This window comes from Scyliorhinus torazame, chromosome 7 (assembly GCF_047496885.1).
Source record: "Scyliorhinus torazame isolate Kashiwa2021f chromosome 7, sScyTor2.1, whole genome shotgun sequence".
In the NCBI taxonomy this organism is placed as follows: Eukaryota; Metazoa; Chordata; class Chondrichthyes; order Carcharhiniformes; family Scyliorhinidae; genus Scyliorhinus; species Scyliorhinus torazame.
In genome coordinates this window covers 56,208,000-56,352,178 of record NC_092713.1, presented here as the reverse complement: position 1 = coordinate 56,352,178, position 144,179 = coordinate 56,208,000, and the positions used below count along the sequence as shown (strand labels likewise).

The 144,179-nt window shown below is 48.7% G+C and overlaps 1 long non-coding RNA gene across 1 annotated transcript; it reads left to right on the top strand.

Moving 5' to 3' along the window:
• The first annotated feature begins 89,820 nt into the window (after positions 1 to 89,820).
• LOC140427283 (uncharacterized) lies at positions 89,821 to 143,329 on the top strand. Its single transcript, XR_011948437.1, has 3 exons — positions 89,821 to 89,884; positions 129,894 to 129,993; positions 142,914 to 143,329. It is a non-coding gene; the product is annotated as an uncharacterized lncRNA (long non-coding RNA).
• The last annotated feature ends 850 nt before the right edge of the window (positions 143,330 to 144,179 follow it).

Sequence of the window (144,179 nt, the reverse complement as noted above, 5' to 3'; positions counted from 1 at the left end):
TGTCCCGGCTCTCTCTCCGCTCGCGCTGTTTTCGCTGTCCAGGCTCTCTCCTCCCGCGCTTTTTAAATCTCCCGGCTCTCTCCTCCTGCGCTGTTTTTGCTGTCCGGGCTCTCTCCTCCCGCGCTTTTTAAATCTCCCGGCTCTCTCCTCCTGCGCTGTTTTCGCTGTCACACACCATCAATGTGTAAAACTGCCAGCTGCTTTTCCTCACATCGCGCATACACAGACAGGCAGACAGATACCAGCAGGCCAGTAGCAAGTTGGCTTTTAACCTCTCCTGCTTATATTTCTTTTTTTGAATAAACATTTTATTGAGGTATTTTTGGTATAGTAACAACAGCAAAATAGACACGAGACATGAAACCATAAACATAGTGTAAAAGCCGTTTACCTTTTGTACAGGTCCCACCCTTATTACCCCCCTACTCTAACTAAATACTCCCCCCCCCTCCATCTGCTGACGATTAATTTTCCACAAAGAAGTCAACGAGCGGTTGCCACCTCCGGGTGAACCCTAACATTGACCCTCTCAAGGCGAACTTAATTTTCTCCATACAGAGAAAGCCAGCCATGACCGATAGCCAGGTCTCCGACTTCGGGGGCTTTGAGTCCCTCCAAGAAAATAGTATCCGTCTCCGGGCTACCAGGGAAACAAAGGCCAGAATGTCTGTCTCTTTCTCCTCCTGGATTCCCGGGTCTTCTGACACCCCGAAAATCGCCACCTCTGGACTCAGCGCCACCCTTGTTTTTAACACCGTGGACATGACATCTGCAAACCCCTGCCAAAATCCCCTAAGCTTTGGACATGTCCAGAACATGTGGACATGGTTCGCTGGTCCTCCCGTGCACTTGGTGCACCTGTCATCCTTCCCCAAGAATCTGCTCATCCGGGCCACTGTCATGTGAGCCCGGTGCACAACCTTAAATTGTATCAGACTAAGCCTGGCACATGTTGCAGACGCATTGACTCTACTCAGCGCGTCTGCCCATAAACCATCCTCTGTCTCACCTCCCAGCTGCTCCTCCAACTTGCGCTTCAGCTCCTCGGTCTGCGTCTCCTCCGACCCCATAACTCCTTATAGATGTACGAGACACTCCCCTACCCTACCCACCCTTTGGAAATTACCCTGTCCTGAATCCCCCTCGGGAGCGGGGCCAGATTCAATTTATGCAGCCGGTCCCATTCCTGCGTCACCTGGATGCCCAGGTACCCAAAACTACCCCCTACTGACCTAAACGGCAGTTCTCCCAGTCGCCCCTCCTGTCCCCTCGCCTGAACCACAAATATCTCACTCTTATCCATGTTTAGCTTATACGCCGAAAACCGGCCGAATTCCCCTAATATCTTCATGATTTTTTCCATCCCCACTACTGGGTCCAAAACGTACAGAAGCAGATCGTCCGCATTGAGCAAAACCCTGTGCTCCACCCCCCCCCCCCCCCCCACCACCCCCCCCCCCCCCACCCCCCCACCCCGTCCCATCCCCTCCAGCCCCTTGAGGCCCTCAGAGCAATTGCCAACGGCTCTATAGCCAGCGCAAACAACAGTGGGGAGAAGGGCATCCCTGTCTTGTCCCCCGGTGCAGTCTAAAATAGTCTGAAGTTGCCCTGTTCGTCCGTGCACTTGCCACAGGAGCCTGATACAGCAACCTGACCCAGTCAATAAAGCCCCGCCCGAATCCGAACCTTCCCAGATAATCCCATTCTACCCGATCAAAAGCCTTTTCTGCATCCATTGCGATCACTACATCAACCTCCCTACCTTCCGGGTATGATTCCTCCTTATATTTCAATAGGACTGATGCGACCATCAATTCACACGAGACGGAGAGTTGAAGTGAACAGTGGTTTTAATCAGCTAGAACTGTGCCTGCCTGCGACTGCTCTGTACTCAGAGCTGCCTGCAGGCAGCAGATCTATATACCTCCCCTAAGGGGGTGGAGCCAGGGGCGGAGCCCACATGGGCACCAACATGATACAATGTAATGTAATGTAATACAGTGGTCCATAGGTGGAGCCCACAAGGGCATCAACATACAATGTAATGTAATGTAATACAGTGGTAAATGGTTGCCGTAATACATTCACCACATTCACCCCCTGTTAAAAAATTGAAGTTCAGCGGGGGTGAAGTGGCTCACACGATGAATCTGTCCGGCGCCTTGATCGTTCGCTGCGATCGCCTGAGCTCTGGTTCCGCTGCGGGCACGGGTGTTGAACTCGTCACTGCGGGCACGGGTGTTGAACTCGTCACTGTGGGCACGGGTGTTGACTCCGGGAGGGTGTCTTCTGGAGCTTCACCCCTGTAGATCGGCGATGGGTGGAGGGCTGTAGGAGGGGGGGTGTAGGCCATGCAGGGGCGGGGGCGATGTTCGGTGTAGGGTGGGGGGGGGTAGGTGATGGTCGTAGGGGAACCTGCGGGTGCCAGGTCCCGGAGGGAGACTGTATCTTGTCGGCCGTCGTGGTGCGCCACGTAGGCATACTGGGGGTTGGCGTGAAGGAGCTGGACCCTCTCGACCAGGGGGTCAGTCTTATGGCACCTCTCGTGTTTCCGGAGGAGTACAGGCCCCGGTGTCGTCAACCAAGACGGAAGCGAGACCCCGGAGGTTAATTTCCTAGGGAAAACAAATAGGCGGTCATGAGGGGTCTCATTCGTGGCTGTGAAAAAGAGTGACCTGATGGAGTGGAGCGCGTCGGGGAGGACCTCCTGCCAGCGGGAAACTGGGAGATTCCTGGACCGTAGGGCTAGGAGGACGGCCTTCCATGCCGTTGCGTTCTCCCTCTCCACCTGTCCGTTTCCCCATGGGTTGTAACTGGTAGTCCTGCTCGAGGCGATGCCGTTACCGAGCAGGTACTGATGCAGTTCGTCGCTCATAAACGAGGAGCCCCGGTCACTGTGGACGTAAGTGGGGAAACCGAACAAGGTGAAGATACTATGCAGGGCCTTAATGACAATGGCCGCATCATGTTGGGGCAAGGGATTGCAAAGGGAAAGTGGGAGTACTCGTCAACGACATTGAGAAAATACGCTTTGCGGTCGGTAGAGGGGAGGGGCCCTTTGAAGTCGATACTCAGGCGCTCAAAGGGCCAGATGCCTTTACCATGTGGGCCTTATCTGGTCGATAGAAGTGCGGCTTACACTCTGCGCAGATTTGGCAGTCCCTGGTCATGGCCCTGACCTCCTCGGTGGAGTAGAGCAGATTGTGGGCCTTGATATAGTGGAGAAGCCGGGTGACCCCCGGTTGACCGAGGTCGTTGTGGATGGCCTGGAGTTGGTCATATTGCGTGCTGGCGCATGTGCCGCGGGACAGGGCATCTGGGGGCTCATTGAGCTTCCCAGAACGATACATGACATCGTAATTATAGGTGGAGAGTTCGATCTTCCAATGCAAGATTTTATCATTCTTGATCTTGCCCCGCCGTGTATTGTCGAACATGAAGGCTACCGACCGTTGGTCGGTGACGAGGATGAACCTCCTACCAGCGAGGTAGTGCCTCCAATGCCGCACAGCTTCCACAATGGCTTGAGCTTCTTTTTCGACTGAGGAGTGTCGAATCTCGGAGGCATTGAGGGTACGGGAGAAAAAGGCTATGGGGCCTGCCTGCCTGATTAAGGGTAGCAGCGAGGGCGACCTCTGACGCGTCGCTCTCCACCTGGAAGGGGATGGACTCATCCACCGCGCGCATCGCGGCTTTGGCAATATCTGCCTTGATGCAGCTGAAGGCCTGGCGGGCCTCAGCTGTCAGTGGGAAGATGGTGGCTTTGATCAGTGGGCGGGCTTTGTCCGCATAGTTGGAGACCCACTGGGCATAATACGAAAAGAACCCGAGCCATCTTTTCAGGGCCTTGGGGCAGTGGGGGAGGGGGAGTTGCAGGAGGGGGCGCATGCGGTCAGGGTCGGGCCTTAGGACTCCGTTTTCCATGACATAGCCGAGGATGGCCAGTCGGGTTGTGCGGAAAATGCATATCTCCTTGTTATAGGTGAGATTGAGGACTTGGGCGGTTTGGAGAAACTTCTGAACGTTGACGTTGTGGTCCTGCTGATCATGGCCGCAGATGGTGACGTTGTCCAAGTACGGAAATGTGGCCCGCAGCCTGTACTGGTCCACCATTCGGTCCATCGTTCTTTGGAAGACCGAGACCCCGTTGGTGATGCCGAAGGGACCCGGAGGAAGTAGAAGTGGTGGCCGTCTGCCTCAAAGGCCGTGCAGTGGCGGTCCTCCGGGCGGATTGGGAGCTGGTGGTATGCGGACTTCAGATCTACCGTGGCGAACACCCGGTAGTGTGCGATCTGATTCACCATGTCCGCTATCCGGGGAAGGGGGTACACATCGAGATGCGTGTACCGGTTTATGGTTTGGCTGTAGTCTACAACCATCCGGTTCTTCTCCCCAGTCCTGACGACCACCACCTGTGCTCTCCAGGGGCTATTACTGGCCTCGATGATCCCTTCCCTCAAGAGCCGCTGGACCTCGGACTTGATAAAAGTCCTGTCCTGGATACTGTACCGTCTGCACCTGGTGGTGACGGGTTAACAGTCGGCGGTGAGGTTCGCGAAGAACGGGGGAGGGTCGACCTTTAGGGTCGCGAAGCTACATACGGTGAGAGGGGGTAGGGGCCCACCGAAATTCAGGGTCAGGCTCCTGAGGTTGCACTGGAAGTCCAGTCCCAACAGGAGAGGAGCGCAGAGATCGGGGAGGACATATCGTTTAAAATTGGTGTACTCGGCGCCCTGTATCGCGAGGTTCGTGACACAGTACCCCTGGATCTGCACTGAATGCGATCTGGAAGTGAGGGAGATTGTTTGGAATGCGGGGGAAATTTGGAGAGAACAGCGCCTTACTGTGTCTGGATGTACAAAGCTCTCCGTGCTCCCGGAGTCAAACAGGCAGGGCGTTTCGTGCCCATTGACCTGGACGGTCATCATCGAGTTCCGGAGGTGCTTGGGGCGTGACTGGTCGAGGGTGACCGCGCCGAGTTGCGGGTAGCCGGCGTGGTCGGAGGTGGTGGGGTGGTCCCAAGATGGCTGCCCCCGTCGGTCGCACATGTCGGGCGGCGATGAAGATGGTGGCCAAGATGGTGGCCCAGTTGATCGCATGTGTTGGGCGGCGAGGAAGATGGCGGCCAAGATGGCGGCCCCCATTGGTCGCACATGGCGGGCCATGTGGGAGATGGAGGCCAAGATGGCGGCCTCCGTGAGTCGCACGTGTTGGGTAGAGTCAAAGATGGCTGCCCCCACGGACAGCACGAGGCAGATGACGCATCCGGAGGGGGCGGTGCCGGCAGGCAAGCAGCCACGCTGCGGGGTCTGCGGGCCTGTGAGTCTGAAAGTTGGGCCTGTGATTTAGAGGTTTTGGATCTGGCTAGGCAAACTTTGGCAAAGTGTCCTTTCTTGCCGCAGTCGCTACAGGTCGCGTTCCGAGCCGGACAACGCTGCCTGGGGTGCTGGTGCTGGCCGCTGAAATAGCAAGGCAGCCCCCAGGGTGGGGCGGGCAGCCGCGCGACACAGGCCTGGGGCACCGTCTGGTCGGGTGTCTACGAGGGGGTCACGTGGTCGGAGGGCAAAGCGTTGAGGCTCTGAAAAGCTACTTCTAAGGAGGTGGATAGTTTTACCGTCTCTTCTAGGTCGAGGGCGCCCTTTTCGAGCAGGCGCTGTCTGACGTAGTTGGACCGGACTCCAGCTACATAGGCGTCCTGGAACGTGAGTTCCGTGTGTAGTGAGGCTGTGACGTCCTTGCAGTTGCAGTTTCGCGCGAGTACTTTCAGGTCGCGTAGGTATTCCTCCAGCGAATTCCCGGGGCGTTGGCGGCGAGTGGTGAGGAGATGCCGTGTGAACACTTCATTCACCGGCCTCACATGTTGCCTATTCAGGATCGCGACCACGTCTGCGTTTGTAGTCGCTTCCTCGATCTGCACGGAGATTCTGTGGCTCACCCAGGCGTGGAGGAGGCTCAGTTTCTGTTCCTCGGTGACGGAGGGCAAGGAGGAGGTGGCGAGGTAGGCCTCAAAACAGCAGAGCCAGTGCGAAAAAAACCCTTTGGCTTCAGCGGCCTGTGGGTCGAGTTCCAGTCGATCAGGTTTGAGGGCTGCTTCCATTGCGATGTTGTAGCTGATTAAATTGATGCAACCTTCAATTCACACGAGACGGAGAGTTGAAGTGAACAGTGGTTTTAATCAGCTAGAACTGTGCCTGCCTGCGACTGCTCCGTACTGTGAGCCGCTTGCAGGCAGCAGATCTATATACCTCCCCTGAGGGGGCGGAGCCAGGGGTGGAGTCCACAAGGGCACCAACATGATACAATATAATGTAATGTAATACAATGGTCCATAGGTGGAGCCCACAAGGGCATCAACATAGCACAATGTAATACAGTGGTGAATGGTTGCTGTAATACATTCACCACAAGGACCAAAATACAATAGTCTAGTCTAGGCAATTATACCCGAGGTCTACAAGATGGGTGACAATCATGTTCCTTTGTCTTTACCAGAGGTGATTATCAGTCTATGGATGCTTTTAGGAGTACCTTAGACAGAGACAGATTCCATTGTTACTTTGAGTAAGACCCAGCAGCCATTCCTGTCAGTGCCTGACTGTACAGTCTCAACCATTGTGGGGATTTGTGTTCATTTTTAAATATAAAACTCAAGTCTTTTTAAAGTCCAATATTTCTGTGTACGATTCCATGATTTTTCTCCATCATCATGCCAAGAGTCAAGTGTGTCCATGCCAAGTGGCAGAGGTTTGTACCAGGGGTTACAGTGACACAGGTTTATGTCACAAATTTGTGCATGCCAATTTTGCGATCAGCACCACATTGCCAACAGCTGTACAACTTCTTGCCCTTCTCTGTACTTAAGTGTTCTCTTAAACTTTTTTCATTCTTCCCAAGTTCGAAATGTATTGTATCTTATGTGCTCTTCCTCTGCCCTGCATTCACATGGTGTTGAAACACTGGCTGATTGTGTGTGCCACCTTCCTCTGCCCTGCATTCACATGGTGTTGAAACACTGGCTGATTGTGTGTGCCACCTTCCTCTGCCCTGCATTCACATGGTGTTGAAACACTGGCTGATTGTGGTGCCACCTTCTTTAAGTAATTTCTTCACAAGTTTTCAAAATTGTGGAGTTCTTTATTGCTGTCAATTCAATCACACATTTTTTTTAGAACAGAACGTTGCCATCAACTGATCATTATTTCTGGAGTTGTCTTATCATCTTAAATGTGTTTGTGGTGGAGTCCTGCCCAAATTGCTTTAGTGTTTGGAATGCAGTTAAACTTCTATGTTATATCTAGATGCCTGATAACTGCTAATCTCCAAGTAATTTACCTCCAGTTAAAAAGAATATAATGTTAACCAGGTTGGTAGAATTTGAATGGTACGGCTCAGTTTTATGGTGTATATTTAGAGTGTCAATCATCCTTTAGATTTTTGGCCATGGTCTAAAACTGATTAAAAATAGGCCCATGTTGAGTGTTGAATCTGTGGGACTGGGATCCAATATTGAAAAAAAAACACCTATTTCACAAAATCAGCATCCCTCTGTTTAATTTTCCAATGTACTTGTTGATTCTGTCTCTCAACTATGTGGATGATCATACCAGCTCGGGATCACACTTTCTCTGCTATATAATTGAATATCTAAAATATTAACATGATACCCCTGTCCTCCTTCAAACTGTAAATATTTAATGGAACCAAACTTGATCAAACCTCTAAATGCTGCAACCATAGACAGTGGTGCTAATATTAGCTACCGCTAACAAACTTATTTTCCAATCCATTACTGAAATATTGCCCAACTATGTCTCGGTAATTATATTGCAGCCATAATATCATACATGCCTTGGTCTTAGTTATTTAGTTCACAACTTCATCCTTGGTTGGCGATTGCTTCATCACTGTTGTAATTATCACTCTGTCCTATATTAGCAAGTAGATTTTGTAACACTCTGACCAACTGTAACGAAGGAGGGAAGCCTTTTTCAGCACAGACCCAATAATACTAAATGCAACCATTTCCGCTTCAAACCTCATTAGTTACTCTTGCTGAGGAATCACAGCTAAAACTACATTGGACACAAGCAATGTAGATATTGGTGAGGCCACTTGGTTGGCAAGCGAACAAACCACAATGATCCAGGATTTCTTACTTTCTTCGCTGTTTTCCAGCTGCTTTCCCCTCCAATTGTTGTCATAACATTGTAAAGCAACCATTTTTATAAGATCATTGCCTTTTTAAAAATTCCTTCAAGAGTGCATGTTCTAGACCTTAGCTAGGGGTTTACCAAATGAATGATGACATTAATCCTCTGACACGGTTCCCTCCAATGATTGCCAATGCAGTTACATAATATAATCTTTAAAACCTGGTCATTGTTTGGTTCTGATCTCCATCTCCTGCTATCAAAAGATCTCAGCAGGAGATCCAGAAAAATAAGAGATGAAGTATTTAACAAAGAGCTTGCTTGACAATTGCATGGTTAAAGAAGTGTTTACCTGACATATGAAGAATTTAAAAAGGAGTTTACTTGACAGATTAACAGTTTAATAAGGAGTTTACTTGACAGATGAACAGTTTAACAAGGGGTTTACCTGATACTGCATCCAGCTCACTGCACTGAATCAAAGGCAACATTAAACTGAGAGTCAAACCGTATCATTTCAAGGCTGTAATCAGTATCTGACCCCTCCCTGCACTAGGTGAGGTAAATCAACTGGAAATTACCTGTTAATGTGCACTCCAATATAACATACAATTTAATTGGATTCCAAACACTGCATCATAAAGGAAAAACAATTGTTGAAATTATTCTTAAGCATATAAATTGTCTCATCAACCAAAAATACCACATGGGGACATGAAATATGAAGAATATCTGCACCAGTAGAAATGCCAAATACTTTTACAGTCGAGTGATTGTCGGTCAGTATATTGTAAACATGAAGAGAACACTTACCGTGTTGCGATAGGATTGATCATGCATTACTAATTGTCTTATTTATACTTAAAATTAAATGTTACTCATTCCACAATTCTGCTGCCCTATGATCATGAAAGCAAATTTTCCTGCTGTATCATAATTTTAGAAATACTGTACTCATTACCAGTTAGAAAAACATCTTGCATAAACGACGTATCATACAAGGAACAAGCTGCCTGTAGCACTTGGGGAAAAATCATAGAATTTACAGTGCAAAAGAGGCCATTCGGCCCGTCGAATCCACAACGCCCCTTAGAAAGAACACGCTACTTAAGCCCACGCCTAGTCTCTATCCCCGTAACCCCACCTAACCTTTTGGACACTAAGTAGCAATTTAGCACGGCCAATCCACCTAACCTGCACATCTTTGGACTGTGGGAGGAAACCGGAACACCTGGAGGAAACCCATGCAGCCACGGGGGGAAAGTGCTAACTCTACACAGGCAGTAACCCGAGGCTGGAATTGAACCCAGCTCCATGGAGCTGTGAGGCAGCAGTGCTAACCACTGTGCCCACTTGGTTCCCCAAAGGTATTGAGCTCCGCATTTGCAAATGGGGTGCTGCTCTTCGGGCTGCCATCTTTTTAGTACCCAAGTTCTTTTTTTTCAAATTTAGCGTCGCCAATCCACCTATCCTGCACACCTTTGGGTTGTGGGCGTGGGACCCATGCAAACACGGGGACAGTGACCCAGGGCCAGGATCGAATCAGGGTCCTTGGCACCTTGAGGCAGTAGTGCTAACCACTGCGCCTCCGTGCTTCCTCAGGCTAGGGCGGCACGGTAGCACAGTGGTTAGCACTGTTGCTTCACAGCTCCAGAGTCCCAGGTTGGGTCACTGTCTGTGCTGAGTCTGCACATTCTCCCTGTGCGTGGGTTTCCTCCGGGTGCTCTGGTTTCCTCCCACAAGTCCCGAAAGACGTGCTGTTAGGTGAATTGGGCATTCTGAATTCTCCCTCTGTGCACCCCAACAGGCACTGGAATGTGGTGACTAGGGGATTTTCACAACAACATCATTGCAGTGTTAATGTAAGCCTACTTGTGACGATAATAAAGGTTATTCTTATCACCATCTTGTCGGCTGGACTGAATGTGTGTGGGGAGTGGCGTGCTTATGGGCGGCTGCAGCTTGTCAGCCTCTCGCGTGGTAATCTCGACCCTGACGAATCGGGCACCGTTTTTCATTGGAATTGTTCTAGTTCCACGTGGCGCTGGTGCTAGCCCATTAACCAATCCTGAATTGTTCCGTGATCAGTGCTGATTCCGTGGTCATAGAACGCCACTGATTCAGTCCCGGAGTCAGCATTTAGTCTCTGAAACGGAGAATCCAGCCCCTGTTGGTTTTTGATTGTGTGATTTGCTTCCAATTATTTTCCAGTACAATTCCATGATTCCAGCAGCATCTCCCCTATTTTGTGGAGTTTTCCTTGTCTAGTCTAAGACAATCAGGTCAGCTAATTTAGCACAGTCCAAGGATATAATCTGAATATTCAGTGTGTCTCAGTGTGTTACTTCACAGTGCATTTATCTGTTGAGACTTGAAAAGGATCAGATTTAAATTTTCTTACGGTACAATCAGCTTAGTTATTTTATTTCCTCCTCCTTAGATTCTGCTCTTTGCAAAGCACCATGTCCAAAAATAGGAAGTCAATAATGTATTATTTGTTCTGGGTGTATCGGTTATACTGCCAAAACTGGATAGATTACCCATCTCAGGTTGCTCTGCCAAGGTGATGTTGAACTTTTGCTTTGACCAGTCCGTGTGTGATGATTGGTTGCTCTTACAACATCTTGACTTAACAATAAAGCAACAGTGCTTTGTGTACAAGTTAGCATGTGTGAGTGGCTGGGAGGAGAACTCGGAAACTCGGATAGTGTACCAATGATGTTTATATTTCTACTTGTGTGGACCATAAACACCGGCATGGAACATGGGAAAATAGCCTGTTACTGTGATGTAAATTCTATGTAATCCTGTGTGGCTGCTCTTGTCGTTCTAGGAGATGGAGGTTGAGAAGCTGGGAAGTAAACTTATAATAATAACCTTTAGTGTCACAAGTAGGTTGACATTAACACTGCAATGAGGTTACTGTGAAATTCCCCTAGTCGCCACACTCCAGCACCTGTTCGAGTACACTGAGGGAGAATTCAGTATATCCAACTTACATAACAGTATGTCTTTCGGGACTTGTGGGAGGAAACCGGAGCACCCGGAGGAAACCCATGCAGACACAGGGAGAACGTACAGACTTCACACAGACAGTGACCCAATCCGGGAATCGAACCTGGGACCCTGGCGCTGTGAAGCAACAGTGCTAACCACAGTACTACTGTGCCGCCCAAGTTGGTTCAGTGCATCCTGTAGATAGTACGTACTGCAGCCACAATGTGCTGATGATGGATATTGGGTTCAATGACAGAAGTATTGATCTCAATAAAAGAAGGAAAGAAAGAGTTACATTTGTATAAACCATCAGGACATTCTCAAAGCACTTTACAGCTGAAGTGTCATCATAGTTGTCATGTAGGAAATGCAGAAATCAATTTGCACACTGCCAGGTTCTACAAAAAAGTTTTGGTGATGTTGATTAACGGGTAAATATTTGGCCAGGACTCGAGGCTAACTCCCATGCTGTTCAGAGTAATGCCATGCGATCTTTTATATCCATCCGAGAGGGCAGAGCAGGTTTATGCCTCATCCAAGATACAGCCCCTCCAAATATGCAGCACTCCCTCAGTACTGCAGTGGAACGTCAGCCTAGATTTTTGTGCTGACATATTTGGAGTGGGGCATGAACCTCAAAATCCGTGATTCAGAGGCGAGGGGGTTACCAACTGAGTTACAACTGACATCAAACCAGCATTGTTCAGTTTCTGTAACATCAACACTAGCCTCATCTCTTAACACTTGAAGGTTCCTTTGTGCAGAACATTTCCATTGAGCCACAGCTGGAGCTTGTCTTTCCAGGGCAGCAATTCAATGTTCTGACTTTAACCCTTAACTGTAAATTATCACAGTTGTCTGGGTTTCTGGTGTCCACTTTATCTCCCCTTTCGAGTTGACTTACTCAAACGTATGCATTTTATCTCTGCAAGGCTAGCAACCGTCTGCTAGAATACACAACTGTCTGAATACACTAGCCCGAGCTAATTTCAATCACCCATAATACATAATACCTATGTTAGCCATTTCCTACAATCAACCTTTAAAACCTACATCAAGGTCTTTTGAAGGCAAACATGAGCATTTCATGATCAGGTGAGTTCAGAATGGAGTTGAACACTGTGGGATTAGCAATGAACTCAATGAGCCCCATTTGCAACCTTATGAGGGGGGAAAGGACATTGATGATGACATTTGGGCCTAGGAAGCAGTTCTAAAGAACTCTGGCACTGTGGCACCAATGTTTCAGGTTTGTAATGATTGACCTCCGATAACAATGGCCATCTTTCTGTGTGATTCTAGCAATTCCTTAATTTCTACTGAATTAGGTTTTGCTAGGATTCCTCAATCTTGGTCTAACCCTGGCTTGATATCTAGGTCGGCTGCGTTCTCCTCTCCTCTAGAATTCAATTCTTGGATGCAAGCATTTCTGCAACCAAGCCTTCTGTTAGTACTGCTCTCAAACAGGATTCTGGCTGGCATGTAAGCACAGCGTAGCTTCACTCTCTTGAAAAAGGCTAAAATTGAATATTCATCACGTAAGGAATAAGATAGGGCGGCACGGTGGCACAGTGGGTTAGCGCTGTGGCCTCACGGCGCCGAGGTCCCAGGTTCGATCCCAGCTCTAGGTCACTGTCCGTGTGGAGTTTGCACTTTCTCCCTGTGTTTGTGTGGGTTTTGCCCCCACAACCCAAAAATGTGCAAGCTAGGTGGATTGGCCATGCTAAATTACCCTCTAATTGGAAAAAATTAATTGGGTACTCTAAAATTTAAAAAACAAATGTAAGGAATGATATTGAGGTGAAAACATGTCTTGTATTTCTGTGGCATAGAATGTTTTTTTATTTGTTCATGGGACGTGGCCATCGCTGGCTGTGCCAGCATTTATTGCCCATCTCTAATTGCCCTTGAGGGGGCATTTAAGAGTCAACCACATTGCTGTGGTCTGGAGTCACATGTAGACCAGATCAGTCCAGGGCAGATTTACTTCTCTAAAGGAACCGAGTGAATCAAATGGGCTTTTACAGCAATCAACTTCATGGTCATCATTTTATGGGCAGCGCGGTGGCGCAGTGGGTTAGCCCTGTTGTCTCACGGCGCTGAGGTCCCAGGTTCGATCCCAGCTCTAGGTCACTGTCTGTGTGGAGTTTGCACTTTCTCTCCGTGTCTGTGTGGGTTTCGCCCCCACAACCCAAAGATGTGCCGGCGAGGTGCATTGGCCACGCTAAATTGCCCCTTATTGGAAAAAGTGAATTGGGTACTCTAAATTTTTTTTAAAAATCATTAGACTTTTTAAAATTCTAGATTTTGTTTATTGAATTCAAATTTCACCATCGGCAGTTGTGGGATTTGAACCTGGGTCCCCAGAGCATTACTCTGGGTCTCTGGTTTACTAGTCCAGTGACAATACCACTATTCCACTGCCTCCCCTCGGTATAGAACATAGAAAAATACAGCACAGAACAGGCCCTTCGGCCCACGATGTTGTGCCGAACCTTTGTCCTAGATTAATCATAGATGGGGCGGCACGGTGGCACAGTGGGTTAGCCCTGCTGCCTCACGGCGCCGAGGTCCCAGGTTCGATCCCGGCTCTGGGTCACTGTCCGTGTGGAGTTTGCACATTCTCCCCGTGTTTGCATGGGTTTCGCCCTCACAACCCAAAGATGTGGATTGGACACGCTAAATTGGCCCCTTAATTGGAAAAAAATGAATTGGATACTCTAAATTTAAAAAAAAAAGATTAATCATATAATATCACAGAATTTACAGTGCAGAAGGAGGCCATTCGGCCCATCGAATCTGCACCTGCTCTTGGAAAGAGCACCCTACCCAAGGGTATGATCCTAGGTTGACCATAATAAGCTTTTTTTTAAATTTAGAGTATCCAATTCTTTTATTTCCAACTAAGGGGCAATTTAACGTGGCCAATCCCCCTAGCCTGCACATCTTTGGGTTGTGGGGGTGAGGCCCATGTAGACACAACGAGAATGTACAAACTCCACACGGGTGACCATAATAAGCTTTTTAGGTACTTCCATTAGTTTCGTTTTTTTTAAATTAAGAGTAACAACAGTTGCAATGCTTATCTAGATGGACCAGAGGTGGAGTCAAATGAAAGAATTTAGATTTATATGGTACCTCCTTCATTCCCCTGGATATTCTAAAGTACTTCACATCCAATTAATGCCTTTCAATGAGCCATTCACTATGAATTATGTAAGCAAGGCTGATCTAGGCAAATTCTGATAAATCCAAATTAACAAACCAGTCTGATTGGAATTCAGAAACATTCCATCTCTGAATTGCAAAAAGATACGTCTAATTGACTGTTAGTAATGGGATCTTTACTGATGAGCTTTTAGATTATTTTGAAGCTTGATTTTCTTTTTTCTCCAGATTTTCTGATTATTTGAACTTTGATTTTGGAGAGATTAATTAATCCAGAGATGCTCGAGAAGGTTGGTTTCAAAAGTGCAACGAGGTAGTAGAAACAAATCTGAACTCCTACCCTTAGTGATGAGTTCTAACATTTAAAATGTGATTATATTTCACAATTCACATCATTTTAATGTATTGTGAATAGCAAAATACCACGTTTAGTGATGCACTGATAGACAATTACCCTGACAGTAAACGCAGTTTAGTTATTTATCCAGTGAGATCATTTTGAATTATGCCTTAGAGTAAAAAAGAGGAAATGTTAATCTTTCATTTATTTATGTATGTATACTTTTTTTTAATGTATTTTAAAAGTAACAAAACCATTGTGGGGAACCAATCTCTTTGCTCTAATTCTTTCTTCATTCCAAACTCAGTGTGACTTTAATCAGAATTTTGTTTTCTGTGCTATCTCTTCCACAGCAATTACACTCCTGAGACTCCAGTCTTTTGATTGCATGAACTCTGGTACCTTGTAAAGAGCATTCAATTAAAATGCACATAATTTCCCGACAGATTATTTTAATGGAGTTTGTTTTTGATCTCCCCTAAGTCTAGCCAATGAGATAATCCAATGCAATACACTGTCCATGGATCTGAAATAGAAGGTTATTATTTATTTGTTTGTAAACTTACTTATTTCAATTTTGTTGGCGATTTAAAGTCTGATCTACCAGACTGGATGAAACTCTATAGTATGGCCATAGTGATGGGACATAGACTGATTTGCCTTTCAGTCTGCAGGGACCAACATGGCTATTCATCTTATACTAACTATACAATCCTACATGGCAAGGTGAGATTGAGTCAATGACCCTATTTACAAGAAATTTTGTACGTTTATTTTCCATTCTCTAGTTTGTTGACTGCATTCTCTGCATTCATGATTAGTCCTCTAGATTAGTTGATGTGATTTCTGTGGTTGGGAAAATTCATCGACAGATTCTAAAAAAAAAACCTGCTACAGTATCAGAAAATGGCTGTGTATCTTCGCCGTCTCAACAAATCACAAACTAGTTACGAGACAGATCATCACATTTCCTTTGTGGGTTACATTACTCAGAAGTCAAACTCTCTGGCCAAATTTCAGGATTTGTCAATATTCAAAGGTTTCTTGGCATCAAACACTTTGGCTGCAGGTGAATGATCTGGAATGCTGACATTAGGTTAAAACTAGCACAGCGTTCAATATTATAAACCCGAGGAAATGAGGTCATTGGGTTTGTTGTAATTTTCATGACTTCTTTTCCAAGTTTCAAATGCACAATCTGGAAGATGATTATTATGGAAATTACTGTGAGCTCAATAACTGCTGTCATGTTTCATAAACCCAAATTTGACACCGCCAATGTTATCTCCTGATTTTAGCTGCTTTAAGGCTGTGCCGTTGTTTACATTTTCCTCTCTGCTTTTCTGTCATTTTCTCTCACTCCTCACATGCCCATGTGCCACAAACCGGGCCTCAATTGAACAGGTGAATGGGTGGAGAGAGGAAAGCAGTGAGTGGGTATTTGGTAACTTTCTCCTATACCTGACCAAAGCTGCATTTCACCCGGGAGTGCTTGATGCTAATGTGGGAGTTGCACAAACTAGCAATTGAGGATAAATAAGTATGAGGAGCAGTAAGAAGAAAAATAAAGCATAATTGCAGGCAGTAGCAAGAGAGGGCCAAAGAATGTTTTAAATTATGTGATGTTGGAGTTATGCCACACATCAAAGAGCTTTCTGCAATACCAGATGAGTAGCGGAAACTGCAACTGGACCCGACATTGGTTTACCGGTTTGTTTTGGTTGTAAGACAACCTGCAGATGTTCCTCTCACAATGATTTGGCTTCACACCACAGATGAAGAACTTTGATTTCAAAGCAGTGAAAATGCAAGACCTTTCTATTCCTGTGATAAGTATGCTAAGAGGTGTATTTTAACAACATAGGAAGGAAGGACTCTTTGGGCATGGGTTTATGGAACAATTGCAAGAGCTATGGAAAAGGCACAGCACCAGATACACTTGCACATTACAAGGAAGAGTTATAAAGAGAAATGTTGACAATTTGGGATTCTTTTCATCAGAGCCGAACAGATTAAGGGGTTAATGTAACAGAGGGTCGTTCAGACCATAAAGGAATATAGTGAGGTAAAAGGGATAGAATGTGCCTGTGGGTTATTAAGACGGCAATTAGAGGATGCAAATTTAAGATAATCACTTATCATTATAAAAGTGGAATAGTAACATATATATATGGGGTTGAATGGACCAGGTGATTGCCTGGACAAAATGCTTGAATAAACGTAATGAGTCGAATGGCATGGTTTGTATTGGAACATTATATAAGCCTCGAGATAAATCACAGTCTTTACCACAGGCAACCTTTTTGAAATTAGTGCACCTCAGCCTCTGTGAGGATCGAGTTTGAATGTCAGCCAAGAGTAAGGTTCCGCCTGCCAGCTGTGATTGCTTTGCTAGCCTTCTTACCAGGCTGTCAGCAATGGGCATTTGTTTCTCAAGGGTACGAAATCTCTCCGTTTTCACCAGTACCTTCTATAAATATAGATCCTGGGTCTCCATGAGTCACACAGCTACTGTGACTCAAAGGGCAAATGAGCACCTATTAATTTCTCCCTGACAAGCCTCAGATTGTGCTCCAGAGCTCACCGGGTGAAGCATGCTCTGAGAGGGGAACCCACAGCCTAACAGTATTTAATTTGAATATCGTAAATGAATGCACCAATGCACAGTGAGCACATTGGCAAATTTTAATGAAAATCCACTGCACATTCAGAGAAATCAGGTGCATATTGACTACTGCAGTAACAGTGGGTTCTGAGAAACAGGAGGATGCTGTCAGTGCTATCCAGGATCATTAATGCAATCTGTACAGACCCTCTGTGGGGGTGGAGTACTTCACTGACAACCAGTGAAATGAGGGCAGTGCTAGATTAATGTCATCATTAGAAGAGGACTTCTGAGGCCACCAAGTGCATGATAAGTGACAGGACAGAGTAGATGAACCCGTGTCCAGTTATTGTGTTAATGCATTGAGCCTAGACTGTTATAGTCTTTGCAGACTAGCGACCATTTTGTTTTTGATCCTGATATAAGGGAGTCTTAGATTAAATCATATATTTATTTAAAGGTGAGTGGCCTGTAAGGCAAGATAGAATTAAGCACATTTAAGGTAAGAAAAGGCACACAGGCAAGTTTAGTAAATTCAGCTAGTCAATATCTTTATCAACCCCCTCCCCCATTGTTTTTATTATTTTTCCGAGGAATAGTAAGATATTTTATCATTTGTTCAAACAGGGGTATATAATAATAGAATTATCAATGTAGGATTGACATTGCAATGCCAATTGAGTACGCCACAATTTTTTCTTTAAAAACTTAATGATTTTCAAAATGAACACCTAATATAGTTTGTAATTTGTTTCCTACCCATTCCCAATCCACTTCCTTGTGCAACTGCCCCCGGGGAGAAATACCCTTTAAATTTATTGACAGGGTGTTGGCATTGCTGAAAAGGCCAGGATTATTGCCCACCCCTAATTGCGCGAGAGATCTCAAGAAATAGGAGCAGGAGTAGACCAAATGGCCCATCGAGCCTGCTCCGAGAAGATGGTGTTGAGTTTACTTCTTGAACTGTTGTAGTCTGTATGCTGGAGGGAGCTCACTTGGCTGGACAGCTAGTTTGTGATGCGGAGCCAAGGCCAGCAGCGCGGGTTCAATTCCCGTACCGGCTGACGTTATTCATGAAGGCCCCACCTTCTCAACCTTGCCCCTCGCCGGAGATGTGGCGATTCTCAGGTTAAATTACCACCAATTGGGGTGGCACAGTGGCATAGTGGTTAGCACTGCTGCTTCACGGTGCTAAAGACCTGGGTTCGATCCCGGCCCTGGGTCACTGTCCCTGTGGAGTTTGCCCATTCAGCCGTGTCTGCGACTGTTATAGTCGCAGCACAGCTGTCATCCCCACCCTCCACCAGCACAGATACAAGCACCTGAAATGTCAGTGGTCAGGCTTCTGGGGCAAAATCCGGTGATCACCACACTGCTGCTGATGTACATCTGCTGGAGGCAGGGACCCCCAGGCGAGACAGGTCTGCTGGATTCCTGGACCCTGCTGGGTCCCATCCTGATGCTGAGCTTCTGGAACAGAGTTACTCAGGGCTGATGATGATGATGATAGGGACCAACCTGATCATTCAGAGGGAGATGGCAGCGTCACTTCAGCAGATCCATAGCCTATTGGAGGCATCCTAGAGGCTACGGGCACAGGAGATGGCACCAGCAATGAGTGGCACCGAGGTCAACATTGCTAGGGTGTCGACTGAAGTGGAGAGCCTGGTGCACAACGTCGGCACCATGAGTGAAGGTGGCCAAGGCGTCGTGCAGTTGGTGATGGCCATGGCTGAGGGTCTCGGCATTATGTCTGCCTCACTGGGGAATGTCACCCAGTGCCAACCTGGGCCCATCCCATTGGGCGGCGACGGTGGCCACCAGCCCTCCCGAGTTCCACCACTCTGATGAGGCCGCGTCTCGGGGTCAGCACACGGTCAGGGCGGCATAGCTGTGCATGTGCCGTCAGCAAGTGAGCCGGTGCCCTCTGGCCCCAGAACCCCAGAGGATGCCCACCAGGGGCATCGAAGGCCATAGGACGAGGTAAGCAGCTGGCTGCCTCCACCTCAGATGTGCATCCTGGGGAACCACCGAGACGTAGAAGTAGAGTTAGGAGGGCCAGGCACGTTGAACATCACTGAGGGCACTGGGGTAGGGAAAGAGGGGTTAGGTCGGGGATGGGGAGGGGGTGGGGAAGGGGACCGGGATGGGGGATTGGGCAGCAGCACTATCGGGAATGGGGTATTGTACATCACATTAAACAACTCTTTGCACAAACATCATGATGCCTCTCTTCCGCAATGCAGGCTGACCCCCTGACCCTTTGCCTGTCTCTCCTTTTTTTATAAATGTTTTTTTATTGTTTTTTTGAACAAAGTACATTTCCCGTTATGTACACAGAATAAGAAATATATATATATATATATATATACATATATAGAAGAGAAGGGCACACCCAAACATACCAAAAAAAAAGTAATAATAAAACATAAAATAGAATAACTGGTAGGGTATTGTGCACCAACTCAACAGCAGCAACTCTGTACAACTGGCAAAATTATTTATGACACATAAGTAGGCGACTGTTTGTGGGGGGGGGAGGGAGGGGGGGTTGGAGACTGGGGAGGTAAATATACATTTGGGTGCCGGAGAAACAATTACAGTGGGCAATTCTCGAATGGATTTGGTGTTGGTGTTGTCACTTGCTTCTCCCGGACGGATCGCGTTGCCGTTGTCGTCTCGTGCTCACCTCAGCTTCAGCTGCTCCTCCCGTCTTTTGCCTGTATTCTCCTTGTTCTCTGTTCCTGGAGAGGCCAAGTTTGTTATCGTATGTGTCGTGTTGGGGGTTCCGATACACAAACGAATCAACACGGTTGTAGATGGTACAACTCTGTTTTATTATTCTGTACAATAACAACTGTTAACCTCTGGCTGTAGTTCGTACTTCACCAGTTAACCCGTGGACCCAGCCCTATCACTATCTTAGAGAGGCACTCAGCACATGGTGTATGTCTGAGTGGCACGCTGTGAGCTCTGTGCTCTGAGCTATCTCCTGGTAGAATGAGCGGGAACTGTGGGTGTTCCCTGTTTTATAGTGCGTGTGCTCTCACTGGTGATTGGCTGTGTGTGTTGATTGGCCCGTCTACCTGTCCATCAGTGTGTGTGTGTGTGATTGCACCATGATATGTTAATATGGTTATCATGACATCCCCCCTTTTCACAAGGATATATGCCTACATGGTAATAAATATTGATGTGTACTGAGTACGGCTGAGTATGTGTGCACAATATTTACAACATGTACATGAGGCTAAACTATATACATAGGAAGGTGTCAGGTGCAACAGAGTAACGAGGTTGTCCCACAAACAAAACAAGTGCAATCATCAAATATCAAAAGAGAACTCCTGGAACGACAAAAAAAGAAACACATTAACATTGTTGCACAACAATTCAGTGAGTCCAATGTGCAAACAGGCTCATGAGTCCAGCCTAGTAGGTGGGCGACGAATTCGGGTTGACCGCCTCAAGGGTGGGTCAGGATCCACCGGCTGAGGAATGGGCCTGGCCATGGGCGATAGAGGAATAGGCAGGGTGGCAGGAAACTCCATGAAGTCGACATCAGGGACAACAGGAGGGTGTGGCACCGGTGCATGATCACGTAGCGAGTGCAGAAGCAGCCAAAGGGCCCGCCGATTACGCCGGCGAATGGAGCCATCAGGCATGCGAACCAGGAATGAGCGGCGAGCCACGCAGCGGAGAACCTCGGCAGTTGCCAACCAGCCACCCTCTGGTAGGTGTATGCGGACGTTGTCTCCAGGCGTCAGGGCAGGAAGATCAGTTGTCCAAGTGTCATGTGCCACCTTCTCTGAGCACGCTGCTGTCGCATCCTTTGCAGTACTGGAGCATGGTCGGGTTTAGGAACATGAATGGATGGCACAGTGGTCCTGAGGGTGCGACCCATCAACATCTGGGCTGGTGAGAGGCCTGTGGACAGTGGGGCCGAGCGATAGGCCAGCAGGGCTAAACAGAAGTCAGATCCGGCATCAGCAGCCTTGCAGAGGAGCCGCTTCACGATATGGATGCCCTTTTCCGCCTTGCCATTCGACTGGGGATGCAAAGGGCTGGACGTCACGTGTGTGAAGCTGTATGAAGCGGCAAAAGAAGACCATTCTTGGCTCGCGAAACAGGGCCCATTATCCGACATGACGGTAAGTGGAATGCCATGGCGAGCGAAGGTTTGTTTACATGCTCTGATTACAGCTGATGATGTCAAGTCGTGCAGGCGTATGACCTCCGGATAATTGGAAAAATAGTCAATTATAATGACGTAGTCCCTGCCGAGCGCTTGAAAAATGTCCACACCCACCTTTGCCCAGGGGGACGTTACCAACTCATTGGGCAGAAGTGTCTCAGGGGGTTGCGCCGGCTGAAACCTTTGGCAGGTGGGGCAGTTGAGCACCATGTTGGCGATGTCGTCGCTGATTCCCGGCCAGTACACAGCTTCTCTGGCCCTCCGCCTGCACTTTTCAACTCCGAGATGGCCTTCGTGCAATTGTTCGAGGACAAGCCGGTGCATGCTGTGTGGGATCACAATCCGGTCCAACTTTAGGAGGACACCATCAATGACGGCCAAGTCATCCCGGATATTGTAGAATTGTGGGCACTGCCCCTTGAGCCACCCTTCTGTCATGTGGCGCATCACATGTTGTAGAAGGGGGTCAGCCGCAGTCTCACGGAGAATGTGGGCCAGACTTGCATCAGTAGCTGGCAGATTGGCCGATGTAAAGGCTACTTGTGCGTCGATCTGACAAACGAACCCCCCCGATTCGGGCGGTGTGCCCACTGCTCTGGACAGGGCATCCGCGATGATGAGGTCCTTTCCCGGGGTGTAGACAAGTTGGAAGTCGTACCTCCGGAGCTTGAGCAGAATGCGCTGGAGGCGAGGGGTCATCTCGTTGAGGTCCTTTTGTATGATGCCAACCAGGGGGCGATGGTCGGTCTCCACGGTGAACTGCGGAAGACCATACACATAGTCGTGGAATTTATCGATGCCGGTTAACAAACCCAGGCACTCCTTTTCAATCTGCGCATAGCGCTGTTCTGTGGGGGTCATGGCCTGCGAGGCATAGGCGACCGGGGCCCATGATGCAGTGTCGTCCCGTTGCAGGAGTACCGCCCCAATGCCGGACTGGCTGGCATCAGTCGAGATCTTGTGTCTCGAGTAGTGTCGAAGAACGCCAATACCGGGGCGGTGGTGAGCTTGATCTTGAGCTCCTCCCATTCCTTCTGGTGTGCAGGCAGCCACTGGAACTCCGTGGTCTTCTTCACTCGGTGGCGAAGAGCCATTGTGTGCGAGGCAAGGTTGGGAATAAACTTCCCCAAGAAGTTGACCACCCCGAGAAAGCGTAGCACTGCCTTCTTGTCTGCCGGCTGCGGCATGGCTGCAATAGCTGTCACTTTGTCGGCATCCGGACGCACCGCTGACCAGGATATGTGGTCCCCCAGAAACTTTAGCTCAATTTGGCCAAAAGAACACTTGGCTCAGTTGAGGCGCAGGCCGTGATCTCGTATCCGCGCAAAGACGCGCTGGAGATGATTGATGTGCTCCTGTGGTGTGGTGGACCAGATTATGACGTCGTCAACATAGACGCGCACCCCTTCAATGCCCTCCATCATCTGTTCCATGATTCGATGAAACACCTCGGATGCCGAGATGATGCCAAACGGCATCCTATTGTAGCAGTATCTGCCAAAGGGAGTGTTAAAAGTGCACAGCTTCTTGCTGGACTGATCCAGCTGAATCTGCCAAAAACCCTTTGAGGCATCAAGCTTGGTAACAATTTTAGCCTGGGCCATTTCGCTCGTGATTTCTTCCCAATTGGGTATGGGGTAGTGTTCCCTCATGATGTTATTGTTCAGGTCTTTCGGGTCGATGCAGATCCTGAGCTCGCCAGAGGGCTTTTTTACGCACACCATGGAGCTGACCCATGGCATAGGCTCCGTGACCCGGGAAAGCACTCCTTGGTCCTGCAGATCCTGCAGCTGCTGCTTGAGGCGGTCCCTGAGTGATGCTGGGACTCTACGAGGTACGTGAATGACCGGGGTGGCGTCCAGTTTGAGCCGTATTCTGTAAGTGTAGGGAAGTGTGCCCATGCCCTCGAAAACCTCCTGGTTGTGGGCGAGGAGCGAGTGGAGCTGCGCCCTGAAGTCTGCATCCGGGAAATCGGACATGCCTTCTGGAGACAGAGTGTGTACCCGCTGAACGAGGTGGAGGATCTTGCACGCCTGTGCGCCTAGCAGAGAGTCCTTCGAGGATCTAACGATCTCAAAAGACAGTGTGGCTGTGTATGAATTGTGTGCAACCTCGAGGTAGCAGGACCCCATGGCCGGGATAACATTGCCGTTGTAATCGACCAACTGACAGTGGGATGGCCGAATCGGTGGTTTGACCTTCAAGGTGTGGAAGGCTGACCATGCAATGAGATTGGCGGAGGCACCAGTGTCTAAGCGGAATGTGATTGGTGATCGGTTGATCGTTAGGGTGGCACACCATTCATCGCCCGGATTAATGCTGTGCACTGGCATCGGCTGGTGGGTCCTACTTGGGGACATCCCATTTCTGTCTATTACTGCAACGCGGCAGGGTTCCGGTCGTCGGTATCACCGGTCTGTACGTCGTCAGGGTATGATTCGGTGTATGGAGGCTGAGTGGCCCGCACGTCCCTGCGAGGCTGGCGGAATTGCGGAGCGTTGGCAGGTTGAGCTGCTCGACAGCAGGCAGCGTAGTGGCCCATCTTGCCACAGCGGAGGCATTGTCGAGTTTTGGCTGGACATTGCCGCTTTAAGTGTGCGGACCCACAGTTGCCGCACATCGTGACGTCATGGCGTTCGTTGCGCCACCGCGCATGCGCGGTGCGGTCCTGCGTAGAGCGGCCTGCGCATCATGTCCCTCTGCGTCGACGACCCCTCTTTTGGCGCGTACAAGCGCCGGAGGCCTCGAAAAGCGCGCAAAATGACTGCCTTCATCCGGGCCGCATTTTCGTGGAGGACGCAGGTTTCGATGGCAGTGGCTAGGGTGAGGCGCTTTATTTTGAGGAGCTGTTGGCGTAGGGTGTCCGAGGTGACCCCAAAAACTATCTGATCCCGAATCATGGAATCGGAGGTGGCCTCACAGCCACAGGACTGCGCGAGGATACGGAGGTGTGTCAAAAAAGATTGAAAAGGCTCATCCTTACCCTGCAGGCGCTGCTGGAAGAGGTACCTCTTGAAGCTCGCATTCACTTTGACGCTGAAGTGTTGCTCAAATTTTAGAAGGACCGTCTTGTACTTCGTCTTGTCCTCGCCTTCTGCGATTGCCAGGGAGTTGTAGATGTGGATGGCGTGTTGCCCCGCCGTGGAGAGGATGAGGGCGATCTTCCTGGTGTCCGATGCATTCTCCCTGTCTGTGGCTTCTAAGAAGAGCTGGAAGCGCTGTTTAAACAGCTTCCAGTTGACGCCGAGATTTCCAGCGATTTGGAGCGGCTGCGGCGGGCTGATGGTGTCCATGGCGCAGGATGGCGGATCTCTGAAGAGGTGCAGGTAGGTCTCACAGTCGCTGGCGTGTTTCCAGTCCTGGTATCATGTCGTGTTGGGTGTTCCGAGACACAAACGAACCAACACGGTTGTAGATGGTACAACTCTGTTTTATTATTCTGTACAATAATAACTATTAACTTCTGACTGTGGTTCATACTTCACCAGCTAACCTGTGGACCCAGCACTAGCACCATCTTAGTGAGGCACTCAGCACATGGTGTATGTCTGAGTGGCACACTGTGAGCTCTGAGCTCTGAGCTATCTCCTGGTGGAATGAGCGGGAACTGTGATGTTCCCTGTTTTATAGTGTGTGTGCTCTCACGGTGATTGGCTGTGATGTTGCGTGTGTGTTGATTGGTCCGTCTACCTGTCCATCAGTGTGTGTGTGTGATTGCACCATGATATGTTAATATGGATATCATGACAGTATCCCGTGCCCTCCTTCCGGCTGTCATTTCCCTGCCTCCCCCCCACCTCCCTGGTTATCCTCGCGTTCCCTGTCCCTACCCTCTCCCCCTCCCCCCCACCCCACAGCTTCTGCCCCCTCTCCCAATCCTGTGGTTTGCCTTTCTTTCCTCTTAGGTTCAGCTGTCACCCCCCCCCCCCCCCCCCCCCATCCTGTGGTTTGCCTCTCTTTCCTCTTAGGTTCAGCTGTCACCCCCCCCCCCCCCCCCCCCCCCCCCATCCCGGTCTATCTCTCCCTCTCATGCTTTGGCTACTTTCCCCTGATTCTTGGCTAACTGGCTATTCTTCTGCTTGTTTGTTTGTTGGCCACAAACAGGTCCCGGAACAATTGGCCGAATGGCTCCCACGTTCTTTGGAAGCCGTCGTCTGACCCTCGGATGGTGAATTTGATTTTCTCCATTTGGAGAGATTCCGAGAGGTCGGACAGCCAGTCTGCAGCTTTGGGTGGTGCTGCTGACCGCCAACCGAACAGGATTCTACGGCGGGTGATTCAAAGGCAAGGGCGTCCGGCCTCCTCCCCAGGAATAGATCTGGCTGGTCTGAAACCCTGAAGACCGCCACTTTCGGGCTTGGCTCCACCCTCACCCCCACCACTTTGGACATTGCCTCGAAGAAGGCTGTCCAGTACCCCGCAAGTCTGGGGCAAGACCAGAACATGTGGGCGTGGTTGGCCGGGCCTCCTTGGCATCGTTCACATCTTTCCTCCACCTCCGAAAAGAACCTACTCCTACGGGTTCTTGTTAAGTGGGGTGTATGTACCACTTTTACCTGAGTCAGGCTGAGCCTTGCGCACGAGGAGGTGGTGTTGACCCTATGCAGTGCTTCGCTCCAGAGTCCCCACCCTATTTCAATCCCCAGGTCCTCCTCCCATTTCTTTCTTGTTGCGTCCAGTACGGTGTCGGCCCTTTCGACGAGTCGGTCATGCCTGTCTCTCCTGGCAACCCCCCCTCCCTGTGGCACCAACCCACCCTCCGGCGGTGGTCATGTCACGGGAGCTCTGTCCCATCCCCTGGGTGTTCAGATGTTGGCTGCTGCATGTGTGGTGTTGACTCCCACACAGTGTCGAGGCATCAAGGTGTGATTGGAATGCTAGGCAATGACTTCCACATGCTAAATGGCCAGCCTATCCATGGGAACCCACTTGGCATGTGTCAAGTGCTCACTTAACCACGATTGCTAATTCCCTATTAGCGATTGCCTTCAGCCATGCAGTCAGAGGCCTCAGCAGTTGGTGAGGGTTATGCTTGATCGGTGGGGCAGACGGGCAGGGCCATGGGTTGCCAGGGGAATGGGGTTGGGATCCAAGGTTTGGCATGGTTGTGCCACGAATGACTGCCCCCACGTTGCCCATCCTGTGCCTCTGGCCCCACACTCCCATGGCGGACCACCCTTGCAGAGGGTCCCCTACCCACTGCCGAGCACTGTGGTGGCAAGCTCAGCGCCCCCGGTCTTTTTGCCTGTGAGCAAAGGTTGCTTCTCACCTCCTCAGCTCCCCACAGAAGCCCTTCCGTCAGGAGTACTAATCAGCCCCAGCATGGGCACTTGCTGAGGAGGCCAGTGAATGACAGGAGGCCGTCAACATGACATCAATAAGTTCCATCCCACCATCAGACTCACCATGGACTACTCTCCAGAATCAGTTGCATCCTTAGACACACACATCTCCATCAAGGATGGTCACCTCACCACTTCACTTTACCGCAAGCCCATAGATAACCTCACGATGCTCCACTTCTCCAGCTTCCACCCTAAACACATTAAAGGAGCCATCCATTATGGACAAGCTCTCCGTATACACAGGATCTGCTCAGACGAGGAGGAGCGTAACAGACATCTACAGATGCTGAAAGATGCCCTCGTACGAACGGGATATGGCGCTCGACTCATCGATCGACATTTCCAACGCGCCACAGCAAGAAACCGCACCGACCTCTTCAGAAGACAAACACGGGACGCAACCTACCGAGTACCCTTCGTCGTCCAGTACTTCCCCAGAGCGGAGAAACTACGACATCTTCTTCGCAGCCTTCAACACGTCATCGATGAAGATGAACATCTTGCCAACGTTGTCTACCTCATGCACTGAAGGAAAGGATGTCCCGAAGTGAGACCATGCAGATGCTGCGGCAACGGATGAATGGACATCGCGTAACAATCGCCAGGCAGGAATGTTCCCTTCCAGTCGGGGAACACTTCAGCAGTCAAGGGCATTCAGCCTCTGATCTTTGGGTAAGCGTTCTCCAAGGAGGCCTTCAGGACGCGCGGCAATGCAGAATCGCCAAACAGATACTTGTAGCCAAATTCTGCACACATGAGTACGGCCTCAACCGGGACCTTGGATTCATGTTGCATTACATTCACCCCCCACCATCTGGCCTGGGCTTGCGAAATCCTACCAACTGTCCTAGCTTGAGACAATTCACACCTCTTTAACCTGTGATTAACCCTCCCTCCAATTGCTCCCTCTGGACCTGTAACGACTTAATTACCTGCAAAGACTCGCATTCAAAGTATCGTCTTGCATTTCTGACTTTGCTATATATATGTTTCTGGAACCTACCTCTTCATTCACCTGAGGAAGGAGCAGTGCTCCGAAAGCTAGTGATTCGAAACAGACCTGTTGGACTTAGGAAATGGTCCTAAAGGAAGAGTGCTAAATTGGGGAAAGGCCAAGTATAACAAAATTCAGCAGGAGCGAGGGAATGTGGATTTGGAGCAGATGTTTAAGGGTAAATCCACATTTGACATGTGGGAGGCTTTTAAAGAGAGGCTGATTAGAGTGCAGGACAGACATGTCCCTGTGAAAATGAGGGATAGAAATGGCAAGATTAGGGAACCATGGATGACGGGTTGAATTGTGAGACTAGCTAAAATGAAAAAGGAAGCATACATAAGGGGCGCGATTCTCCACCACCACGCCGAAGTGGCCGCGCCGTTGTGAACGCCGTCGAGGTTCACGACGACGCGGAACGGCCCCGGTCCCGACCGATTCAGGCCCTGGCAATGGGCCAGTATCGGGGCCGCGTCATCTACCCGCGCCAGGCCTTCTTGCCCGCGTAAAAGCGGCGCCGAATAGATGACGCGGCCGGCGCCGCATAACCGACGTCATCTGCGCATGCGCGGGTTGGCCGGCGCCAATCCGCGCATGCGTGGTTGCCGTCCTGTCCAAATCCGCCCCGCAAGAAGATGGGGGACGGATCTTGCGGGGCCGCGGAAGGAAGGAGGTCCTCCTTGAGAGAGGACGGCCCGATGATCGGTGGGCACCGATCGTGGGCCACCCCACATTCAAGGTGAAGCCCGGTGCAGGATCCCCCCTCGCCCCCCCCACAGGCCGCCCCCCCCAGCGTTCACGCACCGCCCACGACTGTAGCGACCAGGTGTGAACGGCGCCGGGGGGAACCCGCCGTTTTGGCCTGGCCGCTCGGCCCATCCGGGCCTCAGAATCGCGGGGGTGCCGGAGAATCGCCATTTTGGGTATCTCCGGCGATTCTCCGGCCTGTGGCCTGCGAAACTCGACCGGCCTGTTCCCGCCGCTTGGGAGAATCGCGGGAGGGCGTTGGACCGGCGTCCCCGGAAATTTCGGCGGCCCAGGCGATTCTCCCAACTGGCGTGGGAGTGGAGAATCGCGCCCATTATCTAGGCGACTTAAAACTGATGAAGCTTTTGAGGAATATCGGGAAAGTAGGACAAATTTCAAATGCGCAATAAAGAGGGCTAAAAGGGGTCATGAAATAGCTTTGACTAACAGGGTTAAGGAAAATCCCAAAGCCTTTTATTCGTATATAAGGAGCAAGAGGGTAACTAAAGAAAGGATTGGCCCACTCAAAGACAAAAGAGGGAATTTATGCGTGGAGTCAGAGGAAACGGGTGAGATTCTTAATGAGTACTTTGCATCGGTATTCACCAAGGAGAGGGACATGACGGATGTTGAGGCTAAGGATGGATGTTTAAATTCTCTAGGTCAAGTCGGCATAAGGAAGGGAAAAGTTTTGGGTATTCTAAAAGGTATTAAGGTGGACAATCCCCAGGTCCGGATGGGATAGATCCCAGGTTACTGAGGGAAGCGAGGGCCGAAATTGCTGGGGCCTTAACAAATATCTTTGCAGCATCCTTGAGCACGGATGAGGTCCCGGAGGACTGGAGAATTGCTAATGTTGTCCCTTTGTTTAAGAAGGGTAGCAGGGATAATCCAGGGAATTATAGACATGTGAGCTTGACGTCAGTGGTAGGCAAACTGTTGGAGAAGATACTGAGGGATAGGATCTATTCACATTTGGAAGAAAATAGACTTATCAGTGATAGGCAGCATGGTTTTGTGCAGGGAAGGTCATGTCTTACAAACCTAATAGAATTCTTTGAGGAAGTGACAAAGTTAATTGATGAGGGAAGGGCTGTAGATGTCATAGACATGGACTTCAGTAAGACGTTTGATAAAGTTTCCCATGGCAGGTTGATGGAAAAAGTGAAGTTGTATGGGGTTCAGGGTGTACTAGCTAGATGGATAAAGAACTGGCTGGGCAACAGGAGACAGAGAGTAGTGGTGGAAGGGAGTGTCTCAAATTGGAAAAAGGTGACTAGTGGTGTTCCACAGGGATCCGTGCTCAGACCACTGTTGTTTGTGATATACATAAATGATCTGGACGAATGTATAGGTGGTCTGATTAGCAAGTTTGCAGATGATACTAAGATTGGTGGAGTTGCAGATAGCGAGGAGGACTGTCAGAGAATACAGCAAAATATAAATAGATTAGGAGAGTTGGGCAGTTCAATCCAGGCAAATGCGAGGTGATGCATTTTGGAAGATCTAATTCAAGAGCGGACTATACGGTCAACGTAAAGTCCTGGGGAAAATTGACGTGCAGAGAGATCTGGGAGTTCAGGTCCATTGTACCCTGAAGGTGGCAACGCAGATCGATAGAGTGGTCAAGAAGGCATACAGCATGCTTGCCTTCATTGGACGGGGTATTGAGTACAAGAGTCAGCAGGTCATGTTACAGTTGTATAGGACTTTGTTTAGGCCACATTTGGAATACTGTGTGCCGTTCTGGTTGCCACATTACCAGAAGGATGTGGATGCTTTAGAGAGGGAGCAGAGGAGGTTCACCAGGATGTTGCCTGGTATGGAGGGTGCTAGCTATGAAGAAAGGTTGAGTAGATTGGGATTGTTTTCGTTGGAAAGACGGAGGTTGAGGGGGGACCTGATTGAGATCTAAGAAATTATGAGAGGTATGGACAGGGTGGATAGCAACAAACATTTTCCAAGAGTGGGGGTGTCAATTACAAGGGGTCACAATTTCAAGGTGAGAGGGGGAAAGTTTAAGGGAGTTGTGCGTGGAAAGTTTTTTACGCAGAGGGTGGTGGGTGCCTGGAACGCTTTGCCAGCGGAGGTGGTAGAGGCGGGCATGATAGCATCATTTAAGATGCATCTAGACAGACATACGAACGTGCGGGGAACAGAGGGAAGTAGATTCTTGAAAAATAGGCGACAGGTTTAGATAAAGGATCTGGATCGGCGCAGGCTGGGAGGGCCGAAGGGCCTGTTCCTGTGCTGTAATTTTCTTTGTTCTTTGTTTGACTTTAACCTGGCATTGTAAGACTTCTTACTGTGCTCACCACAGTCCAACGCCGGCATCTCCTCATCATGTCCAAAAGGTTAGGTGGGGTTACTGGGTTACGGGGATAGGGTGAAGCTGTGGCCTTAAATACAATGCTCTTTCCAAGGGCCAGTGCAAACTCGATGGGCCGAATGGCCTTCTTCTGCACTGTAAATTCTATGATTCTATTCATGAAACTGAAAGCAGTGCAATTGCCTGCAATGACTCTGGCTTCGAAAGAGTGGAACGATCTCCTTGAGTTCCCACTTCTGTAAGAATAGTACTCTGAACTGTGTGTAGACAACAGGTTCTGGCTCAGATGTTGTGCCTCACTGAGCAAAAGCACAGGGCTAAATAGCTGGCTTTTAAACCAAGGCAGGCCAGCAGCACGGTTCAATTCCCGTACCGGCCTCCCCGAACAGGCGCTGGAATGTGGCGACTAGGGGCTTTTCACAGTAACTTCATTTGAAGCCTACTTGTGAGAATGAGCGATTTTCATTTCAATACAAATAACTAGGCTTATACACAAAGACCAGACGCTGCTCATGAAAAGGAACTGTACGACTAACACTCCAGTTGGTAGCTTCTGATTGGGGACAACGATCTGGGACAAAATAAATTAGCACCAGAAAAATACAGGCAAATTAATGAAGGTCAGAATGGAGTTGTTTTTTGAAAGCTACATTTTATTCCAAACACACTTAAACACAAAATAAACATAGTACATACAGTTTGTTCAATTTTCCGCCTTTCAAACCCCAACCCCCCCGATGGCAAATAATTCCTCAAAAATGGATAAAAACCTCCAGTGCATGTAAAACCCCTCCTCCGACCTTGACCTTCTTCAGCCTGAGAAATTCGTACAAATCCCACAACTAACCCATGACACCCAGCGCACTGCCGACCACCAGTTTAATAATATGCGTCACTGGGCAATCAGAGAGGCGGAGGCCACAACATCGGCTCCCTTCCTCTCCTGCAGCCCTGACGCCTCCGATACACCAAAGATCGCCATCATCGGGTCCAGTGCCATCCTGACCCCCACCACTCCTGACAAGCTCTCAAATACCACCTCCCAAAAGCTATCCAACTTTACACCCCCCCCAAAACATGTGACCATGGTTCGCCATCCCTCGCCCACAGCTCTTGCGCACATGCTCTACTCCCGGGAAGAACCCATTCATCCTGGCCCCAAGTCATATGGACCCTATATGCCACCTTAAACTGTATAAGACTCATTCTCGCACAAGAGGAGGTTGAGTCAATTTGATGCATTATTTCACTCCAGATATCCCACCCCATCTCAATTCCCAACTCTTCCTCCCACTTCCGCTATATCCTTTCCACTAGGGCCGTCCCCTTCTTTCTCCACCGCCCATAGATAGCCCCAATCCTCCCTTCCCCCCCCCACTCGTCCGGGACCAGCAAGCTCCCTTCAGCAACTGAGGGAACGCGCAAAGTCCCGCACCTGCCTATATCTGAGTTCACTTCCTCTCGATAACTCAAACCTCTCTCGTACTTCCTCCAACCCTGGTTGGAGATCTCTTACCCGCTCTATCCTTTCCTCCCGACACCTCCCATACATTCCATCCACAACACCCCAGGTTTCCACATAATGGGGTCAATATGCCCCAATTTGAAGTGCCTCCTCAACTGATTCCAAATCTTAACTGAAGACTCCACCACCAGGCTGCTCGTATACATCCCCGGGGAAAATGGCAACGGGGCCATCGCCATGACCCACAAACCCACCCCCTTGCAAGAGTCCTCCTCCAGCTGGACCCAGTCCGACCCCCCTCCCAACCACTGTCTCACCTTCTCAGCAATTGCTACCCAATAATAATGCAGCAGGTTTGGGAGCACAAGCCCTTCCTCCCGCCTCCTTCTCTGAAGCAAAGACCAGGTAACCCTCAGTGTATTACCTGCCCAAATAAACTCTGAAATCTGCTTATACACCCTCTGGCAAAAAGGCTTGGAAAGAAAAATTGGGAGGGATTGAAAAATAAACAAGAACCTTGGCAACACATTCATCTGTGCCACCTGTACCCTCCCCGCCAATGTCAAATGCAGGGTGTCCCACCTTTTCAAATCTCCTCTAACAACCTCTACCAGACCTGTCAAGTTTCACTTGTGCATAGCAGCCCAGTCATGTGCCACCTGAATCCCTAGACACCAAAACCAAAAACTAGCCACCTCAAATGGCAGGGACTCCAAGTTTGCACTTTGCCCCCTGAGCATTCACCGGGAAGATCTCACTTTTCCCAACATTCAATTTACAACCAGAAAAAGCCCCAGATTTCCCCAGTAAGTCCCTGATTCTCCCCATACTTTCCAATGGATTCGCCACTCACAACAATAAATCATCGGCGTATAAAGAAACTCTATGCTCTCTACCCCTCCTCACAATCCCCTGTTACTTGTTTGAAGCTCGGAGTGCAATCGCCAATGTGAACAACAATGGTGTCAATGGGCACCCCTGTCTTGTCCCCTTATATAGCCCAAAATACTCACACTCGCCATAGGGGGACACGTCATAGCAGTCGTACCCAAGCAACGAACTTCGGCCCAAACCCAAACCTCCCAAGGTTCTCGATCAGGTACCACCGCTCCACCCAGTCAAAGATCTTCTCCACCTCCATTGATATGATCACCTCAGGCACTTTCTCACCCGAAGGGGGTCATGACCACATTTAATAGCCTCCTAATATTACAAGTGAGCTGTCGCCCTTTCACGAACCTCGTCTGATCCTCTGACACCACATCCAGCACACACCCCTCAAACCACCAAACTCACAGCTTGGCCAACACCTTCACATCCGTGTTCAACAGTGAGCTGGGCCTGTAGGACTCCATCGGATCCTTGTCTTATTTTGGGATCAGCGAAATAGGCGCTGGCACCAGCGTAACTGGCAACTCCCCTATCCCCACCGCCTCATTAAGCATGCTCAAAGGTTGGGGGCAATATCTGCGGAAAACCGCTTATAAATTCCACCAGAAAATCATCTGACCCAGGCTCTTGCCCCGACTGCACCATACCCATTTAGTCCATTACCTACTGCAACTCCAGTGGCTCCTCCAATGCCTGCTGCTTCCCCTCCTCCACCTCGGGGAGAACCAACCCATCCAAAAACCACCCCATATCTGCCTTCTCCCCTCTAGGTTAGGCCCTGTACAGCCCTTGGTAAAAGGCCTCAAACACCTAATCTATTTTCTCATCCTCCACTACCTCCCCCCCCCCCTGCCACCCTCACCTGCACAATTTCCCTTGTCATTGCCTACTGTCTCAGCTGGTGGGCAAGTAGGCAACTCGCCTTCTCCCCATATTCATACTGCACCCCCCACTTAGCCAGCGTAGCTGACCCACTACCTTCCCCGTTGTCAACCAATCAAACTGACCCTGCAATTTCTTTCTTTCTGCCAGCAACTCCCTAGTCAGGTCCACCGAGTACCTCTGACCCCCATCTACAATACCTTCCAGCAACTTCTGCCTCTCCTCCTTCTCAACTCAATCTCTGTGGGCCTTATATAAAAATTATACAAAAGCTCAGCATAGTTCTTAATCGGCAATTCCATCTTATCACATAACTCCTTATCTGCCAAAATCGCCGAATCCAACCTCCACCCCGGTCTCTGCGCCTAGCCCGACCTGAACCTCACATTCAAGTAACGTGACGCTTGGTCCAAAATCACTATTCCTGCATATTCCTCCCCCATAACCCTTGTCAAACCCGCCTTACCCATAACGAAAAAAATCGATGCAGGAGTATACCCAGTAGACATGCGAGAAGAAGAAATATTTTCTCACCCCTGGATGCGTAAACCTCCACAGGTCCACCCCCCCATCTGATCCATGAATGGCCGCAACTCCCTCGCCATCCCTGACCTTGCCATTGATTTGGGAGCACTCTAGGCTCCAGTACACAATTAAAGTCCCCACCCATAATCAATAGATAAGAATCCAAATCCGGGATAGATCCTAACAACTTTTTCATAAAGTCCACATTGTCCCACTTGGGCACATACACATTCACAAACACCACCGTCGACCCCACTAAGAACCCGCTGACTATCACAAACCTACCACCTCGGTCTTGCACCTCCCTGGCCACTGCAAACACTGTCTTCTTGCAAAACAGGATCTTGAACCTTCCCTTGACTTCAAATCAAACCCCGAGTGGAACGTTTGCCCCACCCAACCCTTCCTTAACCACATCTGTCCCTTCACCCGTAAATGTGTTTCCTGCAGGAAAATCACCTCCGCCTTCAGACTCTTTAGGTGCGCAAACATCCAGGACCGTTTGATTGGACCATTTAACCCACGTACATTCCATGTTACTATCATCACCGGGGTTTCTACCCTCCTCCTCGACCATGCCCCGCTATCATCACCCAAGCCAAACCCTGCCCAAACCTCTATCCCTTCACAAGTCTGGGCCAACCCAAGATGGCCACCCCTCCATCATCATAACACAACCAACATACGAACTGCGTCGCCAATCCAGCCCCAGACCTCTAAATCTTTCCCTCCCCTAACCCCTCGCCTCCCCTCTCCCCTCCCACCCCGCACTTAGGCTAACCACTGCCCCACTCTGCCTCCATTCATTCGCATCTCCTACGAGCATGGCGACTCCCACCTGGAGGCCCAGACAAAGGGCCCCGCCTAAGCCTTCCAACCTATCCACCCCCCCATTCTGCTTCCACCCCCCCGTGTCCCCACCCTCCATGTCCCATACCACAGAACATCGTGCATAAATGTCCATACCAATAAGACAACCACCAAAGAAACCCCATGCACAAAACTATCAAGCCAGGGGCAGCATGGTGGTGCAGTAGTTAGCACTGCTGCCTCACGGCACCTGGGTCCCAGGTTCGATCCCGGCTCTGGGTCACCGTCCATGTGGAGTTTGCACATTCTCCCGTGTCTGTGTGGGTTTCACCCCCACAACCCAAAAGATGTGTAGGGGAGGTGGATTGGCCATGCTAAATTGCCCCTTAATTGGAAAAAATGAATTGGGTACTCGAAATTTATTTTAAAAACCTATCAAGCCCTACAAAAGGTACAAAAAGGTACACAAGGTACAAATATCTTAAAAGATACAAAGTCAATCGCCTCTTCCTACATCAAGAAATAATGTTCCTGGTCCCTGCAAGTTACCCAGAGTTTTGCCAGGTACAGCAGGCCAAACCAAACTTTGCTCTGAAAGGGCTCTTAAATCCCGCACAACACTTGGCCAGGTCGGCAGCAATCTCCTGGTAGAACCGGATCCGATTTCCTTCCCAGCTGCAGTCCCGACTCGCCTTGGCCCAGCTCAAAATCTTTTCTTTGTCCTGAAACTTCTGTGTATGCACAATCACCACCCGTGGCGGCTCCCCAGCACTCAGCTTCTCCCTCATAGACCTGTGGGCACAGTCCACCTCCGGGGCCTTGTCAAAAACCCTCTCCTCCACCAACTTCGTGAACCTCTTTACGACATAGCCGTGCCACTCATTCCCTCCACTCCTTCTGGCAGGACCACAATAACAAGATTTTGCCGTTGAGACGGATTCTCTTGATCACCCACCCTTGCATGCATCACCTTACAGGCCTCACCCAGGTGTGTCATCTCCACTTCCAACGACACAATCCGGTCACTCTGGTCCAACACCACCTTTTCCACCTCTCCGATCGTTGCCCCTTACACCTCCATTTGCTTTTCCACCTGATCCAAGGTCCTGCGAAGAGGTGCAACTTCCCCCTCAAAAGCACTCAACCAATCTTCCTGCATCTCCTTTCATTGCTGCTGAAATTCTTCTTTAATAAAGCTCATCAGCTGCTCCATCGGCAGTTTGGCAGTTGACGACGATCCTTTGTTTAGTCTTCTTTGGTTTCTTCTCAACAATACCTGTTCTGTTAATTCCAGTCGTCTTAAACACACTTTCTGTCTCAGTTCCCTGGTTATTAGGACCGTAACTTTTACTTTCAGAAGCCTGCCTCTTTGCTACTCCTGGCCAACCTTTCTTGTACTTAACCTGTAAATACTTCATTACCTGCAAAGACTCACATTCAAAGTATCGTCTTGCAACTTTGACCTTGTCTATATATATGCTTCTGGAACCTACCTCTTCATTCACCTGAGGAAGGAGCAGTGCTCCAAAAGCTAGTGATTCGAAACAAACCTGTTGGACTTTAGCCTGGTGTTGTAAAACTTCTTACTGTGCTCACCCCAGTCCAACGCCGGCATCTCCACATCAATCTTTCTTCTGGCAGAGTTCAGAACGGTTCACTCCCCAAGATCCTGTCTCCAACTGCAATCAAATTAATTAAACTAAAACTTAAATGCTCTCAACCTTCCAAGGCCCCTGTTGCTAAGCAACACCACAAACCTCGGCTGGCCTTATTTACTCTTTATGCCTTAGCCCTCTCTAAGCACAGTAGAACACAGTTGGAACTTAACCAACCCCCACACATACAAACACCTCTGTCCTGCATAAATCTAATAATAGGTTTTATCCTTCCACCATCAGCATCAGAGACTCCCCCCCCCCCCCCCCTCCCCCCACCCCCCGCAAACACTGTCAGCATTGGGAGCTCTTCACCCCCTCCCACCCATCACCATCAGCATCAGAGGCTCTGACCCAACCCGCACCCCCCATCACCGCCATCAGTATCAGGGGCTCTCACCGCACCCTCCCCATAAGCATCAACATAGGGAGAATTCACGTCACCCCACAACCACCGTCAGCATCGAGGGCTCTCAGCGCACTCTCCCGCCCCACCACCCACCACAACCACAGAATCAGCGTCTCCCCACCACATGCATCACCCTGCTCCCTAACGCCCCCCATATTGAATCTGCTGACGATTCAATTTTCTCCGAAGAAGTCGATAAACGGCTGCAACCTCCGAACGAACCCTAATGATGAACTTCTCAGGGCGAACTTGATTTTCTCAAGCCTGAGAAACCCAGCCATGTCACTAACCCATACCTCTGCTTTCAGAGGCTTCCAGTCCCTCCACGCTAGTAAGATCCATCTCCGTGCCACCAAGGAGGCAAAGGCCAAAACATCAGCTTCTCTTGCCCCCTGGACTCTCGGTTTTCCGACACTCCAAAAATCGCCACTTCTGGTCTCGGTGCTACCCTCACATTTAACACCCTGGACATGACATCTGCAAATCCCTGCCAGAACCCTGAGCTCCGGGCATGCCCAAAACATGTGGACATGATTTGCGGGCCCTCCTGTATATCGCCCACACCTGTCCTCTACCCCAAAAAACCTGCTCATCTTGGCCACTGTCATGTGTGCCCGGTGGACCACCTTGAATTGTATCAGGCCGAGCCTGGCACATAATGAGGACGTATTGACTCCCACAGACCCGCCTCTAACTCCTTTCCCAACACATCTTCCCAATTATGTTTTGTCTCCCCTACCTGAGTTTCCTCCCACTCCATGAGTTCTTTGTAAATTTCCGATACCTTCCCCTCCCCCACCCCCCTCCTAGAAACTACCTTGTCCTGTATCCCCTGTGATGGAAGGAACGGAAAGGTAAAAACCTACCTTCGCACAAAATCCCTTACCTGGAGATATCGGAACCCATTCCCTCCCGGCAATTCAAGCTTCACCTCCCCAACAAACATAATGTGAAGCCCAACCCCCACCTCCCCACCATGGGGCTCCCCAGGGGGTTAAGTTCCAACTGTGTTCTACTATGCTTAGAGAGGGCTAGGGCATGGTGTCCTGGCAGTGCTTACCTGTGCCATTGGACCGCATCCCTCTCCCACAGGGGCGACCCTGAGGGGATCCCCTCGATGATTCCGCTTTTCTAAACCTGCTGTAAACCTCGCCTACGTGAGGAGGTGTCATGTGGCGGTGGGGGGGGGGGGGGGCTCTGTAGCCACCCTGGGTCGGCCAACCCCAGAAGTAAAATGGAGAACAGCAAAGGCTGAAGGGAAATTCAACCAACACAGGCAGAAACTAGCAGGTGCAAGTTTACTGTGTATTAAACTCTGCAAAAGCCCAGACAGCATCGATACAAGCAGCCGTCTGCATAGTAATGTAGCAGCCATCTACATACTAATGAGCGATCCCCGGGAACAATCAAAACATTTGAGATAAACAAGGCCAAGCCAGACTCCTCGGCGCCAGCAGGAGCCAACACAAAAGAGGTTAACGGACACCTCAAGACCGCCCATCAATCAGGGAACCGCTCCAGTATTGGAGAAATCGAACCAAGCGATTGGAACGAAGTCCAATCACTTGAAACCAGGTACGGGGTTCACCCCGAAAGGCGGGAACCCCCTGGGGACTATAAAGTAAGTTCAAATCGTCCTTCTTGACAGGGTCACTCAGCAACGCGAACCAACCCTTGACAGTGACCTGTTCAGCTGCCGCCAAAAGACCGTAAGTCTCAAGTCAATGCTCGCTACGAGATAGGCGCTCCTAGCTACCAGTCCATACCAGCTTTTGAATCCAGCAGACTCACAACCCGATGAAAGGCCATTTGTTCCCCTGACCTGGTGGGCCAGTCCGAAGCTAAGTATAGGCCTGTTAGTTGTAGAAGTAGCTTAGAAAGTAGCGTTTATGCATGAGTAGATTTGACTGTGTGTAAATAAATATGCTTTGATTTGAATCTTACTAATTGGTGTATTGAGTTATTGATCGTTACTTGAACTTGAACCTCATGGCGGTATCATAAAGATACCTGGCGACTCAAGAGCAAAGGTTATAAAACAGAGCCAATTGAACCAACCAAAAGTTAGCAACAGCTCAGAATTGAGATGAAAGTTTATGTAAATGTTTTAAAATGAGATTCTCGCCCTTTGTGGGCTTCAACCTCATTATGTCTGGCGAGGGTCGTGGAAAATCGGGAATGTGGCCGGCGAGAATCTTGTTTCTGATTCTCAAGGGATTTTGCACCGGCATCACCATTCTTGCTGACAGCAGACAGCAGAATTATCCCCATAACCTTCATATTTATATAGCATAAAGAAATAGACATGTATAAACAAGTATAGACTGATAGATTTTATGATTGTATGAGTTGATAAATCCTGACTCAATAATTACTGTAGATTATTTATTTGTATCATAAAGGTAGAATTATAGGTAATTTAAGTCCACATTACTATGCAGTTAATCACATTCAATGAAGACGTCAGGGGATCGAGCCAAGAGTGTATCAGGAATAACTAAAAGTAAAGAGGCACCCTGATAAAGGTGCAATACATGACTACATGCATGCCAAACCATGGAAGCAGCATGCGATAGACAGAGCTAAGTGATCCCATAACTATCGGATCAGATCAAAGCTCTGCAGTCCTGTCCCATCTACTCATGAATGGTGATGGACCATGACACAACTAACTGGAAGAGAAGTCTCCACAAATGTGCCAATCCTCAATAATCGAGGGGGCCCAGCAAATCAGTGCAAAACGTAAGCTGAAGGATTTGCAACCATCTTCAGCCAGAAGTGCTGAGTGCATGATCCATCTCGGCCTCTTCCTGAGGTCCACAACATCACAGATATCAGCCCTCAGCCAATTTGATTAACTCCAAGTCATATCAAGAATCATCTGAAGGCACTGGATACAGCAAAGGCCATGAGGCCTGACAAGATCCCAGCAGTATTTCTAAGACTTATGCTCCATAACTAACCACGCCTGTAGCCACTCTGTTACAGTACAGTTACAACACTGGCACCTACCCGAAAATGTGGAGCATTTTTCTTGAATTCAATGAAATTACCATTGCTGTCCACTATCAACAGCCTGGAGGTTATCATTGGGCAGCTTTACTGACTGAGCCTTAGAAATACTGTGGATACAAGAGCAGATCAGAGACTGGGATTCCTGAGGTGAGTAACTAACTTGCGGCCCCCAGAACTTGCCAAGATCTATAAGGCACAAGTCAGGAGTGTGATGGAATACTGTCCAACAACACTCAAGAAGTTTAACACCATCTTGTTTGATGAGGACCCCATCCACCACCTTAAACAGAGGCAGCAGTATGTGCCAGAATCTGCAGCAACTTCATAAGGCTCCGTGATAGCAGCTCTAAAATCTGCAATCACTACTACTAAGGGCAGCTGACGCATGGGAACACCATCACCGGTACATTCCCCTCCAAGTTATACACAATCCTAACTTGGTTCTATGTCATTGTTTCTTCATTTTTAACTAAAATTGTTCACGGGATGTGCACTTCGCTGGCTAGGACAACACTCCGTGACCATCCCTAATTGTCCTTGAGAATCTGGTGGCATGCTGCCTTTTTGAGCCTTTGCAATACATGTGTTGTCGGCACACCCATAGTGCTGTTAGGAAGAGAGCTCAGGATTCTAACCCAGTGACAATGAAGGAATGGCAATATAGTTCCAAGTTAGGGACCAGTGGTGGCATGTAGGCGAAGGTCGCACATAAGGTAGCTCCCGCCAGGTCCTTGTTTTTTTGTTCTTTTTACTCGGTTTCTGGGTAATTTTGGTGGACGAACTAGGCCCGTCAACGAACATAGAACATACAGTGCAGAAAGAGGCCATTCAGCCCATCGAGTCTGCACCGGCCCACTTAAGCCCTCACTTCCACCCTATCCCCGTAACTCAATAACCCCTCCTAACTTTATTTGGTCACTAAGGGCAATTTATCATGGCCAATCCACCTAACCTGCACATCGTTGGACTGTGGGAGGAAACCGGAGCACCCAGAGGAAACACACGCACACACGGGGAGAACGTACAGACTCCGCACAGATAGTGACCCAGCGGGGAATCGAACCTGGGACCCTGGCGCTGTGAAGCCACAGTGCTATCCACTTGTGCTACTGTGCTGCCGATGCGGAAAATATGGCGAAGGTTGCAAAAACGGTTGGTGGCAAGCAGGCTACGGGTGGTAATGCTTTGACGGAGCCAGAGAGTTTGCGTGGATTATTGGGAGGGAAGATGGCGGAGACGGGCCCTGGTGGGTGTGGCTGCTCCTGTAATGGTGGAAACGCTGGCAGGGGAGCTGGCACAAGAGTTTGAAAAGCAATTTGAGAAACACTTTGATAAGCAAGGAAAGGCGATGATGGAAACCCTCAAAAAGTCAATTAAGGAGGCACTTGGCCTGATTCAGGAGAAGCTGGGTAAAACCTCAGAAATGAGGCTGAGAGTTACTTTTGGGTCGAAAGACTACTTCTTCAATATGTCGAGGATGTGGAAGCTTGGTGTTGGAGGTAGGCCTGCTTTAGCACCCCGCGTGAAGGTTGGATGGGGGTTATTGGCGGATATAGGGTTCTGTGGGTGTATATCGAAAGATATAGATGAGCATGTAGGATTTAATGGGAATGGGTCGGTCTCGCTCTCCATTTTGTGGGAAGCCTTAAAGGCGGTGATTAGAGGGGAGATTACACGCACAAGGCACATGTAGATAGGGAGTCCAGAGAAGAGTACCAGGGCTAGTGGATGATATTATTGAGGTGGACTGCAGATACTTGAATGACCCAGTCCCAGAGCTCCTGGCAAGCAGGAAGAAACTGCAGATGCAGTTTGGTCTGTTGTCTCTGGGAAAGGCAGTGTGCCAGCTGCGGCATTTGAGGGGGGGTTATTTACAAATATGGGGAGAAAGCCATTCATCTTCTGGCTCACAAGCAGACGGCCTCTCGGGAGATTATTCAGATTAGGGATTCTAGTGGTAGGCTGGTTGGTGTCTGCCCCGAAGAAAGTTAACATAGCATTGAAACTTTCTATTGGAAGCTTTACAGGTCAGAGCCGGCGGCGGGGGGGTGGGGGGGGTCAGATATATCGGATTTCTTGGAGGGCTTAGAAATTCCTGTGGTGGAGGAGGAAAGGCGTGAAGAGTTGGAGGCGTTGTTGGTTCCGGAGGAGCTCTTGGTAGCGATAGGGCAGATACAAACGGGTAAGGCCCTTTGGCCGGGTGGGTTCCAGGTGGTGTTTTATAAGAAGTTTGCTGGGCAGTTGGTTCCATTACTGGTAGAGATGTTTAAGCACTCTTTAGCCCGGGGCTCCCTTTCCGCGATGCTTGGGCGGACATCTATTTCCCTTCTGCTAAAAAAGGATAAGGATCCCATGGAGTGTGGGCTATACCATCCTATCTCTTTGCTTAATGTGAACGCTAAGTTATTGGCTAGGTGTTGGTGCTGACGCTGGAAACATGTCTTCCTGGGTGATGGGTGAAGATCAAACGGGATTTGTTAAAGGTCAGCAACTGCCTTCTAATGTGTGGTGATTGTTAAATGCAGTTCTTAGACTCCTGCCGGGCCTGATCGAGAGGTAATAATCTTTATTATTGTTACAAGTAGGCTTACATTAACACTGCAATGAAGTTACTGTGAAAAGCCCCTAGTCGTCACATTCCGGCGCCTGTTCGGGTAGACAGAGGGAGAATTCAGAATGTCTAAATCACCTAACAGCTTGTCTTTTGGTACTTGTGGGAGGAAACCGGAGCACCCGGAGGAAACCACGCAGACACAGGGAGAATGTGCAGACTCGACATAGACAGTGACCCAAGCCGGGAATCGAACCTGAGACCCTGACACTCTGAAGCAACAGTGCTAACCACTGTGCTACTGTGCTGCCTAAGTGATGGTATCCTTAGATGCTGAAAAGGCATTCAACAGAGTAGAATGGAGGTATCTCTTTACGGTTTTGGAGTGGTTCGGGTTGGGACCAAGGTTTGTGCCTCTGTTATATGAGGTCCCTCAGCTAGTGTTCACACCAGCACCATGAGCTCGGGGTACTGTCAGTTAAACGGGAACGAGACAGGGGTGTCCAATGTCCCTTGTTCTGTTTGCATTGGCAATTGAGCCTTTGGCTATCCCTTTGAGGGCCTCAGGTAAGTGGAAGGGGATAATTAGGAGGGGGGGGGGGGGCGGGTGGAGAATCATAGAATCCTTACAGTGCAGAAGGAGGCCCATCAAGTCTGCACCTACCCTTCAAACGAGCACTCTACCCATACCCACTTCTCCCCTATTCCCGTAACCCCACAACCTAACATGGACACTAAGGGCCAATTTATCAGCACCAATCCACCTAACCTGTACATCTTTGGACTGTGGGAGGAAGCCGGAACACCCGGAAGAAACCCATGCAGACACGGGTAGAACGGACAAGCTCCACACAGGCAGTGACCCAAGCCAGAATAGAAACCGGGTTCCTGGTGCTGTGAGGAAGCAGTGCTAACCACTGTGCCACCATGCCGCATACAGGACGTCCCTGTATACCTTTTGCTTTACATGATAGCCTGATCCCCGCTATGGGTGAGAAAATGGAGCTACTGAAGAGCTTTGGCCCTTTCTCAGTCCCTTTCACCTCCTGAAGTATTTCTTTATAATATTTAATAATGTGGACTATATGTTTAATTATATAAGCTCTGTAAAAAATAAATGATCAGCAGGTGAAATGTTTATTTTTACTTATCCAGTTTTCACAAAATCAGTAATATTATTGTGTACTATTGTCAGTGCTCATTGCTATTCAGGCAAACTATGTTTTCAGAATATTTTACTCAACTGTTTTTTGATCTGTTCCTTTTTTTTTACAGCTAATGGTGTTTTTCCGTTTATCTGTAACTTGATTTCTTTGTTGGGCATGATTGGCTGTTTAGTTCACTTCCATTCAGACCCATGTGCATGTGTAGCTTATGGTCCCACCCTCAATGAATGATCTTTCATATAGATCTTTTTATCACCAGGCTTTCTTTGTAAGCCTGTCAGTGTTATATGTTGTATATTTTATAATCTGGAGCTATACAGAGATGACACTAGGTTTGGTGTGTGTGACAGGTATTATTCAAGGTGCTTTAAAAAGTCTACTCCATGCTTCAGCTCTGGCTTCCAACTCTTTCTATATCTGTGTTTACTATTCTCTGAATCTCCAGCCAGGCTTAACCAAACAAGTGCAGCGAGCATCAATAGTAAACAGTCTCCCATAATCAAACACGGAACATAATACTATGCAACTAAGCTGTTCTTTGCCTTTTAGTTAGCGGAGGCAACTGTGCTCTTCATAGAATCACAGCATCTTATAGCACTGAAGAAGGCCATTCGGCCTATTATGCTCGTGTTGGCTCTTTGAGAAAACTATCCAATTGTTCCCACACCCCTGCTCTTTCCTTCATACTCTGGAAATGTTTTCAAATGAATATCCAATTTCCGTTAAAAGTTAGTATTGAATGTCACCTTTTTTTGGCAGTACATACCAGATCAACATAACTTTCTGCATAAAATAATGCCCCTCAACTCACCTGTTTTTTTCCCATTGAAGTGCAACTGATGTGTGTATTTCTTCACTTGAGGCTAACTAGTGCACTTTCACTTGAGGGAAACTGTGCCCATCCTCAAGGAGAATAACTGTTATTTCCTTTCAGAGGAACAACCAAGATGTTTATTATGAGGGGGAGGTGAACTAACTGTGATATTCCTCACTGGAAATCACCATGCAGTTTGTAATTGGGGTAATTGTTCCTTTCTTCACTGGGAAGATCAGTCTGCACTTCTTGATGGGTCTTAATGGGATTATGAAAATAACTGCCTTTGTTTTTATTGGTCAGAGTTGATGCACTTCTCAATTATTAAAGCAATAACTCTTCTTTATTGTCCCCAAAGAGATAACATTGCCCCTTTTGAAAACAAGAAGCTTGAAGTTATGCATAGGATGTAAGATCTAGACAAAGATTGAACTAGTCACAAGTTGTTCATTTCACTGTAAGAGAAAGTGATCACTGGGCATCAGAATAGGTGTTACAATGAATATTCAATTAGCAAAAATTGAATAACGATGTAATTGAATATGAAGTTTCAATGCATTCTAAATGAACCAGGATTAAGAAAGCAATATTCAACTGAAATTGGATTTTCCATCTCGCAAAAGAGCGACATGTGCATTTCACAAGTGAAATAGAGGCTGCACTCTGAAACATGTCTGTGTTCACTCATTTTTGGCCACGAAACCCATTCCTATAAATAGAAACCATCATTCTCCATGTGACCTCATTTCGAAGAATGTGCCGAGTAATTTGTTACTTCTAGGATTTTTATTTGACTTTTTTTTTTGCAATTCTTTTAATTATTGATCAAGAATGGGGCTGCACTGCACACTGGGAGATTAAACCAGACCCTGCTTGCACATTCAGTTTGGTGTATATTAGACTCATGACTGTGATTTGGATCAATCAATAAGAAACATTCCAGCCACGGGCCAGCATTCAGTAACCAGCACCACAATATTGAAAGGCATAACACAAGGGGTCACCAGTTCATTCCTTAGCTAGAGGCCAGGGAACATAGTTCAGATACCATGCAAAGCAGAAAATAATTTTTGTAAAAAGTATTTACAATGAGTAACCAAAAACAATGCCACCAGAAAGTCATGAAAAATGATCAGAATAGTTAAAATTTGGGAACTCTGATGTGAATTGCAATGGTGACAGAGAGCCAGGGAGGTCACCGTACAAGTATTGAGACAAGTATTCCTTCTACTGATTTAACTTGAAGGAAAATGTGGCAGGCCAGTACTAACCAGTGATCTTTCTGCCAACTTTCCTCCCTACATTTTGTCCAGGGTATACTTCACATTCAGAACATGCAGGTGAATTTAAGTAACTCTGGAGATTAGTACTATGAAGGAGGTGGCAACAGGTCGGATGGGTGGGCAATTGCTCTGCATAGGGCAGATGCAGATTCGATGGGCCGAATGGCCTACTTCTGCACTGTAAATTCTATGATTCTATTCTATGTGATAAAGGGGATACATGGTAGCATTGTGGATAGCACAATTGCTTCACAGCTCCATGGTCCCAGGTTCGATTCCGGCTTGGGTCATTGTCTGTGCGGAATCTGCACGTCCTCCCCGTGTCTGCGTGGGTTTCCTCCGGGTGCTCCGGTTTCCTCCAACAGTCCAAAGATGTGCGGGTTAGGTGAATTGGCCAATGATAAATTGCCCTTAATGTCCAAATTGCCCTTGGTGTTGGGTGGAGGTGTTGAGTTTGGGTAGGGTGGTCTTTCCAAGAGCCGGTGCAGACTCAAAGGGCCGAATGGCCTCCTTCTGCACTGTAAATTCAATGATAATCTATGATTAATCTAGGACAAAGGTTCGGCACAACATCGTGGGCCGAAGGGCCTGTTCTGTGCTGTATTTTCTATGTTCTATGTTCTATATAGGGCATTTGCTACATTTTTCTCATGTGCTTAAATTTGGTCCAAATAGTCAACAAATCGAACTTGTTTGCATCATGAACCTTTTGTTAATAGTGGGCAGGTGGTGGGAAAGTGGCATTGAAGCCATTGGCCCAACAGTGGTGTTTTCTGCTGTCTCGTAAAGAACTCTGAAAAACAAAATCCAAGGGGCAGGTCCCAAGATGTCATGCTGGCAGGGTGGGCAATGCCAGGAGAGGTGTCAGGGGGCAGTGTTCGGATACTGCCCAAGCATGTCCCTCTCTCCTCTGAGCGATACACTCACCTGAGTGTGTCCAGTGGTCTGTCTACCATGGACGCCATCGTAGAGCAGTTGTAATTCATGTCAGTAAGGAACATCAGGCCTGGAGGCGTGATGATTTGATTTAAATTCATTTGAATGGAGTCCCAACATTGAAATTAGGAATCCCGTTATGTCACTGGGGAGGGGGGCAGGGACAATCGCAATGGGACTTCTCGGCGACATATAACACGTTTTGAGCCTCTCACAAGATTTTGCGTTCCCGTCGCTACTCACGCCAGATGTGAACGGGAGCACAAAATCCTGGCCAGTGTTTCGGTTTATTAAGGGCTAGAAGCGATTAAAGAGCTTTTCCTAAATTCAAGCGGCATAACTTTTAATGGAAAAAGTCTATATAATAACTATTCAGTGCTGGGGTTAGGACAGTGAAAGGAATGTGAATCTGTGGAAGATGACCTGGAACATTGGGCTCAAATTAACGGAAATGAAAGAGAGCCCCGTGTTGAACGCATTTAGCCAGGTGTTTCCCAGCGTTCGCAGCGCCAAGAAAGACCCCGCTATCTAACGAGACTCTTTTATTTTGGGGCTGCAGCAGGGAACACTTCAGTTTCAAGACCCCCCAACGCGACCCCCCCAGTGTCCCAACTATCCTATAAGGTGGTCATCGAGCCCCCCCAAACACCACCTAATAAGGGTAGGACACCACCTGGGCCTGATCCCCGGCGTGGAAAAAAATGTCATCCAGGCACCTTGGCAGTGGCCCTGCCAGTGCCACATGGGCACCCTGGCAGTTCCAGGCTGGCACCCAGGCAGCACTGCCAGGATGGCACTGCCATGGTGCCATGCTAGCAGTGCCAAGTTACCCAGGTGGCACCAGCAGTGCCAGAGTGCACCCTGCCTGAAGGCCAACCACCTGAGGGCCTTAGATAGCCTGGAAGCCCCCCCCCCCCCCCCCCCCCACCCCGCATGTGCCCTTCCACCTGGTCCCTGTTTGTGGGGAACATCACTGAACGGTGCCTGTGTGGGGTCTCCTCAGCGAGGCCGATAGATGCGGGGTGGCCATTAGATCCGGCGCGAACACGGCTAAGTGGGTCCTTAAATTCACTTTGCCGTGCGAACCTGGATGCCACCCATTGTGGGCGGTACACAGATCACAACATTTAGCGAGATCTGGTTAGATCTCGTGAGGCATAATGTCCGTTGGGAATCTGGGAAGGCCTCTCCCGGTATCTACCGGCCGCGTTGTGCCCTGGTTCCGACGGGATGCAGCCGGTAGATTGCGCCCTTAGTCATTTGTTTTGGGCCTTGATGAGTTTATCCCTGGTCTAGCCCACACTTAGAAATGTTTTCAGCAGTGGGCAGCTGAACTCACAGTGAGACCAGCCCCTCAGAGATCAGGCCGCAATTTTGAAAGGGTGCCCGGATCTCTAAGTGAGCATGAGGGTCCCCCACATCCTCCACCCATGGGTAATTTCACCCCCTGCACAAATTGCATTATCCCAAACCGCCCCCCCCCCCCAAAGTGTGGGCACCCTGCTAAGGGGTGGCTGAGGGTTCCTCCCTTTTCAGGACTCCTCAACCCCCCTTTTAGGACCCCCACTCTTCACTTCCCCCACCTTCCATACTCCTCTCATCCCCCTTTCATGGGCATAGCCCCCCTCAGGCCCTGACCCTTGGCAGTGCTACCCCTGGCAGTATCCCTATCAGCCTAGCAGTGTCAGTTGGGCACCTAGGCAGTGTCAGCCTGGCAGTGCCAGTTAGGCACCTTGGCAATGCCAGCCTGACAGTGCCACCCATGCACCTTCGCAGTGCCAGGCTGACTGTGGCACCCAGACACCTGCGCAGTGCCAGCCTGGCAACACCACCTGGACACATTGGCAATGCCAGCCTGGCACTGCCAAGGTGCCTGGGTGCCAGAGGGTGAGCCAGTGTGCCACCCTGTCCTGTCCTTGACCACGCATGGGTCTCCAATGGCCTGGGAGGCCCCCCAGGCGCTGTTACGCCTGGTCCACATTTATGTGGATCAGTGCTAAACAGCACCATGGCAAAGTCTCCCAGCCAAGCATTTGTTCCCGGGTGCTGGGATCCAGCACAGGCGTATTTAAATGAGACGAATGCTCATTTAAATATGTTTATCTGTCTCTCACCCAGCGAGGGCGAGATCCAGATCGCGACGTCTCGCGAGATCCCATTAGATCCCGTGAGGCGTGCCGAGCATCCCAACTCTCACGAGAGGCCCCTGCGAGATTTAACAGCATCATGACATCACCAAGGCAGGTGTGATGAGGCTGTTCAATCGCTCCCGCAGTAATGAAAAACCACCGGTGAACACGAGTACTTCACAATCCCACCAAAGTTGTGAATGATTGGGTACACAGAATGATTGTGCAATATCAGGGCTGCTAAAATACCCAAACTGCTGACTTTTAACTTGTTATCCTCACAGAATCAAAGTATTCAAATTTTCCTGGGAATGTAGATGATCAAGTTATGATCATCAAGCGTATGTGTATTTTGTGATGAGTCATATGCTTTTAGAAGAGAACACAAGCAGCAAAGGCGAGAAGGGCCACGTCCATCCATTGATGATATTGCTGGGGTCTGAGGGTTTCCAGAGAGGCAGCCTGGGCGGGTTCCCAGATGACCAAAGGCTCTCTGAACATTTACAGGGCAGACTGAGCAGTCAGCAGTGTCAACAATCAGGGGCCTGTAAGCAGCACCAAACAGAGGTGTTTAAATCCACAAACTGCAGGAAAGGTGGTCTGAGCCAGGCCACCCCGATCCCGAGCGGAACACCCTGAGTCCATGGACTTGGCACAAAGTCATTCCCCACAATTCCCAGCCCAGGCAGCCACATCCCAGCAAGCCTGACAGTTTTTGAGAGTTTTCTTACCTTTTCTCTACTCTTCTACAGCCATGGCGCCCAGGACCCGCTTGTAAATGCTTCCACCAATTCGCGACCAGGTGACTCCTGCCTAATAGAAGTGAAGCATCACGGAGGAGTGGAGGATGAAGTGTGCAACTCACTAATGAGATTCAAATCAATGCAAATTACGGTTTTGCATCAGCCCATTGGCATGGGGCGAAAACCTCGGTAATGTCGCCAGTGAGGGACTGGAGGAGGGCGTCAGAATCGGCGTCGGGGAGGGGATTGGCTCTCCCGAACCTGATGACTTATTACTGGGCTATTAGGATATGGAGCCAGCTGAGGAGGCATTTTAAGTTGGGCAGAATGTCGGTGGTAGGGTGGCAAGGTGGCACAGTGGTGAGCACTGCGGCCTCATGGCACCGAGGACCCGGGTTCGATCCCGGCCACGGGTCACTGTCTGCGTGGAGTTTGCACATTCTCCCCATGTCCGCGTGGGTCTCACCTCCACAGCACAAAAGATGTGCAGGTTAGGTGGATTGGCCACGCTAAATTGTCCCTTAATTGGGGAAAAAAGTTAATTGGGTACTTTAAATTTATTTTTAAAAATAACGTTGGTGCTGACGCCACTGTGTGGGAATCACAGGTTTAAGCCGGGGGAGCGGGAGGATGTATGGGAAGTGGAGGGAGGCGTGTTAGGGATATGTTCTCGGAGGGGTAGTTTGTGGGGCTGGATGAGCTGCGGGAGAGGTTTGAGCTGCCGAGGGGCAGTGAGTTTAGGTAGATGCAGGTGCAGGAATTCGTGCGAAATGAGTGGCAGACAGTCCCCCAGTTACCCGAGTACACGTTACTGGAGAAAATGCTGCTCCCTGATGATTTGAGGAGGATAGGATTGGGGACATATACAGGTGGTTGGGAGAGCAGGGCAAGGTACAGGTGGTGAGGATAAAGCGTAAGTGGGAGGAGGATGTAGGGAGGAATATAGGATGACAACTCTGGTGTGAGGCGATACGGCGGGTGTACCCCACCTCCTCCTCCACGAGGATGAGCTTGATTCAGTTCAAGGTGGGGTACTTGGGCGATGATGAGAGGGTTCTTACAGAGGGTGACAAACGGTTGTGAGAACTGTGAGTGGGGACAGGTGGGGGCTGGAGATGGCTGCATAGGAGACTGTTAAATAAGTTAAGAGCCCATGGTGTTCAGGGTAAGATCCTGGCATGGATAGAGGATTGGCTGACTGGCAGAAGGCAGAGAGTGGGGATAAAGGGGTCTTTTTCAGGATGGCAGCCGGTGACTAGTGGTGTGCCTCAGGGGTCGGTGTTGGGACCACAACTTTTCACAATATACATTAATGATCTGGAGGAAGGAACTGAAGGCATTGTTGCGAAGTTTGCAGATGATACTGTCATGCGAGAGTGCCTTTAAGAACTGGATGTTTAAGCAATGTACCTTTAAGAAAACAGTGATGTCATAGAGTGGGTGGAGCTCAGCTCAGTTCAGCCGTTTTGAAGTTTCAGTTTTAAACAGTGCCTGGCTGGTTTTGCTGAGAGCAGTTAAAAAGTGCCTGGCTGTTTTGTTGTGAGCTGATTAAAAGGAGAAAGCCAGTTTGAGACAGCAGCTTGAGAAGTTCTGGTTGGCTGTGAGTTGCTTGGAGGGAGAAAGCCAGTTGGAAAAAGCAGCTTGTGTGTGTCTAGAGAGTTTGCAGGAAGAAAGCAAGGTGCTGGAGCTGAAGTCACCCAAGCTAATATATCTCTGCCATTCTACAGAAAATATATATATGTCCTTTAACCTGATGTGATACTGTTTAAAGGTGTTAAGTCTCTTGGAAGTTTGAAGGAACATTTTAAGGAGTTATTTACTGTTGCAATATTTTCTGAGTTATCTTTGAAGTAAGGGGTGTTAAGAGATCCAATGTTTATTTAAGATGTTAAGTTGAGTTCATGGAATAAACAGTGTTTTGTGTCTAAAAACCCACGTGTCCATAATTGTAATACCACACCTGGGGAACAAGCCGCGTGCTCGGAAAAGCAACAAATCCATTAAAGGGAGAGGTTGGTTGAACTCCATGATACATTTTGGGGTTCTGAAAATGCCTCGCCCATAACAATACAAAGATCTGTAGAGGGGCAGGTAGTACTGAGGAAGCAGGGGCAAAGAAGTGGCAGATGGAATACAATGTGGAAAAGTGAGTGGTTATGCACTTTGGAAGGAGAAATGGAGACATAGACTATTTTCTAAATGGGAAGATGCTTAGGAAATAAGAAGCACAAAGGGACTTGGGAGACCTTGTCCACGATTCTCTTAAGGTTAACATACAGGTTTAGTCGGCAGGTAGGAAGGCAAATGCAATGTTAGCATTCATGTCAAGAGGGCTAGAATACAAGACCAGGGATGTACTTCTGAGGTTATATAAGGCTCTGGTCAGACACCATTTGGAGTATTGTGAGCAGTTTTGGGCCCCATATCTAAGGAAGGATGTGCTGGCCTTGGAAAGGGTCCACAGGAGGTTCACAAGAATGATCCCTGGAATGAAGAGCTTGTCGTATGAGGAACAGTTGAGGACTCTGGGTCTGTATTCGTTGCAGTTTAGAAGGATGAGGGGGGATCTTATTGAAACTTACAGGATATTGCATGGTCTGGATAGAGTGGATGTGGAGAGGATGTTTCCACTTGTCGGAAAAACTAGAATCAGAGGACACAATCTCAGACTAAAGGGACGATCCTTTAAAGCAGAGATGAGGAGGAATTTCTTCAGCCAAAGGGTGGTTAATCTGTGGAACTCTTTACCGCAGAAGGTTGTGGAGACCGAATCACTGAATGTCTATAAGACAGAGATAGATAGGTTCTTGATTAATAAGGGGATCAGGAGTTATGGGGAGAAGGCAGGAGAATGGGGATGAGAAAAGTATCAGCCATGATTGACTGGCGGAGCAGACTCGATGGGCCGAGTGGCCTAATTCTGCTCCTATGTCTTATGGTCTTATGGTCTTGTGGGGCTGGCGAATCATGCTCACATGTTCTGGGGGTGCGAGAAGCTGGAGAGATTTTGGGAGGTGGTGTTTGGGACGTTATCCGGGATAGTGGGGGCTGTGGTCAGGCTGGTCACTATGGTGGCGATCTTTCTGGTTTCAGAGGAGCCGGTGCTGCTGGAGGGGTGGAGGGCCAATGATGTGGCCTTCACCTCTCTGCCCGGCTAAGAATCCTATTGAATTGGAGGTTGGATACACCAAAGGGGGTGGCGGCCTGGCTGGAGGACTTGTACGACTTTCTCAGGCAGGAGAAGATTAAGTTTGAGTTGAGGGGGTCAGAAGAGGATTTTGAGACGCGGTGGAGGCTGTACATGACTACATTTGAGGAGCTGTTGATCGGTTGGGGGGGGGGGGGCATGCGTATTTTGTTGATGATATGTATGTTTGGAATAAAATATCTTTTTTTGAAAAAAAGAATCGGCGCCGGGTGCAAATCAAGATTTTTCCATTGCACGCCATTCTTTGCCCAAACGCAATTCTAGCTTCTGGCCTCGAGAGGCAGAGAATTCACCTCAATAATTGTGAAGGGATAAATAAATAAAGTGGCAGTAGTAAAATAAAGGAACATAATCATTGATAATAGCCTTCAAAAGGCCTGAAAGGATTACTTGGAAAATCTGCAGGCCTTAACCTTCCTCCCATGCGGAGTCACATGATGCCCACCTCCTGCCAGGCATCCATTGGGGTGCTGGTGACATTTGTCCTAGTGTACTTGTGAGCTGGAAAATGGCACGGTGCTCTTTATTCCCAGCCTTCTCCCCTCCAGCACCCCACCCAACCACACCCGTTCCCCACACTCCCTGCCACTCCCCCACTTCCTCTCCCTCCAGTCCCCTCCTCCTCCCCATTCCCCTCCCCCTCTCCACCTTCCCCCACTGCTACCTCTGCCCCCCCTAACCCCTGAGGCTTTTAAACATGCAAAGGGACCTCTTGTTTACTTGTGTAGAGGCATTGTGCAGCAACATAGTTCTTTAGGCTCAAAAAAAACTGGGCCGCCTTTGAAGTCAGCGTGAAGTGCTCAGCCCTATATCCCTCTCCATTTTCCTATCTCCACCGCCCCAAATTCCTTTGATTGTAAACCGATGAGCACTGACACTTGTCTTCATTAAATCAGGATTCTACGTTTGAAAACAAATAAAATGGTATAATTTTGAAAGTGTGGGATGAAGGACTGAAACTATATTTGTATCCATGCTTAGTGATGTTAAGTGCACACACAATCGCAAGGCCTTGTTCCCAGATTCCATCTCTGCTAATATCTGACTTTGCTCCCCCCATTCATTGTAAATGGATGAAAACCCTACTGTTATCTGAGCAGTGCAGGAGACCTAGGATCTAAACTTCATTTAAAGAGGATCAATTCTCATAAAGCTGCTTTAAATTTGAACTCTCTGTCATTTTCTCAGTCAATTAGTAAGAATGGTTTTATGTGAACCTGAATATTGTCGAATTTTGACCTGACTGATAATATTACTACGCGCTTCATGGCAGCTGCTTTTGTTGCTGTGTATAATGAAAGGTGAATTGAACACAACAGTATTCAATGAGCTTCTCAGAGATAAAGAAAGAAATCATAAGCATTACAACTCATGAGATCCCACCAGTTTATTTTGTTCAGTACAAAATTCAAGAAATGACTGAAAATGATTTGCTAACCTTAAACAAGTAATTTGAATGTTTTGAGGTAGCTGACTTCAATCATCACATTCAATCCTTTCAAAAATAGCAATCAGCCTCCTCTGGAGAGTGTTAAGAGGCAGCTCACCTGATATATTTATTAAAGGCTCCTCAATTCGCCAAGTTGTGCCTGTTAAAAAGAATTGAAATTCACCCAAATTCACTGAGGTATGAACAAAATTTTAGCTTGAACTTTAAAAATTAGTTTGAAGTAGAATATCTGAGGGTCAGAATTGAGATGGGGTATCTCCATTCATGTTGCTCATCAGATTAGATACAGAAATATCTATTTTATGAAGTTTAGTCATTGGAAAAATAGTATTTCCAATCACGATCTGATATGTCTCCTGCACATTTATGCTAACCAATAATGTGTATGTTGGGCAACACAGTGGTTAGCACTGCTGCCTCATTGTGCCAGGGACCTGGGTTCGATTCTGACTTTGGGTGACTGTCTGGGTGGGGTTTGCACATTCTCCCTGTGTCTGTGTGGGTTTCCTCTGGGTGCTCCGGTTTCCTCCAATGCTCCAAAGATGTGCAGGTTAGGTGGATTGGACATGCTACATTGCCCCTTAGTGTCCGAAAGATTAGATGGGATTACGGGGAAAGGGTGGAGGCATGGGCTTAGTTAGGGTGCTCCTTTGGAGGGTTGGTGCAGTCTCGTTGGGTCGAATGACCTCCTTCTGCACTGTAGGAATTCTATGATTCAATGATTCTACATGGCATTTCTTTAGGTTGGAAACTTCTATACATTCTTATCTGGCTCTGTTTCCTATTATCTTTTGCACTATACTGGCAATAGTCTTGGCTCGTTTGGTGTCCTAAAGACGTGCAATCTTTGGCAAACTCAGTAGAGAGCTAAGTTCGACTGCCCCAAAGCCAGATACTGGGATTGCAATGTGCGATAAACACATGCCTGTTGAGGACAACACAGGCAGCACACAAATCTTGTACTGCATGACTGCAGCTTCCAGCCAGTGTTAACGGTGCTGTTGATTGGCTGGGTATCTGTGCAGGAGGCTAACATTGTGAGTCGCTAAAACAAGTTAAAACTAACCTGCATTTCCTGATTGGGAAGTGCATCATGGCTGGGGCAGGTGCTGGGAGTTCTTCATGAGATGAATCTGATCTGGCAAAGACAGAAGAATTGCACAACAGTGAGCTCAAGCTGTTGTATCACTTCACTAGAGGCTTTAATTGGTGGAGCAGGTGGAAAGGAGGAGCAAAGCCCTATATCGTGAGTGTCATGATATTCAGGTGAACATCACAGCACATACATACACACATAATGATGGACAGATCAACGGACCAATCAACACACAAAACACGACAGCCAATCACGGACAAGAGCATACACAGTACAAAGCAGGGAACACGACACTTCCTGGGCACTCGAGCAGGAGAGGGCTCAGGGCACAGACCTCATTGCCAGCCACTCAGAGATTCACCATGTGCTGAATACCAGAGTTTAATATGTTAATAGTTCATTGAAATAAAACTGTGTTGTACCATTCGCAACCGTGTTGGTTCGTCTGTGTATCAGAGTACCCAACACTTCAGTGAGGGCCAGACTAACAAGGCAGTGAGAACAGATAGTGGTGAAGATCAGCAACAGAGGTCGAGCCCCGCGAACCAGGATGCAATGCCGTAAGAAGTTCAATGACCTCACACGCGTGATCAAGGTAGTAACTATCTTTCCAAATGCCAAATGCCAACTCCACCACAAGCCACAAACACTACTTGTTTCACCACAGCCCTATCACACATCTACCAACAATCTTGCTGAATCAGGACTCATAACTGACATTCATTTGCAACATCACACCATCACACACATCGTATTCTTTTTTAAAAATAAATTTAGAGTACCCAATTATTTTTTTCCAATTAAGGGGCAATTTAGCGAGGCCAATCCACCTACCCGGCACATCTTTGCGTTAGAAAGAACAAAGAACAAAGAAAAGTACAGCACAGGAACAGGTCCTTCGGCCCTACAAACCTGCACTGACCTTGCTGCCCGTCTAAACCAAACTTTTCTACACTTCCGGGGTCCGTATCCTCTATTCCCATCCTATTCATGTATTTGTCAAGATGCCCCTCAAATGTCACTATCGTCCCTGCTTCCACCACCTCCTCCGGCAGCGAGTTCCAGGCACCCACTACCCTCTGTGTAAAATAATAATAATAATAATAATTGCTTATTGTCACAAGTAGGCTTCAATGAAGTTACTGTGAAAAGCCCCTAGTCGCCACATTCCGGCACCTCTTCGGGGAGGCCGGTACGGGAATTGAACCCGCGCTGCTGGCATTGTTCTGCATTACAAGCCAGCTATTTAGCCCACTGTGCTAAACCAGCCCTTGTCTCTTGCCAAACTTGCCCCTTACGTCTCCTCTAAACCTTGCCCCTCGCACCTTAAACCTATGCCCTCTAGTAATTGACCACTCGACCCTGGGAAAAAGTCTCTGACTATCCACTCTGTCTATGCCCCTCAGAGTTTTGTAGACCTCTATCAGGTCGCCCCTCAACCTCTGTCATTCCAATGAGAACAAACCGAGTTTATTCAACCTCTCGTTGTGGGGGCGAAACCAAAGCAAACATGGGGAGAATGTGCAAACACCACACGGACAGTGACCCAGAGCTGGGATCAAACCTGGGACCTCGGCGCCATGAGGCAGCAATGCTAACCTCTGCACCACCGTGCTGCCTCTCACACTTCGTACTTCTGCAAACTTGACACCCACATGGAATCCATAGAATCCCGACAGTGCAGAATGAGGCCATTTGACCCATCGAGTCAGCACCGACCTTCTGAAAGAGCACTCGACCCAGGCCCACTCTCCCACCCTATCCCTGTAACCCCATAATCCTAACTAGCCTGCATATGTTTGGACACTAAGGTGCAATTTAGCATGGCCAATCCACCTAACCTGCACATCTTTGGACTGTGTGAGGAAACCGGGGCACCTGGAGGAAACCCTCGCAGACACGGGGAAAACATGCAAACTCCACACAGTCACCCAAAGCGTGAATCAAACCCGGGTCTCTGGCACTGTGAGGCTGCAGTGCTAAACGCTGTTCCACCATGCCGCCATTACACAACTTTTACACACTGCCAAATATTTAACCATGACAGCCACATCAGACAAACAGTTTGCTACAGCATTCACTGCTGTCATGGGAGTGTCCCTTTAAGAAATATTTTGTCGGCAGCACGATGGCGCAGTGGGTTAGCCCGGTTGCTTCACGGTGCCAAGGTCCCCGGTTCTATCCCAGCTCTGGGTCACTGTCCATGTGGAGTTTGCACAGTCTCCCCGTGTTTGCATGGGTTTCGCCCACACAACCCAAAATGGTGCAGGCTAGGTGGATTAGCCACGCTAAATTGCCCCTTAATTGGAAAAAATTAATTGGGTACTCTAAACTTATATTTAAAAAAAAGAAATGTTTTGTCTTATCAAATGGCTTCAGTGATGTCATTGTGTGGGTGGAGCTGGGCTGTGGCTCTGGGTTTTACTTTTGTTTACTTTTGTTTTGAGCTGGGAGCTGTTTTGTGGCTCTGAGTTTTTCTGCTTTCGTTTTCACATTTGGCTGCTGTATTCAGACAGACAAGAATCTTGAAGTGTCACTCCACCTTCAGTTTAAAAGCTGTCTCCAGATGACTGTTTTCTGGAAGGAATTCAAACCTGCTGTTTTGGCAAAAGGGTTTTCTGGTTTATGGGATGTTGTTTTTAAATTGAAACAGCTTAAAGGGAAATTTATTAAGGGTTACATATAGAGTACTGTAGCTATGTGGGGTATTTATGTTTGTAGTTGTTAAAAATGCTTACTGTTTATAAAAATGTTAACTAAATTCGTAGAATAAACTTTGTTTTTGATTAAAAGTGCTTATGGCCTCTGTTGAAAATTACCTGAAAAGTAGACCCTTATACTCCTCATAACCAAAATCTATAAACGGTTGTAGGTCAGGTGAACTCCATGATATACCTTGGAGTTTTCTGAACCCTGGCCCATAATACTGCAAACTCATCTTTGTCTTGCAGGAATCAGCAGGAGTTAATTGCAATGGACAGGTGCACCTGTAAGTCCTGGAGAAGACAGAGCTGCCATTATTGTGTGGCCCACTGCTGAGTCTGAGGCCAGCTGAGGTGCTGAAACCAGTGAAGACAATGCTTTCCTCATACTCAATTCTCCTTCTCACATCCCACTTCCCCCTCATTCCACTCTCTCTCCTGATTTACAAGCTACAGAAGATGTAAGCATGCACCTCTTACTTTCCCACCTTCTTGCACCACAACATTACACTTGTGTCTTTCTCCTTTTGGATAGCCAAGGAATGCAACCTGACCAGGCAGTGGAGGAACAGCATGAAGAGAATGATGGTGAGACCACAGTACCAACACTTGATTTCATACTCACGGTCAACAGTTCAGATACTGACACTGCACATGAATTGGAGCAGATATTTGGGATATAGACATGGTGATATGTTGGGTATGAATGAGGGCGCCATGGTGGTGCAGTGGTTAGCACTACTGCCTCATGGCGCTGAGGACCCGGGTTCGATCCTGGCCCTGGGACAATGTGCGTGTGGAGTTTGCACATTCTCCCTGTATCTGCATGGATCCCACCCCCACAACCCAAAAAGATGTGCAGGGTAGGTGGATTGGCCACGCTAAATTCCCCTTAACTGGAAAAAAATAATTGGGTACTCTAAATTTATAAGAAAAAAATTGTTGGGCATGAATGTCCTGCAGCCAGTGGTTTCTCCATCACATTTTATGAGGCAACCTGGGCTCTCATTGTGTGCATGCTATGCACATCTTCATGGGTTGTGTCCCAGGGCCACCTTGGCTCTATGTGGTCAGCACATAGCCCTTGATCCCAAAAGCAGCCTTTCGGTATTCAAAGAGGAATGTCTAGTGCACCCATATCTGGGAGCAAATGGTTTGTACAGAAATTTCGAAGTTATCAGAAAGATCCTTCAGCACATGCTACCACTCCCTGTAGACTTGTGCAATTTGAAATAACTATCAAATGCACCAAGAACTCATCAAGTTAAGGCAATAGCCACAAGAAATCAACCAACAATTCACTTGTAAGTCACTGATGATCCTTTTAAATAGGACTTGTGGACGCTCTTTTACTGCTGAATGCATGTTCGGCTGTGTGAAGTTAAGAGAAGGATTTGGCACTGCTGCCGTCAAATTAAAGTTGTGTGCTGAATGACGTGACCTGCCTGTTCTGATTTGCGTTCATTGCACCTGCGCTAATCCCCTCATCAATGTGGTATCTATCACAACTCACCTCAAAAGTGTGCACTTATGTCATTGGCACAATTTTGGACATCAAATGATACCTGTGTTACCCAAACCACAGCACTTCTGACCTGAATGGTGCATCTCTAGAATTCTAAAGCAATAATACCTGCCAATTTCTGTGTCAGGAGAATGTAAGTTCCTTAAAAATCTATTTCCGTAACAGCCTCCCCGAACAGGCGCCGGAATGTGGCGACTAGGGGCTTTTCACAGTAACTTCATTTGAAGCCTACTTGTGACAATAAGCAATTTTCATTCATTCATTTTCATTCATTTAGCTCCTGCAGCACTGAGCTGCATAATCTGCATACATTTACATCTCAAAGAAACTGCAATAATTTTTGGATTTACAAGAAAGTACAAGTTCGGTGAAAGGCTCTGGAATGTGCTTCCAGCACCCCATGTTTAGACAGACAGAGAAGACTAGAGTTGAAGCTGGACCAGAGTATTGAAGCATCAGCATAGCACCCAAAGATCTGGAGTAGGCAGACCCTCATCCAACCAGGCAGCCCTCAGCAATCTGTAAATTAGCCACAATCTACAGTCAGCCAGTCACCAGCAGCTGAGTAAGTGTTAGGTGAGGGTAAGGCAGCAGAGAGATTGGGGTAATGTTGTTCAAGTGCTTGAATGAGATTCCTACATACGCTGCTTTACCAGCACTGCAGTGCAGATTCACTGCACCTCTAACCTGTGGACATCCTGACTTTCTCAAGCTCTGTAGATAGCATTTAGCTACAAATTCTAATTCCGTAAGAGGTTTTCTTCTTCCAAATTCAAAAACAAGCATCAATGGTTGACAAGTTACTTAGGTGTAGTTACTGCTATATTTGTAGAACTTGGATAACCTAACAACCTTTAAGGCTGAGGTTGGGCTACAGGAATGTATTGATTTCAAAGTTATAGACAACGAGGAAGAATTATTTTAAAATGGTGGGCACCTTTGTATTGTAAAAAATAATCTTTTTCATTGTTTTATTCCAATGTGGTGCCCCCACCTTGCCAAATATCATCAAGAGGCACAGGTAAAGCAACTCAGAAAATAATTGAAATGATTATTTTTGATGTATAATTGGAAGGAAAAATAGATTAATGAACGCATTTCAAGACATTTTCCAAATCATTTATGCCCCTAACTAACACTGCGCACAAATGAAATAGAATGCAGCTAGAGGGTGGTGAATAGCAATTAAATAGCCTTTTGTTTTATTACTTCTATAGCTTGAAGATTGACTAGGCCCTTTTCATTTGTTATATTAATCCTGACAAGCCTTAAGTGCGGCAATGCTTTTTGACCCTAATTTTCATACCAGCCAGTCTGAAATCTGGACAGACAATAGAATTTGAGTTTGTCACATTCCTTATAAAGCCTCCAACACTCAAACACTGATTTCTCCTTTGTTCTCATCATGAGGTGAAAAATGAGCTGGTTAGCACCTTATATTTCTGGGTTTACGAGCGCCCGTAGTGTGACGGAAATGATTGTGCGCACACTACTGGGGAAAATTGAGCCGGATGTTATATTGGTGAGTGCGTCAGTGCATGAGCAGCAAATCTCTGCTTGAAGAATGGAGAAATGCCAATCAGCATGCAATGCTACCTAGATGATTTTGGAGCTCAATGCTCCAGTTAATGCCTTCTCCTCTCCCAATTTTACAGGTTATCATTGACTACATGCACATACCTTTATCATAGTAGATATCATAGAATTTACAGTGCAGAAGGAGGCCATTCAGCCCATCGAGTCTGCACCGGCTCTTGGAAAGAGCACCCTACCCAAGGTCAACACCTCCACCCTATCCCCATAACCCAGTAACCCCACCCAACACTAAGGGCAATTTATCAGGGCCAATCCACCTAACCTGCACATCTTTGGACTGTGGGAGGAAACCGGAGCACCCGGAGGAAACCCACGCACACACGGGAAGAACGTGCAGACTCCACACAGACAGTGACCCAAGCCGGGAATCGAACCTGAGACCCTGGAGCTGTGAAGCAATTGTGCTAATCACCATGCTACCGTGCTGCCCCTATGGGTGCCACAAGTTAATTTTGCTCCATACCAGAGCTATGAAAGATTCCATTCCTTCAAAGCCTTCCGCTGCAGCACTCAAACACTTGCATGGTTGTTCTTTCTGCTGCAATGGAAGGCATGACACCAGCCATCAGCTGCTGCTATGGATTCACCAGTGTTAAAACAGAATTAGACACCACTGCCATGCTGGAAAGCCTGGGTTCCAAGCTCTGCACAAAACCCTCTAGCGGGCTGGTGCTGGACCCATCCTTGCTCTTTGGTGTTGGCCATTGACTTTCTGGCAGGCTGCCCAATGCATCATCATCAGCATCCCTCTCTCTATAGGCTGCCCCATTGACATGCACATGAGTCCTCTGCAATGAGACTATGTGCAACCTTGCCCTTCTCTAGATGGAACATGTTCTGTCCTTGACCCCCAGTTTGGTTACCCATTCCTCGTGACTCACCTGTATAGACCCCTCCTCTAACATACCCCCTAAATTACACTGAGCTGTTGACTATGAGTGTAAAAAGAAATGACAATTCTGTGTCTTCATCATCATTCTCTTCTTGGCATTCATCTACTGTAAGCCAAGTTGCACCTCTTGTCTATCTGCAAGGAAAAAGGCACTATGATAAGGTTTTGGGAGTGCTGGTAAAGTAAGAGGTGTACCGTAGCTTGTAAATAATGACATGTAGGATGTGAGAAGAAGGGTTAGATACAAGGATACAATCATTTTCAATGGTTTCAGCCCCATCACTGGCCATCGCTTTAGCAATGACCCTTCCACAACTGCCAGTACTGTCACCTCCATATGGGTTGAGACATGTCTGAACTCTCTGGTTAGCTCTTGCTGCCTCCTGCTTTGTGAAATGGTGGCCTACATGAAAGAGGAAAGAATGTCAGTATGTGTTATACAATCTGTTTGGGTGATGTGGTTGTCACGGTTGAATTACTGGCACAGTGTGCAGGCGTCAAGATGTGGTGGTGAAGCAGTGCTAAGTGTTTATCACACAGTCAGGTATGAGCGCTGATTGCGTGAGATTGTTAGCAGCTAAGTGATGGGGCTATAGTGAATTGAGCAGAGCATGAGGCTAGTGGTGCAGCTGATGGAATATAACATTCGAAGATACATTGACTTGCCTTGACAACTTGTGAAAGTCAATTGAACCTCTTGCAGCACTGCAGCCGTATAGTCGTGGTTTAACCTGCTGCTATTGACCACCACAACTATCTGCTCCCATTGTCTTCTGAGCATGTATCTAGAAGGCCTCATGTGGATAGAGGACATCTTTGCTACTTTCTACCTCTTCTTCCAAGGCCTCCAATGCAAAGTTCAGAAACCTTGGAGCCCACTCCCACCTGTGTTGTGCCATATTTCACTATTTCCTGGGTTAGATTCTCTTCAACAATAACTGCCGGCACAAGTTCAAGAAGGCAGCTCACCACCACTTTCTCAAGAGCAATTAGAGATGGCCCATAAATGCTGGCCTAGTCATTGACACCCACATTGTTTGAAAGAATTTTTAAAAAATCTTCTAATTTGGTTATGATCAGAGCAATACTAGAATACAAATAATATCTCATCATTAATGCACAGTGTTCTGTTACATAATACACATTAAAAAAAAAGTTACTTTAAAATATAAAAAGAAAATGGGCTGGATGCTTCCTTCCTGCGTCTAAGTGCTGACGCCAACAAAGGATCCATGTAGTTACACGACAAAAAAATAGGCGCCACACCCGCACCGATTCCGCTACCAGTGATGGGTTAGTACGGCGCTGCGTGAAACACCCACAGAACATGCAGAAAATGGCGGGAGAAACGGCAGGTATGTGCTGGACACGCAAAGGGCTGACAGCTGCAGCCGTGCTGATAGAAATTGACATTTCTAGTCAGCTATAACCATGAGAGTAAGGGGAGCAGTTTGGGCAGCACGGTAGCCTTGTGGATAGCACAATTGCTTCACAGCTCCAGGGTCCCAGGTTCGATTCCGGCTTGGGTCACTGTCTGTGCGGAGTCTGCACATCCTCCCCGTGTGCGCGTGGGTTTCCTCCGGTTTCCTCCCACAGTCCAAAGATGTGCAGGTTAGGTGGATTGGCCATGATCAATTGCCCTTAGTGTCCAAAATTGCCATTAGTGTTGGGTGGGGTTACTGAGTTATGGGGATAGGGTAGAGGTGTGGACCTCGGATAGGGTGCTCTTTCCAAGAGCCGGTGCAGACTCGATGGGCCGAATGGCCTCCTTCTGCACTGTAAATTCTATGAAATAAGATGATAGAGGTAGAAGGTTTAATTGAGAACTCATTCAGAATAATTAACTATAATCATATGAAGCATTACTTCAGTGCAACAATAGCTGGGAATCCACTAACGGTTAATGCAGATAATACTCTTTAATTCAATTTCTTTACATTTTACAAGTGCAAGGTCAGTGACGTCAACTAGCTAAAAGGCCCCATTGTATGGTAAAAACTGGACAGCTGTCCAGTACAAGTAGTCCCATTTTCTATAGTAACAGCCAGTCTAGGGCTGATAATTTCTTAACGAAAACTGTGTTTTTCTAATTAAATTGGCAAGCGATGGAATGGGAAATTGGCACCAATATATTTAAGTACATATATCTCTTAAATTGATGGATAGGACACTTCCGGTTGCGGCTATACGGAGCTAAGTTGCACATTCGGCGGCTCCCGCAAAAACGGACTTTTGGACTCTTCTCAGGGCCCCCAACGACACTTTTTCGATGTTTCCCGGTGTGGGAAGGAGTCTACAACAGCTCCACGTCAGTATATGGCTTCAACTAGGAGCGGGGCGACAAAAAAGGTGGTGGTGGACCCGAAAAAAGTGCGAGGGAAGAAGGTCAAAATGGCGGCGCGCGGAGAGCAGGCAGCGTGGATGCAGTGGGCGGTGGAGCAGCAGGAGGGTATCCAGCGCTGCTTCAGAGTGATTAAAACGGACTTGTTAGAGCCGATGAAGGCTTCTATTGATAAGATGCTGGAGACACAGATGGCCCAGGGGGTGGCGATCCGCGACAAAAGACCTCTGACAATGAGGACGAGATCTTAGGCCTGGCGGTAAAGGTGGAGGCGCACGAGGCGCTCCACAAGAAATGGCAGGAACGGTTTGAGGAGATGGAGAATCGGTCGAGGCGGAAGAATCTGCGGATTCTGGGCCTCCCGGAGGGGCTGGAGGGACCGGACGTGGGGGCCTATGTGGTCACCATGTTGAACTCGCTGATGGGAGCAGGGTCCTTCCAGGGGCTCCTGGAGCTGGAAGGGGCCCATAGAGTGCTGGCGAGGAGGCCCAAGGCTAACGAGCCTCCCCGGGCGGTGCTGGTGAGGTTCCATCGGTTCATCGATCGGGAGTGTGTGCTCTGGTGGGCCAAGAAGGAGAGGAGCAGCAGGTGGGAGAACGCGGAGGTTCGAATATACCAGGACTGGAGTGCGGAGGTGGCGAAGAAGAGGGCCGGGTACAATCGAGCGAAGGCGGTGCTGCACAGGAAGGGGGTGAAGTTTGGCATGTTGCAGCCGGCGCGACTGTGGGTTACCTACAAAGACCGGCACCATTATTTTGAGTCTCCGGAGGAGGCATGGGCCTTTGTTCAGGCCGAAAAGTTGGACACAGATTGAGGGTCGGGATGGGCGACTGGGGACTGCGGTTGATATGTTATGTATATTTATTTTTTCTCGAAGGGGGGGGGCCTTTGTATATATCCGGGTTTCTTTTTCTCTGTGTTTTTCTCTTTCGGGTTGGTGAGGGTGGCTGGGGCGGGTTGGGCACTGTTTTGGTTGGGTTGGTCAGGGGGGCTCTTGGAGGGGGTTAGGTAAACAGAACAGGGGTGGTGGCCGGCGGTGAGATGGGGCCCCGCGGGGGAGGGGGAGGCCCGAGTCAGGGGTGAGGGGACTGGGCCTCTAAAAGGAGCTGCGTCAGAGGTGGCGGGGCCGGGTAGGTGGAAAGCGCGGGCTTTTTCCCACGCTGAAGACTGGAGGGGACGGGCCGGGGCGGGGAAGCGAGGGTTGTTTCCTGCGCTTAGAGCAGAAGGGGGAGGAGGGAGAGCCTATGGATGGGGAACGGGAGAGGAGGGTGTGCCACACAATGGGAGGAGTCGAAGGAGAGGCGGGAGTGGCCGGGGTCAGCAGGAGTCAGCTGACTTGCGGAAGTGCAATGGGGGGAGTAAATCAGCTAGGATGGGTCCTAGCCGGGTGGGGGTGGGGGGGAATCGAGTTGCTGCTGCTATGGTCAAGGAGGAGCTGGAGCGAGTGGGGGGGGGTCGAGGCGGGGGTATGCCGCTGTGGGGAACGGGCCAGGTGTGGGGTGCGGGCGCGTGGCTGGCAGAGGAGGGGTCATGGCTAGTCGGCGGGGGAGGGGGGCTGGTAGCCCCCTGATCCGGCTGATAACCTGGAATGTAAGGGGACTGAATGGGCCGGTTAAGCGGGCCCGCGTGTTCGCGCACCTGAAGGGGCTCAAGGCGGATGTGGTTATGCTTCAGGAGACACACCTGAAGGTGGCAGACCAGGTAAGATTGAGGAAAGGGTGGGTAGATCAGGTGTTTCACTCGGGACTAGATGCCAAAAATCGAGGGGTGGCGAACTTGGTGGGAAAGAAGGTGTCATTCGAGGCGTCGAGTATTGTGGCAGATAATGGCGGTAGGTACATAATGGTAAGTGGTAAGTTGCAGGGAGAGAGGGTGGTACTGGTCAATGTGTATGCCCTGAACTGGGACGATGCGGGTTTTATGCGGCGTATGTTGGATCGGATCCCAGGCTTGGAAGTGGGGGGCCTGATAATGGGGGGAGACTTTAACACGGTGCTGGATCCGGCAGTGGATCGCTCCAGGTCTAGGACGGTTAGGAAGCCGGCGGCAGCTAGAGAGCTGAGGGGGTTTATGGACCAGGTGGGAGGGGTGGACCCTTGGAGATTTGCAAGGCCGGGGGCTAGGGAATTGTCATTCTTCTCACATGTCCATAAGGCTTATTCCCGAATCGACTTTTTCGTTTTGAGTAGGGCGCTGATAGCGAGAGTAGAGGATACTGAGTATTCGGCAATAGCCATTTCGGACCACGCCCGGCATTGGGTGGACTTGGAGATGGGGGAGGAGAGGGACCAGCGCCCGCTGTGGCACTTGGAGGTGAGGCTGTTGGCGGACGAGGAGGTGAGCGAGCGGGTCCGAGGAAGTATAGAGAGGTACTTGGAGTCCAACGACAACGGGGAGGTCCGAGTGGGGATGGTATAGGAGACAATGTAGGCGGTAGTGAGAGGAGAGCTGATCTCCATTAGGGCCCACAAGGAGCGGAGAGAGCGGGGGGAGAGGGAGAGGCTGGTGGGGGAGATGGTGAGGGTATACAGGAGGTATGCGGAGGTGCCCGAGGAAGGATTGTTGAGGAAGCGGCGTAGCCTCCAGGCCGAATTGGACCTGGTGACCACCAGGAAGGCAGAGGTGCAGTGGAGGAAGGCCCAGGGGGCGATTTACGAGTATGGGGGAAAGGCAAGCCGGATGCTGGCACATCAGCTTCGGAAGCGGGACGCAGCTAGGGAGATCGGGGGAGTTAAGGACAGGGGAGGGAGCGTGGTGCGGAGTGGGGTTGGCATCAATGGGGTCTTCTGGGACTTTTACGAGGAATTGTACCGATCCGAGCCCCCACGGGCGGAGGGAGGGATGGGCCGCTTCCTGGACCAATTGAGGTTTCCAAAGGTGGAAGAGGGACTGGTGGCGGGATTGGGGGCCCCGATTGGGCTGGAGGAGCTGATCAAAGGGATAGGAAGCATGCAGGCAGGGAAGGCCATCTGCCTAGCTTGCTGCAGGGCTAGCCAGAACTTCCTAAATGTTGTATTGAAAACAAGCTTACCAATGGCACAGCTGACAAATAAAGTACAAGTGGACTTTGCCAAAAAGCACAGACTTGACCTGTTATTGGGGAACTGAGAAGGGATGACGGATATCCAGGGTTCCGAGTAGACACAGTGATCCATCACGCGCGTACACTTATACCCCCCACACACGCACCGATCGCGCCCGAAAAGATGGCGCTGGTTGTGCTGGACCGCATTCAGCTTTTGGTAGTGTTTCCACAGTGTAACATTTAGGTTGGCCCAAGATGACCTTTTTGGACACTCTCATTGGGAGAGAGACAGTCACAAGCTCCATTATTCTGTTGGCTAGCTCTGTTATCATGAAGTTTCAACCCCTTTTCTCTGCAGCTACTTATGAATTGGTCAATAGTCTCAGATGGTTGTTAACCTGAAAGACATAAATTCCAGGTGGTGTATTCTGAAGGTGAGCTTGACTCATAATTAATTTTTGAGTGTTGACCATAGTTTATCTGGATTTTTAGGGTGGTTTGGAGAAACCTGACATGTTCAGTCTGTAGGGACGTTCATTACCTATAGCAGTTTAAATTTTTATGGATTGTTTATTTTGTTCGGAAATACTGAGGTCTACAAAACACAGATCAATACGATATCGGAACAAAATACATTCAGATCGGAGATTCAATGCTTTCCAATTGAGTGTTGGAAATTTTGTGGTCAGCTTTTAGCTTTTGCAGGATTAATGCTGTCTGCACAAGAGAACTTTTGACAGCTTTCCAAGTTTCTTCCAGTGTTTTCTTTTAAGATTAATGTAGCTCTAGGTTGCAGTATCTTTAGTTGCCACTTCCTTAGCTGATCATAGGTTACTGCTTGGGTACAATGGTGGCACTGCTGAGCTGTTTCAATTTTTTCCAGGTTTTAGCTCTACACTCTACTCACAAAACAGTGATTTTAGTGGGAAAACGGCTGCAGGACTTCCAAATGAAAGCACACAGTGAAAAAGCTCTTCTTCTGGCTGTAACAACTGTTACTTGACAGATTCTTCTCAGCCCAGTCTGCAGTCTTTAGCTTCAGAAGAAATGAAGTCTCCTGCCTGTGGGTTCTACTTAAGATGAGGCCCTCTGCGGGATACTGCTTAAATTCTGTTCCTGCTTAAACTTTGCAGCAGTTACACTTTTACTAATTAAGCTCTCCCAGATTTGATCAATCTTACCAGGATCCAATGTGCCTCTTGTCTGGAGTGAAATACGATCCCAGAATAAATGTATGGCGTATGTAGAATCCCTACAAAGCTGCAGACTCCTTACACACAGTAAAGTTTGATAGTTGTTTCACTTTCTTTTCATCTGCTGGATTTGGAAGGGTTGAGGTTTATCTTTTTTGAGTCATATCTTCACAAACTGTGCCACCATGCGGCCGCCATGTTACATTCTTTCCTTCGGTGTAAGCATACCAATCAGACACAAAGACTGGTGAAACAATAACATGGATTCTTTATTTGAAGATAAGACTTATTATAATCCTAGACCAGACCACCAGATCTTTGGTAAGATATGTTTAGGGAGGCAGCATGTTGGCGCAGTGGTTAGCACTGCAGCCTCACTGCGCCGAGCTCCCAGGTTTGATCCCGGCTCGAGGTCATTGTTCGTGTGGAGTTTGCACATTCTCCCCGTGTTTGCATGGGTTTCACCCCCACAATCCAAAAATGTGCAGACTAGGTGGATTGGTTACTCTAAATTGCCTCTTAATTGGAAAAAATGAATTGGGTACTCTAAACTTAAAAAAAAAAGATCTGTTTAGGGCCCAGTAACATTTTGCTCAAAGTAGTCAAACATTGAGAACAAGACACTTGCTCAGAGAATAAAGCCACAAGATTCCATGGCTTTTGAACAAACAAAATAAATGTTACTATACAAGGTCAGAAAGATAAAACAATTTGCAAAACCATCTTTTTAAAATATTATTTTATGGGATGTAAGGGCCACTGGCTGGGTCAACATTTATTCCCCTCCCCTAATTACCCTTGAGATGGTGGTGTGAATCACCAAGCTGCTGCAGTCCAGTTGGTGTAAGTACATTAATAGTACTGTTAGGAAGGTAGTTTCAGGATTTTGACCCAGCGACAGTGAAGGAATAGCGATACAGTTCCATGCCAAGATGATGTGTGGCTTGGAGGAGGTCTTCCAGGTGTTCCCATGCAGCTGCTGCCCTTATCTTTCTCGGTGGTAACGGTCACGGTTTAAAAGGTGCTATTATTGAAAGAGCATTGGTGAGAGGCTGCAGTGCATTTTGTAGATGGTACACATTGCGACCACATCAGTGGCAGAGAGTGTGAATGTTGAAGGTGGAGGATAAGGTGCCACTCAAGCAGGCATTTTGTCCTGATTGGTGTTGAGTTTCTTGAGTGTTGTTGGAGTTGCACTCATGCAGGCAAATGGAAAGTATTCCATCATACTGCTGACCTGAGCCTTGTGGTGGTGGACAGGCTTTGGGGAATGAGGACGTAAGTTAATCGCTTCAGAGTTCACATTCTCTGACCTGCTATTGTAGCCGCAGTATATATGTGGTTGGTCTAGTTCAGTTTCTGGTCGATAGTTATCTCCAGAATGTTGATTCAAGGTTAATGTGAGGTACATGTGAATAAACAGGCAAACTGTGGTCAAGCACACTACACTGCAAAATAAATGATGACTGCAGCCAAGATAGATCTGCCAGGTTTCTCAGAAATACACTGAGACATCAGTATTCACTGAGTTACACAATCTCATTAAAATCTTGTCTCCCTTTTGAGGAATTGCAAGTCTTCGCTCTTCCTTTTGAACATTTAGTCTTGGAATTCTCTTCAAATGTCACTCTGACTCAGACTGCCTCAATGATGGCTCATTTCAATCTCATCTCCAGAGACTCCATTCCCTGGAGTCATGAGTCTACACTCCAGCATCAACTGGAGTGTACACCATTCGGATTGGGATTAGCTCAATTGGCTGGATGTTTGGTTTGTGACGCGGAGCGACACCAACAGCGTGGGTTCAATTCCCATATCGGCTGAGGTTATTCTTGAATTTAACTTTCTCGGGCGGCACGGTAGCACAGTGGTTAGCACAGTTGCTTCACAGCTCCAGAGTTCCAGGTTCGATTCCCAGCTTGGGTCACTGTCTGCACGGAGTCTGCAAGTTCTCTCTGTGTCTGCATGGGTTTCCTCCGACAGTCCAAAGATGTGCAGGTTAGGTGGATTGGCCATGCTAAATTGCGCTTCATGTCCAAAAACGTTAGGTGAGGTTACTGGGGATTGGGTGGAGTTGTGGGTTTAAGTGGGGTGCTCGTTTCAAGGGCCGGTGCATACTCAATGGGCCAAATGGCCTCCTTCTGCACTGTAACTGCTATGTAAAGTCACAAGCACAACTTCAGCTCTTCAGCCATGCCAAACAGAACACAACTGCTGCAAAGACGTACCTTTGCCCCAATGGCCCTCAGCACGGAATCACCAAATTCTGCTGCCTTTTTAGATCTCCAGTGCTTCTCCCAAGCCCTCACTACTTGAATCCTGCTGAACCCCAGCCCTTTTACTACTTGGAACCTCTTTTCTCTCTCCCTAGTGGTTCCTACTAGTGGTCTACTCCTTCCAGTGACTCCACCCCGGTTCACTCTCTCTTTGGGACTTTTCTCTGTTCCCTGTCCCTGACCCCTGTTTCTTTCCATTATGGCGCCCCACAACTGGGTCCCACATTTGGTTTTCACACAAACACCCTGGCTCAAAGAACTGTAATATGTGCAGCCCACACTGTGCAGCCCACTCTAAGTTCATGCATGCATGGAAACTCCCAAGGCCAGCCGGGATTTGTAATTTTCAATCTCCACCTATGAAAAGTAAGTTTGAATCTCTTAACAGGCTTTATAAGATAAAGTTCAATGAGAGGGTGTGAGGCACATATCTGACCTTGACCACTGAGTGACTACAAGTCATGGGACTATGGCATCAAACCCTGTCGGGGTGGTAAATATTGACAGAAGTTTAAGATATTTTCCCTTAAATATGCATGTTCATCATATTACAAGAAGCACTGCACCCACTTCTGGTCACCAAGAAGCAAGTACAAGAAACATTGCTGAGAGGAACCTACGGTCAAGGCTTCAATTATTAGAAAGGACTCAATAAATGTAAACTTTTCAGTTTAGAAAGGAGAAATTTGAGAGAGGCCCCCTCAGACTTATTTACTCAGACATTTTTTAAAAATAAATTTAGTGTAACCAATTTTTTTTTCCAATAAAGGGGTAATTTAGCATGACCAATCCTCCTAACCTGCACATCTTTGGGCTGTGGGGGTGAAATCCATGCAGACACGGGGAGAATGTGATTTACTCAGATAGTTAAAGGTATGGGGGAATATATGGTGGAATCAGGGGTCTTGCCTGCCAGCTGGAGAGCCGGTGAGAAACCTATATTGCATTCTCTGGGACATAATAAATGGACACCCCAGCGAGCTTTCCCAGGATCAAGGACTCCGGGGACAGAAATGTCGTGTTAGGTACACTGGTGTAACACTGGCTGCAACTGGATGCAGCTTAAATCAAAAACCTACTCCAGACCTTGAAGTTAGTTCAATCAGGTTTATTGAACTAATAGCACAGTTAGCACAGTTCTCTGTGAGTTCGACTCTCTGCTAACTTAAGTGTGGTTACTCTGTCTGACTGAACCAGACTAGCTCTTAGCCACGTGGTGGAGGTGTGAGATTGTAACAACACCCTTGACTGACTCTCTAGATGTTCATCAGTGGAAAGAGGCGGAGTGTGAGTGCCTCGTGTCTTTTATAGTCAGATCCCACCCCTGAGTGTCCTGCCTGCTTATTGGTCTTGTTCTGTTCTCTGTGTCCATTAGCTGCTTGTCTGTGCCTGCCTGTATATCGTTATGTGTGTGTCTGCATATCATGACATCTCCCCTTTTTTATGTTTGGATGACATATGTGAACGTATTTACAAGAATAGGCTAATATCAACATATATACATGCAGTGAATGTGAATATATGTACATGTGATAACAGCTGTCTAATGCGAGAACACAGAACATAGCAAACAGAACAAATGTTTATAAGCCCAGTCTCTGTGGCTTGCGTCTGATCCTGGTCGACCGCCGGAGAGGTGGTCGAGGAGGCGACAGCGCCTTGATGGGCGGGGTTGAAGCCTGACTGGTGGCCTCGTGAGCCAAGGTATCAGGAGGTGGCAAAACAACAGAAGGAAACGGAGAAGAATGTGGTTGCGGGCAGGCAACTTTGCGCAGTGCCCGTCTGTTTTGTCGCACAACAGAACCATCAGCCAGACGCATAACATACTAGCGGCGGGGCAGCCTGTCAAACAATGACAGCTGGAGCTGACCAGCCTCCATCAGGGATCTTGACCTGAACAGTGTCTGATGGGGATAACACGGGCAAATCGGTGGCATAAGCATCATAGCCCTGTTTTTGCCGGTCTCGGAGTTGCTGCACCTTCTGCAGCACCGGGAGGTGATCCAGGTTGGGCAAGTGTATGGCTGTAAGTGTCGTCCGCAGGTCCCTGTTCATCAGGAGTGGAGCCGGCGACATGCCAGTGGACAGTGGGGTCGCCCTGTACACAAGCAGCGCAAGGTGAATGTCAGACGCAGAATCCGCGGCCTTGCGGATGAGCTGCTTCACCATGTGCACCCCTTTCTCAACTTTTCCATTTGACTGCGGATAGTGTGGGCTGGAAGTGATGTGTTTGAACTGATACGACTGGGCAAAGAGACCATTCATGGCTGTTGAAGCACGGGTCATTGTCACTCATGACAGTGAGTGGGATACCATGCCTGGAGAACATCTCCTTACAGGCCTTGATGACGGTCCAAGATGTGAGGTCTGAGAGCTTCACGACTTCAGGGTAATTGGAAAAATAATCAATGATTAATACGTAATCACGACCATTTGCATGAAAGAGGTCGATGCCAACCTTGGACCATGGAGAGGTTTCGATTTCATGCTGCTGGAGTGTCTCCTTACTCTGCGCTGGCTGGAAGCGTTGACAGGTCACACAGTTAAGGACCATGTTTGCGATGTCCTTGCTAATCCGGGCCAGTAGACAGCCTGCCTGGCTCTGCGTCTGCACTTTTCCACACCCAGGTGGCCCTCATGGATTTGACGGAGCACCAAGCTCTGGAGACTGTGCGGAATCACAAAACGGTCCAGTTTGAGGAGGATACCATCAACCACCGTCAGGTCGTCCTTTGCATTGAAAAATTGAGGGCACTCCCCTTTTTGCCAGTCATTGGCTAAGTGTTGAATAACACGCTGCAGGAAGGCGTCTTTGGCTGTCTCCTCATGGATACGAATCACCTTCTCATCAGATGCCGGGAGGGTGCTAGCACACAGCTGAACCTGTGACTCAACCTGTGACTCAATTTGCCGGATGACATTCAGTGGTTCACTAGGCACGGTGATGGAGCGGGACAGTGTATCGGCAATGATGAGCTCCTTGCCAGGCGTGTAGACCAGGTCAAAGTCGTACCTTCTGAGTTTGAGAAGGATGCGCTGCAACCGAGGCGTCATGTCATAAAGGTCCTTGTGGATAATGTGGACCAGGGGCCTGTGATCCGCCTCGACTGTGAATGTCGGCAGGCCGTAGACATAGTCGTGAAACCTGAGAATGCCAGTGAGGAGGCCAAGGCATTCCTTCTCTATTTGTGCATACCTTTGTTCGGTGGGCATCATTGCCCTTGATGCGTAGGCAACCGATGCCCAGGATGAGGTGTCATCACGTTGCAGCAGGACCGCACGGATGCCATCCTGGCTCGCATCTGTCGAGATTTTTGTTTCCCTGTCTGGGTCGAAAAATGCCAATACGGGTGCAGTGGTGAGCTTGGCTTTCAGCTCCAACCACTCTGCCTGATAGGCCGCCTTCCACTCGAAGGCAGTGGACTTCTTCACTAGGTTTCGTAGGGCTGTGGTGTGTGAGGCCATGTTTGGGATGAACTTGCCCAGAAAATTGACCGTGCCCAGTGTGGTAGTCTGTGTAGAGGTATTATGGTAGCTGGTAATGCTGGAACACCATTGGTAGATATTGTATGCTTCCTATTGGTCAAGCTGTACGGTAGCTCCGCCCTGCTAGGTGGGGTATAAGAGCCCGTGCCGCCCCGGCAGCCTTCATTCTGTACCTGAGCTGCTGGGGGAAACATCTAGCTTATTAAAGCCTTCAGTTGGACTACAACCTCGCTTTAGTGGTCGTTGATCGTGCATCAATTTAATAAGCTAGATTTAAAAGGATGGAGCTCCGAATCAAGCCAGAGTGTCTGCAACTCAGCCCCACGCGGCGAACTCAGCGGCAATCTTTAAGCACTGACTGGCGTGTTTTATAGGATATCTTGGAACGGCCGAAAACACACCCACAGGAGAACAGAAAATGCAAGTCCTGCACTCGAGGGTGAGCCCGGAAATTTACACTCTCATCGAGGACGTGGAAGACTTCGATGCGGCAATAGAGCTGCTAAAAGGACATTATATCCGGCCAGTAAACCAGGTCTACGCCCAACATGTGCTAGCAATGAGGCGACAAATCCCTGGGGAATCGCTGGAAGAATTCTACCATGCACTCCTGGTGTTGGGGAGAAACTGCAGCTGCCCGCAAGTTTCGGCGAGCGACCACACAGAATTCTTGATCCGGGATGCTTTCGTGGCAGGTATGCTGTCCTCCCAGATCCGCCAGCGATTGCTGGAAAAAGACACCGTAGGCCTCAAGGAGGCACGGGCCCTTTCCGGCTCCCTGGACGTGGCCTCCAGAAACGCCCATGCTTACGTTCCCGACCGCGCGGTGGCCCCCTGGGCAGCGTGGAACCCCTCCGCAGCCAACCCCGAGACATCCACATCCCCCCACAAGCTTGTGCTACAAGGTGGCCTGGCAACCCCGGGGGGCCCCGCTGCTACTTTTGCGGGCAGGCCAAGCACCCCCGCCAGTGCTGCCCGGCCCGCGCATCCACCTGCAAGGGATGCGGTAAAAAGGGCCATTTCGTGGTGGTATGCGAGGCCCGTGCGGTCGCCGCGGTCTCCGGCAGCGAATGCGGACCGCCACCATAAACCTCTCCACGGTCCCCGTGCAGCCAGCGTGCGCCGCCATCTTCCTACTCCAGGGCCACGTGCGGCCCCCGGGCGCTGCCGTCCTGTCCCGCGGACGCCACGTTAGATGGATGGGCTCCGCCATTTTGTGCACCCCCAGCCATGTGGGACCAATGGGAGCCACCATCTTGGATGGACTCCCAGGAGCCCAGCTCGACTGACCACACACCACCCGAAGAGAACACTCAACTTCTGAGATTAGCCTCGGTGACTCTGGATTAGTCCCGGCCTCGAACATTCTCAACTGCTACAACGACAGTACTAATCAACGGGCACAAGACGTCCTGCTTAATCGACTCTGGGAGCACGGAGAGCTTCATACACCCCAACATGGTAAGGCACTGTTCTCTCCTCGTCCACCCTGTTAATCAAAAAATCTCCCTGGCCTCCGGTTCCCACTCAGTAGCGACAAAGGGGTTTTGTGTAACAAACCTCACAGTCCAGGGAAGGGAGTTTAAAAATTATCAGCTCTACGTCCGTCCCCACCTCTGCACGGCCACACTCCTAGGTTTAGACTTCCAGTGTAATCTCCAAAGACTAACTCTCAAATTCGGCGGCCCTATACCCACCCCCTCACTGTCTGCGGCCTCGCGACCCTCAAGGTCGATCCGCCTTCCCTGTTTGCGAACCTCACCCCAGATTGCAAACCCGTCGCCACCAGGAGCAGACGGTACAGTGCCCAAGGTCGGATCTTTATTAGGTCAGAGGTCAAAAGGCTACTGAGGGAAGGAGTCATTGAAGCTAGCAACAGTCCCTGGAGAGCTCAAGTAGTGGTGGTAAAGACCGGGGAGAAGCATAGGACGGTCATCGAATACAGTCAGACCATCAACAGGTTTACTCAGCTGGACGCGTACCCTCTCCCCCGCATATCCGACCTGGTAAACAGGATCGCGCATTACAAGGTCTTCTCCACGGTGGATCTTATGTCCGCCTACCACCAGCTCCCCATCCGCACTAGTGACCACAAATACACTGCCTTCGAGGCAGATGGGCGGCTCTATCACTTCTTAAGCGTTCCCTTCGGTGTCACCAATGAGGTCTCAGTCTTCCAGCACGAGATGGACCGAATGGTTGACCGGTACGGTTTACGGGCAACATACCCGTATCTCGATAATGTCACCATCTGCGGCCATGACCAGCAGGACCACGACACCAGCCACCAGCAACCGCAAAGATCTTTAACCTAACGTACAACAAGGATAAATGCGTGTTTAGCACCGACCACCTAGCCATCCTCGGCTACGTAGTGCGAAATGGAGTTATAGGCCCCGGCCCAGGGGCGCATGTGCCCCCTTATGGAGTTCCCCCTCCCTCTGCTCCAAGGCCCTGAAGCGCTGCCTAGAGTTTTTCAATTACTACGCCCAGTGGGTCCCCAATTATGCGGACAAGGCCTGTCCCCTGATCCAACCCACAGCTTTTCCCCTGTCGATAGAGGCCCGCCAGGCCTTCAGCCGCATCAAAACGGATATTGCAAAGGCCACGATGCACGCCATCGATGAGTCCCTCCCCTTCCAGGTCGAGAGCGACGCGTCTGACGTAGCTCTGGCGGCCACCCTCAACCAAGCGGGCAGGCCCATGGCCTCCTTCTCACGTACCCTCCATGCTTCCGAAATCCGCCACTCCTCAGTCGAAAAGGAAGCCCAGGCCATAGTAGATGTTGTGCGACATTGGAGGCATTACCTGGCTGGCAGGAGATTCACTCTCCTCACTGACCAACGGTTGGTTGCTTTCATGTTCGATAATGCACAGCGGGGCAAGATGAAAAACGATAAGATCTTGCGGTGGAGGATCAAACTCTCCACCTACAACTACGAGATTTTGTATCATCCCGGGAAGCTAAACGAGCCTCCTGATGCCCTGTCCCGTGGCACATGTGCCACCGCACAAGTGGGCCGCCTCCGAGCCCTCCACGAGGACCTCTGCCACCCGGGGGTCACTCACTTTTTCCACTTTATCAAGACCCGCAACCTGCCCTACTCCATCGAGGAGGTCAGGACAGCCACCAGGGACTGCCAAATCTACGCGGAGTGCAAACCGCACTTCTACAGGCCAGAGAAAGCGCACCTGATAAAGGCCGCAACCACCGTCATCAAGGCCCTCCATAGCATCTTTGCACTGTTCGGCTCCCAGCTTATATACATAGTGATAGGGGGTCCTCCTTTATTAGCGGCGAACTGCGTCAATTCCTGCTCAGCAGGGGCATCGCCTCGAGCAGGACGACCAGTTACAACCCCCGGGGTAACGGACAGGTAGAGAGGGAGAACGGAACAGTCTGGAAGACCGTCCTACTGGCCCTACGGTCCAGGAATCTCCCAGTCTCCCGCTGGCAGGAAGTCCTCCCAGATGCCCTCCACTCCATCCGGTCACTGCTTTGTACCACAACCAACCAGACACCTCACGAACGTCTCCTTGTCTTTCCCAGGAAGTCCTCCTCTGGGACCTCGCTCCCGACCTGGCTGGCAGCTCCCGGACCCATCCTGCTCCGAAAACACTTGCGGGCACACAAGTCGGACCCGTTGGTCGAGAGGGTCCATCTTCTCCCTAGTACGCCTACGTGGCGTACCCCGACGGCCGACAAGATACGGTCTCCCTACGAGACCCGCCGCCCGCCGGAGCCCCACGCACACCCCAGCCACCAGTTCTACCCTCCCTTCCACCAGTGCACCTTACAGGAGGACCGGTTCTTCTGCCGGCCCCGTCTAGGCCCCCCCCACCCACCGACACACCCCGCAGACGCTCCCTTCCCAGGTCAACTGTTTTCCCCACCAGCGCCGTCTAGGGGTGTCGAAGCTGCCACAGAGATTGAGAGTCATAGATGCCCGAGCCTCCACCGGAGTCACCACCGAAGCTTCGACGATCACAGAGGACGACCGATCGACTGATTGCTCCATTTTAAATTGTAAATTTAAATCATAAATTGTAAATAGTTAATCGAATTGTAAATAGTTACAAAACGCTGTACGGAGGTATTACGGTACCTGGTAATGCTGGAACACCATTGGTAGATATTTTATGCTTCCTATTGGTCAAGCTGTATGGTAGCTCCGCCCTGCTAGGTGGGGTATAAGAGCCCGTGCCGTGCCAGCAGCCTTCGTTCTGTGCCTGAGCTGCTGGGGGAAACATCTAGCTTATTAAAGCCTTCAGTTGGACTACAACCTTGCTTTAGTGGTCATTGATCGTGCATCACCCAGGAAGCACAATATCATCTTCTTGTCTTCCGGGGCCTTCATGGCTGCGATGGCCTTGACCTTGTCTGTTTCGGGGCACACGCCCTGCTGAGAGATCTGGTCTCCTGGGAACTTGAGTGTCGACATGCCAAAGCAACATTTGGCCCTGTTCAGCTTCAGGCCATTGGCGTGGACACGGCAGAATACCTGCTGGAGACGGGAAACATGCTCCTCAGCGGTCTTGGACCATATGATGACGTCGTCCACGTACACACGAACCCCTTCGATGCCCTCCATCATCTGCTCCATGATGCGATGAAATATCTCCGATGCCGAGACAATACCGAATGGCATACGGTTGTAGCTGTACCTGCCAAACGGTGTGTTGAAGGTGCAGAGCCTTCTGCTGGACTTATCCAGCTGGATTTGCCAGGATCCATGTGACGCATCTAACTTTGTGAAAAAACTTGCATGTGTCATCTTACTGGTGAGTTTCTCCCGCTTCGGGGTGGGGTTGTGTTCACGCATTATATTCTGGTTGAGATCCTTGGGATCAATGCAGATGCGCAGGTCTCCAGAGGGTTTTTTAACACACACCATTGAGCTGACCCAGTCAGTTGGTTCGGTTACCCTGGAAATGATTCCCTGCTGCTGCAGCTCCTTGGGCTGTTCCTTCAGGTGCTCCTTCAGCGGAGCCGGGACCCGGCGTGGTGCATGGACCACTGGCTTGGCATCAGGCCGCAGTAGGATCTTGTACCGATATGGCAAAGTGCCCAGCCCGTCAAACACATCTGGATACTGAGTGAGGATGTCGTCAATGCCAGCTTGAAGATCCACATTGGAGGATGTCGTTGAATAAACCCGCTGCACCAGGTTTAGCTTTTTGCAGGCATGCGCGCCAGGTAGGGATGCCCTGTCTGGCTTGACAATTTCAAACCTTAGCCGTGCATGGGTGCTCCGGTTGGAGACGAGTAGATGGCAGGACCCCAGTGCCGTGATGGCATTACCGTGTAGTCCTGGAGCTGGCAGGCTGCTGGAAGGACCTTGGGGGGCTTCTTGATGCATTTGAAGTTTGCCTGCGAGAGGAGGTTGGCAGAAGCACCTGTGTCCAGCTTGAACTGGATGGAGCAGCGGTTGACCTGCATCACCGCACGCCATTCGTCCTCCGAATCCACAGCGTGGATGGACTGAATGCGAGATGAGTTAGGTGTGGCATGTTCACGTGCGGTAATGATGCCCACTCGGTAGGTGGACTCCAGGCACTCGTCCTCTGGATCCGTTGTACTGCCAGGATCAGAATCCTGTAATCATCGTTGCACATTTTGGACGCGCCGTTGTCGGAATTGGGAGCGCTGGCCTCTGACTGGTGGTGCAGACCTGCACAAGGCTGCATAGTGTCCAAGCTACCCGCAGTTTATACATTGCCTGCCTCTTGCAGGGCACTGCCCCTTTAAGTGGGCGTTGCCACAGTTTGGGCACGTGATGACGTTGGCGTTGTGATGCGGTGTACGTCGTCGCACATGCGCAGTGCGGTCGGCAGACGTCTGCACCTGCGCAGTGTGGGTGTCGGCCGCTTTGTTATCCCGTTCGCATCGCGCATGCGTGGGGCTCCGGGAAAAGCCCGCAAGATGGCCGCTGTCTTCAATGCTGAGGCGCTGCATCCGGGAGATGGCCTGCATACTCTCTGCCTTGTGGGAGGCAAGTTTCTCATTTTCAGTCGATTTGTATTGGGAATACCGATTTTCTGTGTGCTCATGCACTGTACATGTTTCAATCGCGACTGGCAGGGTCATATGCTTGATTTTTAAGAGCTGTTCTCTCAGGGGATCAGAGTGAACTCCAAATACGATTTGGTCTCGGATCATGGAGTCAGCATTATAACTTGCAGGACAGTGCTAGCAGGCGGAGGCTAGTTAAGAAGGGATTGAAAGATTCATCTTTACCTTGAAGACATTGTTTGAATATGTAGCACTTGAAGATTTCATTGGTGCCCACTTCACAGTGACTATCGAACTTGTCCAGGATGGTCTGAAACTTTGTCTTGTCCTGGATTTGGTGAAGTTAAACAATTTGAAGAGTTGGATGGCTTGATCACCTGCTGTTGAGAGGAAAAGCGCGATCTTTCTTGCATCAGACGCACCCTCGAGGTCTGAGGCTGCGATGTACAGCAGAAACGTTTGCTTGAATGTCCGCTCGTTGGCACTGAGATTGCCAGAGGTCCTGTGCTGGTGAGGAGCCTGAATCTTCTCCATGGTGCCGGGATACATTTGCTGGTCGTCACGGAACAGACTGAGGTAAGCCACCTTAAATTAGTAGTCTCCCGGTATCACGTCGTGTTAGGTACACTGGTATAACACTGGCTGCAACTGGATGCAGCTTAGATCAAAAAGATACTCCAGACCTTGAAGCGAGTTCAACCAGGTTTATTGAACTAAGAGCACAGTTAGCACAGTTCTCTGCGAGTTTGACTCTCTGCTAACTTAAATGAGGTTACTCTGCCTGACTGAACCAGACTAGCTCTTAGCCACGTGGTGGAGGTGTGAGATTGTAACAACACCCTTGACTGACTCTTTAGATGTTCATCAGTGGAAAGAGGCGGGGTGCCTTGTGTCTTTTATAGTCAGATCCCACCCCTGAGTGTCCTGCCTGCTTATTGGTCTTGTCCTGTTCTCTGTGTCCATTAGCTGCTTGGTCTGTGCCTGCCTGTTTAGCATTATGTGTGTGTCTGCATATCATCACTGAGGGCAGCTGGTGAAACAGAAGTGGCAGCTCTTTTGCTCACCAGGGGCTGCTATGGGAATGACAGCTACCCGAGACCCAGGATCAAGAAGTGACTCAGGTCAGAGGTAGGCGATGGTGGGAGGGTTTTACATGGTTGGGGATTGCGGAGGAGGGGGTTGGCAGCAAGGGCAGAGGATAGCTCTCAGCTGTCCCCACTCCATCCCAATGCCAGGGCCTTCAACCTGGCACTTAGTGCCTTTGAGCACGGTCATTAATTGCCCACTTAAAGGCCTCAATTGGCGGGGGGCGTGAAGTCCAAACACAGGCCATTCCGTCCTGGACTTCATTTTGTTAGAGTTGGAAACGGAGTGCTTGCATGCCACCCTTCTGCCAAAGTCTATCCTTCCCCCCTCTTAACATGCCATGATGGAGGGCATAAAGCTCCCCCGTGGAAGTAATTCACTCACAATTTCGTCTTAAATACAATTTGAAGTATAGATAAAAGGAAAGGCAAAATATTGCAGTTGTTGCAAATCTGAAATCAAAACAGAAAATGCTGGAAATACTCACAGACAGCATCTGTGGAGAGAAATAGCACTAACATTTCAAGTTGTGATGACTCTTCATCAGAATTGAGGGAACATAGAAATCTTTTCAGGACTTTGGCCAAAGGAACATAGAATCAGGCACAGGCCCTGTAGCCCAGGAGCCTGTTCCACCAATCAATGCGATCATGGCAGATCAGTGACCTAACTCCATATACCCACATTTGCTTCATATCCCATATTGGATAACAAAAATCTGTCAATTACAGATTTAAAGTTTGCTGTCAATCTAACACCAATTGCAGAAGAGATTTCAAACTCCTACTCTGCTTCTCCTCAACCGGGACCTGGGATTCATGTCGCATTACATTCATCCCCCGCCATCTGGCCTGCGAAATCCTACCAACTGTCCTGGCTTGACACAATTCACACCTCTTTAACCTGGGGTTACCCCATCTCTGGATCTGTAAAGATTTAATCACCTGCTAATGCTCGTATTCCAAGCATTGTCTGGCATCTTTGAATCTGTCTATATATGTGTTTCTGGAACATACCTCTTCATTCACCTGAGGAAGGAGCAGCGCTCCGGAAGCTAGTGACATCGAAACAAACCTGTTGGACTTTAACCTGGTGTTGTAAGACTTCTTACTGTGCTCACCCCAGTCCAACACCGCCATCACCACATCTCTGAATTTGACCAGCTGGTGATATTTACGAGTGGCCTGGATGATTAATTCTTCGATTTATCCATCTTCTTTGTGGGCCATAGAACCACGGGGAAAGCTTCATTGATCTCCCCATGGGACCCGCGTAGTACGAGCTCCCCAGGTAGGGGGCGGAGGCCTACCACATGGGGCTCGTTATCAGCAAAGCTTAAAGGCAGGCCCAGATCAGCTAGGATTGCACTGGGAGTGACATGCTCCGTTATGCAGACCCTTGTAAATAAGTCTATGTTACGTTTACCGTCAGTCTCCTCTGCTTCATTTCGCTTTCAGTTCTGTTTCAGCAAAGGTTTGGCAATTCTGCGTGGTAAATGAGGGAGAGTTGAAAGGGCAAGTCACCCGATGTTTATCATACACACTTCCTTGTTCAGTTCTGGATTCAGACCTGGGCCTCATCGCTACTTTCAGGCTTGTAATTACTATTTTCTCTTTGACATTCTGTGCCTGAAAATGTTGTAAGCTAAGGAATTGCCAGTTACATTTCACATTGTAAATCAATAATAGAGTTTCTGTGTGTTGACATTATTTTCTTGCTGAATACAATTACCTCCCTCTTTGGCAGCAATTAGGTTAAAATAACCTTCACAAAAGTTTTTTTTTATTTGAAGAAGGGGAATTGATTTTTTGAGGGAATACTTTTATTAATCAGTTTAGCGTATCTGTGGTGAATGAATAGATTTGTGCTGAACACTGACAATCTGTGAACTGCAGATTTACAGACAAATAAAAAATGTCCAATTCCCGGAGAATGCTGTGAACTAGCTAAATATAACTGACATACATAAATAAAGGCACGAACAATGGGCGCTAATCCCACCACATTGCTATGTGGTCCAGTACAATAAGTGGAGAGCACGGGGGCAGGCATCATTAGCTATTATTCAGATAATAAAGAATCAGATGGTACAGTTCACAAAAGCATCCCCAAGGGGTCAAATAGTTGTATTCATCAAAGTAATCATAACAGAATTTCACACTAACAGTGTTTAGCCTTAGTGGCATGTTGGAGGAGGGGATCAACTTGCAACTGCGGTGGTAAGAGAATGTGAAAGGAAGGCTGCACGAGATGTTTGGACTGAAAGATGCATTAATATTTCCATCATGCCGAGACCCCCAGTTCGGATAGTCGAGACCCCCAGTTCAGATCGTCACGTGGGAGGCCCCCAGTTAGGATAGTCATTTTTTTTTTTTCCCTGAAAGCACTCTGTCCTGAATCCCCTGTGTCGGGAGCAATGGAAATTCCCTCACCTGTTGTCTAGTAAACGCCCTCACCTGCATATATCTCAAGAAATTTCCCCGGGGCAACCTATACTTTTCCTCCAATGCTCCCAAGCTCGCAAAAGTCCCATCTATAAACAAATCTCCCACCCTCCTAATTCCCAACTGGTGCCACCTCTGAAATCCTCCATCCATTCTTCCTGGGGCGAACCTATGGTTGTTCCTGATTGGGGACCCCACCAGGGCTCCCCGCACCCCTCTCTGTCGCCTCCACTGTCCCCAGATATTCAATGTTGCCACCACCACCGGATTCGTGGTAAACTTTTTAGGTGAGAACGGTAGCGGCGCCCTCACCAGCGCCTCTAAACTCGTCCCTTTACAGGACTTTCTCTCCAGTCTTTTCCACGCCGCTCCCTCACCCTCCATCATCCATTTACGTATCATTGCCACATTGGCGGCCCAATAGTAATCGCCCAAGTTCGGTAGTGCCAATCCTTCTCTGTCCCTACTACGCTGAAGGAACCCCCTCCTTACTCTCGGAACTTTCCCTGCCCACATGAAGCTCGTTATACTCCTGTCTATTTTATTAAAAAAGGTCTTAGTGATTAGTATAGGGAGACATTGAAATACAAATAAGAACCTCGGGAGGGCCATCATCTTGATTGCTTGCACCCTGCCCGCCAGCGACAGAGGCTGCATGTCCCACCTCTTGAAGTCCTCCTCCATTTGTTCTACCAGCCGTGTCAGATTAAGTCTGTGCAAGGTTCCCCAGCTCCTAGCGATCTGAATCCCCAGGTATCGGAAGTTTCTTTCCACTTTCCTTAGAGGCAAGCCTTCTATCTCTCTACTCTGGTCCCCTGGATGTATCACAAATAATTCACTCTTCCCCATGTTTAGCCTATACCCCGAGAAATCCCCGAACCCCCTCAAAATTCGCATAACCTCTATCATCCCCCCCGCTGGGTCCGACACGTATAACAATAGGTCATCTGCGTATAACGAGACTCGGTGTTCTTCTCCCCCTCTAATCACCCCTCTCCATTTCCTGGAGTCTCTCAACGCCATGGCCAGAGGTTCAATTGCCAACGCGAACAACAATGGAGACAGCGGGCATCCCTGTCTTGTTCCCCTATATAGTCGGAAATACTCCGATCTTTGTCGACCTGTAACTATACTTGCCGTTGGAGCCCCATAAAGAAGTCTAACCCAGCTAATAAACCCGTTCCCGAACCCAAACCTCCTTAACACTTCCCATAAATACTCCCACTCCACCCTATCAAATGCCTTCTCTGCATCCATTGCCGCCACTATCTCTGCCTCCCCCTCATTATCACCCCTAATAGTCGTCGCACGTTAACATTCAGTTGTCTCCCTTTTACGAACCCTGTCTGGTCTTCGTGCACCACCCCCGGGACACAGTCCTCTATCCTCGATGCCAGTACCTTTGCCAACAATTTGGCATCCACGTTCAATAATGAAATAGGTCTATAGGACCCGCACTGCAACGGATCTTTATCCCTCTTCAAAATTAGCAATATCGTCGCCTCCGACATCGTCGGGGGTAGAGTCCCCCCTTCCCTGGCCTCATTGAACGTCCTCACCATCAACGGGGCCAACAAGTCCACATATTTTCTGTAATATTCCACCGGGAACCCGTCTGGTCCCGGGGCCTTCCCTGCTTGCATGCTTCCCAGTCCCTTAATAACCTCGTCCACCCCAATCGGTGCCCCCAGGCCTACTACCTCCTGCTCCTCCACTTTCGGGAACCTCAATTGGTCCAGGAACTGCTGCATCCCCTCCTCTCCCTCTGGGGGTGGCGGTGGTGAGGGGTGAGGTGATCTCATTCAAGGCTAGGCTAGACAAAGAGGAGAGGTTGGAATGTCAAAGGGTAATAGATGAGATGCTGGAGGTAGACAGGAGGTATGCAGAAGATAGGCACCCAACGCAGTTGGAAAAGAGGAAGGAACTCCAGGCGAGCTTTGACCGACTATTTATCAGAAAGGCGGTACGCCAATTGAGGCGCGCAAGTTTACAGGCATGGAGAGAAGGCGGGGCATATGTTGGCAGGTCAGCTCCGTAGGGAGGTTGCGGCAAGGGAAACTGTCCAGGTGCGGGACAAGGCAGGGAAGTTGGTGGTAGCTCCAGATCAGATTGTATTTGAGGTAGTTGTCCTGTGCCCTGGGATGTTTGCTGGCAGGATGGGCTTTATCCTGTATTTCAGATCTGTCATCCGTGCTCATGTGCATTATGCACCTGCACTCTGATACTAGGGGCCTGGTCCCACAGTCCGGACGAAACCCTCACCCCGCCACTCCTGCAGGCTGGATAACTCCCACCCCCACCTTGATGTCCCTTACATTGTTCACCCAGGATCGTTAGAAGTGATGGTAGTGCTGCCCTGCTGCACTCATGACAGCAAATTATGAGCCTTGTTGTCCCACAGGTCATGATTCCTCGCAGTTAGTTTATAGTGAAAACTGCACACCATCTTTCTGCACACTACCAGTCTCCAATTGGAGCTGGGAGACCAGTGTCAGTGGAGCTTTCCCTGTGCAGTGAACATTTCTGAATAGGTGGTTTCCTACCCATGCAGGAACTCTGGAGCTGCATGGAAGCCCTTCTCATTCTTCCTTTCCCCCACTGCCATGTAATCTCTCAAACCCAGAAGCAATGCAGCTCCATTTTTAAATTAATTTACGGAATGTGGACGTCGATGGTTAGGCCATCCCTATTTATTGCCCATCCCTAGTTGCCCTTCAGAAGGTGGTGGTGAGTTGCTTTCTTGAACTTCTGTAGTCCTTGAGGTGTAGGTACACCCACTGTGTTGTTAGGGAGGGAGTTCCAGGATGTTGCCTCAGTGACAGCGAAGGAATGGCGATATATTTCCAAGTCGAGGTGGTGAGTGACTTGGAGGGGGACCTCCAGGTGGTGGGGTTCCCAGGTATCTGCTGCTCTTGTCCTTCTAGGTAGTGGTCGTGAGTTTGGAAGGTGCAGTCCAAGGAAACTTGGTGAGTTACTGCAGTGCCTCTTGTAGATGGTATACACGGCTGCCACTGTTCGTTGGTGATGGTGGGTTTGAATGTTCGTGGAAGCAGGAGCAATCAACTAGGCTGCTTTGTCCTGGATGGTGTTGAGCCTCTTGAGTGTTGTTGGAGCTACAAGAGTGGTTAATTCCTCTCTAGCCGGAGATGGTCATTGCCTGGCACTTATGTGGCACAAATGTAACTTGCCACTTGTCAGCTCAGGCCTGGATATTGTGCAGGTCTTGCTGCATTTGGACATGGACTGCTTCATTACCTGAGGTGTCATGAATGGTGCTGAATATTGTACAGTCATCCACAAACATCCCCACTTCTGACCTTATAATGGAAGGGAGGTCATTGTTGAAACAGCTGGAGATGATTGGGCCTAGGACACTACCCTGAGGAACTCCTGCAGTGATGTCCTGGAGCTGAGATGATTGACCTCCAACCACCACAACCATCTTCTTTTGTGCAAGATATGACTCCAACCAGTGGAGAGTTTCCCCCTCATTCCCATTGACAGCAGTTTAGCTAGGGCTCCTTGATGCCATACTTGGTCAAATGCTGCCCTGATGTCAAGGGCAGTCACTCTCACCTCATCTTTGGCATTCAGCTCTTTTGTCCATGTTTGAACCAAGGCTGTAATGAGGTCATGAGCTGAGTGGCCCTGGCGGAACCCAAACTGAGCATCCATGAACAGGTTATTGCTGAGTAAGTGCCGCTTGATAGCACTGTTGATGAATCATTCTATCACTTTGCTGATGATGGAGAGTAGACTGATAGGGTGGTAGTTGGTACAGGACACACTTGGGCAGTTTTCAACATTGCTGGGTAGATGCCAGTGTTGCAGCTGTACTGGAACAGCTTGGCTGAGGTGCAGAAGGTTCTGGAGCACAAGTCTTCAGTACTATTGCACAAGTCACGGCCTATAGCCTTTACAGTATCCAGTGGCTTCAGCCATTTCTTGATATCACTTGGAGTGAATCGTGTTGGCTGAAGACTGACATCTGTGATGCTGGGGACCTCTGCAGGAGACCGAGCTGGATCATCCACGTGGCACTTCTGGCTGAAGATTGTTGTGAGTGCCTCAGCCTTGTCTTTTGCACATATGTGATGGGCTCCTCCATCATTGAGGATGGGGATATTTGTGGAGCCTCCTCCAGTGAGATGTTTAATTGTCCACCACAATTCACAGCTGTATGTGTCAGGACTACAGAGCTTAGATCTGATGCATATGTTGTGGAATCACTTAGCTCTTTCTATTACTTGATGCTCATGCTGTTTGGCACACAAGTAAACCTATGTTGTAGCTTCACCAGGTTGACATCTCATTTTTCAGTATGCCTGATGTTGCTCCTGCCATGCTCTCCTGCGCTCTTCATTGAACCAGGATTGATCCCCTGGCTTGGTGGTTATGGTAGAGTGGGGGATATGAGATTGCAAATTGTGGTTGAATACAATTCTGCTGCTGATGGCCCACAGACCCTCATGGATGCTCAGTCTTGAGTTGCTAGATCTGTTCGAAGTCTATCCTATTTAGCAAAATGGCAGTGCCACACAACACGATGGAGGGTATCCTCAATGTGAAAACAGGACTTTGTTTCCACAAGGACTGTGCAGTGATTACTTCTATTGATACTGTCATGGACAGATGCATCTGCAGCAGGCAAATTGGTGAGGATGAGGTCAAGTATGTTCTTCCCTCTTGTTGGTTCCCTCACCACTTGCTGCAGTCCCAGTCCAGCAGCTATGTCCTTTAGGACCTGGTCAGCTCGGTCTGTGATGGTACTACCAAGCCACCCTTGGTGATGGACATTGAAGTCCCCCACCCAGAGCATATTCTGCACCCTTGCCACCTGGAACAAAGGAAGTGCTTCGTCCAAGTGGTGTTCAACATTGAGGAATACTGATTCACCATCTGATGATGGATGGTATGTGGTAATCAGCAGGACGTTTCCTTGCCCATGTTTAACCTGAAGTCATGTGACTTCATGGGGTCCAGAGTAGATATTGAGGAATCCCAGGGCAACTCCCTCCTGACTATATACCAATGTGCTGCCACCTCTGCTGGGTCTGTCTTGCCGGTGAGACAGGACATACCCAGAAATGGTGATGGTGGTGTCTGGGACATTGTAAGGTATGATTTTGTGAGTATGACTATGTCAGGCTGTTGCTTAACTGGTCTGTGTGACAACTCTCCCAACTATGCACAAGCCTCCAAATGTTAGTAAGGAGGACGTTGCAGAGTCGGCAGGGCTGGGTTTGTCATTGTCTTTCCGGTGCCTGGGTCGATGCCGGGTGGTCCGTCCAGTTTAATTCCTTTTTTGTGTTTTTACAGCCGTTGAATACAACTGAGTGGCTTGCTAGGCCATTTCAGAGTGCATTGAAGAGATTACCACATTTTTGTCACATGGAGGCCAGACCAGGTAAGGGAGACAGATTTCCTTCCCTAAAGGGCATTAGTGAACCAGATGTTTTTTTACGACAATGGTTTCATGGTCATCATTAGACTTTTATTGAGTTTAAATTACATCACCTGCCATGGTGGGATTCGAACCTGGGTCCCCAGATCATTATACTGGGTCTGGGGTTAGGTTGTGCACATGAGATACCCTAAAGAATTTAATAGTTGGGATATTTGAAAAAAGAAATGGCAGAAGTTGACCCTAATTGTTTGGACCAGTATCAGTGCAGTATTTTGCTGAATTGACACACTAAATCAATTGGAAGGGAAGATCTTTACCTTCACCGTAAATTGGCTTTTGGGCTTTCCCATAGAGGTAATGAGTGAAAGCATCCAGGACCCCACCAATCGATGCTAATGGTTTCCCTTCTTCGAAAGTGCCAAAATCAATTCCCTGCGAAAAGCTTTTAAAAATACACAGAATTGAACAAAATTACTTAATTCTTGCATCTGCACCCACTTTTTAAAAACTTGTCTTGTTCTGGATGGAATTTAATAAGAAAAGCTTCTAATCTTTAAATTCAGAGGATTTGCCTAAATTCCTCCCCATTAGGGTTATTTATATGGGCAGCTGGGTGAAATGGCTGTAACACAAGCCAATTGCTGCCTGACTGGGTAATAGGGTCCTTTGTGCGAAATCCAACGCAAAGTGTGAACCTCCTTTTTCACTTATCTCTTAAAATTGGTGTTTTGTTAAATGTTCCAAAGCTAAGTCGTTTGGGGGTTGGGTCCTTCCGATGGACTTGGGGGGTGGGTGCACCTCAGTTATACACAACCTCCTTGACCCACCTCGGTGTCCATCGCGGTCGGGTCATGCTTGGGCAAACTTGCACCAAAGCCCGCCCGGTGGATTTCCTGCTGGGAGGGTCGGTGCATAATGGGCGGATGGTGAATCAGGCTCCAGCCTGTTAAATACATTGAAATGGTTGCAAATCACCGATTTGCATCCTTCCGTTGGCGCGGGTTGGGTAGCACACCGAGCTGCTGGCAGGGGATCGCAGCATCGCAACAGGTTTGGCGCCCGGCACCAATCCCGTTTTTCGGCGGACCCGCCATTTTCCGCCCAATCAGGAATCTTGATATCGGTGTCGGGCAATGGAAAATCCATCCCATTGTATTTTGTTTTCAATTGTCATTTTGTTCTTTGCTATGAATTCTTTAATAAGTCATTGATGTGGAGAGGAAAGTTCCTTCATTTGTTGACTCATTCCATTGACAAATGTGACGCCGACAACACAAATGGGAAATTTCAATTCGAGTCACATAACTTGATGCCGAATGCTATAAGAGCCGTGGTTGTTTCATTGACGCTACACAGAATCCTACAAATATCATCCCATTAAGCCAATTAATCAAGTATAACCAAGTTTAAAGGGGTACGGTCGTCACTAGAATCTGTCTTGTAAACCTTTTTTTATTTGTTTGCAAATGCACAATGCAACAAAATAAGATTAACCAGTATCACCTAAAAACAGATTGTCTGGTCAGTTACCTCATGGCTATTTGAGTGATATTGATGGTCCAGAATCAACTTCAAAACTCACACACTTCAACAACTAATTTATTGCATGAAGTACGTTGAAATGTTTTGACATGAGGGTATTAATATAAATACTTGAATTATGTTTTATATTATTGCGCAAAACCTTAATAATTTACAATGCTCACCCTGTGTAGGAGCTCAGAATGTTAGATTGCTGTGGTTTTATAAAGTTGAAAGAGTATTTGCTCTGCACCTACCTCTCTGACACCTGCTAAAGGTGCTGCCTGCCTCCCTTGCATCCTTCACATAAATGACCATAAATGAGCCGATTTTGCAATGACAAATTTTTCGTATTGTTTGAATGGTGTGCTTGTGATTCTCGTCTGAACATTTTACTTACATCTGTTTCTGACTGATGGTAGTATAATTTCTTACTGTAATTGTGACATTCCTACAGTGCCTGTTAAACACACTTACCTGTCAGCTATTTTTGCAGTGTTCAGATGGGAGTACACACAGGTCAAATTGCCTTCGCCTTCCGTTCTCAAAGCCACTAAATGAATATGTTCTTTGTTTAAGGTATAATTACTAATCACATAGCCATTGGGAAGAAAATAACATAATTATCTCCACTATGGTAGCTCTAATCACCACCAACTGAGGCTACAGAACTGAACAGCTTTAATAATTATCCTTCAGTGCCACTGGCCGCTTCTCAAAGTCTCAAATAAGAGGCATGATGAACATAAACTGGAAGCTCATCATCACCTTCACAGTACGAAAATGGCTTTGAGAGTGCTTTAAAGCCAAAAGAGACAAAATGAGGTTAACCTGCTGTAGATAATGGGTAGTTGATATTCTGTAGATTTAAACCCGAGTACAGAGATCAAAAAATTGTATGCTGGATCTCAAAACACTTGCAGATTTTTTTTCCTTCTATGCCTTCGATTGCTTTTCTTTTATTCTCTTCTCTTTTCAATTTGGCAGTCAACTTCTGTTCATATCTCCCCACAATAACACAGCTGAGATTGGAGATTCTTCAGAAAGAAAGTAGTCGATATCCCACCCACCCTGGCACAGTACATCGGTGTTCCACCATGTCGTTTTCCAATGTCTCTTTACCTCACTTTATTCTGTATGTATCTGACAACACCCAAAAGAAGTCAAGGTTAAAAAGTGCCTGAGAGAAATTAAAACGGAATGTCCTGGTAGAAGTGATCACTTGAGAAAAGTACTATTGTATTGGAGGCTGTGGATTTTTTTTTCGTTTACGGGATGTGGGTGTTGCTGGCTCGGCCAGCATTTATTGTCCATCTCTAGTTGCCCTTCAGAAGGTGGTGGTGAGCTGCCTTCTTGAACCGTTGCAGTCCCTGAGGTGTAGGTACCCCCAGAATGCTGTTAAGGAGGGAGTTACAGGATGTTGACCCAGTGAAGGAATGATGATATATTTCCAAGTCAGGATGGTGAGTGACTTGGAGGTAAACCTCCAGGTGGTGGGGTTCCCAGATATCTGCTGCCTTTGTCCTCCTAGATGGTAGTGGTCATGGGTTTGGAAGATGCTGTCTAAGGAACCTTGGTGAGTTCCTGCAGCACAATTTCTAGATGGTACACACGGCTACCACTGTTCGTCAGTGGTGGAGGGATTCAGTGTTTGTGGAAGGGGATAGCAATCAAGCAACTCCTTGCCCTGGATGGTGTTGAACCTCTTGAGTGTTGTTTGAGCTACACACATCCATTACCCACTTTTAAAAAAAAATTTAGAGTACCCAATTCATGTTTTCCAATTAAGGGGCAATTTTAGCATGGCCAAACCCTGCACATCTTTGGGTTGTGGGGGCGAAACCCACGCAAACACGGGGAGAATGTGCAAACTCCACACGGACAGTGACCCAGAGCCGGGATCGAACCTGGGACCTTGGCGCCATGAGACTGAAGTGCTACCAATGCACCACCGTGTTGCCCCATCCATTACCCTCCTGACTTGTGCCTTGCCGATAGTGGGCACGCTTTGGAGGGTACCAGGTATGACTCCAACCAGTGCAGGGTTTTCAGGCAGCTATGTCCTTTAGGACTCAGCCAACTCCATCTGTGATGGTACTACCAAGCCACTCTTGGTGATGGGTATTGAAGTCCCCCACCCTTGCCACCCTCAGTGCTTCCTCCAAGTGATGTTCAACATGGAGGAGTACTGAATCATCGGCTCATGTTTGACCTAGTGCCACCAGACTTCATGGGGCCCAGAGTCAATTTTGAGAACTCTCCCAGGCTGTATAACACTGTTCCGCCACCTCTGCGGGGTTTGTCCTGCTGATGGTACAGGGCATAGCCAGGAATGCTGATGGTGGTGTCTGGGATTTTGTGTGAAAGGTTTGGTTCCAACAGTATGACTATGTCTCTCCCAATTTTGGCACAAGCACCAAATGTTAGTAAGGAGGACTTTGCAGGTCAACAGGCCTGTGTTTGCTGGTGTCCTTTCCGGTGCCTAGGTCTATTCCGAATGGCCCAACAGGTTTTGTTACTTTTTGTTTTCTTTGTAATGGCTAAATGCAATTGAGAGTCTTGCTGGATCATTTCAGAGTTAACCACATTTCTGTGGTTCTGGAGTCACATATGGACCAGACCAGGATGGAAGGCAGGTTTCCTCCCCTAAAGGACGTTAGTGAACCAGATGGGTTTTTCTGACAATCTACAATGATTTCATATTCATCACTTGACTTTCAACGCCATGGACGGCACGGTTACACAGTGGTTAGCACTGCTGACTGACAGCTCCGGGGTCCCGGGTTCAATTCCAGCCTTGGGTGGAGTCCCCCACCCTTGCCTGTGTGGACTTTGCACTTTCTCCTCGTGTCTGTACAGGTTTCCTCCAGGTTCTCCGGTTTCCTCCCACAGTCCAAAGATGTGCAGGTTAGGTTGATTAGCCATACTAAATTGCCCCTTAGTGTCCAAAATGTTAGATGGGATTACTGTGTTACGGGGATAGGATAGAGGCATGCGCTTAAGTAGGGTGCTCTTTCCAAGGGCTAGTGCAGACTCAATGGGCCGAGCGGCCTCCTTCTGCACTGTCGGGATTCTATGAAATTCCAGGTGTTTTATTAAGTTTAAATTCCACCATCTGCTGTGATGAGATTCAAACCCGGGTCCCCATTACCATGGCTCTCTGGATTACAATACCACTGCACCACCGCCTCCTCGTATTTTGCGGTGGATGAGAAAACTGATCAATAGATGGAGGATAAAGATGCTATAATTATTTCTAAATTTGTGGAAAAACTCATGGCCTAAAAAAGGAGGGTTTTAAAAATTCATTTACGGGATGTGGGCATCGCTGTTGCCCTTCAGAAGGTGGTGGTGAGTTGTCTCCTTGAACCGCTGCAGTCCTTGAGGTGCAGGTACACCCACTGTGCTGTTAGGGAGGGAGTTCCAGGTTGTTGCCCAGCAACAGTGAAGCAGCGGCAATATACTTCCAAGCCAGGGTGGTGAGTGACTTGAAGGGGAACATCCAGGTGTTGGGATTCCCAGGTATCTGCTGCTCTTGTCCTTCTAGGTGGTAGCAGTCGTGGGTTATAGTGGAGAGTATTTCATTATTTTCCTGACTTGTGCCTTGTAGACGATGGACAGTCTTTGGGGGGGCAGAGGTTCAGGAGATGAGTTACATGCCGTAGTATTCCTAGCCTTTGACCTGCCCTGGTAGCCACAGTATTAATGTTGCCAATCCAGTTCAGTTTCTGATCAATCGTAACCCCCAGGATGATGAATGTGGGAGATTCAGTGATGGTTGGTAATGCCATTGAATGTCAAGGGGCGAGGGTTAGATACTCTCTTGTAGGAGTTGGTCATTGCCTGGCATTTGTTTGGCACGAATGTAACTTGCCACTTGTCAGCCCAAGCCTGGATATTGTTCAGGTCTTTCTGCATTTGAACGTGGACTGTTTCATTATCTGAACAGTCGCGAATGGTGCTGAACATTGTGCAGTCATCCACAAACATCCCCACTTTTGACCTTATGATGCAAGGGAAGTCATTAATGAAGCAGTTGAAGATGGTTGGGCCAAGGACACTATCCTGAGGAACTCCTGCAGTGATGTCCTGGAGTTGAGATGATTGACATCCAACCAGCACAACCATCTTTCTTTGGTATCACTCCAACCAGTGGAGAGTTTTCCCCCTCGGTTCCCATTGACTCCAGTTTAGCTAGGGCTCCTTGATGCCATACCCGGTCAAATGTTGCCTTGATGTCAAGGGCAGTCACTCTCACTACAAAGATAGACAAAAATGAGAGAATTATCAAAGCTGCAAGCATAATTTCAGATTCAGTAGTGGGTCAATGTAACTCATGGACAGGTATTGGTTTGCACTATTCCAAGAGTAAATCATTGGGAATCAAAGTGGGAAGACTGGAACAACTAGGTACAGGATTTCCAGATGAAAAGGAAAGAGGTGCTGAGAGGAACTAAAGGAAATTAGAAAAGAAGTATCAAGAGATTCCAGTTGTCCATAAATGTTTTCTATACAACTTTATTACAAGGCTTGCAAAGTTGATGGGGATCATTTGCCACCGACCAGTGAGCCTCTGTCCCACACTAGATGTTGCTGTCACCAGGCAGTGGCAGTGAACCTGCTTCGTTAAGGTTCCTGCAAGTACCTTGATGTGAAGGATCTCCGAGCATTTCACCCTCAGGTCACTGGAGGAGCTGCCAGAAGTTAATTCAAGCTGCTCGGAAATAAGTTTTTATGGTCCAGGGAAATAATCCTATCTAACCATTTCTAAACCTCATCTCACTCAATAGACCCCTCATTGTGAGGGATGGGTTTGGAGAATGAACAGTTAAGTCAGATGCAGTAAAGCAAGCTGGCATGTCAAATAGCAGTTGCAAATCGAGCAAATACATTTAAAAAAATAAATTTAGAGTACCCAATTATTTTTTCCAATTAAGGGGCAATTTTAGCGTGGCCAATCCACCTATCCAGCACATCTTCTTTTGGGTTGTGGGGGTGAAACCCACGCAGACACAGGGAGAATGTGCAAACTCCACACGGACAGTGACCCAGGGCCGGGATTCGAACCCGGGTCCTCAGCACCGTAGGCAGCAATGCTAACCACTGTGCCACCGTGCTGCCCTGAGCAAATACTTTTTGAGTGAATGTTGGTGTTTTACATTAATTTGTGTGTTCATTTTTTGTGTTCCCAACTAATTTGGGCAATTGGATTGTGTTGAGGAGAATGGAAGCTTCTGTCATATGAAGAAACTTGACAGAAGGCTTGAGAATGAGTCCAGGATTTTGTGGGGGTAGGTGTGAAGTGACTTTACCAGAGTGATTCAACTATTATTTGTTGAAACCCATTATGCTTGCCTTGCTCTGATAGCTAACCACTGACACTGCTCCACTCTCCTGGTCCACTTCGTGCCTTACCTGGACACCCACCTTTAGACTAAGCCACAGAATCTTTGAATAAATCAAAATAAACCCGTAGCTGGTGACCCTAGTGACCTTGGTGACTGTGTGCCACATCTAAAGACGAGACACCTTCAATAATGCCCGACTCCCAGAGCCTCTAATCTGGCCTCATCATCTGGTTCTTCAGAGCTGATAGGGAAATGTAAATCTAGAGTGCTACGTTGGAGACAGAAAATCTACTGCAATGGCTTCTCTTCCAGAACCCATTCATTACATTTAACTCCCGAAAGATTATGTTTGCCACTTCCTATTGGGCACTGTCCCTCGGGGACGTAATCCAAAGACACAATAAGTGTGAAATTGAACAGGCCCAAACACGAGCTTGGGTATCACAATATTAGACATAAAAATCTTGCTCCTGCTGTTTGGATGCAGGCAACATGCAAACTTTGTGTTGCTTTCTGGTTTGCATAATAGCTACATCTAGTCAGCACTTACAACACTGGACTCCTCAGCAGCGTGTCTATGTTAGTGTGAAGCTTGCACCACTTATAACTATAGCCCACACTTCTAAAGGCTGACCTGCACCTCTGAAAGGGGAAGTGCATTGTGGGTGGAGGAGGTGCTAGAGCAGGTTGTAGAAGACAGTGTGAGCAAAAACACTAAATTATGGAGCAACAGGGCAGAGAATAAGTTTTGAGGTCCTCTAATGCTGCACTGAGGCCTCGGTTGGCAGGAGAAAAGAGCTCCTCTACCCGTTCTGTAGGCCCTCCAGAGAACCTGTAAGAAGTCAATGAGACCAGATAGTTATGATGGTCAATGACAGTCATTCAGTCCGACGGAGCTGGATGCAATTTTGCTTGGCATTCAGTGACTTCATATGAGTGGTCAAAGTTAGTGAATTCATCTTGAAATGCCAGACCCCACTCCCTGCACCATTCGCCTTAGATACTGCTCAATGTTCAGCGACCGACAATCTCCATAATCACGACTCATATGCGACATCCATAGCTTCACCTCACTCTCACACTCTTGGCAATGTTTTAAGCCTCACATCCACGTCTCACAGCTTGCGCACTTTGCCAGTGTTCAACCATAACAGTCACATCATCCAAACACTTTGTACTATATTCACTGACAAAGATCCGCCAGTTATAAGCCACTTTGCTCTGCAAGAGAGAGGGAAGTGTGTCAGTGAATGTCATGTATTCTGTTTGGGAGATGTGGTTGTGATTGAATAGCTGGCAGTGTGTAGAAGCAGTGAAATGTGGGTGTAAAGTGTTTAATGTGTCAGAGGGAAGTAGAGCATATGCCTGATATGAACCCTGATTGATCAAGATTGTTGGTAGGTAAGCCATGGGGATGTAGTGAATTGAACAGGGTGTCAGGCTTGTATTGCAGTTGGTAGACTATGACATTTCAAGATGCATTCAATAACCTTGACCATTCGTGTGAGGTCATTGATCTTCTCACAACCCTATGGGCTCGATCTTCCCAAAAGGGAACACAGTTCCCGAGCAAGTGCGTTTAGCCACGTGTTTCTCAGCCCTTGCTTTGAACAAGGGGCCTAAACGGGGAACATCTGGCCACGGCCGCACATAGCCCTGTTTTTTACAACGGGGTTCTCCGCATGTTGGAACTGCCTGTTGTAGCGAGAATCTCCGAGGCCCCCCCAAAAAATCCCGACCTCCCCCCAGCCCAAATGCAATATGAGAGGGACCCCCGGCCATTCCATCACACCCCCAAAACCCACAGCAGGAAATCCCGGCCCAATCGTGCGTGCACAAAAATGCCAACCTGGCACACTTACAGCGCCCCAGCCAGCTGGCAGTGCTGCCTGGGCACCTTGGCAGTGCCAGTCTGGCACCCAAGTGACCCTACCAGAGTGTCAGGTTAGCACTGCAAGTGTGCCCAGGTGGCACCAGCAGTGCCAGGGCACCACCCTACCCAAAGGGCATGCAGCTGGAGGCCTCCGATCCCCTCGGAGGCCCCGATGAGTACCTTTCCATCGATTCCCGTTTGTGGGGACCAGTACCAAACAGCGCTCGCCTGTGGTCCTCGAGGGAAAGAGATTGCATCCCAAAGCCTCAGGTACCTTGGGAATTTGCACATAAGAGTAAGGCTTACTGCCTCGCTCTACTGTGCAGATTTGCCAAGAACTGATGCCGCCTATTGGCAATATAATAATAGTAATCTTTATTGTCACAAGTAGGCATACATTAACACTGCAATGAAGTTACTGTGAAAAGCCCCTAGTCGCCACATTCTGGCGCCTGTTCGGGTACACTGAGGGCGAATTCAGAATGTCCAAATTACCTAACAGCATGGGCGGGATTCTCCGACCCCCCGCCGAGTCAGAGAATCGCCGAGTCGGAGAATCGCCGGGGGGGCGGCGTGAATCCCGCCCCCGCCAGCTGCCGAATTCTCCGGGAATTGTGCCGTGCCAGACGGCGGCCACTCGCAGCGGCCCCCACGGCGATTCTCCGGCCAGCAATGGGCCGAAGTCCCGCTGGTTCTATGCAGGTCCCGCCGGCGTAAATTGGACTAGGTCCCTTACCGGCGGGACCTGGCGGCGCGGGCGGGCTCTGGGGTCCTGGGGGGGGGCACGGGGCAATATGGCCCTGGGGGGTGCCCCCACGGTGGCCTGGCCCGCGATCGGGGCCCACTGATCCGCGGGCGGGCCTGTGCCGTGGGGGCACTCTTTTCCTACGCGCTAGCCGCTGTGATCCTCCGCGATGGCCGTCGTGTAGGTGAACCCCACCTGCCTGCGCATGCGCGGGGATGTCGTCAGCAGCCGCTGACGCTCCCGCGCATCCGCAGACCCGCGCCGGCCAGCAGAGTCCCTTCGGCCCAGGCTGGCACGGCGCCAAAGGCCTTCCCCGCCGGCCGGCAGGGCGCCAACCACTCCGGGGCGGGCCTAGTCCCGAAAGGTGCGGAGGATTCCACACCTTTGGGGCGGCCCGACGCCGGAATAGTTCACGCCACTCCGTCCCGCCAGGACCCCCCGCCCGCCGGGTATGGGAGAATCCCGCCCCATGTCTTTCGGGACTTGTGGGAGGAAACCGGAGCAGCCGGAGGAAACCCCGCAGACACGAGGAGAATGTGCAGACTCCGCAGAGACAGTGACCCAAGCTGGGAGTCGAATCTGGGACCCTGGCGTTGTGAAGCAACAGTGCTAACCACTGTGCTGGATTTCCCCTTGCAACATCTCGCGAGATTCCATTGAATGCCGCGAGGCGTTGCGAGCAGGGTAAATCCCAGGAGCGGGGTCTCCCGGCTTTCACCGGTGTTATACCCTGCCTACTGACGATTGGCTGGGGACTAATGAGTATCCCACAATCCTATGGGAGTATGAACTTCCCCAATGAGGGGGGCGGAGAAACTCCTACTATAAATAAGCTGGCCAGTCCAGGAACCAGGAGGAAGGAGAAGGTAGCAAGGGAAGTTACTGCTACTGCTATGTATATGTTGTTATAGTAAATAAACTTTATTATTTTGTATCCTTAAAACTCGTGCTGGATTCTTCGGGGCCCTTACAAAACTGGCGACGAAGGTAAAAGTGAATAGCTGTCTACACTGCTGAAGCCACCTCCCTGGATTTTTGTTGGATACAGGTTGGAAGTTGTTTTCTATTATACCATGCCTCTGTACGGACGTTTGGATGTTTTTGATGCTGCGCTGGAAAGCTGGAACCAGTACACGCAACGGATGCGTTACTATTTCCGGGCAAACAATATCACTGAAAACGAGCGCCAGGTGGTCATATTGCTCACCGCCTGCGGACCGCATACGTTTGGGGTGATTAGGAGCCTTACGTACCCAGCTGCGCCGGACACCAAAACGTTTGACGAACTTGTGAATATAGTGGGGCAACACTTTAACCCAACCCCGTCCACGATAGTCCAGCGTTACCGGTTTAATACCGCTGAGAGGATCCCTGGAGAATCCCTTGCCGATTTTTTTATCCAGGCTACGCGGGATTGCGGAATACTGTGACTATGGTGAGACCTTGTCAGAAATGTTACGCGACCGTTTGGTTTGCGGTATTAACAATGCGGCCACCCAGAGAAAGTTGTTAGCGGAGCCAACATTGACTTTTCAACAGGCAATACAAATAGTCTTGTCCCGAGAGAGCGCAGAGCGAGGAGTACAGGAGCTACAGGGAATGGAAGTGCATGCCTTGGGGCGAAACCCTTTCCGCCCAAAAACGTCCCCCCGCACTCCTGCGGTACCTTGGGCGAGGCAACGACCAGACCGACGCCAGTGGCCATCGGACATTCCTCCCCGAAGGGAGCCTTCTCCAGAGCCAATGGATGAGGAGCCATGTCCGTGTCAGACTTGTAGACGCCGACCCCGTCGCGGACGGCGGTCCTGGGGACGCCAGAGGCGCCGTCGTTCCGACCGAAACTGGGACCAGCCCAGGGGCCGTAACTGGGACCAGCCCAGAGGCCGTACCTTCCATGTGGATGAACCTGCGGCGACCACTCCTGAGGACGTGGAGACGGAGGACGACTGCCTGCAGCTGCATTGTGTGGCAGCTCCCCGTGTGGCCCCCATTAAGGTGACAGTACGGGTCAATGGCCACCCGCTGGAGATGGAGTTGGATACTGGCGCAGCGGTCTCCGTGATCGCCCAGAGGACATTCGACCGCATCAAGCAGGGTATACAGACCCTTACACTAACTGACTCACAGGCCAGGTTGGCCACCTACACGGGGGAACCACTGGACATTGCAGGAACTACAATGACCCCTGTTGTCTATGGACGCCAGGAGGGGTGTTTCCCACTTATCGTAGTGCGTGGCCATGGGCCCAGCCTGTTGGGTCGGGACTGGTTGCGCCATTTGCGGTTGCAATGGCAGCACATCCTCCAAACAGTTTCTGGAGGGTTGACTGAGGTGCTAGGACGATACCCAGAGGTATTCCAGCCTGGTCTGGGGAAAATAAAAGGGGCCGTAGCCCGTATCCAAGTTGAACCAGGAGCCACACCGCGCTATTTCCGGGCGCGCCCAGTGCCTTACGCTTTGCTCGAGAAGGTAGAAGGGGAGCTCACTCGTTTGGAGAGTTTGGGTATTATCAGGCCTGTCCGTTTTGCTGACTGGGCAGCACCAATTGTGCCAGTAATGAAGCCAGATGCCACAGTTCGCTTGTGTGGCGACTATAAACTTACAGTGAATACAGTTTCCCGACTCGACCGATACCCAATGCCTCGCATAGAGGATCTCTACGCGAAACTTGCAGGCGGACTCTCATTCACAAAATTAGATATGAGTCACGCCTACCTGCAGTTGGAGCTGGACCCTGCCTCCCGACCATATGTAACAATTAACACACACCGGGGCCTGTATGAATATACACGGTTGCCCTTTGGAGTATCCTCTGCCTGCGCAATTTTTCAACGTGTTATGGAGGGCATTTTGAGAGGTTTACCACGTGTGGCTGTCTACCTAGATGACGTGTTGATTACAGGGACGTCGGAGCAAGAGCATTTGGAAAACCTGGAGGCTGTCCTTAAACGCCTTTCGGAGGCTGGAGTCCGTTTACGTCACAGAAAGTGCGTATTCCAGGCAAAAGAAGTAGTCTACCTAGGTTATCGGGTGGACCGCGAGGGTCTGCACCCCGTCGCAGAGAAGGTGCGTGCAATTCAACATGCCCCCACCCCGACTGACACTTTGCATCTTCGTTCTTTTCTCGGTCTCGTAAACTATTACGGGAAGTTCCTCCCCAATCTGGCAACTACGCTGGCCCCCTTACACCTGCTGCTAAAGAAAAATCACACCTGGGTTTGGGGTCAGCCGCAAGAAACCGCTTTCCGGCGGGTAAAGCAACAATTGTCGTCGTCTGGGTTACTAACCCACTATGATCCGGGAAAGCCTTTGCTCGTCACATGTGATGCATCCCCGTATGGTATTGGGGCTGTCCTGTCCCACAAGATGGAGAACGGGGCCGAGCGACCGATAGCTTTCGCCTCCCGCACATTGACTGCAGCGGAGAAGAAGTACGCGCAGATCGAGAAGGAGGGCCTGGCAGTGGTTTTCCCGGTGAAACGCTTCCACCAGTATGTGTACGGCCGCCATTTCACTATCGTGACTGATCATAAGCCCCTGCTGGGACTCTTCAGAGAGGATAAGCCGATACCGCCCATTGCTTCTGCACGGATCCAGCGCTGAGCTTTGTTGCTTGCTGCATATGAGTATTCTCTGGAGCACAAACCAGGTACGCAGATAGCAAATGCCGACGCACTGAGCCGATTGCCTTTATCGACCGGCCCCATGTCGACCCCCACCACCGGTGAGGTGGTCGCAATCCTAAATTTTATGGACACCTTGCCTGTCACGGCATCACAGATCCGTGAGTGGACTCAGATGGAGCCAGTCCTGTCAAAGGTTCGGCACATAGTCCTGTATGGTGGGCAGCATAGACAGCTCCCAGGCGAGTTACGGGCATTTTCCTCCAAGCTGTCAGAGTTCAGCGTGGAAGACGGCATCCTCTTGTGGGGGACGCGTGTGGTTGTCCCGGAAAAAGGCCAGGAGCTGATATTATCAGACTTGCACAATGGGCATCCGGGCGTGACCAAGATGAAAATGTTGGGCCGGAGTTATGTCTGGTGGCCAGGCCTCGACACCGACATTGAGAAGGTGGCCCAAAACTGCTCCATTTGCCAGGAGCATCAGAAGCTTCCGCCGGCCGCGCCCCTACATCACTGGGAATGGCCAGGGCGGCCTTGGGCACGCTTACATGCAGATTTCGCAGGCCCTTTTCAGGGATCCATGTTCCTTCTACTAATTGACGCCCAGTCCAAATGGCTGGAGGTGCATAAGATGCAGGGGACAACGTCCTGCGCAACAATTGAAAAAATGCGTTTATCATTTAGCACGCATGGCCTCCCCGAGGTGCTGGTCACGGATAGTGGCACTCCATTCACGAGTGAGGAGTTTGCTAGGTTTACAAAGATGAACGGCATCCGCCATATCCGCACTGCCCCTTACCACCCGGCTTCAAATGGGTTGGCAGAACGTGCAGTGCAAACATTCAAAAGAGGCCTAAAGAAGCAGTCTTCCGGATCAATGGACACGAGACTGGCTCGGTTTTTGTTTACGTACAGGACCACCCCCCATACAGTGACTGGGGTAGCTCCCGCAGAACTCCTAATGGGCCGGAGACTTCGCACCCGCCTTATTATGGTCTTCCCGGACATTGGCGCAAAAGTACGCCGCACACAAGAACGGCAGGGACCGGGATTGTCTCGGCATCGTCCGATTCGGCAGTTTGCGCCCGGTGACCCAGTATTCGTGCGGAATTTTGCTGGTGGTGCCCAATGGGTTCCTGGGTAATCTTTCGCCAAACGGGCCCTATATCGTACCAAGTGCAAGCCCAGGGTCGTCTCCAGCGAAAACATGTAGACCACATCCGGTCCAGAAGATCATCCCCGCAAAAGATTCCCCGCCCCCGGAGCTCAGTTCAACAGCGGCAAAGACCAGAAACAAGAGAAGGTAGTCCTCCAAATCTTCCACTGGTGCCTCACTCAAAACCTGCGCAGGTCATGACGGGACCAAATGGGGACAGAGACGCTGACATGACGGAGGCAGCAGACTCTGACTCCGAGATGGAGACACAGGATGAATCAGAGGGGGAATCCTCGGGTCCACAGGCCGTGGATGTACAACCGCGCCGCTCATCACGGAAGCGCCGGTCTCCGTCTCGTTATACGCCGCCTGATCCAGCGCCGCGTGCAAATGGCGTCCGGCCTGCGGCCAAACGAGTTCGACGCCTCCCTTCGCCAGGGCCTACGGTGGATTCCTTGGACTTTGGGGGGGAGGGATGTTATAACCTGCCTACTGACGATTGGCTGGGGACTAATGATTATCCCACAATCCTATGGGAGTATGAACTTCCCCAATGAGGGGGGCGGAGAAACTCCTACTATAAATAAGCTGGCCAGTCCAGGAACCAGGAGGAAGGAGAAGGTAGCAAGGGAAGTTACTGCTACTGCTATGTATATGTTGTTATAGTAACTAAACTTTATTATTTTGTATCCTTAAAACTCGTGCTGGATTCTTCGGGGCCCTTACAAAAACTGGCCATGCTGCGCCACGGTGAGCTGCTTTTCTGGCACAGGAGTCTGAAAATTGCCGCCTATGTCCTGTTCCTCGGGGTTTTTAACCTAAGGCATTGATCTCCACGGTTTTCTACACCCACTGCCTTTTGCGTCTCCTTCAGATAAATGACATCACTCCTCTTTCCATCTCTTCTCTGAAAGCCTCCAGTGCAGTTTCCAAACGCCTTGGATACTCTCCCATGTTATGCTACTGTTCAATGTTTGTCAGGTCAAATTCACTCCCTGCACCTTTGCCAGCACCTGCTCCAGCCACAATGCACCTCCCCATTAAGAGGTGCAGTCTGGCTTTAAACCATGCAAGCTAGCTTTGCATGGTGCTGTCCATTCACAATGTTGGTCCTTGTTGATACATACAGCCAATGAACATAACAATTAGCACTAGTTGTGTGCTGAAATAAGTATGTAGCATTAATCTGGCCTGCTGCCTGCTTTGCAATATACAGCCACAGGATAATCGAGCATCCTGATCCCAAAGGCCTGTTTATGGAGGCTACTAAATTTAGATCTCTTTGGCTTTCTATAGTCTGAGTGGGAAAGTTATGTGATTTTAGTGACAATGTTACAGCTTTCTCACCTATTACCATAACAATGGAACAAAGTTAGCAGACTACTATTAACGATAGTGGCAGGAATGTGAGTCCAATGTGGCAACAATGCTCACTTTGAAGGGTTTTGAAAACACTGTCTTCATATAAAACTACATCAAAGTAGTGACTTTAAAACTGTCGCCAGCATCCCAGGAGATTGCAAAAATCACAAAATGCAATCAAATTATTGGTGGTCCAATTGAAACTCTTGATAGCATGGTACCTTGAAGAATCTATTTGTAAAATACATCCAATGTTAAATTGCAATGAGATTGAGAATATTCCTCCTTTCTTTAATTCGAAGCATGTACTGATCACATAAATGCAGAGAGGGAAAATACCTTATCTCAACATATTGAACAAAACACATATTTTGCAGTTATTTAAAAGCCAAGAGCTGTTTCTATGACTTTGAACGTGCACATGTCTCTTTGTCTTTATTTTCAAAGTGTTACACTCTGTGGACCATCAACGTTGCCTAAAGCCTGAATAATTGACCATTTTGGAAAATTGTATACCCTCCAGCTATTTGCAGGGAGAACTTGAGCCAGAAACAATGCGTGCCCTTTGAATTCAAATGCTGCAAGCACAAGGGAAAATGAAGGGAAAAGAAATTTGCCCACAGGCACGATTTTGGAGGAAGAACTTAGAATGAATAAGTTTGGTTGATAGAATAGGATGAGTGAATTTCCTGAAAAAGAAAGCCCTGCGGACCTCATAATGCAATAACCTGAAACAGAAAATTGTGCTCATTGAAGTTTAATCAGTGAGATGCTTTTGAAATCTTAATGGAACGCTGCTAGTCCTGAATGTTCAGACCTCAGTCAGTGCTAGAGCAGATAGTTAGATTCTGCTATATAATGAGTAATAGATACTTGGAGTGATTATGACACTGTATCCTAATCGAGGAATTTGGGTGAAGGAAAGGTAGTTCTGGAACTAGGCCTAAATGGTTTTTGCTGACATCGGAACTCCACAATTGAATTATTGCCTTGCAATCTTTTCAAGTTTCTTTGCTGCATTTCCACGTTTGATAAAATACAGAGGTGGTGGCATCATGGTATTATGGACTAATAATCCAGAGCTCCAGAACAATGCTCCTGGTACATGGGTTTGAATCTCACCACTGCAGGTGGAATGTGAATTCAATAAAAAATCTGGAATTAAAAGTCGAATGATGATCATGAAACCATTGTTGATTGCCATAAAAACCCATTTGGTTCACTAATGGGCAGCATGGTGGCACAGTGGTTAGCACTGCTGTCTCACAGGGCCAGGGACCGGGTTCGATTCCAACCTCGGGAAACTGTCTGTGCGGAGTCTGCACTTTCTCCCTGTGTTTGCGTGGGTTTCTTCCTGATGCTCTGGTTTTCTCCCACAGTCCAAAGATGTGCAGATTAGGTGGATTGGTCACGCTAAATTGTCCCCGAGGGTGGAGTTCCAGGAATAGGATGGGGATTGGGCCTAGGTAGTGTGGTCGTTCAAAGTGTTGATGCAGCCTTGATGGGCCAAGTGGCCTCCTTCTGCACTGTAGGGATTCTATGAATGCCATTGTTAACTGGGCCAGCTGATATGTGATCCAGATCCACAGCAGTGTGGTAGACTCTGAAATGCCCTCTGAAATGGCCTAGCAAGCTATTCAGTTGTATCAAAGTGCCAATAAGTTTCAAAGGAATGAAACCAGCCAGACCACTTGGCATCGATCCAGACACCGGAAGCAACAATGACAAACTCAGCCCTGTCAAACCTGCAAAGTCCTCTTTATTAATATCTGGTGCCATGTGCAACAGGCTGACATAGTCATACTCATCAAATCATACCTTCCAGGTAATGTCCCAGGCATCACCATCACCATCCCTGGTTATATCCTGTCCCACCAGCAGGGCAGACCATGTACAGGTGGCAGCACAATGGGTATAAGGTTGGGAGGGAATTGCCCTGGGAGTCTTCAACATTGTCTCCTGACCCCATGAAACTTCATGGCATTAGGTCAATCATGAGCAAGGAAACATAGAACATAGAAAATACAGCACATAACAGGCCCTTCGGCCCACGATGTTGTGCCAAACCTTTGTCCTAGATTAATCATAGATTATCATTGAATTTACAGTGCAGAAGGAGGCCACTCGGCCCCCCGAGTCTGCACCGGCTCCTGGAAAGAGCACCCCACCCAAACCCAACACCTCCACCCAACACCAAGGGCAATTTTGGACATTAAGGGCAATTTATCATTGGCCAATTCACCTAACCTGGACTGTGGGAGGAAACCGGAGCACCCGGAGGAAACCCACGCAGACACGGGGAGGACGTGCAGACTCCGCACAGACAGTGACCCAAGCCGGAATCGAACCTGGGACCCTGGAGCTGTGAAGCATTGTGCTATCCACAATGCTACCGTGCTGCCCTTAAGAACAAATAAATCTACACTATACCATTTTACCGTAATCCATGTACCTATCCAATAGCTGCTTGAAGGTCCCTAATGTTTCCGACTCAACTACTTCCACAGGCAGTGCATTCCATGCCCCCACTACTCTCTGGGTAAAGAACCTACCTCTGATATCCCTCCTATATCTTCCACCTTTCACCTTAAATTTATGTCCCCTTGTAATGGTTTGTTCCACCCGGGGAAAAAGTCTCTGACTGTCTACTCTATCTATTCCGCTGATCATCTTATAAACCTCTATCAAGTCGCCCCTCATCCTTCTCCGTTCTAATGAGAAAAGGCCTAGCACCCTCAACCTTTCCTCGTAAGACCTACTCTCCATTCCAGGCAACATCCTGGTAAATCTTCTTTGCACCTTTTCCAAAGCTTCCACATCCTTCCTAAAATGAGGCGACCAGAACTGTACACAGTACTCCAAATGTGGCCTTACCAAAGTTTTGTACAGCTGCATCATCACCTCACGGCTCTTAAATTCAATCCCTCTGTTAATGAACGCGAGCACACCATAGGCCTTCTTCACAGCTCTATCCACTTGAGTGGCAACTTTCAAAGATGTATGAACATAGACCCCAAGATCTCTCTGCTCCTCCACATTGCCAAGAACTCTACCGTTAACCCTGTATTCCGCATTCATATTTGTCCTTCCAAAATGGACAACCTCACACTTTTCAGGGTTAAACTCCATCTGCCACTTCTCAGCCCAGCTCTGCATCCTATCTATGTCTCTTTGCAGCCGACAACAGCCCTCCTCACTATCCACAACTCCACCAATCTTCGTATCATCTGCAAATTTACTGACCCACCCTTCAACTCCCTCATCCAAGTCATTAATGAAAATCACAAACAGCAGAGGACCCAGAACTGATCCCTGCGGTACGCCACTGGTAACTGGGCTCCAGGCTGAATATTTACCATCCACCACCACTCTCTGACTTCTATCGGTTAGCCAGTTCGTTATCCAACTGGCCAAATTTCCTACTATCCCATGCCTCCTTACTTTCTGCATAAGCCTACCATGGGGAACCTTATCAAATGCCTTACTAAAATCCATGTACACTACATCCACTGCTTTACCTTCATCCACATGCTTGGTCACCTCCTCAAAGAATTCAATAAGACTTGTAAGGCAAGACCTACCCCTCACAAATCCGTGCTGACTATCCCTAATCAAGCAGTGTCTTTCCAGATGCTCAGAAATCCTATCCTCCAGTACCCTTTCCATTACTTTGCCTACCACCGAAGTAAGACTAACTGGCCTGTAATTCCCAGGGTTATCCCTAGTCCCTTTTTTTTGAAAACCTGCTGATTGCCATGAAGTCTCGTCTTCACTTTGAGGATACCCTCCTTCATGTTGTGTGATACTAACACTGTGCTAAATGGAGTAAATTTCAAACAGATCTAACAACTCAAGACTGGGGAAACATAAGGAGTTGTGGGTCATCAGCAGCAGAATTGTACTCAACTACAATTACATGGCTCAGCATATCCCTGACTCTACCATTACCAGGGGATCAACCCTGGTTCAATGAGGAGTGCGGGAAGGCATGTCAGGAGCAGTACCAGGCATACCCAAAATGAGGTGTCAACTTGGTGAAACTACAAACAGGGCTATTTACTTGTGTGCCAAACAGCTTAGCAGCAAGTAATCATCACAGAATCATAGAATCCCTACAGTACAGAAGGAGGGCCGTTTGGCCCATCAGGTCTGTACCGACCCCCTGGATCAGTATCCAACCTGAGCCTGCACTATCCCTGCAAGCCCATCTAACCTGCACATCTTGGGACACTAAAGGGCAATTTAGCACGGCCAATCCACCTAATGTGCACATCTTTGTACTGTGGGAGGAAACCAGAGCACCCTGAGAAAACACAGGGAGAACAGACAAACTCCACAATCACCCAAGGCTGGAATTGAACCTGGGTCCCTGGTGCTTTGAGGCAGTAGTGCTAACCACTGTGCCACCGTGCCACCCAAATAAACAGAACAAAGCATTTCCATAACCAACAGATCAAATCTAAGCTCTACAGTCCTGCCACATCCTGCCGCCAATGTTGCCGGACAATTAAACAACTAATTGGAGGAGGAGGCTCCACAAATATCCCCATCCTCAATGATGGGAGAGGTCAGAACACCATTTCAAAAGATAAGGCTGAAACATTTGGTGCAATCTTCAGCCAGAAGTGCCGAGTGGATGATCCATCTCGGTCTCCTCAGGAGGTCTCCTGCATCACAGAGGCCAGTCTTCAGCCAATTCAGTTCATTGCATATGATATCAAGAAACAGCTGGAGGCATTGGATGCTGCAAAGGTGATGGACACTGACAACATTCCGACAATAGCATTGAAAACTTGTAGGGCAGCACGGTGGTGCAGTGGTTAGCACAGCTGCCTCACAGCGCCAAGGACCCTGGTTCGATCCCGGCCCCGGGTCACATCCATGTGGAGTTTGCACATTCTCCCCATATCTGCATGGATCTCACCCCCACAACACAAAAAGATGTGCAGGGTAGGTGGATTGACCACACTAAATTGTCCCTTAATTGGAAAAAAAATAATTGCCACACCCCTAGCCAAGCTGTTCCAGTACAGCTACAACACTGTCATCTACCCAGCAATGTGGCAAATTGCCCAGGTATGTCCTTTACACAAAAAACTGGACAAATCCAACTGGCCAATTGCTGCCCTCTCAGTCGACTCTTAATCATCAGCAAAGTGATGGAAGGCATTATCAACCTTGCTATCAAGTAGCATTTACTCAGCAATAACCTGATCACGAATGCTCAGTTTGGGTTCCGCCAAGGTTACTCAGCTGCTGACCTCATTGCAGCCTCGGTTCAACCATGGACAAAAGAGCTAACTGCCAGAGGTGAGGTGTGAATGACTGCCCTAGACAGCAAGGCAGCATTTGACCGAGTATGGAATCAAGGTAACCTAGCAAAACTGGAATCAATGCGAATCCGTGAAATGTTTCCAATGGTGGGAGTCATACCTGGCACAAAAGAAGATGGTAATCGCAGTTCCAGGACACCATTCAGGAGTTCCTCAGGGTATGTCCCGGGCCCAACCATCTTCAGTTCGAATGGATCATAGCATTTACAGTGCAGAAGGAGGCCATTCGGCCCATCGAGTCTGCACCGGCTCTTGGGAAGAGCACCCTACCCAAGGTCAACACCTCCACCCTATCCCCATAACCCAGTAACCCCACCCAACACTAAGGGCAATTTTGGACACTAAGGGCAATTTATCATGGCCAATCCACCTAACCTGCACATCTTTGGACTGTGGGAGGAAACCGGATCACCCGGAGGAAACCCACGCACACACGGGGAGGATGTGCAGACTCCGCACAGACAGTGACCCAAGCCGGAATCGAACCTGGGACCCTGGAGCTGTGAAGCAATTGTGCTATCCACAATGCTACCGTGCTGCTCTACCGTGCTGCCCGACCGTTACTTCATCAATGACCTTCCTTCCATCATAACATCAAATGTGAGGATGTTCGCTGATGACTGCACAAAGTTCAGCACCATTCATGACTCCTCAGATATTGAGGCAGTCCATGACCAAATGCAGCAAGACGTGGGCAATATCCAGGCTTGTGATGATAAGTGGCAAGCAACATTCGTGTCACACAAGTGCCAGGCAATGACTGAAAATGAAAATGAAAAATGAAATGAAAATCGCTTATTGTCAGAAGTAGGCTTCAAATGAAGTTACTGTGAAAAGCCCCTAGTCACCGCCTTCTGCCGCCTGTTCGGGGAGGCTGGTACGGGAATTGAACCCGCGCTGCTGGCCTGCTTTAAAAGCCAGCTATTTAGCCCTGTGCTAAACCAGCCCCTGTATCCAACAAGAGAGAATCTAACCATTGCTCTTTGATATTCAGTGGCATTACCATTGCGGTATCCCCACTATCAACATCCTGGGAGTTACCATTGGTCAGAAACTGAACTGGACTGGCCATATAAATACTGCGGCTACAAGAGCAGGTCAGAGGATAGGAATTCTGTAACGAATAACTCATTTGCTGACTTCCCAAATCCTGTCCACAAGGCACAAGTCAGGAGTGTGATGGAATACTCCCACTTGCCTAGATGATGCAGCTCCAACAATACTCAAGAAGCTTGATATCATCCAGGACAAAGCTACCCACTTGATTGGCATCCCGTCCACAAACATTCAATCCCTCCTCCACCGATGTACAGTGACAGCCATGTGTGCCATCCAGAAGATTCATTGCAGGAACTCACAAAGAATCCTTAGGCAGCACCTTCCAAACCTACGACCGCTACCATCTAGAAGGACAAGGGCTGCAGGCACATGGGGATATCACCATCAGGAGGGTCCTCTCCAAGCCACTCCTCATCCTGACTTGGAAATATTTCACTGTTCCTTCGCTGTCCCTGGGTCAAAATCCTGGAACTCCCTCCCAACAACATTGTGGGTGTACCTACACCATATGGACTGCAGCGATTCAAGAAGGCAGCTCACCACCACCTTTTCAAGGGCAATTAGAGATAGATAATAAATGCTGGCCTAGCCAGCGAGGCTGCGTAACCCGATTGATTTTTCATTTCCAGCCTGCTCCACCGTTCAATAAACTCATGGCTGATCTGATTGTGGCGTTAAATCATTTTTCTGCATATTCCTCATTATCCTTAACTCCATTGTTGATTAAAGGTCTGACTAACTCAGCCTTGAATATACTCAATGACCCAGCCTCCACTGCGCTTTGTGGAAGAGAATTCCAAAGACTAATGATCCTCTGGGAGGAGAAATTCCTCCTCATCTCCGTCTTCAATAGGAGACCACATATTTTTAAACTGTGCCCCCTGTTTCTAGGTTCCCCCATTAGAGGGAACATCCCCTCAACATTTACCCTGTCAAGCTCCCTCAGAATCTTTTTTGCTTCAATGAGATCACATCTCATTCTTCTGAACTCCGATGAGTATAGGCCCGACCTGCTCATGTTTCCTCATAATACAACCCCTTCATCCCAGGAATCAGCTGAATGAACCTTCTCTGAACCGTTTCAAACACAAATATATCCCTCCTTACGTATACAGTGTTCCCAGTGCAATCTCACTAGTACTTGGAACAGATGGAACAAGACTTTGCCACTTTTATACTCCAGCCCCCTTACAATAGAGGGCAGTATCCCATGTGTCTTCCTAATTACTTGCCATACCGATATGTTAATTTTCTGTGATGCATGTACAAGGATATTCTGGTCCCTCTGTACTGCAGCATTCTGCAATCTCTCTCCATTTAAATAATGTTCTGCTTTTCTATTCTTCCTGACAAAGTAGAAAATCTCACATTTTCCACATTATATTCCATTTTCCAATTTTTTGCCCATTCAATTAATCTACCTATATCCCATTGCAAACACTTTGTATCCTTCTCACAATTTGCTTTCCTACCTATCTTTGTATTATGAGCAAATCTGGCCACAATACAGTCATCCAAGTCATTAATATAGATCATCAATGTTGAGATCCCAGCACTGATCCCTGTAAAACTCCACCAGATACAGATTGCCAACCTGTAAATGGTCCATTTCTTGTAAGTTAGCCAATTTTCTCCATGCTGATGTATAACCCCCAGTACCATAAATTCTTATCTTGTGCAGTAACTTTTTATGTGCACTGCATTCAATGCACTAAATCTACTTGTTTCCCTTCTATCCATCCTCAAAGAATCTGATAAATTTGGCAAACACGATTTCCATTACACAAACCTAACTTGATTCTGCCCGATTGCATAATAATTTTCTAAATGCCCCACTACTAACTTCTTTTTTAAAAAATATATATTTTATTCAACTTTTTCGGCCATACAAAACTGTACAAAGGTTTTTCCCCTTTTTACAACAGCAAAACAATATAAATAACCGTGACTGTATTTTAACAAATAAATAAATAATATATAAACTAAATGGCAACTGCCATAACAAAATAATAGCTCTCCCAAATAATAAAATCAGCAATTCAATATACATAACCAAGTACCAATATCTTTACAAAAACACCCCTGAGCCCTCCCCCCCCCCTCCCCCCTGGGTTGCTGCTGTTACCTTCCCATTTCCTTTATCGTTCTGCGAGGTAGTTAATGAACGGTTGCCACCGCCTGGTGAACCCCTGAGCTGAACCCCTTAGTGCAAACTTTATCCGTTCCAGTTTTATAAACCCTGCCATGTCATTTATCCAGGTCTCCACGCCCGGAGGCTTGGCTTCCTTCCACATAAGCAGTATCCTTCGCCGGGCTACTAGGGACGCAAAGGCCAAAACATCAGCCTCTCTCGCCTCCTGCACTCCCGGCTCTTCTGCAACCACGAATATAGCTAGCCCCCAGCCTGGCTCGACCCGTACCCCCACCACCTTTGAAAGCACCTTCGCCACCCCCACCCAGAACCCCTGCAGTGCCGGGCATGACCAAAACATGTGGGTGTGGTTTGCTGGGCTTCTCGAGCATCTCCCACACCTATCCTCTACCCCGAAAAATTTACTGAGCCTTGCTCCGGTCATATGTGCCCTGTGCAAAACCTTAAATTGTATCAGGCTTAGCCTGGCGCACGAGGACGAAGAGTTTACCCTACGTAGGGCATCTGCCCACAGCCCCTCTTCAATCTCTTCCCCCAGCTCTTCCTCCCATTTTCCCTTCAGCTCATCCACCATGTTCTCCCCCTCGTCTCTCATTTCCCTGTATATATCTGACACTCTACCATCCCCCACCCATGTCCCTGAGGTCACTCTATCCTGAATCTCCTGCGTCGGGAGCTGCGGGAATTCCCTCACCTGTTGCCTCGCAAAAGCCCTCAGTTGCATGTATCAAAATTCATTCCCTTGGGGCAACCCATATTTTTCCGTCAGCGCTCCCAGACTCGCAAACGTCCCGTCCAAGAACAGATCCCTCAGTTGCACAATCCCAGCTCTCTGCCATGCTCCAAATCCCCCATCTATTCTCCCCGGGACAAACCTATGATTATTTCTTATCGGGGACCGCACCGAGGCGCTCGTCATTCTCCTATGCCGTCTCCACTGCCCCCAAATTTTCAGTGTTGCCACCACCACTGGACTTGTGGTGTATTTCTTCGGGGAGAACGGCAGCGGTGCCGCCACCAGTGCTTGTAGGCTGGTTCCTTTGCAGGACGCCATCTCCAATCTCTTCCACGCTGCTCCCTCCCCTTCTCCCATCCACTTACACACCATTGAAACATTGGCGGCCCAATAGTACTCACACTACTAACTTCTTAACAGAGACTCTGTCATCTTTGAGTGTCCTCAATTCCATCCTACAGCACGCTATCCACCACCATCTCAGCACAACCCCAACGCGACATGGGTTGGAAAAGGCCATCCGATAGCTAAAGAACCGTAAGGCATCGGCAGCAGACGTGATCCCTGCTAAAGCATAAACTATGGCAGAGAAGCACTATTGGCACAAATACATGACATCATTTCCCTTATCTGGAAGGAGGAGAAGATGCCTGGAGGTCTCAGAGACGCCATGTTCGTGACCATCTTCAAAAAATGGTGACAAGTCCAGTTGCAGCAATTACAGAGGAATTTCCCTGCTGTTGGCCAAAGAGAAGGTCATCACAACAGTGCTCCTCAATCTCCTTCTTCCTGTGACTAAAGAGTCGCAATGTGGATTCCGACCATTAAGGGGCACAATGGATATGATCTTCGCTGTGCTTTGGGTATTCTAAATTTTTTAAAAAGAAAAAAATGAACAATATAATCTGCACATGATTACCAGATAATTCTTACACATGTACACACACGTACATAGAAGAATGGATGTTGTGGAACGATCTCTTCAGTTGTACTTCAGTTAAAGGTTTCATTTCAACCTGGGAGTTGGAGAGGCAATGGACATGCGAGGGAGCAAATTGGAGTGGGAGAGTATAAACTGGGGCTGAGGCTCAAGGTCTCCACTTACCTGTGAGTTGGAGAGGCAGCGGACCATTCAGCTGCTTGGAACTGACCTATACTGAGTTCGAAAGGAGAGTGAAAAAGCAAAGAGTGACATCACAGGAAAACCATAAGAAACTGCTATCAAGGACTGTCATTAAATTGCTGTAAATTAGAAAAGAGTATGTTTATAAAAAGTGGCGATACTTGGATGTACAGAGCCAAAATAGTAAAGTAATATAAATAATCTAAGGTAGAATAAAGTTCACGTAAGGAAGTAACATTAAGACATGGCAGGGCTGCTCGGTCGAGTGGAATGTATGGCCTGCAAAATGTGGGAAGTTTTGGATACTACCGGTGTCCTAGAAGACCACATGTGCGGGAAGTGCTGCCAACTGCAGAAACTTGAGGTCCTGGTTTCAGAGCACAAGCAGCGGCTACAGTCACTGTGGCACACCAATGAAGCTGAGAGCCATGTGGATGGCATGTTCAGAGAGGTGGTCATACTGCAGCTTAAGAGCGTTGAGACGAAAAGTGAATGGGTGACTGCCAAGCTGTCTGAGAGAACAAGGCAGGTAGTGCAGGAGTCCCCTGGTCTGTGCGTATGTGTGGGGGCAAGGGGTTTTGGGGTGGGTGTAGGGTATGGGCGATGTGGGGGGTGTGTGGGGGTGTAGATGTGGGGGTGTATGTGTGTGTGTGTCTGTAATCAATTTAATTAAAACTGGCAGTTAGAATCATAGAATCAGAATTTACAGTGCAGAAAGAGGCCATTTGGCCCATCGAGTCTGCACTGGCTCATGGAAAGAACACCCTACCCAAGGTCAACACCTCTACCCTATCCCCATAACCCAGTAACCCCACCCAACACTAAGGGCAATTTTGGACACTAAGGGCAATTTATCATGGCCAATCCACCTAACCTGCACATCTTTGGACTGTGGGAGGAAACCGGACCACCCGGAGGAAACCCACGCACACACGGGTGGATGTGCAGACTCCGCACAGACAGTGACCCAAGCCGGGAATCGAACCTGGGACCCTGGAGCTGTGAAGCAATTGTGCTATCCACAATGCTACCGTGCTGCCCCGATTGTGAAAGGTGCAATAGAAATAAAGCCTCTTGCTTTCTTTTTAAAGTTATTACTGTGGTGACAGCCAAATGTAGAATAGAATAGAGTTATCATAGAACTCCGGCAGTGCACAAGGAGGCCATTCGGCCCATCGAGTCTGCACCAACCCTCTGAAAGAGCACTCCACCTAGGCCCGCTCCCCCCGCCCCCCTCTCCCTGTAACCCAAACTATATCGGCATATCTTTGGAATGTGGGAGGAACCGTAGGAAACCCACGCAGAGAGAAATTGCAAACAGAGGATAACAAAGAGAGAAATAAGGAAAGAGAGGATCAATTATGAAGGTAGGCTAGCCAGTAACATTAGGAATGATAGTAAAAGTTTCTATAAATACATTAAAAACAATCGGGAGGCAAAAGTAGACATTGGGCCGCTCCAAAATGATGCTGGTAATCTAGTGATGGGAGACAAGGAAATAGCTGAGGAACTAAATAAGCACTTTGCGTCAGTCTTCACAGTAGAAGACATGAGTAATATCCCAACAATTCAGGAGAGTCAGGGGGCAGAGTTGAATATGGTAGCCATCACAAAGGAGAAAGTGCTAGAGAAACTAAGAAGTCTAAAAATTGACAAATCTCCGGGCCCAGATGGGCTACATCCTAGAGTTCTAAAGGCGATAGCTGAAGAAATAGTGGAGGCGTTAGTTATGATCTTTCAAAAGTCACTGGAGTCAGGGAAAGTCCCAGAGGATTGGAAAATCGCTGTTGTAACCCCCCTGTTCAAGAAGGGAACAAGGAAAAAGATGGAAAATTATAGGCCAATTAGCCTAACCTCGGTTGTTGGCAAGATTCTAGAATCCATTGTTAAGGATGAGATTTCTAAATTCTTGGAAGTGCAGGGTCGGATTAGGACAAGTCAGTATGGATTTAGTAAGGGGAGGTCGTGCCTGACAAACCTGTTAGAGTTCTTTGAAGAGATAACAAATAGGTTAGACCAAGGAGAGCCAATGGATGTTATCTATCTTGACTTCCAAAAGTTAGACTGTAACGTTAAACACATAAAAATGGGGTAGGTGTGAAAGGAAGTATGTTGAGGTGGAGGTGAGCAAAGCTAAGATGGGATACTAGTGAGCAGCAAGAATATATATTTGCATTAGGAGATAAGAGGGCCAATTGAAATTTTGCTGTTGCATTTCAAAAGCAAAATATGTAACTGACAAAGAGCATAAATGAATAAAGCAAAGTATATATTTACCCAAAGGTAGTCACCATAAACACATCATGAAATATTTTTATATTCTGAGAAGAGGACTTCCAAATAAATTTAAGTACAATAGATTTAAACATAAAAGAGAAAAAACATATTTAGAACATAGAGTGCAGAAGGAGGTCATTCGGCCCATCGAGTCTGCACCGACTCACTTAAGCCCTCATTTCCACCTTATCCCCGTAACCCAATAACCCCTCCTAACCTTTTTGGTCATAAGGGCAATTTATTATTGCCAATCCACCGAACCTGCACATCTTTGGACTGTGGGAGGAAACTGGAGCACCCAGAGGAAACCTACACAGACACGGGGGGGGAACCTACAGAGTCCACACAGACAGTGACCTAGCGGGGAATTGAACCTGGGACCCTGGCGCTGTGAAGCCAGAGTGCTATCCACTTGTCCTACATGCTGCCCTTTAAAGAGAGGTTGGAAGCTGTATAGCTAGGAGTGTCCATGATAGACTTGAGAATGTGCTGTGTTTATAGAAAGCAGTGAAAGAAGCAGAGTGAACCCTCGGCACCTTCACATAGAAAAGTATTTTGTCTGCAAGGTTTTGGTACAAGTCTTGGATTTTCATTATCGAGTGAGAGAGCGAATACTTCTATGGAAAAGGCTGTTTATCTCCGAGTTTAATAAAGCCGAAATATTTTGGGAAATGTTTATGGAACTACTTTTAATTCTGTAAATGTAACCTTGTGTGTTTATGTTTTCTTTTCTTTTTGCTACGAATGCTCTAATTTAATATTTAAAATCTCCAAATGTGGTTTCAGAATTCTTACATCAGACTTTAGTGCATATACTTCCAGTTAGTAAAATACAAATGACAAATTGTTGTGATAGCTTGTCCAAGTTTCCCTTTGGGATTTGGGTGGCCTGGCAATTACCACCTGCCATATCATAACAGTGCATGGATCATTGGAGGTGACAGTACAGGTGGAGAGAGCAATTGATAAAGCATAAAGGACTTTATTAATAGGGACATACAGTACAAGAGCAAGGAGGGTTTGTTGAACCTATTCAAGATAACAGTTAGACCTCAGCTGGAATATTGTGTACAGTTCTGGGCACCATACTATAGGAAGAATGAGGGCGGCATATGGCACAGTGGCTAGCATTGGGCCTACGGCGCTGAGGACCCGGGTTCGAATCCCGGCCCCGGGTCACTGTCCATGTGGAGTTTGCACATCCTCCCCATGTCTGTGTGGGTTTCACCCCCACAACCCAAAGATGTGCCGGTTAGGTGGATTGGCCACGTTAAATTGTCCCTTAATTGGAAAAAAAATAATTGGGTACTCTAAATTTTAAAAAACACTAAAGGAAGAATGTGAATGCATTGGAGAGAGTCCAGAGGAGGTTCTCAAGAATGGTTCCATGGATAAGAAATTTCAATTATGAGGATAGATTGGAGAGGTTGGGACTGTTCTCCTTGGAGAAAAGAAGGCTCAGAGGAGATTTGATAGAGATGTTCAAAATCATTTGATGACTGGACATGGGGAGAAACTGTTCCAGATCGTTCAAGGATCGAGAATGAGAGGGCATAGATTTAAAGTGATTCGCGAATGAAGCAAATGTGATGTGAGAAAATGCTTTTCCACACACCGGGTTGTTGGTGTCTGGAATACAGTGTCTGGAAGTGTGGTGCAGGCAGGTTCAACTGAGGCATTCAAGAGGGCATTAGATGATTACTTGAATGGAAACCATGTGCAAGGGTACAGAGAAAAGGCAGGAGAATGGCGCAAAGTTGTCACACTCATTCGGAGAGCTGATGCAGACACGATGAGCCAAATGGCCTCCTTCTGTGCCGTAACATTTCTGTTTTTCTGTGAACTTCTTAGCAGTTTAAGAATGTTAAAAGGGATTTTCTGAAGCATTTTATGCTTCAGATTCCCTTGTCTACATTGATTTGACTGATCTTAGTTTGAGAGACAGTGGAGGCACTACAATGGCTCTCAGTGCCTACTGATCTTATCCTGATGGAGTGCGTGCTTGTGGAGAGGATTGTGCTTGATTTGGTATCTCTTCATTCCCCCCTGTGATTGAATAACTTGCCAACAATTACTAGGACTCACCTGAGAGACACCAGAGATACCACAGAGATATGGTATGCAGGTACAGCATGTAATTAAAAAGGCAATTGGAAGGTTACCGTTTATTGCAAAAAGACTGGGGTATGAAAGTAGAGAGTGCTGTTGCACTTGTAAGTGATGTTGGTGAGAACACATCTGGAGTATTGTGCACAGTTTGGTCTCCTTATTTGAGGAAGGATGTGGTGGCATTGGAGGCAGTTCAGAGGAGGTTCACCAGATTGATTCTGGGGGAAAAAGGGTTGACGTCTGAGGAGAGATTAAACAGTTTGGGCTTATACTCGCTGGAGTTTAGAAGGATGAGAGGGGATCTGATCGAGGTATATAAAATACTAAAGCGGATTGATAAAGTAAATGTCGACCAAGTGTTCCCCATTACAGGGCAATCTAGAATGAGAGGTCACGGATATAGGTTGAGAGGCAGTAGATTTAGAACTGAGATGAGGAGGGTGGTGAATTTGTGGAACTTGCAGACCCATAGTGCGGTGGAATCGGAGTCATTAAATAGTTTTGAGAAGGAGATAGATAAATTTCTGATTTTAAAAATGGGTTGAAGGGATATGGGGAACAGGTGGCGCGGTGGATTTGAGACCAGGAAGAGATCAGCCATGATCTGATTGAATGGCGGAGCAGACGTGAAGGGCTGAATTGCATAGTTCTGCTCCTAATTCCTATGTTCCTATGTACCAAAGACCAGGCAGCAACTGCAAAACTATACCCAACGTAAATCATCAATTTTAGGAGGAAAAGGGCAACAAATGGTGCTTACTTGAATGCTGACTGAAGCTGAGAATAAATTACACAAAGTAATTTCCTCACACCATTATTGTTGCTGTTTTGCTCCTTCTTGCTCAGATTATATAATTTCAGGCTACGTTACACATACTAGGTACCTTTTGATCAAAAGAAACACTTCATAGTAATAGCGATATTATATCAACTATTTCAGAGATTTCTACTGAAATGAAACCCTCATCCTGCAAGAAAACGTGCGCAAAAATCTATTACCAATATTTCACTTCAAGCTAAGAATTAAATGTGGCAAGCATCTTAACCACTCATAGATAGATTTGTGATGAAGTCAGGAGTTATAGCTTAAAATACACATTGCCAAACACCAGTGATTGACAGCAGCAGAGTGTGCAGTAATAAGCTGAGGCGTCTCAGGTTCAGCAACCCCAGATAATAAGCATACCTGGCCTGGCTTCTCCAGACGCAACCCAGAAACTGCATTCTTCAACATCATCAGGGTCACAGTGAGACAGAGGTCGTGGTATAAATCCTTGTAAAATAGATTGTACCCCTTGAACAGCATCAAGGAGTCCTTCTGTAATCTCTAGAGTGCTGTACTTGTACAGATGTAGAAGGACAATATTCTCTAAAGGAACTATTATTAGGAAAGCCTCGATACATAAAGTTGTGGTACACTGATGCATATGTGAGGAACGCTTTCTGAAGTCACGTGAATGAAGTGTAGATGCTTTGCTTTAATTTATTATTGAAATATTTTCAATTCCACAGTGACAGCAAACATTCAAACATATTTATTCTTCATACAGATTGTTGTGAACCAATTATATTTTCTTTTAAAAAAATTTTTTTAATCTCCTCCTTTTTCACATTTTCTCCCACATTTACATCCATCAACAATAAACAATAATCAGCAAGATATGTCAGTCCCCATAATAACAACAACGATCCCATCTACCCACCAACCCCCAGACCTCAACCCGCATATTTACATAAACAAATGACAAAAAGTAATCAGGGATTGCCTGTAGTCACCCTTAATCTTACACAGCTACCCGCCCCCCCAACCCCCCCCCGCCCAGGTCTCCAGCTCCTCCCGTCCACTGCCTCGTGTAAAACTCCTCCTCCCAATCTCGGTTCATTCCCCCCAACTTTCCACCCCGGCTAGACCACTCGGACCCTGTTCTGCCAGGCTCCGATGGCCGCAGCCCCTCCCCCCACCTCACTCCCGTTCACTGGCCGGCTTAAACCGGCCAGCGTGGAGGCCCCCGCCCAGGTCCCTTTCCCACTTGCCCGGCCCTAGGAAAGCCCAAAGATCCCCTTTTAGCACACAAACCCCGCATACCACCAACACCCCAAAGAACCCTCATTTCGAGTGAAAGTCCCGTCCCTTCCCTTGTCCAAATATATACCACATTGGCTCTCGCGCGCAGTGATACAAAAAAGAAGAAAATACAGTCATGAGGTTACATCGGCACATGGCCATTCCTCAATTTGTCAGTTCTGCCACAGTCCTTCTGCTTTCGCAAACTCCTCCGCTGCTTCCACCGTTCCAAAATAAAAGTCCCTGAGCTTGTAAGTCACCCTCAGCTTCGCTGGATATACAATGCCGCAACGCACCTTGCTAATGTACAGTCCCCTCTTCACCCGGTTGAAGGCAGCCCGCCTCCTTGCTAGCTCCACCGTAAAGTCCTGGTATACACATATACCAGCTCCAGCCCACTGCACCACCCCCTTCTGCTTGGCCCAGCTCAGGACCTTCTCCTTCACACTGTACCTACGGAAGCACAGAGTCACTGCCCTTGGCGGCTCACTCGCCTTTGGTACAGGCCTCCACGACCGATGAGCCCGATCCAATTCATATCGGGAGGGATCCTCCCCCTCCCCCAATAGTTTTGCCAGCATCCCGGCAAAATAGTCAGTCGGCTTCGGCCCTTCAACTCCTTCGGGCAGCCCCACAATCCTCAAATTCTGTCGCCTGGATCTGTTTGCCAGGTATTCCATTTTTCCTCGCAGATCCTTGTTGGTGTCCATCACCTTCCACATCTCTTTCCCCATCGAGGCAAGTTGATCACCGTGCTGCAATAACGTGTCCTCCACTTCCTTCAGCGCCTCCCCTTGCTCTCGCACCTCCGCCACTGCGTTCGCCACCTCCGTCCTCACCGGGGAAACCGCCTCCCCCACCAGCACACTCTCAACCTCCCTCATCTCCTTCCTCACCGTCTCCATGCATTTCGCAATCTGCGCCAACTGCTTTTCAAATTCCGCAGCCACCTTTTGTTTGCACTGAGTGCTGAATTTGGTGCATTTGAGTGCGATAGTGAGAGTTTGGTGACCGAGGGAGTATAAGGCTTCATTTTTATCTAAAGTTTAGTCTTTCTTTTATTTAGTTAATTAACTTAAAAGTTGCTGTTTGGTTTAGAAGAAGGTGAATTTTCAATAAGCTTTAAACAGGCTTCTACTTGTAGGCACTTGCAGCTGGAGCTTGTTAATTAGTTAATTGGATTAGGCCAGTTTTCAGAGGCTAGATTCACAGTATAAAAGTGATCCCCTACAGTGCAGACTTTGTTTGCACTGAGTGCTGAATTTGGTGCATTTGAGTGCGATAGTGAGAGTTTGGTGACCGAGGGAGTGCTGAATTTGGTGCATTTGAGTGCTGTAGTGAGAGTTTGGTGACTGAGGGAGTGCTGAATTTGGTGCATTTGAGTGCAATAGTGAGAGTTTGGTGACCGAGGGAGTGCTGAATTTGGTGCATTTGAGTGCAATAGTGAGAGTTTGGTGACCGAGGGAGTTAGGTGAGGAGGGAGTAAGGTGCTCCTTTAATTTTGTTTCCGACATTTCCGCAAAGAGTGCGAAGAGAGCCAGGAGTTTACAGAAAGTGTAGCTGACTGGGAGCAGGGTCGGAGGGCGGAGATCTAGTTAGTCCACAGGGCAGCTATATTCTGTCAGGTAAGAGGGGATGGAGGCTAGGCCAGTTACATGCTCCTCCTGTAGGATGTGGGTGGTGAGGGATACCACCGGTGTCCCCACTGACTATACCTGCGGGAAGTGCACCCAACTTCAGCTCCTCAAAGACCGTGTTAGGGAACTGGAGCTGAAGCTGGATGAACTTCGGATCATCCGGGAGGCAGAGGGGGTGATTGAGAAGAGTTACAAGGAGGTAACCACACCCAAGGTACAGGACAAGAATAGCTGGGTTACAGTCAGGGGGAAAAAAACAAACAGGCAAAAAGTGCAGGGATCCCTCGTGGCCGTTCCCCTTCAAAACAAGTATACCGTTTTGGATGCTGTTGGGGGGGATGACCTACCAGGGGAAGGCCCTAGCGGCCAGGTCTCTGGCACTGAGTCTGGCTCTGGGGCTCAGAAGGGAAGGGGGGAGAATAGAAAAGCAATAGTTGTAGGAGATTCAATGGTTAGGGGAATAGATAGGAGATTCTGTGGTCGCGAGCGAGACTCCTGGAAGGTATGTTGCCTCCCGGGTGCCAGGGCCAGGGATGTCTCGGATCGTGTCTTCAGGATCCTTAAGGGGGAGGGGGAGCAGCCAGAAGTCGTGGTGCACATTGGTACCAACGACATAGGTAGGAAAAGGGGTGTGGAGGTAATAAACAAGTTTAGGGAGTTAGGCTGGAAGTTAAAAGCCAGGACAGACAGAGTTGTCATCTCTGGTTTGTTGCCGGTGCCACGTGATAGCGAGGCTAGGAATAGGGAGAGAGTGCAGTTGAACACGTGGCTGCAGGAATGGTGTAGGAGGGAGGGCTTCAGGTATTTGGATAATTGGAGCGCATTCTGGGGAAGGTGGGACCTGTACAAGCAGGACGGGTTGCATCTGAACCAGAGGGGCACCAATATCCTGGGAGGGAGGTTTTCTAGTACTCTTCGGGAGGGTTTAAACTAATTTGGCAGGGGAATGGGAACCGGATTTGTAGTCCAGCAACTAAGGTAGCCGATATTCAGGACGCCAAAGCGTGTAATGAGGCAGTGGGGAAGGGAACACTGACAAAGGAGAGTACTTGCAGGCACGGAGATGGGTTGAAGTGTGTATACTTCAACGCAAGAAGCATCAGGAATAAGGTGGGTGAACTTAAGGCATGGATCGGTACTTGGGACTACGATGTGGTGGCCATCACGGAAACTTGGATAGAAGAGGGGCAGAAATGGTTGTTGGAGGTCCCTGGTTATAGATGTTTCAATAAGATTAGGGAGGGTGGTAAAGGAGGTGGGGGGGGTGGCATTATTAATTAGAGATGGTATAACAGCTGCAGAAAGGCAGTTCGAGGAGTATCACCCTATTGAGGTAGTATGGGTTGAAGTCAGAAATAGGAAAGGAGCAGTCACCTTGTTAGGAGTTTTCTATAGGCCCCCCAATAGTAGCAGAGATGTGGAGGAACAGATTGGGAAACAGATTTTGGAAAGGTGCAGAAGTCATAGGGTAGTCGTCATGGGCGACTTTAACTTCCCAAATATTGAATGGAAACTCTTTAGATCAAATAGTTTGGATGGGGTGGTGTTTGTGCAGTGTGTCCAGGAAGCTTTTCTAACACAGTATGTAGATTGTCCGACCAGAGGAGGGGCAATATTGGATTTAGTACTGGGTAATGAGCCAGGGCAAGTGATAGATTTGTTAGTGGGGGAGCATTTTGGAGATAGTGACCACAATTCTGTGACTTTCACTTTAGTAATGGAGAGGGATAGATACGTGCAAGAGGGCAAGGTTTACAATTGGGGGAAGGGTAAATACGATGTTGTCAGACAAGAATTGAAGTGCATAAGTTGGGAACATAGGCTGGCAGGGAAGGACACAAGTGAAATGTGGAACTTGTTCAAGGAACAGGTGCTACGTGTCCTTGATATGTATGTCCCTGTCAGGCAGAGAAGAGATGGTCGAGTGAGGGAACCATGGTTGACAAGAGAGGTTGAATGTCTTGTTAAGAGGAAAAAGGTGACTTATGTAAGGCTGAGGAAACAAGGTTCAGACAGGGCATTGGAGGGATACAAGATAGCCAGGAGGGAACTGAAGAAAGGGATTAGGAGAGCTAAGAGAGGGCATGAACAATCTTTGGCGGGTGGGATCAAGGAAAACCCCAAGGTCTTTTACACATATGTGAGAAATATGAGAATGACTAGAGCGAGGGTAGGTCCGATCAAGGACAGAAGCGGGAGATTGTGTATTGAGTCTGATGAGATAGGAGAGGTCTTGAACGAGTACTTTTCTTCTGTATTTACAAATGAGAGGGGCGATATTGTTGGAGAGGACAGTGTGAAACAGATTGGTAAGCTCGAGGAAATACTTGTTAGGAAGGAAGATGTGTTGGGCATTTTGAAAAACTTGAGGATAGACAAGTCCCCCGGGCCTGACGGGATATATCCAAGGATTCTATGGGAAGCAAGAGATGAAATTGCAGAGCCGTTGGCAATGATCTTTTCGTCCTCACTGTCAACAGGGGTGGTACCAGGGGATTGGAGAGTGGCAAATGTCGTGCCCCTGTTCAAAAAAGGGACTAGGGATAACCCTGGGAATTACAGGCCAGTTAGTCTTACTTCGGTGGTAGGCAAAGTAATGGAAAGGGTACTGAAGGATAGGATTTCTGAGCATCTGGAAAGACACTGCTTGATTAGGGATAGTCAGCACGGATTTGTGAGGGGTAGGTCTTGCCTTACAAATCTTATTGAATTCTTTGAGGGGGTGACCAAGCATGTGGATGAAGGTAAAGCAGTGGATGTAGTGTACATGGATTTTAGTAAGGCATTTGGTAAAGTTCCTCATGGTAGGCTTATGCAGAAAGTAAGGAGGCATGGGATAGTGGGAAATTTGGCCAGTTGGATAACGAACTGGCTAACCGATAGAAGTCAGAGAGTGGTGGTGGATGGCAAATATTCAGCCTGGATCCCAGTTACCAGTGGCGTACCGCAGGGATCAGTTCTGGGTCCTCTGCTGTTTGTGATTTTCATTAATGACTTGGATGAGGGAGTTGAAGGGTGGGTCAGTAAATTTGCAGACGATATGAAGATTGGTGGAGTTGTGGATACTAAGGAGGGCTGTTGTCGGCTGCAAAGAGACATAGATAGGATGCAGAGCTGGGCTGAGAAGTGGCAGATGGCGTTTAACCCTGAAAAGTGTGAGGTTGTCCATTTTGGAAGGACAAATATGAATGCGGAATACAGGGTTAACGGTAGAGTTCTTGGCAATGTGGAGGAGCAGAGAGATCTTGGGGTCTATGTTCATACATCTTTGAAAGTTGCCACTCAAGTGGATAGAGCTGTGAAGAAGGCCTATGGTGTGCTCGCGTTCATTAACAGAGGGATTGAATTTAAGAGCCGTGAGGTGATGATGCAGCTGTACAAAACTTTGGTAAGGCCACATTTGGAGTACTGTGTACAGTTCTGGTCGCCTCATTTTAGGAAGGATGTGGAAGCTTTGGAAAAGGTGCAAAGAAGATTTACCAGGATGTTGCCTGGAATGGAGAGTAGGTCTTACGAGGAAAGGTTGAGGGTGCTAGGCCTTTTCTCATTAGAACGGAGAAGGATGAGGGGCGACTTGATAGAGGTTTATAAGATGATCAGCGGAATAGATAGAGTAGACAGTCAGAGACTTTTTCCCCGGGTGGAACAAACCATTACAAGGGGACATAAATTTAAGGTGAAAGGTGGAAGATATAGGAGGGATATCAGAGGTAGGTTCTTTACCCAGAGAGTAGTGGGGGCATGGAATGCACTGCCTGTGGAAGTAGTTGAGTCGGAAACATTAGGGACCTTCAAGCAGCTATTGGATAGGTACATGGATTACGGTAAAATGATATAGTGTAGATTTATTTGTTCTCAAGGGCAGCACGGTAGCATTGTGGATAGCACATTTGCTTCACAGCTCCAGGGTCCCAGGTTCGATTCCGGCTTGGGTCACTGTCTGTGCGGAGTCTGCACGTCCTCCCCGTGTCTGCGTGGGTTTCCTCCGGGTGCTCCGGTTTCCTCCCACAGTCCAAAGAGGTGCGGGTTAGGTGAATTGGCCAATGATAAATTGCCCTTAATGTCCAAATTGCCCTTGGTGTTGGGTGGAGGTGTTGAGTTTGGGTAGGGTGCTCTTTCCAAGATCCGGTGCAGACTCAAAGGGCCGAGTGGCCTCCTTCTGCACTATAAATTCAATGATAATCTATGATTAATCTAGGACAAAGGTTCGGCACAACATCGTGGGCCGAAGGGCCTGTTCTGCGCTGTATTTTCTATGTTCTATGTTCTATCACCTTAATTATTTCTTCAGCCGTAAGCAGTGCGGCCTTCCCTGGTGCTCCAGCCTCCATTTTCCTTGGTGACCCCGCGGTGACCTTTCCACTCCCCGACGGACCTTCAGCTGATTTTTTTTTCGGCCTTTTTTTTGCTCACCCTCGACATTTTTCTTTGTTTTTTTTTTCTTCTGTGTCTTCACTGTGCCTCCTCCGTGCCTTCTCCCTGCTTCTGCCGCCTCCGTGGACCCTGGGACCGGGCTTAAAGCCCCGAAAATGCCGTTCCCGAACGGGAGCCCTCCATTGTGCGGCCGCCTCCCAGGCCCGCCGTCACCAGAAGTCACTAATTATATTTTCAATAAATTTCTTTCCGATGTTGAGTTTTAACCCTGTTAGCAGACACCTCCCCAGAAACTTTGTTAGATATTATGACCCCAGGGAGGCACGGTGGCACAGCGGTTAGCACTGCTGCCTCCGGCGGCAAGGACCCGGGTTCAATCCCAGCCCCGGGTCACTGTCCGTTTGGAGTTTGCACATTCTCCCCGTGCATGCGTGGCTCTCACCCCCACACAACCCAAAAAGATGTGCAGGGTAGGTGGATTGGCCACGCTAAATTGCCCCTTAATTGGAAAAAAATAATTGGGTACTCTAAATTTATAAGGAAGAAAAAGATATCATGACCCCAAACTTGCTTGCTCTGGGATCTCACTCATTTTGTGCACAGTTCTACCCTGTGCCAGTGACCTCATTAGCATGGTCAGTCAGAAGTAGTTGTGATGTCTGCCTTCCCCATGCCGACAGAAACCCTGGGCCGGATTATTGCGCAAAAATGTGACCAACTCCAGAGACCTTTAAAACTGGCAGCAGATCCCAATTTTTCTGACAAAGGGAAGGGTGGACAAAGGTGAATGGCACATGTAGGATTCCAAAACTCAGTAGGGCCATTTGTGATTTGCCTGAACAGACGCCTTGTTTGCTGTTCCAAGGGCCTTAACCTCCAGTGGGGGTGTAGTGCATTTATGGTGATGTCCACTCTTGAAGGGTGAGTAAGGTCTGTTTATGAGTCATGATCTAAAGTTATTTATGTTTGGCAAGTGGGTGGTGGGGGATTAGGGGTTGGGGAGAGCCTAACAGCCTTTTATAAAACTAGAACCAAGTCTCAGAGAACTGAAGCAGGCCTTCAAGCAAGACTGCTTCAGCAGTTGCCTGCCTTCACAGCTGCACTGAACAGCCCCTGGTGTCAGCAGGCCAGGCTCAATCATGGCCCATTGGTTACCACAGCAATACAAATTCCGAGGACATCTAGAAGTTTAGGCTTTTGGAATTCTCTTCTCCCAGCATTACTAAGACTCCAACGCCTCTTGGGATGGTTCCACCAGTCGCCCTCTAGAGATGCATCAGATAAAAGGTAAGAACTCCCGCCATGGAATTTCAGAACCTTAGTGGTTAATGCCTTATTGGAGTGTCATCCATCGCTCAGTTGGTAGCACTCTTGCCCCTGAGTCACAAGGTTCTGGGTGCAAGTCGCACTCCAGGGGCTTAAGCATAAAAATCAAGGTTGCCACTCCAGTGCTACATTTTTGGAAATGCTGTCTGTTAGATTATACATTAAACTGAGACCCCATTTGCTTCATCAGGTGGATGTAAAATACCTCGTGGCATTCTTTTGAAGACAAAGCTAGGATACCACTGGCACCTTGGACAATATTTGTTCCTCAGTCAACATCAGATTATCAGGTCATTATCATGTTGCTGCTTGTGGGAGTTTGCTGTGCATAGATTAGCAGCCGCACTTCCAAGATATACAATTGTGACTACACTTGAAAATCACTTCATTGATTGTAAAGGCATTTGCGATGTCCAATGGTCATGAAAGGTGTTCTATAAATGTACGTTTTTCTTTTTTTTCTTCTTATTGTGGTGATACATGGTTTAATTTAGCTTCAATGTTTAGAACCATAGAATCCATACAGTTCAGAGAGAGAGGCCATTTGGCCCATCGAGTCTGCACTGACCCTCTGAAAGAGCACTCTACCTCAGCCCACTCCGCACCCTATGCCCGTAGCCCCACCTAACCTGCACATCCCTGGACACTAAGCGGCAATTTTTTTAGCATGGCCAATCCATCTAACCTGCACATCTTTGGACTGTGGGAGGAAACCGGAGAACCGGGAGAAAACCCACGGAGACATGGGGAGAAAGTGCAAACTCCACACAGTCACCAGATGCCGGAATTGAACCAGGGCCCCTGGAGCTGTGAGGCAGCAATGCTAACCACTGCACCACCATGCTGTCCCAAAGTTGTCTATTTAATTAATAAAATAGTGAATTTTGGTTAATTTGAAAACTATTAGGACTCACATTTTCGGATGCGCATTTTCCGGCATGCATCTCAAGGGCACCAGAACTGGGGTGGGGGAGAGTGGGGGGATGGACTGGTCCCTCACGGGGATTGGGCTCATTTGGGGTTGGTGGTTGAAGCTTTCCAGGTCGAGTTTCGCCCCTGGGTCTGGGGGTGAAGGGCTTTGTGGCTGTGAGACCTTCAAACCACCTTTAAATATTGTGGAGTCCCATAACAGGGGCAACTACAGCTGCTGTCTGTCTGTCTATTCTTCCAAACACTTCCAGGACAGTGCCCTGCTCTGGTTCTATGCTGAATGTCACTTTAACTCCCTTTGACTGTGAGCAGCCTCGAGCTTCACAGCTGAAGGCTTTTGCTAATGGGGAATTGGCCTTGTAGTGCAGAGAACTTCACAGCTCTCCAGTGGTACTGCAGGTTGTGTTTGCTGATTGCTCCTGCTGGTTTCTGCAAATACCTGAAGGCCGTGTGCTTGTTTGCTGCCGCCTCTTTGTTTCTGTGGACTGGAGTAAGGGAAGGGAGGATGTAAGATAACCTTCTGCCAGCACTGGAGAAGGGGAAGGGGTGCTTTTTCTCTCTTCTGGCATGCTCTGCATCAGTGTGTCTTTGTACTGTTGAGAGTCTAATGCTGGGAGCTGCAGGATGGGGAGAGAGAGGCGGATTGATCCAAATGCAGCTACAACTTCCTGGAGGCTATATGTTTGTTTGCTGCTGCCCCTTTACTTTTGTGGCCTGGGGTAAGAAAAGGGAGGAGGGGGAGAGAGAGGCGGATTGATCTGAATGCGCAACTTCACGTTTTCATTCTTTTGTATAAAGATACTTTTTGTAAGGGCCACGAAGAATCCAGCACGAGTTTGAAGGATACAAAGTAATAACATTTATTTACTATAACAATATATACATAACAGTAGCAGTAACTTCCCTTGCTACCTTCTCCTTCCTGCTGGTTCCTGAACTGGCCAGCTTATTTATACTAGGAGTTGCTCCGCCCCCCTCATTGAGGAAGTTCATACTCCCACAGGATTGTGGGATAGTCATTAGTCCCCAGCCACTCGTAAGTAGGCAGGTTATAACATCCCTCCCCCCCAAAGTCCAAGGAATCCACCGAAGACCCTGGCGAAGGAAGGCGTCGGAATCGTTTGGCCGCAGGCCGGACGCCATTTGCACGCGGCGCTGGATCAGGCGGCGTGTAACGAGACGGAGACCTGCGCTTCCGTGATGAACGGCGCGGTTGTACATCCACGGCCCGTGGACCCGAGGATTCCCCCTCTGATGCATCCTGTGTCTCCATCTCGGAGTCAGAGTCTGCTGCCTCCATCATGTCAGCGTCTCTATCTCCATTTGGTCCCGTAACGACCTGCGCAGGCTTCGAGTGAGGCACCAGTGGAAGATTTTGAGGACTACCTTCCCTTGTCTCTGGTCTTTGCGGCTGTTGAAATGAGCTCCGGGTGCGGGGAATCTTTTGAGGGGATGATCTTCTGGTCCGGAGGTGGTCTACATGTTTTCGCTGGAGACGACCCTGGGCTTGCACTTGGTAAGATATAGAGCCCGTTTGGCGAAAGATTACACCAGGAACCCATTGAGCACCACCAGCAAAATTCCGTACGAATACTGGGTCACCGGGCGCAAACTGCCGAATCGGACGATGCCGAGACAATCCCTGTCCCTGCCGTTCTTGTGTGAGGCGTACTTTTGCGCCAATGTCCGGGAAAACCATGCTAAGGCGGGTGCGGAGTCTCCGGCCCATTAGGAGTTCTGCGGGAGCTACCCCAGTCACTGCATGGGGGGTGGTCCTGTACGTAAACAAAAAGCGAGCCAGTCTCGTGTCCATTGATCTGGAAGACTGCTTCTTTAGGCCTCTTTTGAATGTCTGCACTGCACGCTCTGCCAACTCATTTGAAGCCGGGTGGTAAGGGGCAGTGCGGATATGGCGGATGCCGTTCATCTTTGTAAACCTAGCAAACTCCTCACTCGTGAATGGAGTGCCATTATCCGTGACCAGCACCTCGGGGAGGTCATGCGTACTAAACGATAAACGCATCTTTTCAATTGTTGCGCAGGACGTTGTCCCCTGCATCTTATGCACCTCCAGCCATTTGGACTGGGCGTCAATTAGTAGAAGGAACATGGATCCCTGAAAAGGGCCTGCGAAATCTGCATGCAAGCATGCCCAAGGCCGCCCTGGCCATTCCCAGTGATGTAGGGGCGCGGCCGGCGGAAGCTTCTGATGCTCCTGGCAAATGGAGCAGTTTTGGGCCACCTTCTCAATGTCGGTGTCGAGGCCTGGCCACCAGACATAACTCCGGGCCAACATTTTCATCTTGGTCACACCCGGATGCCCATTGTGCAAGTCTGATAATATCAGCTCCTGGCTTTTTTCCGGGACAATCACACGCGTCCCCCACAAGAGGATGCCGTCTTCCACGCTGAACTCTGACAGCTTGGAGGAAAATGCCCGCAACTCGCCTGGGAGCTGTCTATGCTGCCCACCATACAGGACTATGTGCCGAACCTTTGACAGGACTGGCTCCGTCTGGGTCCACTCATGGATCTGTGATGCCGTGACAGGCAAGGTGTCCATAAAATTTAGGATTGCAACCACCTCACCGGTCGTGGGGGTCGACATGGGGCCGGTCGATAAAGGCAATCGGCTCAGTGCGTCGGCACTTGCTATCTGCGTACCTGGTTTGTGCTCCAGAGAATACTCATATGCAGCAAGCAACAAAGCCCAGCGCTGGATCCGTGCAGAAGCAATGGGCGGTATCGGCTTATCCTCTCTGAAGAGTCCCAGCAGGGGCTTATGATCAGTCACGATAGTGAAATGGCGGCCGTACACATACTGGTGGAAGCGTTTCACCGCGAAAACCACTGCCAGGCCCTCCTTCGATCTGCGCGTACTTTTTCTCCGCTGCAGTCAATGTGCGGGAGGCGAAAGCTATCGGTCGCTCGGCCCCGTTCTCCATCTTGTGGGACAGGACGGCCCCAATACCATACGGGGATGCATCACATGTGACGAACAAAGGCTTTCCCAGATCATAGTGGGTTAGTAACCCAGACGACGACAATTGTTGCTTTACCCGCCGGAAAGCGGTTTCTTGCGGCTGACCCCAAACCCAGGTGTGATTTTTCTTTAATAGAAGGTGCAAGGGGGCCAGCGTAGTTGCCAGATTGGGGAGGAACTTCCCGTAATAGTTTACGAGACTGAGAAAAGAACAAAGATGCGAAGTGTCAGTCGGGGTGGGGGTATGTTGAATTGCACGCACCTTCTCTGCGACGGGGTGCAGACCCTCGCGGTCCACCCGATAACCTAGGTAGACTACTTCTTTTGCCTGAAATACGCACTTTGTGCGACGTAAACGGACTTCAGCCTCCGAAAGGCGTCTAAGGACAGCCTCCAGATTTTCCAAATGCTCTTGCTCCGACGTCCCTGTAATCAACACGTCATCTAGGTAGACAGCCACACGTGGTCAACCTCTCAAAATGCCCTCCATAACACGTTGAAAAATTGCGCAGGCAGAGGATACTCCAAAGGGCAACCGTGTATATTCATACAGGCCCCGGTGTGTATTAATTGTTACATATGGTCGGGAGGCAGGGTCCAGCTCCAACTGCAGGTAGGCGTGACTCATATCTAATTTTGTGAATGAGAGTCCACCTGCAAGTTTCGCGTAGAGATCCTCTATGCGATGCACTGGATATCGGTCGAGTCGGGAAACTGTATTCACTGTAAGTTTATAGTCGCCACACAAGCGAACTGTGGCATCTGGCTTCATTACTGGTACAATTGGTGCTGCCCAGTCAGCAAAACGGACGGGCCTGATAATACCCAAACTCTCCAAACGAGTGAGCTCCCCTTCTACCTTCTCGAGCAAGGCGTAAGGCACTGGGCGCGCCCGGAAATAGCGCGGCGTGGCTCCTGGTTCAACTTGGATAAGGGCTACGGCCCCTTTTATTTTCCCCAAACCAGGCTGGAATACCTCTGGGTATCATCCTAGCACCTCAGTCAACCCTCCAGAAACTGTTTGGAGGATGTGCTGCCATTGCAACCGCAAATGGCGCAACCAGTCCCGACCCAACAGGCTGGGCCCATGGCCACGCACTACGATAAGTGGAAAACGCCCCTCCTGGCGTCCATAGACAACAGGGGTCATTGTAGTTCCTGCAATGTCCAGTGGTTCCCCTGTGTAGGTGGCCAACCTGGCCTGTGAGTCAGTTAATGTAAGGGTCTGTATACCCTGCTTGATGCGGTCGAATGTCCTCTGGGCGATCACGGAGACCGCTGCACCAGTATCCAACTCCATCTCCAGCGGGTGGCCATTGACCCGTACTGTCACCTTAATGGGGGCCACACAGGGAGCTGCCACACAATGCAGCTGCAGGCAGTCGTCCTCCGTCTCCACGTCCTCAGGAGTGGTCGCCGCAGGTTCATCCACATGGAAGGTACGGCCTCTGGGCTGGTCCCAGTTACGGCCCCTGGGCTGGTCCCAGTTTAGGTCGGAACGACGGCGCCTCTGGCGTCCCCAGGACCGTCGTCCGCGACGGGGTCGGCGCCTACAAGTCTGACACGGACATGGCTCCTCATCCATTGGCTCTGGAGAAGGCTCCCTCCAGGGAGGAATGTCCGATGGCCACTGGCGTCGGTTCGGACGTTGCCTCGCCCAAGGTACCGCAGGAGTGCGGGGGGACGTTTTTGGGCGGAAAGGGTTGCGCCCCAAGGCATGCACTTCCATTCCCTGTAACTCCTGTACTCCTCGCGCTGCGCTTTCTCGGGACAAGACTATTTGTATTGCCTGTTGAAAAGTCAATGTTGGCTCCGCTAACAACTTTCTCTGGGTTGCTGCATTGTTAATACCGCAAACCAAACGGTCGCGTAACATTTCTGACAAGGTCTCACCATAGTCACAGTATTCCGCAATCCCGCGTAGCCTGGATAAAAAAAATCGGCAAGGGATTCTCCAGGGGTCCTCTCAGCGGTATTAAACCGGTAACGCTGGACTATCGTGGATGGGGTTGGGTTAAAGTGTTGCCCCACTATATTCACAAGTTCGTCAAACGTTTTGGTGTCCGGCGCAGCTGGGTACGTAAGGCTCCTAATCACCCCAAACATATGCAGGCCGCAGGCGGTGAGCAATATGACCACCTGGCGCTCGTTTTCAGTGATATTGTTTGCCCGGAAATAGTAACGCATCCGTTGTGTGTACTGGTTCCAGCTTTCCAGCGCAGCATCAAAAACATCCAAACATCCGTACAGAGGCATGGTATAATAGAAAACAACTTCCAACCTGTATCCAACAAAAATCCAGGGAGGTGGCTTCAGCAGTGTAGACAGCTATTCACTTTTACCTTCGTCGCCAGTTTTGTAAGGGCCACGAAGAATCCAGCACGAGTTTTAAGGATACAAAGTAATAACATTTATTTACTATCACAATATATACATAACAGTAGCAGTAACTTCCCTTGCTACCTTCTCCTTCCTGCTGGTTCCTGAACTGGCCAGCTTATTTATACTAGGAGTTTCTCCGCCCCCCTCATTGGGGAAGTTCATACTCCCACAGGATTGTGGGATAGTCATTAATCCCCAGCCAATCGTAAGTAGGCAGGTTATAACAATACTGTTGACTGTTTAATGAACAAAATATTCTCAAGTGATTTCTCGTGGGTACACATGTCATGTCTCAGATGATGATTAGTGCATCACATTTTAATCCAACCTTGATGCCTGAATTCCAGAAGGGTCAGCACCATAGGGGCAGAAGCCAGCAATCAAACACTCAAGAGCTGTGCTTGCCATAATGTTCCCGGCAAGAGTCTGGGGTCTTGGTTTTGGGGTCTAGGGGCTCCTAATGTGGCTGGGGGTGAGGTTCTGCAGCACAGCTGGCTGGGTGAATGGCACTCTGAGAGAAGATAGGACACGTAAGGGTGGGGGAGGATTGGGGGATTTGAGCATCCCTGGGTGGAAGGCCTAACTGATTGCCAGTCTATCTGCTTCTCCAATTCCTTACAGATATAACAATATGGCTGGTGTTGTCGGTCCTGCAGAGGCTGCGGTGCTGGTGGCAGCCCAGGTGGCCAGATGCCGAAGAAGGTGGCAGCAGTGTCGATGCAGGCTAGAGGCAGCACACCATGTACAGGGGGCTGCCGCATACCCTGAAGACCTGGCCACCCATTAGACTGAGGCGGAACACAGAGGGGTAGGCCAGCGATGACCCAAGGTGTATAGGTCTTGTTGGTCATTCAAGATGACGGACAGCATGTGCCATAGGAGACTCCGTCTCAACAAAGAGACAGTGTGGCACCTGTGCCACATCTTTGCAGATTTGGCACCCAGTGGAGGAGGAGGAGGACACCCGTTCGCACTGGTCAACTTACCGGTGTCACAAGCATCACCTGGCCCCCCTGTTCTGCCCTCTGCCCTTGAGATGCGTGGTGTCAGCAACATCCCAGGTCAATGATAGTCTGTAAGCCCGGGCATCAGACTATATCAGCTTTGAGCTGGGCCAAGCTCACCAAGGTGCCCGGACTGCAGGATTCTCCACCATCGGCAGGATGCCCTAGGTCCAAGGAGCAATAGATGGCACACATATCGCCTTGTGTGAACTGGGGCATCAGGGAGTGCCCTTCATTAACAGGAAGGGGTCCCATTCCATGAATGTTCAACTCGCGTGCGACTACCACCTCCGGAACCTACATGTGTGTGAATGCGTCCGAGGAAGTGTGCATGACAGCCACATCCTGGGGCACTCAGAGATCCCTGGCATCTTCGAGGACCACCCCAGGATTACAGGTTGGCTCTTGGGGGATGAGGGGCATCTGCTCAGACCCTGGCTGATGTCATCAGTGCAGAGGCTGGAGACCGAGGAGGAGGCTCGATATAATGAGGCCCTTTTTAGCATCCATGCTGGCATTGAACGGTGCATCAGACTGTTCAAATGCCATTTTGATGCCTGGACTGCTTTGGTGTTGTACTGAAGTACATCCCCAGGAGGGTCTCCCACTTTGTGGTGATCTGCTGTGTGCTCCACAACCTGGCAGCAGCAAGGCGACATGCTGAAGGAGGAGGAAGGGGGACATGCAGCCTCGTTTGAGGAGGAGGCGAACCAGTAGGGATGGAGGCCGAGCCCAGCAAGAGTTCTCCTGCATGCCCAGAGGGCCATTGAGGCCCATATCATCACCTGATTCGCATAGCACAAGGCTTTGTCCGTCAGCTCACCCGCTGTCCCACAATCCCCTCTCTCTCCATTCCTCTCCTTCCCACCCACTTCCCTCCAATTCCTATGACAGAGGCTTCACATATACAAGGTGTAATATGTTTTACTTGTGAACATTTGTCATTTCCGTGCCCCCTAGCTACAGATAGTGAGCTTTCTCCTCCCTTATGGTGCCTCTAGACCCCTACTCCATGAGTTGGCGATGTTGAACTCCAGAGGCCTCTGAGTCATCTGGCTCCGCCATTCCTGGAGGCTCCACATTGTCTGCACCATAGTGTTGACGCCCTCAGTGATGGCCCTTAGTGACTGGACCGTGCCCTGCCATGCTTTGGCAATGTCCAGTTGCGTCTGGGTCATGTTGCTCAGCGACTGGGACATGATGTAGAGGCACTCGGCCGTGGTCAGCACTGACTGAGCCATGCCTTGGGCACCACACACGCAAGATGCGGACATCGTGCTGCAGACTTTCCACTGCGATCGCCAGCCTAGCAATGTTGGCCTCTGGGTCACATATTGTCAGCATCATCTCCAGCTCCCATAGCCTTTGGGACTCCTCCGATCGGCTAGGCATGCGTTGGAATGTTGCTGACATCCCCTCAGGAATCTCACGGCTGTGTCCTATCATCTGCACCAGTTGTGTAATAACCTTGTCCAGAGGCTCGGCATCTGACTGGGACTCAGCTGCCTCCACCTGATGTGCATCAGCAACTGTGTGGTGCTCCCAGATTGTGCTTCAGAAGCTTGTCCACTAATGTCGCTCAGAGAGGTGTGTCCCTGCGCTGGTTTAGTTTGTAACCTGAGAAGATTCCAAACTCCCTCAGGAGATCCATTATCTTTCCCATGCTGGCTAATGGGTCCACATAGAGCAGGAGGTCATCCACATAGACGGACACTCTATGCTCCCTGCCTCCACTCTCAATGCCTCTCCACCCACCCAATGACCTGAGCACGATCGCCAGTGGCTCAATTTCCAGAGTGAGCAGCAGCTGCGACATCCCTGTGTCACGCCCCTGTACAATTGGTAGTAGTCTGAGCTTATGGCATTCGTTCAGATGCTTTCCATGGGTGCCCTATACAATAATTTCATGCATGAGATGAACACTGGCCCAAATCCAAACCATTCCAGTACCTCAAAGAGATACTTCCGCTCCACCTGGTCACTTCTGGTGTCGCCTCCATGGGTGGGAATATTATTATGTTCAACTGTCATCTGATGTTAGCCAACAGCTGCTGACCTTTGACAAACCCAGTTTGGTCCTCTGCAATCATTTCTGGCAAATAACTCTCCAGTCATCTTGCTAGAACCTTCTATAGCACCTTTGTGTCGATGTTCAGAAGTGAGATAGGTCTGTATGACCCACACTCCACCAAGTCTTTGTCATTCTTCAGAATATATGAGATTGAAGCCTGTGCCAATGTGGGCACCAAGGCCCTCCTTGACAGTGAGTCATTGAACATCCCCAGCAACTGTGAAGCCAACACAGCCGCAAACATTTTGTAGAGGCCCACCGGGAACCCATTCGGTCCCGGCAGCTTCCCCGATTGCAAGTTAACGCATTCCACGACCTCCTCCAGACCCAACGGTGCTTCCGCCTTCCCTCCTCCACCACCGGGAAGTCTAGTCCATCCAGAAATTGCTTCATTTCCGAGTCCCCCACCAGGGGCTCCAAAGACATAATTGATTTCTTCTGGAGCTGTGGCCAACCATCCCCCATCGTCCCTGATCTGTGCTATCTCCTGTGTGGCTGTCTACTTCCTCAACTGGTGGGCCAGCAGGCGGTGGGCTTTATCACCATGCTCATAGAAGGCCCCCATGTTCCAGGTGACTATCCTGGTGAGGGTCACTGCACCACACCGCCCCCTCTTTTAGGGTTAGCCGTCCAAGGTGGCCACTAGGGTTAGAGTTTCCTCAGTCCATCCAAGGTGGCCACTACCACCGCCCTCATTCAAACCATCCAACCATGAAACCTGTGCGACCAGCATTCTACCCTCCCCCCCCCCTCCTTAAGCTTCCCTGCACTACCCTCCTCCCCCGTCCCCCTTCAATTGAACAGCCAGCCCCCTCTTCTACAAGCCCCCCTCCATTTCGCAATACCCCAAGGAACCAGCCAGCCCCAGCCCGCCAGCTTAACCCCCACCCCTGCTAGACGTCACCCGCACCTCAGGAGACTCATCAGTGCCCCCCCCCCCCTCGCATTACTCCCATTTACTAGTACGCTCGCTAGCATGGTGGCCCCCTACCTGGAAATGAAGCTCAATAACCCTGATCCCAACAGCCCTGCACCCCTACTCTCCCCATTTAGAATCACCATGCTGGAAAAGTAAAAACCTGGACCCACAGAGGAGTACCAAACTTCCCTGTGCCCAGATAGAATAAACCCTATACCTGAAGGGTCCAGCCCTGTTAACCCAAAACGGCAAAAAGATCTATAAGAGAGATAACAGAACAATTGCATGTGGAAATTTCCAAATAAAAAACACCCATGAACTCGCACCTCCCCACTCCCGTTTAGTTCTTTCCCAGTCCATTCTTCTGCACAAAGTAATTTGCCTCCTCTCGTGTGTTGAAGAAATGGTCCCTGTCCTTGTAAGTGACCCAAAGAAGATTTCACTGGGTACAGCATGCCAAATCGGCCTTTACTTTTGTATAGTGCCTTCTTGGATTTATTAAGTTCTGCTCACCTTAAGTACGATGTATTCCTTGTCTTGGAATCTGATGATCACAGCCCACGGTGATTCCCCAGGTCATGGCTTCTGGCAAAATGACCGATGGGCCTGATCCACCTCGAGGAATTTAGAGAGATCCCCATCCCCGACGAGCTTCCCTCGCATCTTTGAGATATACTTGGTTGGGCTCTTAAATTCTGTGCCCTCTTGTAGCTCGACGATCTGGAGGTTCTGGTGCTGAGACCGGTTCTGCTAGTCGTCAACTCTGGATCTCAGGGTTTTTTGGGTCACCGCCAACTTCATTATTTCGGCCTCTAACGAGGCAATTTATTCGTCCTGCTTCCGCGATCATCCTCTCCATTTCCCGGATCATCAGTCCCTGAGACTCCAGCTGCTGCTCCACCCTGTCCATCGATCCACGTAGGTGGGGCCACTGCTGCTTCAATAGCCGTCTCCATTGCTGACAACAGGACCTTCTTCACTGCTTTTCTGTGTTACTGGAGTTCTACTGCGATGACCTCCATCAGCCTCTCCATCGAAGTCTGGGATAGCCATTGACGATTCTGCGGGGCCTGCCATGTTCACCTTAGTGCTGCCACACGGGTCCGCTGACTCCGTTGCGCGGGTTTCATTCAGTTTACTTTTGTTCCTTTTGCGTCTCATTTGGTAGCCCGCCGACATTCCCAACTGGCCAAGCTAGCCACCTTTTGTGCGGCCGCTTAGCTCATGGTCGCCACCGGAGGCCCCCTGAAGCCATGTTAACCCGATACTATGCATTAAGAACATTTAGAATAACGAAGCCAGTTTTGGCCACCACATCATGAAAACACACATGGTGCATTTGAATGGGTGAAGAAAAGAGCAGCAACACTAATACCAAATCGAAAAGATTGAACGAGGATAGCTTAACTAAGATTTAGCTTGAGAGCCTAGAAAGAGAGTTTTATAATGGGGGACCTTGCCAAACTATATTGCCAGCAAATACGGTCAACGCAATTTATTATTTTAAAGTATGCTAAGAAAGTTAAACCTGAGACTAATAGCACAATGATATTAGGAAAGGCTTCTTTCTCAGGGGTAATATTTGAAATAATCTAACCAGTAATCAGGTAGCAGTAAAAACAATGGAAGTGTTCAAAGCATCATTTCTGTTGCGATAAAAGAGGCAGTATACTGGAGGGATGAGCTTCAGTGGATTGATTATTTTTTCTTCATCGTCTGACTTCTCTTATATCCTTACTGCAATGTGCAATTTAAGCACATGGACTGCACAAAGGTTATAAAACAAGGTTTGTTTATTCCACTGGCATCAAAGCGGTACCGACCCTCACGGGAAAGCGTATATCCAAGAAACCAACTAGTTACAGGGAATATTCACTGCCACTTCTCCAGATCTCTGTCTTATTCAGTGCTCAACTTCTGAATGCAGTCACTCTCCAGGCTTGTTCTGCTGCCCAGCAGGGGGGGGGGGGGGGGGGGGGGGTGCTGCCAGTTGGTTGGACTTGGCTTCAAATCCCCATCCTGGCTGTTTAGCCACTCTCAGGAGCTTCATGCTGCCCTCTGCTCCTGCCACTCACAAGCCCTAACTTAGCCCTTGCTGTTTTCTCCCTTGCCTCATGGCCTCTGGCTCTGCCCCTTAGCTTGTTGAAGACACGGCTTCCTGCAGTGGCGGGCTCATAGAATTTACAGTGCAGAAGGATGCCATTCGGCCCATCGATTCTGCACCGGCCTTGGAAAGAGCCCAAGCCCACATCTCCACCCTATCGCCATAACCCAGTAACTCCACCCAACCTTTTTTGGACACTTAGGGAAATTTAGCCTGGCCAATCCACCTAACCTGCACATCTTTGGACTGTGGGAGGAAACCGGAGCACCCGGAGGAAACCCACGCAGACACGGGGAGAACGTGCAGACTCTGCACAGACAGTGGCCCAAGCCGGGAATCGAACCTGGGATCCTGGTGCTGTGAAGTAATTGTGCTAACCACTGTGCTGCAGTGCTGCCCTTCAAGGCTCAAAGACACCTGCTCACTGCTCTCCTCCAACATCGGCACCTGGCGCAGGAGGCCCGGCTTCATAATGATTCATTTTCTACACCAGGCTTGTTAACCCCAGTCTTGTGCTGAGAAATTGTTGTGGAAATTCAAAAGGCCACATTCTGATTCTGCCTTCACTTCACCATAATGTTTACCCTCATACTTCATTTCCTTTATTCTTTGAGTTCCCCTTGCTGCAGTTTATTGTATCCTCCCTCATGTAAGACTTTCTTGTATTTTCAACTGCATGATGAATAAAGGAGATTTTAACGGAGGTAGGAAAACTGTGGTTAGCCTTGTGGTAACATCACAAATGTGTTCAACAAAAATGTGTTTAGAATTACTTTATTCAAAACTTTAAAGTACCCAATTATTTCTTCCAATTAAGGTGCGATTTAACGTGGCCAATCCACCTACCCTGCACATCCTTGGGTTGTGGGGGTGAGACACAGGCAGACAAGGAGAGAATGTGCAAACTCCACACGGACTGTGACCCGGGACCGGAATTGAACGTGAGTCCTCAGCGCTGTGAGGCAACAGTGCGGCCCGCCAGTACAATTACGATCAAGATCATTAGTCCATAATGTCGCACATTTTGATAATAATCTTTTCATTACTGGGAATTTTATTTTTGCCCACACTGAGTTTGAAATTCTTTCTGTTGATAACTGAAAAAAAAAATCCTGCTTGAGCACTGGACTAGTAATACAGTCAATGTGAGCATAATGTGAGAAATTCCTCATTGCTTAAACAAACAACAGGAGGGATTTAATTTCAGGCAATTAAAAGGAAGATTTTGCCATGCCTCTTTGATCCCTGACTTTTTTTTGTCCTCAGACTGAACAGGTTAAGAAATGTATTTTATTTGAAAAGTATTTATGAGGAAGGAAGTTCCTTGATTTAATTTTATTTAGTAAAGGGAAGTATGTATTGTTGTACACATCTTGTCCAAAAAAGGAATGGAAGTCAAGCTTTGAATTCGAATCACGTCACGTGAAAAAACAAATGAATTCTATAGCCATAGGACTTAACACAGGCCTATGCGATGAGAGAAATTGCTGTGTAGTTACCATTTATTACACTTGACGTAACCAGTAATCTCATCCTTCATAATGGATTGGTGCCTGCACCTTAAAATGAATGTATTCCTCGTCACTGTCAGTTGCCAGTCCAAGACTCGGAAATCAAAACTAATTTCCTTGATAATAGAGTCAATAAGGACGAACAGCTCAACCTAGCCATTCTTTCCCGCCATCACATTCTCCCCGTCTCAACTTTCTCTTTGTGGCTCACTGCACCTACATGAAGGCACATTACTTGTGGGGTTTATCAGTGAAAAGCAGTCATATCCCAGAGGGCCTCACAGGAAGGTGGAAGCATCGGAAACCAACTTCATTAGTGTCAGCGAATGAAGCATGAGGGAAGTGAGGCCTAATCAGACCGGGGAGATGAATTTCAGGCTTTTTTCCTTCTGCTCAGCAATGCATTGAAGTGACAGTTTACTGACAGGGCCCCGTATAAATTACTTTCTACCTTTTACGCATAGTATAGCTGCATCTGAGGTAAAAACATTTGCTTTGTTTCAAACCCCATGCTGAAGATTGGCTCATTCATGATAATTTTAAAACGTTAAAAGAAAAACCTTTGGTGATTC